Source organism: Petaurus breviceps, unplaced genomic scaffold, assembly GCF_028583685.1.
Source record: "Petaurus breviceps papuanus isolate PSGF00001 unplaced genomic scaffold, PetGlider_PUasm1.0 90897, whole genome shotgun sequence".
In the NCBI taxonomy this organism is placed as follows: Eukaryota; Metazoa; Chordata; class Mammalia; order Diprotodontia; family Petauridae; genus Petaurus; species Petaurus breviceps.
The window spans coordinates 348-144526 of record NW_027187374.1 but is presented as its reverse complement, the minus strand read 5'-3'; the positions used below and the strand labels follow the sequence as shown (position 1 = coordinate 144526).

Sequence of the window (144179 nt, the reverse complement as noted above, 5' to 3'; positions counted from 1 at the left end):
GGGGCAAGAGAATAGCAGATATGGAGGGCTGGGTGATTAGATGGCAGAATGCTACATGGCACCCTGTTGCAAGAATCTTTCTGATTATATATGCCCAATCCTCTCTCTGGGATAGGAACAGGCTCCCATTCACACAGAGCAATTAGATCAGTGTATGCTGGAGGAGGGTATCTGGAAGTATAAAAAAATGTGACAGTCACTATTTCCTCATTGTTACTGACCATCCTGCAGAAGTTAGACTGCAACATATTAAGACTGAAAATTGAACTAACTCAGCTCATTTGGCAAGTAGAAATAGAGATCTCAGCTTTAGGGACTGTACAATGAAAGGTGATGAGTAAATAATGGAGCTGGCAACAGGCCACTGCTAGGAACCCATTACATGGTCTCTGTTCCAGAGGTTCCAGTTTCACTGCATTCCACTGAGATTGGAGCCATGAGTCAAGAGAATGAGAGTTGAAGTGAGGAAGAGACTTGGGAACCCCCACTGGTGGTGAAAAAGAATGACCTTATTAATGCTCACTAGGAGACTGATTCCCTGCATTGAGGGAACAAGAAGTATGTGGACTTTCATAGTGAAGGAACTTGGGAAATTTCATGAAAATTCAAATAGAAACCTGATGAAATTGTAAAGCTCCTTAAGGCACAGTCTAATGGAGCCAATGCTGAAATGCTCTACACAGCTCATTTCATAGGCTTGAAGAACAATCTAATGACTGAATTTTGCAGTCAGATAAATTTGCTGAAGCCTCCAGATAGGGACCACCCTTAGTGCCCTTTTAGGTGCCTGAAATAGAAGTTATTCACATCTAGTCTCATAAAGATAAATTTTCAGTGTAGGTAGCTCCCCAGTAGGAAATCTTCAAGGATGGGGGTAAAATTCCTAAAGGAAATGGGTTTGACAATTTGGGTTTATGTAGGTTCCCCTACAGCCTGCCATAGCTGTCTTCAGGGACAATTAGATGCCACCTTCTAGGTAGAGTCCCATCAGAATGACTTCAGACTTTAGTCTGGGGCATCCTTCACCACATAACTATACAGGTGTGGGCTGATCAATTGATGAAATTTAAGACAGATAGTGAGCTAGCTATGGCATGGTAAAATGCTGCTGCCAATGTAAATAGGTGCATTGATAATGGAGGAAAAGTCATAGAATCCACCACCCTGCCAGGTGGGCAGAAGACAGTGATTGTTGTTGAGTTATTTCCATCATGTCTGACTCTCAGTAACCCTATTTGGGGTTTTCTTAGCAAACTTACTAAAGAGGTTTGCTATTTAATTCTTCAGCCCATTTTTTTTTTGGCCTTTTGGAGGGCAATTGGGGTTAAGTAACTTGCCCAAGGTTACACGGCTAGTTTTTTTGTGTGGGTGTTAAGTGTCTGAGGCCGGAACCGAACTTGGGTCCTCCTGACTCCGGGGCCAGCGCTTTACTCACTGAGCCACCTAGCCACCCTTTCTTCAGCTCATTTGCAGATGAGGAAACTGAGGCAAGTAAGGTTAAGTGACTTGCCCGGGATCATACAGCTAGTAAATGTCTGAGGCCAGATTTGAATTCAGAAAGAGGAGTCCTCCTGACTTGAGGCTTGGCACTATTCACTGCACCATCTAGACAGCAATACCCTCTCTCATAGGTGTGACTCCTGAAACATGGGCTTGATAAGAAAGCAATTGATTGCTAGACCAATTAGATGCTAGCAAAACTGTATAGGGTTCTATACCATGACTCTAGGGGCCCTTAGATCCCCCCCAAGTCAGAGACAATCCCTAAGACTGCTGCCTCATTTGGATCACTCTGGGGAGAATAAAGAAGGCAGACTTTAGGAGGAAGGTATGTCACATATTTTGGGTAGTCAGAATATTTGTGAGCCCTTTCAGTAACTTCTATTCATGTTACTGTAGGTAGAGTCAAATGGAAATCCTTAGAGTCACTTGAATTACAGTTAATATCAAAGAATATCAAGGGTGAAAGACATTTCTTCTCTAGTGATGAATATACCAGCTCACCTTACAACAATCCTGTACTGCCCCCGAGGGAAGGCAGATAGCACCTGATAGCTTAGAGTGTACTATGGAGAATTGAACAAAACCATCACACCCATCCCTAAAGTTGATCCGACTTCACCACTTTTGTAGAACTGCAGTTGCTTGCTTGAAGAAGTTGTACTGAACAGAAGATGCAGAGTTGAACAATCATCTTTTTTTCTATAGTTGACAATTATGCCTATTATCATTGGATTTCAATAAATCAAGTCTTGATTTGTAGTATTGGCCAGTTTCCAAGATATAAATGCTCAAAGTGAAAATCTAACAATTGGTTTTTGCAAGTTGGTATGAACTGGCTTCAGTGTGCCCCTGAATATAAGCTTCCTGAGGGCAAGGACTGCCCTTTGGAATTTGTGTTCCCAGGGTTTAGCAAAGTGCCTGGTACATTGTAAGCTCATACAAAACTCCTCTATCATTTAAATCTTTTTAAATCTGGCCCCTTCCTACCTCTTCAGTTTACTTTTTTTTTTAAGCAATTGGGGTTAAGTAACTTGCTCAAGGTTACATGACCAGTTATTTCTGGGTGTGGTGCTAAGTATCTGAGCCCAGATTCAATTCCAGGTCATTCCAACTCTGGGGCTGGTGCTCTTACTCATTGTGCTACCTGGCTGCCCCTCAGTTTACTTTCACATCTCCTCCAAAGCAAGACTTGCTATTCCTCCCAATTTAATCTCCATTTCCTATTTCTGTGCCTTGGCGTTGGATGTCCCTCAGGCTTAGAATGCTTTCCTAACAAGCATACCCTTGCTGCTTGGAACTCCTGGCTTTGTTCAAGACTAAGCTTAAGAACTACTTTCTGCATGAGGTCTTTTATCATCCCCTTACCTCCTGGTGTCTTTCCCTTAAAGGTTACTTAGTATGTGTTTTGTATGTCTTGTATATAACTGTACATGTCTCCCCAATTAGAATGTTAGTTCCTTTAGGACAGGGACTGTTTTACTTTTGTCTTTGAATCTCCAGATATTAGCACAGTAATAAGTACTTTATTAAGTGTTTAATACTTACTCTTTTGTTGATTGATTTCATTCATGTTGTGAGAATGAGAAATAAGAGATAGTCAACCAAAGTTCTATATTTATATCTCTGAGATACTAATAGAACTTGAGGAAGGCTTTAATAGTAGTGGATGTAAAATTCATATAGGGTTTATGTGAAAACATGTACAAAGACCACATAGAATGAGAAGGCTTAGAAAGATTTCTATTTCTCTTAGAAGAAGAATTATCTACATCAATTGAATCATGGACACATAAAAGGTATATCTAGTAACAGCTTTTTTTTTTAAGATTTAAGATCATTCACAAATTCATCATCAACATATCTTAAACGCTCACTGATTAAATCATCTTTTGGCCAAAACCTACTATTTGTCAGTGTTGGTTGTTGATTTGTCTACAGAATATTTTATTTATATGTCTTTTACATATCAAAAGCTTCCATAGGCATGTACCTATATTTAAATGCTTATCTAAAAGGATACATCCAATAGTGGGAGATTATTCAAGCCCTTTTGAAAAAATGAAAATCAGATCTTACCAGAAAATTGTTTGATGGCCACCGGTCTCACTTTGTAAGGAGTGCTGTTAAAGAGAACATAGTTCCTTTTTTATTGACTCATAAAGTCTTATCTTATGTTGAATATAAGAGAGATGAACTTAGATCCAGTTAAAATTCAACAGATTGAGAAATAAGTTACTTTGGAAGTTCTGGATCACTTCTGTGTCTGAATTCAAAATGCTTTTAAAATAATAACTATGATGATACTGATTTGTGAAACTCATAATTGACCAGTAAAACAAGTGTAGCAATTTTAGAACTGACCACAATCAAATGTACCACAGGACTTTTACTTGACTTGTTTTCATCCCAAGTTCTAAGGCCACCTGGGGGTATATTTGACTATTCTTAAATAATCAATTAAAGTACAAACTCTGATTAATCAGTTAGCTCTGAGTCCCCACTTCAATTAAGTGAATATAGCTTATTTAGCAATCTAGAGAAACCTCTTTTCGTATAAGGAGATGCTTAGTTCTCTGTATTTATCAAAACCTCTCAACTTTTGTTCAGTCATTTCAGTCATATCCGACTCTTTGTGACCCCATTTGGGATTTTCTTTGCAAAGATGCTAGAGTTCTCTAGCTTATTTTATAGATGAGAAACAGGTGAACAGGGTTAAGTCACTTTCTCAGGTTCCTGTAACTAGTGTCTGAGATATCATTTGAACTTAGGAAGAGTCTTCTATCCACTGGTACACCTAGCTAACCCTAATCTTTTAGTCCTAAATAAAATCCAAAGTTAATAGTTATGCAATTTATTAATAAGGCATCAAAAAATACAAAGATATAAATAATTATTTATAATATTTAGCTGAGATAGATCACATCTTAAGTCACCAGTAAGAATCACTATAAGTCTTGACTTCACTTCTGAAATATGGTTTCACCATTCAGACTTTCCAGGGAACAGCCAAAGCCTTTTATAAAGAGGAAGAATACTCTATTTATTGATAACATAAAGGTAAATGCAATCACCTTATGGAATAAATCCTTCCTTCCTGTTACTTCACAGTTAATTTCCAGAAATCACAAGAAAACAGTCTACACATAGGTGACAACTAAATCTCTTTAGGATTCGCAGTAGAAACTCAAAACTTTTTCTAAGAAGAGAGTTAAAACTCAATTTCTCTAAAATAATTAAAGTTTAATCTCTTTTCAAATAGCAGATAAAACTCTTTGTACACACAGACTTCTAATAGATAAATTAAACTCAAACTCTTCCTACTAACTCGTTAGAAAATAGCAGTTAAAATTGCCAACCTCCCATAAACTATTCAGAGAATGACCACTGAACTATAATTATTCAAGATTACAAAGCCAGAAAAGATGGAGGAGTAGGGGAAGAAGTACATCTCAATTTTCCCCACAACAACTTTATCAAAGATCCAAGAAGAATACCAGTCTGAGTTCATTCTTAGTCCTTCATTTTTGAAGAGGACCAATGACATCAGGGGGTGATGTCTTGACTTGTGTGTGAATTGGATTTAAGTGAGGCAGAATTGCACAAAATTGTTAGCTTCTCTCTTCCAGACTCATTGAAATCCAGGCAACTGGTGATTCCTCAGGGTGCAGTGGATGACGTTGTTATCTTTGATGTCTGACCAAACTCTATTTATTTTTATTTTTTTGCTTTTTGGAGGGGGGAAAGTAGAGCAATTTGTTAAGGTGGTTAAGTGACTTGCCCAAGGTCACACGGCTAGTTTTTTGTGTTAAATGTCTGAGGTCAAATTTGAACTCAGGTCTTCCTGACTCCAGGGCTGGTTCTCTATTCATTGTGCCACCTAGCCACCCCCTGACCAAACTCTAAATGCTCCATATCACCTGCTTCAGCTGTCTTCATGACCTTTGGAATAAATTGTTCTCATCTGTTTATTCCACTGGGGAAGTCTTTACACAGTTGGAGTAGGCATCCCCCTAACACACCAAGTTTGAGGCTTGTCAATTACCCTCAACCTGGTTTAGCCTGTCTGGAAAATCTAAGGAGTCAATTTTTGTTCCCAAGATAATGAATTCAGACCCTGGGCAAGTAACCAGGGCCAAAACTGTGGAACAGGGATGAGCCTGCAGCTCTATCACTTTGGCCCTAGGAAAGGATGAGGCATTTAGATGCAATGATCCCACCTCAGGATCCTAGTCTAAAAGTCCCGTCTGCAGACCAGCAACTCTGTCCATCTGAACCTATACAGTCTTCCAGCTAGCTGATGGTCTATGCCCAGCAACTGTCTACTGGAGCAATAGCTCTGCAGCTGTGCTGTCTAAGCTCACATTTGGTATGGAAGCCTGGAAAGTCCATGAGGGCACTGATAGGCAGTTCACTAGATCAGTCTCAATGCTTTTGCAGCTCTTGTACTGGAGCAACCACTGTGATACCTGAAGAACCCAACACTCAATATGCAGAGAAAGCAGTAACAAGATCCCAGGGAATACAAAGCGGGACCAAACAAGGGCCCATTTTTCTCTCTACAAGTGCTTAGAGCCTGATTCAAACACAAGGTCCCAATTCAGGATGTAAGGCTTGAAGAATGAGTAAATTTTAAAAAATTCCTATGATAATGACTCACCAGGAATACCCCAAACAGGAACCCAGAAGTGGTATATAACACAAAAAGTATGGACTCTCCTTACCATGCCTTTATACATAGCACTTTAAAAGAAATATGCACCACTTTTCTTTTCCTAGGCCCCCACATCAAATGCCTCTATCCTTTTCCTCCTAATCCTAGCAAAACTGTTAACTGTTAAGTAGCATATTATCTAATAATGACTTAAGGTATAACACTTTCCAGATGTATATGTGTTGTTATAGGTGTTCAGAGACCAATGAACCTTCATGTCTCAAAGAAATGAAACCATAGTGGCAAAATTACATCTCTCCCTCAAATATGAGTGCTGAAAGAGACCTTCTGGAATGCTTGGTTAATCTCCCTCACTGGGAGGGGAAAGTAAGAATGCTTGAGAGGCAGTGTGGAGTAGTAAAGAGGAAGCTTATCTTGAAAAGCAGAGGACCTGAATTCAAGTCCTGCTTCTGAAACATACTGGCTATAAGACCCAGGACAAATCACTTGTCATTTAGATCTCAGTGCCCTTAAGCAACTCTAAGACTATGAATAGAGAGAATCTGGCAGAGAGAATTTCATCATCGGGAGTCATGAAATAGCATATGCCATCTAGGGTGGCAGGGATTCAGGAGGACCCCTTTTCATTTCAACTCTTCTCTGGCCAAGCCACCTGTAATGGGAATGGGAACTTGAAGATCTTCCCTGCCCCTTAATAGACCTGGGGGGGGGGGTTTGAAGATCTCCCCTGCTGTGAAGATAAACTCTGCCCCCTAGAATGCATAGGTAGCTGGTAGAGAGCTAGCCAGACAGTTGGAGACATTTGGGGACAGAGAAGCCTAGGCAAAGAGATAGAGAGTTTTGTGAATATTAATCTTGTATTGATTTGTGGGAAGGCTGAAGGATGGCATGGCTCTCAGCATTATTATGGCTTCTGAATATCTTTAGTACTATGATGGAATTGGCTTACTGGTTTTGGGATTTGGTTTTCTGGTGTCTAAATAAATCCTTCAGTTCTATCCTCTATCTGGAGAGTTTGACATATTTTGCGATTGAACATCATGCGATACTTATAGTCACGGTCTTTATCGTGATCGTGGGTGCTGTAAATATTGCATTGGTGCAACACTACCACACTCCTTAATCCATTTGGCTACTTGAGCTGGATGAGATAGAATTAACCAATTCTATTCCTTCCAATGAAATGGAGGGTCACCAGGAATCCTAAGGTTCTTTAGACTTTACTATCTATCCTGCCCCTACTATTGTTATCTGAACTATAGATGGAACTTAAAGACCCATAGGTGTTGCCACCCACGCTGCCCCTGTGCCCTAGGGATTTCCTAGCCCTTCCATCTCTTATGGATTTTGTGTGTTGTCTCTTCCCAAGAGTCCCTTGAGAGTAGTAACTGTCTCCCTTTAATTGTTTTATTCCCAGTTAATTTGAAAATCCTTTATTCATGTCTACAATATGAAACAAATTTGGTGGAATAGATGATTAACATATGAACACACCTAGGATGAGTTCCTGAGAAAAGGTTTCTGATTTTCCCCTTTCATTGGGCAAACCTTACTTCAAGGGGATTTTTGTTGTTTTCAGTTTTTTCTTGGTGCTTGTTTAGAATCATGGTTTGTTTTCTACTTAGCCATGCAGCACTTTTGTTTTATATCCATCTATTTAAATTTTTAAAAATTGTTTTCTTTTGTCTTGATATCACCTTTACTTCCCAGCAAATCCCTCTCTCCCCCACTCCGAGAAACTAACCATATGAGGGGTATATTAACTGCATCCTGAGATGGGAAGAGGTAAAAGGACTTAACTCCCCATGAGTCAGCTAAGAGTAAAGGCTGGTTATCCTTAATTAAGAGAAGACAAGAAATAAAAACTTAAAGTAGCCTGGTGGCCCTTTTATTGACCAGTTAGGTGGAGCCACTGGAGAGATAAAAAAAAACCCTGAAAATTAATTAAATTAACTAATTTTAATCAATTTTATTTTAATAAATATTATTATAATTAAATTAAATTAATTAATTAAAATAAAATAATTAAAATAGGCCTAAAGCACATGACCTTGCACATCTTATGGTAGGAGAATGGTAACTTCCCCAAAGCAGTAAAAGCAATTACAAGAAGTATCAGCAGGACAGAGTCTGGAAACTTCAGCAAATAACACCACAGAAACAATATAGAAACAGTGTATAAAAGCTTCAGAGGGAGAAAGCAGTAGCTGAGAATAGTTCTTTGAAATGTTGCGTTGTGGAAATGGAAGCATCCAGGAGTAGCGTGAGAGCTCTAGGATCATGACAAGGAGCCATGGAACTGCACAGTCAGTAACACAGCAGGGGGCAGGGAGACGGAGTTGTGGAAAGTCAGGTGGAGAAGGTTTTCCAGCTACAATGCAACAGAAATGGTACAAAACCTTTCCTCTCCTCATGCATGAGGTTTCTTTATCCATTTTCTAGCAAAACATGTAATAATGCTTCTTTTTTCGCGTCATTTCTATTGTTTAAGCTACCTCTGCTGAAACATTTGACAATGCCAAGGACTTGGGTCATTTCTGTTTTTGTTTTTCAGTAGCTGGGGCTCTGTAGAGGCAATTGCCATGTCATATCTTTAGAAGGTTGCTCCCATGACCAGTGGCTATAGGGGTTGATCTAGACGCAGTGTGCATAGTCGGGGGGTGCTGCTAGTCCCAGTCTCCTTGGGTTTACCTGCCTGTAAGTGGCAGTTGGTTGTAGTGGTTAGTGGAATGAGAGACACCTTTTCCAAAGGAGTTGATCCCCCAGATGATGGATATAGGGTCTAGAAGTGGAAGCACAATAGTGGTTGTGGAGGAGGGAGTGTTTACTGTTCCCATTGCTCTTTTTTCATTGACTACAAAAGTTTGGCTGAACCATATATGCAGGGGAAAAATGCAGATTAAAAAAAAGATTAACTTAAATTTTTGAGGATGCTGAGAGACATAAACAATGTCTATTTTCAGAATTATGACATGCAGTTAGTTGAACAATCTATATAAGTATATATGTATATGCACACACAAACATGTATATATGTGTGTGAATATATGTGTGTGTGTATATATATGTGTGTGTGTATATATATGTGTGTGTGTGTATATATATATATATGGGATAGATACTGCATATAGACAATTTGGGTTCAAAATTAAACCAGAGGGAGGGAACAAGCTGGATTGACTCTCGAAAATTGTGAAGCTCCTTTAGAAATGCCAAAAATCTTCTAGAGACACTTATTTTAATATCAATATTCTGGTGTTCATGTCATAAGACTGTGAGTCATAGAATTCTATAGTTTCTGAAGAATTGAAAATGAATATCACCCAGAAGGCAAACGTAGAGACCCAGAGTGGGTGTGAGTAGGTTGCAACATAGAATAAATAAGTAACTATGAAGAATTGGGGTAAAGTATATCATCAAATAAATGTAGGGGCAAAAAAGATGGGTTAGTCATGTGGGAGGAGTGAGGAATAACCACTGGACAACTCATGTTCTCCACTGGGATCCATAGAATATCAAAAGAAACAATGGAGGACAGCAGGGTGCATGCTCAAAAGAAGACTTAAGACAAGAATTGTATAGATTAGACAGGGGAAGATGGGTTGTGATTTGCAGTATTATAAGGAATAGCCATATCAATGAGGGCACAGGTCTATTTGAGTATATATTTTGCTATTCTATCTATCTTTATTCTATTCTATATTCTATCTACCTACCTACCTACCTATCTATCTATCTATCTATCTATCTATCTATCTATCTATCTATCTATCTATCTATCTGTCTGTCTGTCTGTCTGTCTGTCTGTCTGTCTGTCTGTCTGTCTGACTGTCTGTCTGTCTGTCTGTCTATCTGCCTGTCCATCTGTCTTTCTGTACATATATCTATATATCACGTTAATTTGTGGATTCTGATAGAACTGTGATTAGGTGCTGGATGGGACCTCAAAATGTATTTTTGTCTCACACTGATTCTAGAGTTTAGTAATAAACCTTTTACTTGTGATGGTTCAACTGGGAAATTTAAAGCTACTCCACAATCACAGAAATTCAGAGTAAGAAGATGCTACAATGATCATCCCATCCACTATGAGAAGTCATTCTATCCTTTTCTTGATCCCTGATTGATCCCAAGACACAACCTCAGATGTGGACCATTGGGGTAAAAATCAGTTAATCAATCAACAAATATTTATTAAGCACTGACTATATTCCAGGCATCATGTTAGGCAGTGGAAATAAAAGTACAAAGAATGAAGCAATTTTTACTCACAATGAACATACATTCTAATGCAAGAAATAGTTTAACAGGAGTGCATATAAAATATATACTGCATAAATAACTAATAAATAGGACAATTTTAGAAATAATTAATAAGTTAATAAGTCCTGAAGGGCGGTATAATGTCCATAAGTTTCCTTCTTCAGTTTTAGGGAGTGTGTTTTAGGCAAAATACCATGAGTTAAATCGCCATTCCTCTGAACCCCAACTTCAGAAAATTCCTTAATATTTAGGCAAAGGTTTGACTTTCTAATTAACTTTACATTTTTATCTCTCTTTGTTACTTACTTATGGAATATACTTATGGAATATGTATGTGTTATCTATAAATATGTTAGATATAAATATATTTATAAATGTCTATGGATTGACACACATCAAGAGGTTGAAGTAAAAAGCTGATGTTCTCTTGTGACTTCCCTCACCATGGAGAAGTGCTCTGAGCAGCCTGTAAAGCTGATGAACTTCAAGATCTAATTCTCTGATGCCTTTGCTCCTTGGAAGTGTGCTGGAAAGCAAAATGTTACAATTCCCATTTCTGGAATTTCTCCATCTATTGAACTTGTTTGTTTATTTATAGATGATTACTGGAGTTGTGACCAAATTTCCCAGCCTTTTGGAACAATTTCTTATCTGGCATTAGTTTATTTCATCCAAAAGCTTTCAGAGACTAAGGCATTTGAACAATTGATTGATTGAGATATGGTCCCACCTAATTAAAGTATCAGAGCTAATATGTATTATCTAATTTGAATATATTCTGCAGAGCCTTCTACCAAGGAATCTCCAGAAAAGGCTGTGTCAGATACTCAGTAATCAAATACAGTAATTAACATTCTTTTTTTGCTCCAGAAGATTTAAACTCCCACTTTAGCAGAAAAAAAACAACCTCTCCCTCAAGTTCCAGTCCCAAGATATCTTCCTCTCTTCCTGAGCTGAGAAGAAATACAATTCTCAGTATTTTTAGCAACATAGACTACCCTTTCAAGACAGCCAGTCCAAACTTTATTAGAATGACTGTTTGCTAGACATTCATATGAGGATAAGATTGGTAGATTATGCAAACTCTAGGTCAAAAATGATGAAGGTCTGAACATAGGTGGTAGCTGGGTAAGTGAAGAGAATGGGGTAGAATTCAAGACAAGTTGGGGCAGCTAGGTGGGGCAGTGAATAGAGCACTGGCCCTGGAGTCAGGAGGACCTAAAGTTCAAATCTGGCCTCAGAGACTTGACATACTTACTATCTCTGTGGCCTTGGGTAAGTAACTTAACCCCAATTGCCTTGCCTAACCCTTTCCCCCCAAATTAAAAAAAATTTTTTTTAAAGAATTCAAGACATATCATGAAAGTAGAAATATCAAGATTTGATAGCTGATGAAAATGTGGTAGGTGAAGAAGATTGAGGAATCAAGGAAAATGTTGAGGTTACAAAATTGAGAGGCTGGAAGAATAGTGATACCTTTGACAGAAGAAGAGGGGAGAATTTAAGGAGAAAGATAATTAGTTCAGTTTTAATCATGTTGGGTTTAAAAATGTCTTTTGGACATTCAATTTGAAGAGTTCCATGGGCAATTTGTGATATTGGACTGAACCTTGGGGAAGAGATCGAGGCTGGATTTGTAGATCTGGGAGTTATCTGCATACAGATGATAGATATGGAAAGTAATGAGGCTAACCAAGAGAAGGGGTATACAGGGAGAAGAGCAGAGGGCCCAGGACAGAACCTTGGGGAGCATCCACAGAAGAGGGTGGGATATAGATGATGAGCCAGTAAAAGAGTCTATTCAGACAGGAAGGAGGTGAACTGGGACAGAGTAGTGTCACAAAAACTCAGAAAAGAGTGTCTAGGAAAAGGTAATCAGCATAGCCAGTTGTAGCAAATAGGTTGAGAAGAATTAGGAGAAAAGACCATCAGACATAGCAATTAAGAGAAAAGTGCTAACTTTGAGAGAAGTTTCAGTTGACTGATAAAGTCAAAGCACGCTTGTAAGAGGATGGGAAGTGAGTGAGAAGGAGTTAAGAGATTGTAGAAAACTTTTTCAAGGAGTTGGACTGAGAAAGGGAGGCAAGATATATGATAATAGTATAAAGAGATGTTAGGATGTAGTGTTGCTTGGGGACCTATTTTCTCACATGTAGTAGCCCTGTGTCCTTTCAGGGTGTGCTGGAAGAATATTCATAACTTTAATATTATCTGAGAATCAGAGTAAAACTCCATGGAGGTGTGTGTGTAAGAAAGATTGAACAGACAGTAGAGTCATTTGATCTTTATCAAGGAATCTCAAAGACAAATTCCTTTATTTTACAGATGAGAGCAGATGAGGGCAGCTAGATAGCACAGTGGAGAGAGTGCCTGGCCTGGAGTCAGGAAGACATCTTCTTGAGTTCTAACCTAGCCTCAGACCCTTCCTAGCTGTGTGACCCTGGGCAGGTCACTTAATGCTGTTTGCCTCAGTTTCCTCATATACAAAATGAGCTGGAGAAGGAAATGGCAAACCACTCCAGTATCTTTGTTAAGAAAACCCCAAATGGAGTCACAAAAAGTCAGACAGGACTGAAATGACTGACCAACAATGATAACAGATGAAGAAATTTGGGCCTATTTAGACTAACACCCAGGTAGTAACCATCTGAGGCAGGATTTAAACACTTAAAGATCTTTTGACTTAGGAGGCACTTCCTTTGCACTGAACCATGCTGCTTTCCCCCTCTACAGAAAGAAGTATCCTGGGAGTCAATACAGGGGGAATTAGGGAACACTTTGTTATCTGTATGGGTTGTGGTCACTTAATTTAACTTTAATAAACCTTATCAATCAATTTTTTTGAGAACATGATATAATTTAGGTTCTAAAGGGATATACAAAAAGTACCAGGGATGGTCCTTACTTTTGTCATTTACATTCCCAATATTTAACCCAGTGCTTGACACATAAGTGCTTATTAAATACTTCATTCATTTAGTACAATAATATTATGGTCTTATACCCTTACAGAAGTTACTATTTTGTTGAGAGACAAAACCAAATTGAACACTGAAAACAAATATTTATTGATCAACTGTTGCTAGTTGATATAGTGCTAGGTGTCATAGGAATATAGGCAGATATATAAAAATGCAATCCTAACCTTTAAGGAAGCTATAATTTATTTAGGGAGATAATATACACAAAACAGTTAAAAATACTAAAAGATATAAATAACAGTTCAAAACAACAGGAGAGATGTCACCGAGAGGTATAAAGATGGTAGATTAATTGCTAAAACAATAATTCCAAAAGAGTACACAGGAAAGGGAACTCATGTAGGACGACCAAAAGGTGAATTTTTTTATTGATTTTGAAGAATGATGAGTGAGTAGACTTTCTATAGGTCAGTGTATGTATGTAGGCAAGGGTTGGAGAATAAGATGAAAACAAAGTCTAGACCACATTAGGAACAAGGTTTTTCAGTTCTAGACCCCATATCTTAAGACAAACTATAACATACCCAGAGCAGAATAAGCATGATGATGAGAGGATTAAAACCATGTCGTCGTATAAGGGAAATTTAGAGAAACTAGTTAAGTTTTAAAAATTTAAATAAATTAGTGGAATTTACTACTTAAAGGACGTCTATTAAATTTTATTTTCTATACTGCTACAAAGTAAACGATACAATACATTGTGGAAAATATGGTTTCTGATCTGGGTTTGCTTCAAGCAACTTATGCTTGTTAGTTTAAAAACTAGTATATATCAAATATTTGGGAAGACCAAATTTGCCTGTTAAGAAAAGATACGAAAATGTATCTCTGTTCTCTCCAAAAATTGGTATTTAGAAGTGTGGAACATTGCATATGCTGTCAGACTCAATTGATATGTTGGCAAGTTTGTTGAATTGCTTTTATTCCTCTTTCTTTTTTACTTTTTATTATAAGAAATACCTTGCTGGGTACTGGGCAATGAATATATTTCAAAATGAAGATAGTATGAAGACGCAAAAAACTCAATAAAACATTTTAAAAAGAGAATACTTTGGGAGACTGTTCTTTACTACAGAGCACCGTGTCAGGGCACATAATGTGACAAAAAGGAAATATCATTACCTTTCTGAATTTGTTGGCATCGTTGGATCAATAGAGACCATAGCATCGTCTATGGTCAAAAGTGAGATTGTTGTATTCCTGAAAGATAGATTCAAGACATTTTTTTCAAACCTCAGTTTTCATAGATCTGTGAAACATAATACATTATGTAAAAGACTTTTGTAACTTAGAGGAACTATGATCACATTAAGTTTGAGATATGGTTATCCATTCAATTAAGCATTTATTAAGCAGATACTATTGTACAACAATCCTAGGCTCTGATGGAGATTCATAGAGAAACATGATGTTGTCTTTATTCTCAGGACTTATAAACACTAGAGTATTGAAATAAAGTTGGTGATTGAATAATGGAGGATATGAAAAGATATCATTTAACAAAAGGGAACCATTAATTATAATTATATCCATGGAAAAAACTTTCCTATATCCTTACATAGTAAGTGAATACTATAAAATTTCAAATAATTGAACATCAAATTTGTTTTGTTAACTTCATAAGTAAATATCATATTTATGGCAAGCAAATTAAAATGATAATTGGATGAGGGAATATATGTGTGTGAGAGAAAGGAGTTTGAGCCCTTTAAAAAAAAAAACCAGATCTGGTTAACGCCTGACACTGAAAATATTGTTGTTACAATTTAATCAGTGCAAGAAATCTCACAAATTATATGCACTGGGATGCTTTATTTTCCTCAGGAAGAAGTAATCTATTCCTCATCTAATCATGGTTCTTTATAGTGGTTTTATTTGCATTCATTTGTGCACATATCTCATAGTATATTGTATGCTCCAGGATGACAGGAACTACACATTTTATTTAGCTTTGTATTGGTTTCAGTTCCTTGCACATAAGTGCTTTATAATTATTGAAATAATGTGCTTAAACTATTAATTGAATTGTTGGAAAAATGACACAAATAATCAGATAATGCCTCTTTTTCAAATATAGGATCTGAAATATTAAGTGATGAGACAAAAACTAATAGGAAAATTAAAATTAACATTTACCCTGAGAATCAATAAAACCATGTTTGCCCTTCTTTTCTATTCACATTTCTTCCAGGATTCAGTATCTGAATTGGTATATACACATAAAATGAAATGCAGCTTTAAGTTATTAAAACAAGCCTCTTCCCAAGATCCTCTTTAAAAATAAAGTGTATTGCCTTCTGATTTAGTTGCTAACTTGGGACCTTACAGGTTTTTGTTTCTCAATAAAGCCTGAATTGGCTAGACCAATTTAACTTTCCTTTTTAATAAAACATGCCCATACTAGTTTGAAAATAAAAGCTCCCCCTTTCACTACATATATGAAGGTTTCAAACATGGGTACTTCCATTATTATAATTTTGCATGGAAAGTGGTCTTGCTAATGTATCAGCTTCCACAAATATTCATTCATGTATGAGTCCAACATTCATTTCAATGAGTGCATACACACATATTCTTGCATATATTTCTAGCAGTAGTGATGCAAGTCTTGAGAAAATCTCTGATATCAGGAAAATCTTAAAAATGTGAAGTAGAAAATATGAATAACCTTCACCTGTAGAATATTGTTCAATTTATTAGCCATTTTTATTGCAATCAACTTTTATACCTTAGTTAATCAGTTTCTCATCTGGCAGGGATGGAATAGATGATTTCCAAGAATGTTTATAACTCTAACATTGTATGATGGTCCAATTGTTCCTTATTTATGGTTTTATAATGAATCAAATTTGGTGTAATAGAACGTATCTGAGACTGAGATTGAGGAGATTTGGATTTAGTGCTGATAATGTACCATTGGAAAGTTCCTTTACTGAAACAGACAACTTGTCAAGAACGTACCAATAGGAGCTACCTTATGGTATTATATTTCATAGTATCTGCCAACCCAGTGACCTTTTCTCAGTCCTCATTCTCCTCAACCTTTCTTCATTCTTTGAAAATGTTGATCATCCTTACTTCCTTCAAACTTTCTTCTCTCTAGATTTTCAGGACCCTACTCTCTCCTGGTTCTCTTCCTACCTATCTGAGCACCTCTCAGTCTCCCTTGCTGGCTATTCATCCAGATCATGCCCTCTAGCCATAGGTGTCCCTCAAAGGGCTCTGTCCTCTGCTCTCTTCTCCATCTGTACTGAATACTCACTATGTTGAGTTCATCAGCTCCCCTGGATTTAGTTAACATCTGTATGTTAATGATCCTCAAATCTAAAAATAGAAATTCGTAGCCTCTCTACTGACCTCTAATCTTGCCTATTCAATAGCCTGTCAGGCATCTCAAACTGAATGTCCAATAAACATATTGAACTCAACATATCCCAAACTGATTTTGTTATCTTTCTTTCTAACCAGTCGACCTTCCACTAACTTCCCTATTACTGTAGCAGGTAGCATCATACTACCATTCCCTCAGGCACACAACTTAGGTGTCATCCTCAATACCTTTCCAACATCTACTGAATACTCTCCCTTCTTTCCTTTGTCACTGACACCATTTGGATGCAGACCCTCATCACATAATGCCCTGTCTTTTGCAACAATGTGCTGGTAGGTCTGCTTGCCTCAGAGCTCTCATCATCTATTCAGTCACCTAAATGATTTTGTTAAAGCACATGTCCATCCATGTCACCCCTGTTCTCAATAAACTTCAGTAGCTCCCTATTGCCTCCAAGATCAAATGCAAAATCTTCTGTTTGGCATTCAAAGCCCTTTATAATCTAGATCCCTTCTGCCATTTAAGTGTTCTTACACTACTTCCTACCACATGCTCTTTGATCTACTGATATTGCCTCTTTTCTGTTCTGTGAATAACCTTTTGGCACCAGGCATTTAATCTGACTGTCTCCTATACCTAGAATGCTCTCCCCACTCATCTTATTGGGTTTCCTGACTTCCGTTAAATCCCAACTAAAATCCTATCTTCTATAGGAAGGCTTTTCCAACCCCTCTTAATTCTAATGCTTCTTACTGTTAATTTCCTCTACTAATGTCCCCTTTGGTCCTTCAGCATTTCTTATTGTGAATATTAAGTAGTTAACTGGGGAAAATGAATTTTCCAAAAGACCATCTGCAACCTAGAGGGCACAGCCAGAATTTTAAGTCATATCCTGAATCCCTTGTCCTCTCTCAATCCTTCTTTTCCATACCACCTCTAGAGGACAATGCTTTACTTTTTTCTTACTTGAAAGAACTCTTGGGCATTCTTTTAGTACTTCCTTATTCTCAGCAATACTTATCTTGTTCCTCATACACTATTATTTTCTGTCTTAATATCTTTTTCGTGTATTTGAACTTAGGTAAGTGACAAGACAAAATGTTTGGTCCAAAAAAAGGAGAGTTCTGGAGAACTTACCGTGGTAAACCAGTTGCAATGCAGACTAGATCCATAATATCACTGGAACTGCAGTATTTGCTAAAGACCACCTTCAAAATAGAATAGCAACAGAGCAGTAAAAAACAGGGCAGGAAAATCTCCAATTAGTTTCCATGGTGATATCAAATTCCATGTGCTTTTAGTGTAGTTAAAATTTAATGGTTCATTTTTTAAGCAGGTAAAATCTCTGTGGGTACTATTACTATTACTAAGTACATCTTTAATTTTTATAAGTAAGATGTAGGAAAATACTTTTGTGCAATATAAGTACAGTTTTGAAAACAAAGGTGAACTGATCTTAAAGTAGATGCTTATAATAAAATAGAACTTTAATCATCATTACTATTAGGTGGAACATCTTACTTAATATTCTAAACCAGGAAACACAAAACTAGTATAGTGGTGGTGATGGTAGAGAGAAGTTGATTGGAATACCCCTGATCAATTGATTTTCTCATAGACTAATGAAATCCCAGAAGCTAAGGAAATAGTTATCAAAGACAACAGGATTTTAAGGTCTTAAAGAAAATACATATTTAAAAAAGGTTACACATTGATAGTACTTCAAGATAGCTTGAAGTTCTCCCCTCAAAACTGATGGAATTAGTGAGCAGCTACTCTTTGGCTGACCATGGATTAGTCATGATGCAAGTAGCTCTTTAAAAAATGAGACACACTCTTTAAATCATTAGTTGAGGCAGGAACCAGCTCTGAGGAATGTGACACCTGGCATCATGGAAGAGAGTGTGCTATGGAAAAATAACCTTGCCTCTTGGGAGGGGGGTAGAAAGGAATTCCTTCCCCCTTTCTCCATTGGTCATGCTGTCTTATATCTGTAGGTGAAACACTGATGTAGAAAAAACTTCTTGGAGTTGAGAAGAGAGATATCCTTGGCCATTAGACATTGAGCCATGGAGAGGAAGAGGCTCAAGGGGCCCATCTGAATAACCTACCCAGTAGGGATGGTGAACCCAGAGGAAGAAGAATTATACTTATAGAAGGCAAATGGAACTGGGCTTTGAAGTGTTAAAGGTGTGAGCTGTCTTGGTCACATGTTCTTCATAAATATGTGTATCTCTACTGGTATATTCTATACATGTGTTCAATCTTCCCACTGAAGCTCTATACAATTATGGGATAGTATGCCCTAGATTTATGGTGGAATATATTAAATATTTTTATTGTTTCATTATCTATGGTGCTTTCAAACATCAAGTAGTTTTCCTGCTTGTTCCTTTAACCATGTCTATATTTTAAAATGCTCCAATGCCTCACTTTATGGATTAAAAAACTGGGACCTATGGAAGTTAATAGACTTGCCCACAGTCATCTAGCATGCATCAGAAGCAGTACTGAAACCCTGTTTTTAAAAAATTACAGGACCAATGTTCTTTTCACTGAACTGAGCTTTTCATTAATTCTATAAGCTTCTTGGCTAGTTCTTTATAATCTATTTTGACTATCACAAACATCCAGATAAGGGTAATATTGGGGCAACATTCTTTTCCAGAAGATTTCTGGCTTTGCCTTTGATGACTTTGGAGTGAAAAAAGACATTTGTTTTTTACATTACCTGCCAATCCCTTTGTGAATCTTTATGTTTCAAATAAATTTCTTGTAAATAAAATATTGTTGTATTTCTCTTTTAATCCACTCTGTATCTCTTCCATTTTATGATTAAGTTAATCCCATTTACATTAATGGCTATGACCATTAATTGGATATTTAGCTCCACCACATTCTCTTCTTTTCCCTTTCTTTGCCTTCCCACCCTTTACAAAGAAGACAGAGAAGTAGGACTGTGAGCAATCTTGCTAGATCTATAAATAAATGACTGATGTCATTTCAGTGTCTCTCTTCTCTTCATTATAGCCTGATGCCAATTACTGATTCTTAGATGTTCTTCATTTTTAAAATCTCTCCATTAAAACTCAGTCATTGAAACTGGAGTTTGTTTTTCTTCTGTCTATTCTCTGACCTACTTTAATATCCCTCTTAAATCCATATCTTTCTCCCTGTCTATTTTTCTGTTGAATTTAATTTATTACTACACTAAACTCTGTGTATGTGCTTTTGTTTTTTAGTGTTAGTTGGCTAGTTCAGATAAGAGTGAGGTTTATGAGATGCCCATTTCTCGCATACCTTCCTGAATATTTTCATAGTTCTCTTACACTCCTTAATTATGAGAAACAGTAAATTTCTCATGCTATTTCTTAATTTCTTCGCCAGGGTATTATTTTTTCATTTGTTTCTTAAGATTTTCAAAACATGGGGCAGCTAAGTGGTGCAGTAAATAAGAGCATCTGCTCTGAAGTCAGGAGGACCTGAGTTCAAATTCGGCCTCAGACACTTGACACACTTACTAGCTGTGTGACTTTGGGCAAGTCCCTTAACCCCAGTTTCCCTGCCTTCCCCCCTCCAAAAATACAGATTATTAAAACAGAACAAATTCATCTTAAAGAACAGTGCTTTTCTTGTCTTTAATCTCTAATTACAATTTAAACAGCTCATCATCATCTTGTTGTTGTTTAGTCATTTTTGTCATGTCTGTTGTGACCCTATTTGGGGTTTTCTTGGCAAAGATACTGGAATGGTTTGCCATTTCCTTCTCCAGCTCATTTTACAAATGAGGAAACTGAGGCAAACAGGGTTAAGTGACTTGCCCAGGATCACAAAGCTATTAAGTGTCTGAGGCTAAATTTGAATTTAGGTCTTCCTGACTACAGGTTTGATACTCTCTCCAATGTGCCATCTAACTGCCTGCTTCATGATTTAGGCCCTTGTAATTGGTCAGATGTATATGCCTAAGTTTATCTTGACTCAGATTTGTGTTTCAGAGTTTCTACTCAGCTTTGTTCTTTCATCAAGAATGCTTGAATAGCTTCTAATCTATTGAATCTTTTTTCCATCATAGAAATATATTAAGTTTTGCCCTCTATGCCCCTTGTCATTTTGATGAATGAGGAGCAGTCTGGACTTTGCTCAGGTTAATCTATAGCAGTCCTTCTTTCTTTACACAGAAAGTATATTTAAAATTATTTGTAACTAGAAGCTGTTTGTAGCAATTAAATGACTATGCAGTTAACTCTTTTCTTTGGGTAGGTAAAAGGATTTCTTTTAATTAGTTAAATATAAATAGAAAGTGACTGGGAACATTTTTTATATTAAAAAGTAAAATCTGTGACCAAAAAAAGTTTAATTCAGAGCAAATAATTCCAAGAGTCTGTTAAAGCTAATATTGGAATGGATTCCAGAAAAATCTTCAAACTAGTAACATACTGACAGGTTTCCCTCCCCGCTTTATAACCATCATAATTTGTATGATGTCTTCATATACCCTGACTAACCAGAGCAAGAGAATAAAAAGCTACCTGTCCAAATAATGAAAATGTCCATTTTTAAAAATGAAGTTAGTTTAAAAGAAGATGGAAAATTTCCAATTTGAGTAGATCTTTCCTCCTCCTGCAATAACTTGGGTGACAAGAAGGGATCATATTAATTATACAGGAAAGTATTGGGAGTATGCATGGGCAGACTGCTCCTAATGGCTACTGAAAGAGTATATGTTTTTTAAAAATCAGTGCTTCAAACTTTCTGTGGCTCCACATCCCTAGCCCTACAGAACTTAGCCCCATTGAGCCACTGTATCCAAGAGCCAACTGGAAGCCTAGCCTGAAATTGCATCCAAAGCTTTCTTTTGGCAAGTATTCCCCTTCCAAGTAAAAACTGATGAGTTATTGGCAAGGGGGTGGGGGTGGAGAGTAGTAGTTTTTGAAATTTATTAGTTCTGAGGCTCAGAACAAGGGCATCAAGGACTGCTCCTGGTAATCCTTTGTGATTAGGAATCATAAGGCTGAGTTGAACCTTAAAATAATTTTGGGGTGTTTTTGAAGATATATAAATTTGAGGGAATCATTCTTTTGGAGAGTTTTCTCTAATTTTTTCATGGTACAAAAGGTGCCGAAGGTGGGAACATAGCAAAAGAATTTAAGAGGACCAAAGCAAAGTCTAGACATTCACCTGACCCCTACCCCACCCTTTGCATTTGGCAAGTTGAACCTAGCCCTAATTTAGGGACAAAAATAATAAGTAGACTGGAAGAATGAATAAAGAAAAAAAGAATTTCACCATAAAGAGTCATTATGGTAAAAGGGAAGTTCAACATACAAGAAGAGAATGATTTCAAAAGATCTATAAGCAAAGCCTTAAAAAATGCAGCTTAAACACAAATTCAATCAGATTTCTAAAAGAGATAAAGCAATAGTTAAATAATTTTATAAACCAAGTGAGATTAAAAATGGGAAAAAAATGAAGATGTTGAAGAAAGATATGAAAAGGGAATTGAGAGATTGGAATAAGAGGTACAAAAAAAAGAAAATAACTGTTTGACAATTAGAATTGACAAATGAAAGCAAATGACTGCATGAAACATCAAGAAATATTAAAACAAAGCTAAAAAGACTGAAAAAGTAGAAAAACAGTGAGGCATCCCAAAGCAAAAACAACTAACCTGGAAAACAGATTGAAGAGAGAGAATTTAATCTATTTGAAAGCTATGACCAAAAATCCCCAAGTAAGCACTAGATAAATAAATAATAATACAAACTCCATAAATCATGAAAGAACACTTCCCAGATACCTTACAACCAGAGGATAAAGCAGAAATTGAAAGGCTCTATTAGTCACTTCCTGAAAGTAACCTCAAAATGAAAATTCCCAGGAATATTATAGTCCAAAATCCAGAGCTTCTAGGGCAAAGAAACAATACTGCGAGTCACCAGTAAGAATGAGTGCAAGAACTGAGGATATAGTCAGAATGACATAAGATTCAACTGGGGCAGCTAGGTGGTGCAGTGAATAGAGCACCGGCCCTGGAGTCAGGAGGGCCCGAATTCAAATGTGACCTCAGACACTTAACACTTACTAGCCTTGGGCAAGTCACTTAACCCCAATTGCTCTGCCCTCCCCCCTCCAAAAAGCAAAATAAATAAATAAATTAAAAAAGAGATTTAAGTGCTAACATGATAAAGGAGTAGAGATATTCCAGAAAGTAAAAGATCTAGGGGGCTTATGATCAGAAAACTTACCTAACTAAGCTAAATATAATTCTACAGGTGGGAAATAAACCTTGAAATAGAGGAGTTTAAAGAATTCCTAGTGAATGCAATAGAGAGAAATACATAATTAACAATCATAACTATAGATGTAACTGGGATGAACTCATCCATAAAGCAAGAGAATTATTTATAAGAAACCATACAAACAGAAATACAAAACCATACAAAATAGAAGAGAACTTATTTATTGATAAGGAACCATAATCCAATAACATTAAAAAAAAAGAAATTAACTTGAAACAAAAATATAAGCACATTGTTAAAATGAAAGGTTGAAGCTATTATGCTTCAGCAGAAAAAAAAAGGCAGGTTAGCAATCATATCATCAGAAAAAGCAATGATAAAAAAATCTAAAAGATAACAGAAAAATGATATTTTGCTAAAAGGTACCATAGACAAAGAATTAATAGAAATACTACATATATATATACATACACCAAATGACATAACACCTAAATTCTTAAAAGATATATTGAATTAATTACAGAGTGAAAGAGTTAGTAAAATTATAATAGTGGGGGGATCTCAATTTATGCCTCTCAGATCTAGATATATCTTACCAAAAAAAAATAAAAGAAAAATAAGGACTTCAGGATTTTAGAAAAATATGCACATGATCAAATTCTGAAGAATATTGGTAGCACCTTCCCCAAAATAGATCATGGAATAGGGGAAAAAATGCTTTCAAAAAAATTCAGAGAAGCAGAAATGCTAAATGCATCTTTTCATGGCCATAATGCAATGAAAACTACATTCAGTAAAAGGCCTTTGAAGCAAAGATTAAAAATTAATTGGAAAATAATTTAATTCTAAAGAATAAGTGGGTCAAAAAATAGATAATTTCATTAAAAATATGGACAGCAATGAAGCAATATATCCTAAATGTTGAGATTCAGCCAAAGCAGTACTTTGGGGAAATTTTATATCTCTAAACATTTTCTTCAATAAAAAAGAGAAAGAGCAGATCAGTGAATTAGACATGCAACTAAAAAAAACGATTCTAGAAAGTTAACAAATTAATAACCCCCAATTAAATGTCAAATTAGAAATTCTGAAAATCAAAGGAACAAAATTGAAAGCATAAAACCCATTGAATTAATAAATAAAACTAGGAACTGTCATTAAAAAACAATGAAATAGGGGTGGCTAAATGGTCCAGTGAATAGAGCACTGGCCCTGGTGTCAGTTCAAATCTGGCCTCAGACACTTAACACTTACTAGCTGTGTGACCTTGGGCAAGTCACACAACCCCAATTGCCCTGCCCTCCAAAAAGGAAAACAAAACCCAATGAGACAGATAAGGTTTTTAACTAATTTAATTAATAAAAAAGAACCAAATTACCAGTACTAAAAATGAAAAACATGAATCATAACCAATGAAAAGGAAATAAATGATATTATTTGGAGCTATTTTGTATAATGTTTTATGCCCAAACTGACCCATTTTATTATGCTAATAAAACTTACTCTAAATGAAAGAGAAAGATATTTACAAAAATAAATGTCACTTGGATTAATAAAATAGGAAATTGACCAGGAAACTTTTCATACCACATATCAAGACAAACACAAATTGGTACATGATTAAGACACATAAAGGGTGATATCATAAACAAATGAGAGGAACATGAAAGAAAATACTTGTTAGATCTATGAATTGAAGAGAAATTCAGGGCCAAATTAGAGATAGAAAAGTTCACATTTGGCAAAATCGACAATTTTGATTGCACAAAGCTCCTAGGTTATCTTGTCCTGGTAGGAATCTCTGATCTCAGTACAAAGCTAGTTTATCATAAAATAAGGATGAGGGGGAGCCAAGTTGTCATCATCAGACCTAATGACTCTCTGTCCTTGAGAGTAACACCTTTCTGCTGAAGTTGCATTATTCTCCTCACTTCCTGTAACCTTCCTTAAGTCAAATCCCTACTACACCATGCAACAAGAAAAAGGAGAAACGGACAGTGGAAGACTCCCCACCCCCAACCAGATGCCCATAGAGCTGTATTTTCTCCATGCACTGAAGGATTATATGAGGTACTTGATATCTCAACTAATATGTCTCAACTAGTAGACTAGTTCTAACCAATGGCAAAAAGCTGCACTCAGTCTTATAATCTTTGATGATAGGGCTCAGGACTCTGATCTGCTTTTTACTAGTTTGGTAGATTAATTAAGCAAAATGATCCATTCATCTATCCATCCATCTTACCTTCCCTTTCTCCTTCTTTTTCGGCTTATGTCTAGGGTCCTCTCCAAAAGGGAACACTAAAGTATTCATTGTACTGTGTAGATCAGGTATAGCTTAACTATTTCCTCCCCACAAAGGAAATATATAAAACACAAAATGCCCATATGTACACTGACAAAGACTTAAATGTTATACAATTAACAATAAAGGAGAAGGAAACAAGTAATTTTCTTGCACTGTGCCAAAGTGCTTTATAAATATTATCATATTTGAGCCTCATAACAACCTTTAGGGGTAGATGCTATCACTATCTCTATTGTATAGATAAGAAAGCTGAGACTGACAGAGTTGAAATGACTTGCCTGAAATGATTTAATAGAGATTAAGTGACTCACCCAGGGTCATACACTTAGTAAATATCTGAGGCCAGATTTGAATTTAGGTCTCCCTGATTCCACACCTAGTGCTCCATATACTGCAGCACTAATAACTTAACTCCTATTATACTTTGATTTGAGATTGATATTTAAAATGTTAAAACATGAGGTACTTAGTGGGACTGTTAATAGGCATTTGACTTTCGCTTGGACTGGCACTGTCTGAACAACGTCCTCGAGGTCCATATCTTCTGGCAAGCAGGAGGTGGGCTTATTCTTCAGCTGGTGGTCATCTTTTGGGAAGTGTTTTAGTATCTGCAGGGTCCACATGGTGCAATAGACATTAATGGAGGAACCCAGAAACTCGTAAACTTCCAAAGTAGCCTTGGATGTTCAGTCATTTATGTTTAAGGAAAGAAACACAGAAAAGAAAAAAAATAGCTGGTGGTCTGAAAGGGCAGGCTCGGTCTTATCTAGGCAACACATGTTGAAGATGTGATTTGGAAGCAGCCATTATACATGCTGCTAGGCTGGAGGAGAAGTAACCTTTCTTAGGAAATCCCAGAGAGGGAGTTCCATGCCACATGTTCTTTGAGTATATCAGATCAGGTTGGGATTTCCAGAATATCTCACATGTGACCTAGTGCATGATTTACTCGTTGACCTCTTCAGTATTATCTTATATAACTCTTGTTCATAACTTAGCCCAATTTCAGGAGTCATTTCTCCTTTATTTTGATAACACAAGGCTCTCCTCATATGATTGGCCCAATGTTTTTATCATATATTTCTTCGATGATAGGGCTCAGGACTCTGATCTGCTTTTTACTAGTTTGGTAGATTAATTAAACAAAATGATCCATTCATCTATATCTTTCCTTCCCTTTCTCCTTCCTTACTTTCTTCATTCCCTTTCTCTACCTTTCCAACCCTATTCTCTCCCCTTCCTCCACTTTTCTTTCATGTCTCCTCTACTCTTTTCTCTTCTCTTTCCACCTCTTCCCTCCCTTCTTTCCCTTCCCTCCCTCCCTCTCTCCCTTATTCTCTTCTTTCCTCCCTTGCTTCCTTCCTTCCTTTGTTCCTTCCTTCCTTCTTCCCTTTCTCCCTCCCTTCCCTTTCTCTTTCTTCCCTACCTTATTCTCTCCCCTTCCTCCCCTTTCTTTCAGATGTCTCCTCTACTCTTTTCTCCTCTTTCTGCCTCTTCCTTCCCCTTTTCTTCTCTTCCCTTCTCTTCTTCCTCCCTCTCTCCACATTGAATTTTTCTTTAGGATACTGAAAACTTATTTCCCTGTCAGAAAAATGTAACTCTTTCCCTGAGTATTTGTAAAAAAAAAAAAAAAGAAAAGAAGAACTGGAGTTTCTCCCAGATCTACTTCACATCTGCTACTTATAGAACTGGTTTCATATATGACTTAGTTATTATTTATGCAAGAAGTTGGCTTCCACAGGGAAGACTGAAAGCCATTATGACTTTTGTTTCCTAAGATTTGGGATGTTTGCTTGCTTTTTTTTTCATATCCAGTGACAAACTTTTTAAACAATTCTGCTTTCTTCTCATGGTTGATCTTTCTAAATTTTTCACAGTGTGATATGATGCATGGGTGTAAGGAATGTCACAAAAGCCCTTTCAGGTTTGGATTGGCCATCTAACCATAGGAAAAGTCAGGGAAAATATTAGGCTGGTAGAAAAGGCAATGACCTTACCCCTACAGCTTAGATTGTCTCAATAAATTTCCCCTCCCCCTCCATTTATATATAATAACAGAAGAATATGGGGACCCTGCAAACCCAATGTGATTGGTGGATATGGAATAAATCACCTTTACTTAGAACATAGTCTAGTGTCCAGAGTTTGAAAATTGGGAAGTACATAGAATGCCTGCCTTAAACTAGGGTGAGGTTTCCAACAGAAGCATGTTAGCTCTTGAACCAGGAAAACAAGTACAAAGAACACGTTAAGCCATAAAGCATTAGCTAACTGGGAGAACACCTTTCTTTGATCCTGTTTGATATTTGGGGTGAGGAGGCTCTTGCTGGGAAGATAAGAGATTTTAGAGCTGAGGACTTAAGGTGACAAAAGAAGAGGACCAGAAAGGTAGATTTTTGAGTATTGTTTGGCAGACATTTCTGCCTTTTATGAAAAAAAAAAAGGCATGAAAAAAAGAGATGAAATTTTTGGGCTTGATGTAAGCTGAAAGAGCCCTGCAGCACCCACTCATTCCTTGAAGAGTCAGCTAAGGGTTTCATCTGAGCGAGAACATGATGTAAATCAAGTGCCCAGAAGAGGAGCTTGTGGCAGAAGCTACATGTCTAGTGTCATGGCATCAAACCAAGGTGATGAGTCTGGCAAAGCTTTATCCAGAAGAGCATCAGGTGGTGGAACAATCCCAGTCAGAGACTATAAACCTATTTGAGCAACATCCTTAAAGAATTATGAGAGCATCGGGGAGGCTAGGTGGCACAGTGAATAGAGTGCCGGCCCAGGAGTCAGGAGGACCTGAGTTCAAATCGGGCCTCAGACACTTAACACACAGACCAAAAAAAACTAGCTGTGTGACCTTGGGCAAGTCACTTAACCCCAATTGCCTTACCTTCCCCCTCCAAAAAGAAAAAAAAAGAATTATGAGAGCATCATGAAGCAGGCCCTGTGTAAACACTGAAATGATATCACTGAGGACAAAACAGCAGCCTTAAGAGTAGTGTTAGAGGTAGGAGTTCCTCTTCCATGAATGCGCTGCCATTCCTTGCTTGTGCTTTGGCCACGTTTCCCCTACATCTGTACTCTCCTACATGTGTGCCTCTAAGTATATGTATCCTGGCCCCATATATTGTATAACTGTATATACTTGCCAGTATTTATGTGCCAACTGTTAATATAGATGCTATGTGCATCTAAAGGTAGAGAATTCCTTAAAAGTAGGAACATCTTACTTGTGTGCATTTGTATTCCCAGAACTTAGCATGGTGCCTGGCATTATAAGTATTTGATAAATACTTTTTAATTTTTTTTTAAGAAAGAAAACTGGGAGCTAAAGGGATGTGGCTAGTACTATAAAGTACTGGTTACCTTACTGACTAACGTGAAGGGAATTTTACTTATGGGCTTTTTTCCAGCTTCATATTATTTAGTGGTGGGGTTTGGTGGTTCTTAGACCCATCCCTGGGGAGTCCTCTAAAAACAAACTTTACATTATGTTGGGAGGAATTATGGACCTGTTATAGAGTGGTAAGTGAAGGAGGCTGTGAGAGATGGTTCAACATGAGTTACAGGATTGACTAAAGCTTTAGTAGAAAAAAAGCCAAGCACAGTCAGCTTCTCTAGCAATTTCTTACAAGGGTGTGTCTACTCTTCTCCCCAGACACTGAGTGCATTGGTGAAAGAGTATGTGTGAATTGTGAATTTTATCAATTATATACTTGCTTTAATGAGTATTTGTGATATTATTTCTTTTGCCTTATAACTAAGTAAATGGCTGTTTTTAAGATCTAAAAGTGTCATTATTGCAAGTAGCTGGTTATATAAATATCACTGACCATGTGGGTGTGTTACATTGTGAATAGTTGGTTGACTAACAGAAATGTATTGGAGGAGGACAAGAGCTAGAGTGTAGGGTGGTGATAGCAGTGGTGGTAAATTATCCCTTAAATGAAGGCAGGACTGTAAGGCAATTGAGTATGATGGGGAGTAGGAGTAATGGGCATGGTCTTTCTCTAAAGTTCTAAATCTGCAATTATGAGAAAAGGTTGGGATCTCTGAGCCAACCCAGAAACTAAACAAGTTTCTAATTTTGAATAAATACACACACATACACATGTATATATTTAAACTGCAATGTAGAAAAGAAAAAAATATATTATTAATGCTTCCTTGGTCATGGTTTATCCTCATGCCAATGCCTGTGCCTTACATATTATTTGTATGTACTTTGTAATGGTAATTTGGATAGAACTTTATTTCTCTCTGGAATTTTATCTGTAACAATCAGAAGAGAAAGCTGACAGCTATCAACAAAAAGAGTTTACTATATGGGGTGGCTAGGTGGCGAAGTGAGTAAAAGCACCAGCCCCGGAGTTGGGAGGACCCAGGATCGGTTCCAGCCTCAGATACTTAACACCCACACAAAAAAACTGGCTGTGTAACTTTGGTCAACTAACTTAATCTCAACTGCTTAAAAAAAAAAGAGTTTACTATGTGCCAGGCATTTTGCAAAGAACTGAGGATACAAAGAAAGGAAAAAAAAAATTCCTGTCCTCAGGGAGTTTACATTCTAACGGGGGAGACCTGCCAGCTAGAGTATATGGAAGGAAATCTGAAAAGGGGAGGCATTAGCCACTGAGGGGATCAGGAAAGGTCTCCTGAAGAAGACAGATATAACTCATGCTTCCCTGGGCATGCCCAGCTTGCCTACCATGGAGGAGCCCTCAAACGGCCTTTGGAGCATGTCCAGAGTGCCTAACATGAAGGAATTCTGTGTTCTTACTGTTGTGGGTAGCCTCCTTGAAATGGTTGACTGCATTTTAAAAACTGGCCAGACTGAGCTGATCATTTTCTTCTCAGACACTCTTTCCTGTGTTTTCCTTCCTGCTGCTCATTCACCTACATCATGAATGCTGTGAGCTGAAGAGGACTTCATTTCCTCTACTCTTGTTCTTTTCCCTTGGCTCAGAGAAATAAGCCTGGGAGTGTTTGTTTCTATTCTATGTTGTTTATCTTCTTCAGTTTCAGGTACCAGAGATGATCCCTAAAGGACTGGAAGTTCAAGACATTTTGGAGCCAGGATTGAAAGCAGGAAGTTGCAGCAAACCAGTTCAATGTGGAAGTCCAAAGAAGCCAGGATGTTGGGGACTCAAGTCTGAGGATGTTTTTGGACTTGGGATTGGGACTGTGCTCTATAGGAACCAAGCTAAACTATGAGGCTTATCTCTTTTCTCTCCCTCAAGCCTTAGGTGTTGCAAAGTGAGGGGTGGGGGAGGGGTAGAGTAGATTATGACTCCCATGTTTTGAGGGAATAAGTCTATAGCATTGTGATACTTTTGGAAATAAATATTGCTTTGGTTTTTTTTTTTTGTTTGTTTGTTTTGCTTTTGTTTTTGGAGGGGGGAGGCAGGGCAATTGGGGTTAAGTGACTTGCCCAAGGTCACACGGCTAGTAAGTGTTAAGTGTCTGAGGTCACATTTGGACTCAGGTCCTCCTGACTCCAGGGCCGGTGCTCTATTCACTGTGCCACCTAGCCACCCCATAAATATTACTTTGTAAAAACCAAACTGACTACCATGTATCACAGCATAATAGTGTGTAAGACCATCCTAATTGTCACCACCTGCAGGCTAGGTAGGAGATAAGTTACATTTCACTAATGTTTAGGTTCTTTGTAAATGGTTCTAGATCCCAACAATGGTATTCCTTAAGTGTAGGGAGTGGTTCTTTGCACCCTAGTTCCATTAGTCACTAATAGATTAACACAGTATACAGAAGCAAATGAGCACAGTAGCCTAATGTTTGATAAATAAAAAGACCCAAGCTATTTAGGCAATAATTTACTACTCAATAAAAACTGTTAGAGAAACAGTAAAGCAATCTGGCAGAAACTATTTATAGATTAACATTCCAAACCGTATGACAAGACAAGCTCCAAATGGATACGTGCGTTAGGCACAAAGAGCAGCTTTATGAACAAAGTTGGGAACATGGAAGAAAATACCTGTCAGATCTACCGTGTTTCCCTGATAATAAGACCTATCCTGAAAATAAGCCCTCCCCTTACTGTGTAAGATTCCTCTAAAATAAGCCCTCCCCCGAAAATAAGCCCTATTGAGATTGCTACTGTAGTGAAGGCGATCCCCTGCGCTACACGCTACATTACAGTACCCTCTGTATGCACCATCTCCCCCCCATGAAACGCACGCCGCGCTCCGAGCTGCATCCAATCAGAGCTGCAGCAGTGAGCGCATCATCCTGTTCTTTATTGAATTCATTATTGAACAAATTCATTTTTTTTTCACATTTACCTGTTTATTAAAATTGCTGTCAATGTTCATTAAAATAAGCCCTCCCCTGAAAATAAGCCCTCTGGTGTTTTTCTGTCCAAAAAAAATAATAAGACAGTGTCTTATTATCGGGGAAACATGGTATGCATACGGTTCATGACCTAGCAAAGGTAGAGAGGTTTACAGGAGGTAAAATGGACAATTTTGATTAAGCAAAATTAAGAAGGTTTTGAACAACCTAAAAAATGCAACTAAAATTAGAAATAAGAAACTGGAAAAAAAATCTTCCAAAAGGTTTTTTTTCTGATTAAGGTCTCTCGAGCACATAGGGAACTAATTCAAATTTATAAGAATAAGAACCATTCCTCAGTTGATAAATGGTGAAAAGATATGAATAGGCAGTTTTCATAGGAAGACTTGATAGGCTTCTTGCTTTAGCATACTGTAGATTCAACTGTAATTGCTCTACTCTGATAATTCCTATTTGGGGAAATTTGAGAGTTAGTGGGTATAAAAATGTCTAGCCTGTCATCTTGCTGCTCACCCAGAAAGTCCCAACTGAATGTATTTAATGAAACTATAGATGTTGAAAACAGGAAATGGATAAAGAAATCAATACCAATTGAGACTAACCATTTTCTACTGAATTTTATGTGATATACATCAATCATGAAAATGAGTTGGCTAAAAGAACCTAAAATCTGCCTCAAAAAATAAATACTTGTTTTCCTTGCCACATGGAAACCAAAGACAATTAGAATATAAAAACATTTATAAATGGAAGAGAGCAATGGAGGACTTGAAGGACTGTTACAAGGACAGAGACAGGATTTATTCTATTTATCATAATGCAGTAACTATCACAACTTGTAGCCATATAAAAACATTCTCTTGATAAACAATTATGGATTTTTTTGTTTTGTTTTTTGGAGGGCAATTGGGGTTAAGTGACTTGCCCAAAGTTACATGGCTAGTTTTTGTGTTAAGTGTCTGAGGCTGGATTTGAACTCAGGGCCTCCTGACTCCAGGGCCGGTGCTCTATTCACTGCACCACCTAGCCGCCCCAATTATGGATTTTTTAAAAGGAAAAACCCAGTACCCTACTGTGTAAGTCCACCTATGGCAGTGTGAAGGAATCTGTAGACCTCTAGGCCCAAGGCACTTCTTGACCTTGGAGCTGACAAAATATACTTGATAAAAAAAAGTAGCTGTTTCCTTCATCCTTCAATCAAAAGAAGTAAGATGAGTAGGGTTCATGCAGCCATTGAACAAGTGGCAATCTTTTTTTGTTTGTTTTGTCTCATAAGCAGAAAGAAAAAAGCTCTTGATACAGGAGTGGAAATGCAATAGAAAAAGAAATAGTTATTTGTGTAGCAGAAGACAACATCAATTTGAAAGGTGCCTTGCACTTCATTTCATATGTTCATTAATGCATATGATAATTACTGCATATTTGTGCACAATAGATACATTTGTCCATCAGCTACACATCACTTTGCTGTTTATTTGCATATACTATTTATATGCATAACATACATATTCTGTTACTATGTAGCTCTGCTTATGTTATTATTGCACTTATTTTTAGGCATATTTATTGGTATCTTTAGGCATGTACTGCTATTTTATGTGCATATAATATGCATGTAATTTAGAGTTGTGGTAATTAGCATTTGGAACTATGGTACAGACAAAAATCAATTTATTTACTGGGAACAGTATATGTTTAACTAGAAAGGGACTGTAAAGTAGTTGCTCTTTTAGAAACCAAATTATAGAAAAGAAGAAAGATAAGATCACTTGTAAAAATGGCTAAGTCAGGACCCTTTGTGGGATATGAATGAATCCCTTAAGTGTAGCACCATAGGATGAAGAATGATAGGCCATGGCTCTGTGTGAACTTTAGGTGAGTCCAGGAGAGAGACCTGAAGAGGAACCCAACTGACAATGAGATATTTAGAAGCTGTGTGGAGCAAGAGAAAGAGTTGCCTGGAACTGAAAGATTGAAAGAGAAGATAGAGGGAATTGTCCCAAAGAAAGATGTAAGACTCAGAAAGCCAAGTTACTTGAAATCTCCTAAAAAATAAAATACAGACCCCCCCCCGCCAAGTGATAATTCTGTATCTCCTCCATTTGGCCTTACTCATGGAATCCTGAAGCCTTTCATTCTGAGTTTGGGCTAAGTCTGCTTACCTTTATTTGCTTTAAATATTTGAATTGTTTTTAAGGTCTGGGTGTACTTATTAGTAATAAGAAGGCAACTGATGGCAAAGCATCCCTAGGGAAGAAAGGCAGATCTAACATTGAAGTGTTTTGCTGGCTGGGGCCTGGGAGCTATAACCATATAGATTACTATGATTATTTATCACTTGATACAGTATCCTAAAGCAGAGAAGGAGCATTTATACTGGACAGTGAGTCAGTAGTGGGATGAGGTAGACAAATAGGAATGGCTGAACAACTGTCCTCACCATTAAATGCTTCCTAAAGAGCAGTAGATACAAAACACCTAGAAGAGATAGACTGAAAATGAGGTAAAATGGGACTATATCCTGTCTTCTTGAAAGGGGGATGAAAATGCCTGTGGGGCACTCCCAGTGCTTTGAAGCAAGCTAGAAATAGGACTCTCAAAGACATCACTTCTTAGGACTGAGAAGAATCTGAATTAAAGTCTAAGTTTCCTGTGCTTGTTACCTGGGAAAAAAAACAGGAGGCATATACCATATCTCCCAGGGGCAGAGTCTGGCCACTTGGATTGATTCATCTACTCACCAGTTCTACTTGTCTACCCTAGAAGCTTATCAACAAATAACAATTATGGGAGTTTTTAGTGGCTCATTCTATTACAAAATGCAACTTCATATAGGATCATTGGGTCAAAGATTTAGATTTTGAAGAAACCTTCAAGAGCATCTAATTAAATTCTTTTATTTCACAGAATTTGTAAACTTAGAACCTTGCTTAGCTTACTGAGCTATTTTTTCCAGTTTTTATGGAACATTGCATTTATTAATGGCTTTGTAATTGTTTCTCAGGGAAAATAACATTTTTGTAAGATTGTGTATAGATACAAACACATTTGTGGATATGACACAATGTATAGCATAAAATTTATTTCTATGTCTCTATACATATTTTATCCACATTATGTAAGACATGTTTATATATGTACCACAGTCTTACAGATATTTTTTGTGAAAAAACTGTGAAAGAAGATATCATCTCCTTTCTTTCCTATTCTACACCTCTAAATTTTCAAACCATATATCAATTTTCAGCTTGTTGTGGAATATGGCATAAATTATTGGTCAAATTCTTATTTTTGCCAAACATTTCCAGTTTTCTTAGCAATTTTTGTGAAAAAGGGAGTTCTTCCCAAAACAATTTATTTCTTTGGTTTATTGCACTTGATATTATTGAGTTTAATTGTCTCCCCTGTAAATGTTTTTTTTTCTTTCCATTTTTTTAGTAAGTAATAAGCATCAAGGAGATTTGAGAATGTATTTCCCCCCCAGAGTCAGAGGGACCTGAGTTCTGATCCAGCCTCAGACACTTAACACACACATACACACACACAAAACTAGCCGTATGACCTTGGGCAAGTTACTTAACCCCAACTACCCTCCAAAAAGCAAAAAAAAAAAGAGAATGCATTTCCCTCCTTTCTCCATTCTTTGTGAGGGATACTCTGGGAAACATAGTTGATGTAAAAGCAAAAGAGGACAATATAAATTTTTTAAAATAAAATTAAAATAGTTATAAGGCTATCTATTATTATTTTTAAGACCCTCAAAATACCAATCAATCCATCAACAAACAATCATTATTTACTATGTACCATGCACTATGCAAGGAGCTGGGGATACAAGATAAAAATGAAATTGTCTCTACTCTCAAGGAGCTTATATTTTATCAGAGGAAATAGCCTGGAGACACCAATATACATTTCTGTATATACAGGATAAATAAAAAAATAAATTCAAGCTAGTTTATGGGGGAGGGCACTAGTGGTTGGTAGGGCAGAAAAGGCATCATGTAGGAAGTACTGACTGAGTTAAATCAAAGGATTCTATGAAGTAGGGATTAAGAGGGAGATCACAGAGAATGATTAGTACCAAGGTATAGACAGGAGAGGGAATAGCATGTGTGAAGAATGGCAAGACGGCTATTTTGGCTACATAGTAGGGAGTGGGAAGAAAAATGATGAATAATGAGGCTAGAAAGGAAGGTTGTTTACAAAGGGTTTTAAAAGGAATTAATATTTTGATCTAGAGGCAGTTGTGAGTCACTGGAGATTATTGAGTATGGGAGTAACATTATCAGAACTGTGTTTAAGAAAACCATCCTCATTCAAAACTGAGGTTTGAAAAGAATGGGATGCTATTATGGTCAGAGATGTATAGTTAAGAAGAGAATCAAATCAAATGTACCAGAATAATTACTATCTATCAGAAGAAAATTTCTTAAAGAAAACATTTATACCAAGGGGTCTCTAACAATTTGACTCTAACCAACTGGTCATTTGTAGACCCAACTAGTCTCAGGGCCAACAATTTTAGCTATGCTGGGAATTTAGGGCATTTGAAATGTAGACTTGTTATGTCCTTGGTTCACAATATATGGGGAACAAAACCTTCAAATCTCCAAAGGTCAGGAGGAGTTATGATCAGAAATTGCTGGCATGCCCCTGTTCCTCTCTAGACCAGCAATCATTTCTAAAAGGAAGCATGTACATGGTTATATGGGCATGACATAGTGAAATGAACACCATACTGGACTGGTCATCTAATTTTGTCCTTTCCACTCTCTGTTGTTTGACTTCAAACACGTTTCTTTTCTTCCATTCCTCATTTGTAAAATGGGAGAGTAGAACTCCATCCCTAAGGTCTCTTCTAATTCAGACCTAAATCAGTCAGATTTTTTTCTAACCATCCCCTACCCCCACCCCAATACAGCAGCATTATTTCTTATCATCTCCTGAACTTCAGGAGTTCCTTCTGTATCCTCTCAATAAAGGGTCAAGGAGCATAGTGAGTCCTTACTATGAAAGGTTGAGGAGCCCCGTGATAGAGGGTGAGAACTTAGCCAATTATAGAATAACAGAATTTCAAATCTGGAAAGGACCTCAGAGGTGATCTAATCTAATCTAAGTAAGGATGTCTCTCTATAGCACCTAATGTAAGTATGAAGTAAAATCAGGAGCTTGTAATATTTTTGAGGATGATGAAGGAAAATGAAAATAAGATATTGTCCTATTAATTTTTATAACCTCTGTCTGCTTTCAACTGCCCCTCTATGTAGTATGTGGTAAAATATGAAAAGTGGGGGGTGGAGCCAAGATGGTAGAGTAAAGGCAGGGACTCACATAAACTTTCCCCTAAACTCCTCCAAATACTTTTTAAAAATGACTCTAAACAAATTCTTGAGCAGCATAACCCACTAAAAGATAGAGTGAAACAAATTTCCAGTCTAAGACAAGCTGCAAAATCAACAGAAAAGGTCTGTTGCACCAGGCTGAAAGAGGAGCACAGGCCACACCATTGCAGACCCGATTCCAGCAAACCAGAAGCAAGCCACAGGGGGACTGAACCACTGGCAGCAGTGACAGTTTCCAGACTTCTAAGCCCACAGATGGCAAAGGCAACTTAGAAGGTCAGCAAGAAAGATCTGTTGGACCTGGGTGAGAGAGGAGCACAGTCTTCCCCAGCACAGCACAGGCCTTGGGAATGACTGAATCAGCAGCAGCAGTGGCAGTGGCAGCAGCTTCTTCTGGAGCTCTCAGCCCACAGACAGTAAGGTGGTTGAACAAGGTCAGAAGGCGATTACAGGGGTCTCTTTGCTAGCACTGAGGGAGGACTCTATTGCTTTGCCCATACTTGGATCTGGGTCAGTCTTGAGGTGAGGAAGAGTACCAGCATAGCAGAGCTTGTGGCTGTGGTGGAGAGGAAGCCCTCCTCACTGTTCCAGGGCAGAAAAGAGTACTTGTGGCTGCTCACAGACCAGAGCACAGGCCAGGAGAGGAGTAAGCACCTCTCCTTAGATCACACCACCTTGGAAGAACTGAAGACTTACAGGTCCCAGAAGTATCTTTGAAAACAGCTGCACAAAACCCCTGAAGCTTGGGACAGTTCTCCCTCTACACTGGAAGCAGAACCCTACCTTAACAAAGAGTTAAAAAGTCAAGTAATAGACTGGGAAAATGAGCAAACAATGGAAAACAAAACTCTGAAGGTAGTAACTGACTTTGGGGGAAAGGAAGATCAAAACACATACTCAGAGGAGGACCACGAAGTCAGAGCTCCTACACCCAAAGCCTCCAAGAAAAATGTGAATTGATCTCAGGTCATATATGAGCTCAAAAAGGATTTTTAAAACCAAGTAAGAGAAGTAGAGGGAAAATTGGGAAGAGAAATGAGAGTGATGCAAGAAAATCATGAAAGGGCAGCTAGGTGGCACAGTGAATAGAGCATCGGCCCTGGAGTCAGGAGTACCTGAGTTCAAATCTGGCCTCAGGCACTTAACACAAAAATTAGCCATGTGACCTTGGGCAAGTCACTTAACCCCAACTGCCCTCCAAAAAGAAAAAAAAAAGAAAATCATAAAAAAAACAAGTCAACAGTTTGGTAAAGGAGACCCCCAAAAATATTGAAGAAAATAATGCCTTAAAAAATAGACTAGACCAAATGGCAAAAGAGGTCCAAAAAGCCAATGAGTCGAAGAATGCCTTCAAAAACAGAATTAGTCAAATAGAAAAGGAGGTCCAACTGCTCACTGAAAAAATAATTTATTAAAAATTAGAATGGAGCAAATGGAAGCTAATGACTTTGTAAGAAATCAAGACATTATAAAACAAAATGAAAGGAATGAAAAAAGGAAGACCATGTGAAATATCTCATTGGAAAAACCACTGACCTGGAAAATAGAGCCAAGAGAGATAATTTTAAAATTATTTGACTACCCAAAAGCCATAATCAAGAAAAATTGCCCTGATATTGTAGAACCAGAGGGTAAAAAAATTGGAAGAATCCACTGATTACTTCCTGAAAAAGATCCCAAAATAGAAATTTTCAGGAACGTTATAGCCAAATTCCGGAGTTTCCAGATCAAGGAGAAAATATTGCAAGCAACCAGAAAGAAACAATTCAAGTATGGTGGAGCCACAATCAGGATAACACAATATTTTGCAGCTTCTACATTAAAGAATTGGAAGGCTTAGAAGATGCTATCCTAGAGAGCAAAAGAGCTAGGATTACAACCAAGAATCACCTACCCAATAAAACAGAGTATAATCCATGAGGGGGAAAAATGTATATTCACTGAGATAGAAGAATTTCATGCACTCTTGAGAAAAGGCCAGAGAGCTAAATAGAAAATTTTACTTTCAAATACAAGACTCAAGAGAATGTAAAAATTAACAGGAAAGAGAAATCATAAGGGATTTATTAAAGTTAAACTGTCTATATTCCCACATGGAAAGATAATATTTGTTAACTCATAAGACCTTTCTTATTATTAGGCTATAGAAGGAGTATATCTTTAGATATACAGAGGGGACAGATGGGAACTGAATATGAAGGGATGATATCTAAAAATTAAAATTAAGGGATGAGAGAGAGGAAGGTACTGGGAGAAAGAGAAAGGGAGAGGTAGAATGGAGTAAATTGTCTTACATAAAAGAGGCAAGAAAAAGCTTTTGCAGTGGAAAGGAGGGGGGGAGGTAAGAGGGAATGAGTGAACCTTACTCTCATCAGAATTAGCTCAAAGAGGGAATAACATACACACTCAGTTGAGCATGGAAACTATCTTACCCTACAAGAAAGTAGGGAGTAAGGAGATAAGAAAAGGTGGGGTGTGATAGAAGAAGGAAGGGCATATTGGGGGAGGGGGTAGCCAGAAGCAAACACTTTTGAGGAGGGACAGGGTGAAAGGAGAGAGAGAATAGAATAAATGGGGGGGATAGGATGGGGGGATATTAGTCTTTTACAACATGACTATCGAAGTGTTTTGCATGACGACACATGTATAACCTATATAGAGTTGCTTGTCTTCTCAATGTGGGGGGGGGTAGGGTGGTGAGGGAGAAAGGGAGAGAATTTGAAACTCAAAGTTTTAAAAATGAAATGTTAAAATTGTTTTTACATATAACTGGGGAAAAATAAAATGCTAAAGGAAAATAAAGAAAAATACACAAATTGAATCTCCATTTCAACATGATGAGTAAAACAATCTCTATTTGAAAGTATTTTGTAAACTGAAAAGTGCTATATAAGAAAAAGTTATTATAGTAATAGACTAATGTGGTGCAGTAAATAGCAGTGTGTTATACTGAATTTGACTTGGGAGTCAGAAAATCTGGGTTCAAGTCCTGGCTTGTCATTTACTAGTGATAGAGTTTTGAGAATTTTTCTCCATAGGACTTAGAGATTGAATCCTCTCATTTTTCAGATGACGAAAGAAACCAAGTATGGATAATGTGACTGATTCAAAGTAAAAATGCAAAAAACCCAAAAGCCTAGCACATAGCAGAGTCAGGATCTGAATTCATATTTTTTGACTATGGATCCAATGTTTCTACTACACCTAACTTCTTTATATCATGGTGTGACCTCAGGCAAGTAATTTAATCTTTTGAAGGCCCCAGTTTGTTGATAGATAAAATGGCAGAATTGAAATAGATGATTCGATCTTGGGAACCAAGATTTTAGATAGTTGACTAACTCAAAACATAAGGCTTACTTCCTCTTTCTCTAATCACTCTTATAAAACAAAACCTATCTCACCTTAGTTTGGCTCTTTCCTGGCAGCCAAGTTTGTATTATTTTTTATTTCTATCTTCTTCATTTATAGAAAAGGACACCTGGAGGATCAGTCTTAGGAAATGCTTATTGTCTAGCTCAACATAGTAACAATTCCTTTAGTCATTTATTTAAAAATTAGAAAGGCGGAGCTACTCTGATCTGGTGAGATTAAATTGGACATTGGTAGAGCTCAGCAGGATATTAATTTCATTTGTTGGAGAAGGGAGGCTGGCAAATGCAGCTTCAAATGGCAAAGGAAGAAGTTTGTGTGTGTGTGTGTGTGTGTGTGTGTGTGTGTGTTTGTGTGTGTTGGGGGTGGAGGGAGGAGAGGGACACATCAATACTTTTCGTTTTGCTCTAGGCTTTGATTTTAGCTCTGTCTCAACGGAGAGTGAGACACACATAATTTCAGGAGTGATCCAAACCATACAGTTTTGGTAGAGCATCACGTCTCCCCTCCCCCATCCCCGTGATTCACTTTCAATGCTTTCCCTTTGGTATCAGTGAAGACCTGACAGGGATCCATTGCAAAATCCAACTGAAAATTTGCCCCGGGTATAATTTTACCTCACATTTTTCTCCTCAAAAAAAATTTTAAAGGTACTCCTAATCTGCTCAACCTTAAACACAATTTGGGGGGTGGGAGGAGAGCATTCCCTGCCAATCAGAATGAAACAAAGGAATTCATAAATGTTTGTTCAGGCTAGAGTTCATTTTCAGATAGGGAGAAATCAAGAATTGATTTCCTTTCTAAGTGAATATGAAGGGTACATGCTCCAGAAGAAGGAGAGGGGAATGAAATAAAAAAAAAAAACAACCTAGAAAAATATATTAGCATGAATGCTTGGAATTTGGCAAAGCAGAAATAACACAACATCAATAATAATTTATGATGATAAATTCTCTCAGAGATTGCCTACCCTACAGGCAGGGATGGAACAGTCCTTTTCCATTTCCAACAGTCCGTGTCTGTAATCCCCCAAGCTACCTCCTGTTAACTGTATTTGAAATAATACTTGCTTCTTGTCTGACTGAGGATGTAGCATGGCTCAGATGCTGAAAGACGTGAATATACTAAATCCTATGTATGTAATATGTGCATGTTTCTGTGCTATTGCTTGTTTTATCTGAATGTTAATTTAAAATTAATTTCATGAAAAGCAACAATTCGGTACTTTAAAGGAGGTGTGTGCTTAAGAAACAGAAAAAAAAAAGCTTTGTCCCCAAGATCTTTGTTCTCAAGGAATGCATCATGTTTTCAGCACCACTTAACAGTCTCCTTTGTGAAGGATAAAAACTGGGAAAAGACCTCTCTCTCCACATGCTAAAGTTGGCACAGGAGTGAAAATGCTGGCGCTACACAGAAGCCTGGGGAAGAGTCCAAGAAAACAATTATCATAGGCATTTGCACGCTGACCCAGGAGTTCATGCAGCATGAAGACCTTGCTATTCTTTTCCAAGAAGAATTACTTCCGTCTTGGAAACCCAGGGGAGGCACAGAGTGGCAGGTCCCTTTCAAGACAACGTACTGGGCCATCTGCCATCAGGGCCATTCAAACCCTGAGAGGCACCCCTAATCGGTAAGCAGCAGATGCAATATACAGCACTCAGAAAGCTAAGACACAGAGAATATGAAAGGGGAATGAATATTCCTGTGGAGCTTTCTGCCAAAAAGACAAGGACAGAGAAGTAAGGGTACCTTTTGAATTCTTCCATCAATATCCAAATAAATTGCCTTGGGCCGGTAAGTTGAAAAGCCAGATCCCATCTTCTGCTGAGCAGCTACTTTTTACTGTACTTTCCAAATGCTCCAGCAGTCTAAAAGGGAGGGAGAAACAGTGGGAGGGAGAAAGGAAAGGGGGTTAGGGAAGATTAACCAACCAGAGCTGAGCCACCACAGCCGGATTTCTTAGTGTTTCTCCTCTATATAATAGAGGGTTCAGTGCTTATGGCCCCTACTCAATCAAGTCTGTATTTTGACCACTCCTCTCCTTTCTCCTCCCCTCTCTTCCTTTCCCTCCTCTTCTTCTCTCCTCTCCCCTCTCCTTTCCATTCACTCTATTGGTGATTGTGATAGAGGGAACTTTGGGCACCAGGAGAGGGTAGCCAAGACTACAATGTTTTCTGGGGAGAGCTGTGTTTCTTCTAGTCCAAAAATGTGGAAAGATTGTGAAGTGATGAGATTCAAGGTCATGGGCCATTTGTTATCACCTAGATGGGAATTACAAAGGGTCCAGTGGAATAGGAAGGTTAAGGAGAATATGAGCTATGGAGGGGAGAAGGCTGAGGTGGAGAAGTAGAAGAGGTAGAGGATTTTCATTGCGTAAATGTTGCCTCTGATAAGGAGAGCAGTAGTAGCTGGGAATTTTACCCCCATAATAGAGGAGTTGATCATTTAATAAAGGCTACCCACCTTCCACGGTCCTGTGATAGCTGAGCCTGGAGCCAATGCTTCTCTCAGTGGCCCAGGATCTCCCAAGCTTTGAAGTTTTGATGCTAATGGAAGAACTAGGTAGTCATTAGGTCTCTTAGGATTACGTTGAACTCATGTTCTGTACTCCTGCTGGGCTTCTCTGCACCCTTCCCTCTCCAGGGTATACTCTTGACTCTTCAGATTTTTCTCTACCATGCCCTTGAGCCGTATACCTTCATTGATATTCCCCAATTAGATGGGAATGTCCTTGCAAGCAAGGCTTTTTTCTCCCCTGCTTGTATTTGTATTCCTAGCTCAGTGCCTGGCACATAGTAAGCACTAAATCCTTCTTGGCTGTCTGATACCCTACACTGAAGTAATCTCTCTCCTCTGATCTCTTCTAGCACCTTGTTTGTACTTCTCTGGCTGTATATTCTACCTATGATAGTTACTGTGTATAAGTGTGTTAACTTCCCAGGTAGGCTGTACTTTTTTGGGGGGAGGCAAGGAAATTGGAGTCAAGTGACTTGCCCAAGGTCGTACAGCTAGTAAGTGTGTCAAGTGTCTGAGGTCAAATTTGAACTCAGGTCTTCCTGACTCCAGGGCCAGTGCTCTATTTACTGTGCCACCTAGCTGCCCCAACCTTTCCTTATTCTTAATGCAATAGGTCAGTAGGTCAGGAGGGACCTGGGTTTACCTTCTGTCTGAACCTCAATTTCATCATCCTGGAGGTAGAGTACTGACAGAGTTATTGGAATAGTACCTCCCTTTCCAAAATCTATTAGCATGCTATTCCCATTAGTGGAGATGCTGCCTTGACTAAAGTGAGGGGTGGAGTTTGTGAAACATAGAACTTCAGTTTTCAGTCTCTTTTGAGGACTAATAATGAAGGCACTTCTGGCTTTCACCTTCGAGAGAGGGGATCTAAGATGTCAACACCACTTCAGGTTACTGAAGGAAACGACTGGGAAAACATGAAAGGAGCCAATGTTTTCCTTTAGGTCCCTATTTCCCAGCTTGCTGGAGACTTCAAGGAGTTTCTCCTTAGGTGAGATCAAGGACATTTTACCTTGGTTGCACTGAATTATCCAAATGGGAAAGTTCATTCACTCTGTATTGTCAGGTATATGTTAAAACATGTATGCATGCTTTCTCTGATTTCTGTTTTGCTACAATTTGGATGATAATTATCGTTATTATTTGCTATGTGTGTTGCTTGTGGAACTGGTATTAGGTGGGATTGGGGTCAAGCCTTGGCTATAGAGCTTGGGGTCCTCCTTCCTCCCCCCCAAATGACAAAGCAATCAAAAGTTAGATGGAATCTGACCATATCCCCTAGATGAACAACATTTAAGGGAGCAATAGAGATACTTCTTATCTGCCTGGTACCCCTGTCTCTGAGGGGAGCAGAGTGGCATCTGGCCCCAACCTTTTGCTTCACCTTCCGGCAGGACTGAAAGTTTCCCTTGGAGAAAGGGGTGGTGGGGGAGAGGAGAGACTAGACTAGAGATGTCTCTTTTGCCTCCCTGTAAGCCCCCCCCCCCCTCACATTCTGCTATATGTAAGGGCTTGCTCTACAGGAATATCATTTTTGGTAGATTATTTTTGCAAGACATTGTTGGGCTTAGTGGTTAGATTTTTTTTTCTAAAAGCTGGAACAATTTACTTTCTGTCCTGTGCTACTCCAGTTATTTTTTCCCCCTTTGGACCTGCCCTTTTGTGTTTAAATGATGCTAATTGACTACACCTGTAACCCTAAATTACTTCAAGTTCTTATTGAATGGCTAATAAAAGCCCCTAGCCCAAGACTTTTGAGGCTCCTTGTTCAGATTTTGAAGGCTCTAAATGAATTAAAATCTGCAATTGTTTTATACTACCTTTCTGGTTAAAGAATTGGATCTTCTCCTATACTCGACTATAAGCCGCCATGGGGGAGAAGGGGAGGGAGGGGGACAAGATGTGAAATTCAAGGAATTGTGGAATTGAATCCTGTAAACTAAAAGGAAACAAATTAATAAAATTAAAAAAAATAAAGAAAAAAAAGAATTGGATCTTCCCCTTGTATACCAATATTTTTGTGATGGTGAATCATAAAGCCACCTTCTTTTGTCTCAATTCTTACCTAACCCTTAGTGATAGAATGGGCATTGCCTCAGACAAACTGAGGCCTGAGAAATATCCTTGATTTAAAATAAAGTTTTTGGCATTTTTTTTCCTATGACCAGGTTTATTTCAGAAGTGAGATTTTGTTTTCCCATTTTTGGAAAACACTTATTTACATTTTTTCTTTTATTTTTCTCTTCATAGGAAGTAGAATTTTTTAGAGTCATAATCTTATTTCTTCTTAATTGTATCCTGGGGTATTTTAAAATGTAATTTTTATTTCTTTATGTCATTTTTTCTGGAAGTGTAACAAGCTTGGCTTTAATCTAACGTTATATTGATACATAAAAACTCATTGGTGCTGTTTTTGTGAATTGAAGTTATGTCTTTTGCTGTTCTGTGGTATTGTTTAAGCACAGTATATTAATTCAATAGACCATCATTGCTGCAATACTGTACATTTGCTAATTGTATGAATATTTGTGGATTGATGTGGGCACATATGGAGCAATCTCTAGAAAAGGTGAGAAATGAGATATTTCAGGGGTACTGGAAAAACACAGAAGTCTCCTAATAACAGTTATAGACCTAGATTTTAAGAATGAGGACAAAGGATTTGGGACAGAAAAGTTAAAGGACTGGGAGATTATACAATTAAGACAACTCAGGAAGTTTTTATAATCCTGCCTGAGGATTTTGACCATGGAGATATTCCTGAGGAATTAATAATAGGAAGTTAGTTATTCCTGGGAATTTCAAACTTGTACAACCTTTGAGGATGAGGAACTGTTTGAAGAAATAGGAGCCTTTCTATTCCAAGGAGGCATTCCTATGGAGAGACTGAACACAATTATACGGAAGAATTGTGCTTCATCTATGATTAAGGTAGAGGCCATACCCCATGTGGTATACAAATACCAAAAGCCCCATATTGGCCTTTCTTCGGGACATGAAGCATGTCCCCAAAGAGAACAATCCTGGGACACTTGGGTTAGACCCACAAGAGTGAGCCTGTGATTCTGGAAGATCCCTGAGGTTGACCAAGTGATGAGCATGTCAGAGAGCCTAAGAGGGACAGCTGTAAAAGCAAATGTCAGGGAGGCTAGGTGGCACAGTTAATAGAGCACCAGTCCTGGAGTCAGGAGGACCTGAGTTCAAATGTGTCCTCAGACACTTAACACTTACTAGCCGTGTGACCTTGGGCAAGGCACTTAACCCCAATTTGCCCTCCCTTCCCCCCGCCAAAAAAAAATAAAAAGGAAAATGTCACATGGCAAGAGTGAATATAAACTTTAGCTCAGATGTTTGAGGGGGGGGGCACATCCATAGACTCATGTGCTAATTTTGTCCCTAATACTGTGCAGCACCTGTTGAGTTCCTCTGCAAGATGGAGCAACCTGTGCAGAGACAGGTACAGATGGGCTCTTTGCATCCTGAGAATGCTGGAAAAAGGATTGTTTTTCTGCAATTTGTTGAGAGATTGTTCCAGGGCTTGACCCTCATGCAGCTGACTTGGGAATAGGGTTACATATGATGGGATAATTCAAGCACATATAAATCAACATCAGCTGTTATCTTTTGTAACCCTCCCACAGCATGGAATACAATGTCTTCATACTATAATTAAGTACTCTGTATTTTTTGGAAGACATTATTGCATGATACTTTTTTTTAGATGAGACCATCACAAAATTCTGCTTCACCAAGTTAAGGCCAGTTGCATAACCAAATGTACAGAGGCACCAGTAGATGATTAAAACACCAACTCTACTAAGGCATATGAAGACTCATGGAGGACAGGATCTGAATCTCTTTATAAAAGAGTCTGGTACTAGCATGCATACTAGGTTGGCAATAAATTACTGGGTGCAGAAAATACTGAAATTGATCATTAGAAGAGGTTTAAAATTTTGGTAGTGATATAGTAGGATCATATGTCCTTGTTATCCTAATATATTGATCTGGAGTATGGTTTTGGAATCAGAGGACCTGGGTTTGAGTATTGGCTCTGTGAACTTGCTACCTAGAAGACCTTGGACAAATCACTAAAACTTCCCTGGGCTTCAATTTATAAAAATTTATAAAATGAGAGGTGGGTTAGGTACTCAGTAAGGGGGCCTTCCATCTCTATATCATAAAGAAGTTCTTTTTTTTCTTTCAACTAATTCAGAATAAAAGGTAAATAATTCTTATTCTTTGGGCACTACAGGTAGCTGAATGATTTAGATGTCTGCTTAGGCCTTCAATTTTTGCTAATATTTTTCTTCCCGAGCTGCTTGAGAAAATACCACATAATTTATCTTTGCTATCTTTCCCTGCATGAAATATAGTGCCTTTCTCATAGGGCAATACATTGATAAATGCTTGTTGAATCCTTATTAATTGGTAAATCTATGACCCCTTTTAAATTCTATAATGGAGTAGAAAAATACTGTGAAATGTTGATCTATATCGCATTAAGCTGATATGTAAATATGCTTTTTCATTTATCTTGTGAATTTTATGTATGATGAGTGATTGATACATAGTAATTCTTTTGATTCTGTCATTGAACCTGTCTGAAATTTCTCCAGCTATAAAATAAGAGGAAAAGACAAAGAATAACTAAAATTCTTTTTAGGCTGATGATTGTTGAGTGAGTACCTTGACCAGGTCTCACCCACATACAACTAACCAGGTCTAGGACATGACTGAACTGTTTTTTTTAAGCAATTGGGGTTAAGTAACTTGCTCAAGGTTACATGGCCAGGTGTTTCTGGGTTCGTGCTATGTGTCTGAGCCTGGATTTGATCCCCAGGTCATCCCAACACTGAAGCCAGTGCTCTTACTCACTGTGCTACCTGGCCGCCCCTGAACTCTGTTTTTGACTATCAGGCATGACCAGAGATCTTCCCTGCTTCTCTTTACCCTTCACATTGATGACCAGGTCAAGATGAGATCCACCCTTCAGAGATCCACTTAGGAAAAGATAATATACTCAATATTGAGTGGAAACTTGGGTCAAAGCTGACTCAGCTGATGATTAGAAGGTGAGTATCTCAGCCCAGGACTTCACCAGTCCCTACCTCTGACCACCAGGAAGGACCAGGGATTTGTTATCTGCTCTGTTGCCAACACCATGCATCCCACCCTCTACCTCTTGTTCAGGGAATAACAGTCAAATCGACAATACTGTTGTGCTGTTGACTGGTGTGACTTAGAGGCAGTTCAGCAATGCATCAAGCATTGGACCTAGAATCTGGAAGACTCTGAGTTCAAATTTGGCCTGAGACGCTAGCTATGTGACCTAGAGCAAGTCACAACTTCTGTTTTTCTAAGTTTCTTCACCTGCAAAATGGGAATAATAGCATCTATTTCCCAGGGTTGTTGTGAGGTTCAAATCAGAAAATATTTGTAAAGCATTTTACAAGCTTTAATAAGCTATATAAATGTTAACTATTAGTATGAGGAGAGAAGAAAACAGGTCCCACCCCAGTCAATTTATGGCACTTGATCTGTGGGTAGACATGATCTTTCTTCTTTCTTGATGCCACAAGAAAGTGACAGAGTGACTTACTTTGGAAGTTTTCAAAGATACAATTTTGTGAATTCTCCTTCATTACACTGTTATTGTATGTTTGTGTGTGTGTGTGTGTGTGTGTGTGTGTGTGTGTGTGTATGGTGAGGATGTTCTTATTGGAAAGGCATGTAGAGATCAACACAAAAACCAATGACTTTTCTTGGCGACACTAATAGGCATCTTTATTCATTTATCTTCTCTGATTTTATTTCATGATTTTTTTCACCTTTTTAGAGGGCAATTGGGGTTAAGTAACTTGCCCAAGGTTACACAGCTAGTGTTTTTTTTGTGTGTGTGCTAAGTGTCTGAGGCTGGAACTGAACTCGGGTCCTCCTGACTCCAGGGTCAGTGCTTTACTCACTGCGCCACCTAGCAGCTTCTATTTCATGATTTTTAAAAACCTGTGAGGCATTGTTGTATTTTTTTTTCCCTTTGGGAATTCAGCTTCAGTTACTCTGAAGTTTGCATTATACATGTTTCTTTTTTTAAAAAAGATTTTGATGTTGCTGAAAGTTGGAGAAAACAACTACTCTATCATCTTGTTTTTTGACCAATCCACCAATGACCTCTTTGAGTATTTAATCCCTGTGAAACTTAGCTCTTGGTATCTTCTATATACCTATTTCATTTTTATGTTGTTTTTCCCAATGAAATGAGGACAAGAACTGTTTTGCTTTTGTTCTTTTACCTTCAGTACCTAGAATAGTGCTGGTTCACAGCAGACACTTAAATATTTTTTCAGATTATGTCAATAGAGCACAAATGTCAGTGGATCATACTACATTGACAAATCTTCTAGTTTTGAACTTTGGGGCCGTTGACTAGGATCAGAGAGTCTTGTAAGAAGATTGTTTGTGATACATTACTGTTATTAACCACATCATCTCAAAAAGATTGTTGTTTACTAAAGTATAAAGGAAATGTGATATGCATTACTGGGGGGGATGCCTATGTTGAAAAAATTACAGATCTTTTGATGTCTCATTGATAGGATCACAGTGAAATACATCCTAGTATATTCCTCTTGATGCTTGATTATAATTTCCAGAACTGAAATCTCAGAAGACATATGCTCAGGTCAGGAGATTTTTCCATAGAGCTAGGAGGGAAAGGGAGAGAGAGGGAAAATTGAATGAATGAATTTAAAGGTGTTCTTCAGGACCTCAGCAGTTTTAACATGTCCCAGAGACCCATGAAGAAGAGAAGTCAACCATTGGATATGCATGTGTGAGTGAACCAGACAAATGGCTGCTGTTGAGGAATACTCTGTGCTTTTTCATGGTGCAGCTTTCATTACAGGTATCAAGACCAACCTCAGAGATTTTGTGAAAGACTTTAGAAATCTAACTGTTGCAATAACTCAATAATCAATAATATTCAATAATTGAAAATAAAATTGCTGCAGTCGCAGCAGGGAAGAATAATAAATGTACATGGAGCTTAGTACTTAAAAAATACAGTGCTAAATTATCGAAAAAATATTAGTTTCTCATGGATAACCTGTGATAATAAAATAAAAAGATGACAATATTTCCTAACTACATAATTTACTTATTCAGTGCCAAACCAATCAAACTCCTCAAGAAGTTTAATTTTAAAAGAAATAAAATACTTGTTTAGTGGAACAGATTCCTAGGCACATAAGACCCAGGAGCATCAACAAACCCAAAAGTCTACAACTATTGGAGTAAGGACTCAAGAAAACATCTGGGAAAACCAGAAATCAGATTAGAAAATGTTAAATTTATATCAACTTCTCATGCAACATACCACACAAATTGTTGTTGTGTTGTTTTAGTCATGTCCAACTCTTTGTGACCCCTTTTGGGATTTTCTTGGCAAAGCTACTGGAGTGGTTTGTCATTTCCTTCTCCAGCTCATTTTATAGATGAGGAAATGGAGGCAAACAAAGTTAAATAACTTCCTAAGGGTCAGACAGCTAGTAAGTATCTGAGGTCAGATTTGAACTCATGAAGATAGTCTTTCTGATTCCAACCCCAGTGCTCTATCCACTGTACCACCTAACTGCCCAATCCACAAATTAGAGGAGTAGATAAAGAAATAAACTTTCATAGCTGAGGATAAAGAAAGAATTCTTTTTTTTAGGATTAGGGGAGAGGATAAAGGAGATATTATTTTATTTATTTATTTATTGCTTTTTGGAGGGGGAAAGGCAGGGCAATTGGGGTTGTGACTTACCCAAGGTCACATGGCTAATAAGTGTTAAGTGTTTGAGGTTGGATTTTAACTCAGGTCCTCCTGACTACAGGGTCAGTGCTCTATTCACTGAACCACCTAGCCACCCCTAAAGAAAGACTTCTTAACCAAACAAGCAATAGAGAATACCATAGAACATAATGTAATACCTCATTGCATGTGGGCATGGGCAATTTCTAGAAACACAACCCAGACTTATGATGCTATGTACATATGGAGATAGAAGTAGGGAATAAGAAAAAGAAGGTGAGAGTCAAGTCACATACTTTGAATGTCATGCAAGAAATCTCCCAGAAACATTGTTATTTGACAAAACTAAACCCACCAACAGATTTTTTATTTTTAGCACCTGAGATACAGCGATCAATAAAACTTATTAGTACATTAAAAAATCCAAAAATATATGTAATGGAGAGGTGGAACCAAGGTAGTAGAATGAAATAAATGTTTTTGCTGAGTTCTCCCAACATACCTCTCTAAACAACTTTAAAAAATTTTTTGTCAAAGTGGGATAACCAACAAAAAGTCACAGTGCAGGACAGCTTAGGAGGAAAGAAAAAGAGGTCGACAAACCTGGTTTATTGAGCACTAGGTTAATGACTTCCATCATTTCTAATTCTCCCTTTTCTGGTTTGTTCTGTTGGTCTACTCTTTTTTTTCTAAAGGCAGAAGGTAATACCAAATGGCTTTTTGGCTGCTACTTTATAATATAGTTTGGTGTCCAGAGGTATCATTCCCCCTTTGTTCCTATCATTTTTTGTTATTTCCCTTGATAGCCTAGATCTTTTTTCTCTCCAAATGAATTTTATTATTTTTAAAATTAGTTTTACATCATAGTTATTGGCAATAATTAATGCTGTCCTACCCCACAGATTATCTGTCTTCCTGATGGTAATAAAAGTTTTGATCCAAAATCAGCCTCTCAGACATTACCAAGTTCTTGGTCTGTTCCTGACCTTGAACTGGAAGGAGGAGGAGAAAGCTTTCAGAGTTGTTGAAAGATTCAGGCGGCATGAAGAAGTGCTCCAGAACAAAGAATGATGGAGACATTCTAAGCATGATTTTGCTAATTCTGCATTGCTGACCAAAGCTGATCTCAGAGGAAGTGAGAGTGGTTTTCTCTTCTCTTTCTCCTTCTCCCACGATGTCAGATGTCCATATGTACTATCCACTAACTCCCTACTTCCATTTTATTTTGCTAGGTTGTTTGAAAAGCAACTAAAGTTTAAAAACTTCATTCTCTTTCTAAATCATTAACCTCTGATAAAGTTGTTGGCCAAGAAAAGCCCAGGCTGTCTAATGTATTACTTATTGTGTAGATAGCAGTAAGAAGAGGATGGATTCTTTAGAGATGAAAGACATGTATTTGCTCAGGAAGACTGAAGTGGGGTCTAGAGTCACAGAGGCAAAGGCAGTGTTACTTTCCACAGGTCTTACAAAAGTACTTGAGGGCAAATATAGCAGATGTAGTAAGTCCCGAGCAGCAGCTGAAATGTGTGGGTAATTAGTTGAGGGCATGGAAAACTGTTACTATTTTAGTTTGAGAGGCTTGGAGCAACCAGCATAACCTCTGGAGTAGGAGGGGGAGAGCTAGATCATTGAACCAAGCAGTAGCTTAGCTGGAGGGCATCAACAGTGAATGCACAATTACCATGGTGGCACAATCTAAGGCAACGTTCTAAGAGTTTGAACTCTGCCCTCTGGTGGTTTGAATATTTTACTACATTCTTGAACAGACAAGAATTTGTTGTTTACTCTGGTGTGGGGAAATCCCAGTATGGGAATTCTCTACATTAGATAAAACTGGTCTATAACTTAGTAGATAGATCCTAGCAGTTGCCTGAGACCCACAGAAAATAAGGGCTTTGCTCAGCTTAACACAAATAGGGTTGGAGGTAGGATTTCAATGCAAGTTTTCCTGACTTGATGCCCATGTGCAACTTTAATTCTTTACAGATTGGTATTCCTCAAATAATACTATATAAGTGTTCATAACCATGTGGGATAATTGAAGGATGTTGTTCTCCAAAGTTTGGGGTCATTAAAAGTAATGTATAGTACTCCAAAGAGATCACAAAAAATGAAAAAAGAACCCACATGTACAAAAATATTTATAGCAGCTCTTAGTGGCCAAGAACTGAAAATTAAGGGGATGTCTATCAATTGGGGAATGACTGAACAAGTTGTGGCATATGAATGTAATGGAATACTTTTGTGCTATTTGACATGATGAGCAGGCAGACTTCAGAAAAACCTGGAAAGACTTATATGAACAGATGCTGAGTGAAGTGAGAAGAGCCAGAAGACCGCTGTACACAGTTGTACACATTGTACACATGTTGTACAATGACTAAATTTCATAGACTTGACTCTTTTTGGCAATGCAAGGATCTAAGGCAACTCTAAAATATTCATGATGGAAAATGCTGTCCGCATCCAGAGAAAGAACTACGGAGTCTGAAAGCAGATCAAAGCATACTATTTGCTCTCTCTTTTTGTGTGTGTATTTTGTTTTGTTTCTTCTTTCTCAAAGTTCCTCCTATTGGTTCTAATTCTTCTTTACAACATGACTAAAGTGAAAATATGTTTAATATGAATGTATATGTAGAGCCTGTTCAGACTGCATATCATCTTGTGTAGGGGGAAAGGTAGGGAGAGGGGGAAAATTTAAAACTCAAAGCATATGGAAGTGAATGTTGAAAATGAAAAATAAGTAAATTTTTAAAAGAAAACATAGAAAATAATGTATACTTTCTCAAATGCAATGCTATTACTCATTTATAGACTTAATTTATTATTTATCAGTAATCTCTGTTTAACAGAAATGTTCTAATCTTTTGACCATAGCTCCAAAGCCAGGGTTTCTTGGTCAAATAAAATTTATTGCAAACAGCCGGGAAGAAAGAACAAGTGACAAAGAAGCACAGTCAGGATCATGTAAGATTATGTGGCAAAAATAAATAAAAGGAAATCTTGAAATATGATATTTCAAAAAAAAGGTAGGGAATGGAGCTACATTTTTGTGTGAGACAATGATGAAAGAGGAGATAATAGCAGAAGGTGTCTGAATAATGTGAGATGAGGAAGAGCAGAGAAGAGGGACCACATGAAGAAAGGCTTCATTTTTCCCTCTGTAAAATATGAGGCAAGATTTTCCACTGAGACAGGGGGAAAGCGGAACCATGGAAGGTCTGAGGAAGGATTAAAAGGTTTGGAAGAGCCAATGTGGATAGTGAGAAAGTGAGTTGATAAGGAAAGTTTAGAAATATTGTCTAGCAGTAATGAGGACCCAGTTGAGGTTGTATAATATAAATTGGTAGTGGACTGTCAGAACATTTGTGTGATTTTTCTTCACCATCATTCAATAGCATGTAAGATCAAAGGTAGTGGATGGTGAGAGTCATCAAAGGTTGAGATTTAGCAGAACTTAATCATCAGTATGATAAGAAGGCCAAGGAATCAAGTGAATAGGACAGTATGGAAGTAAACTGGTTCGCCAAAGGATGAAGATGAGGAAAAGAGGAGAGAGAAGGTGGTGTGGGTTGATGTCCTATGAGATAACTAAGGATTCAAGGAACTGAAGGTCACAGAGTGGATGAAGGGTGGGGTTCAGTGAAGAAAGGCAGAGGTAAGAGATGGAAAGTCAATAGATTATGGTCTGATAACAGGGTTTTGGAATTCTTGAACGTAGAGCTGGTATCTTTGTGAATGAAGACAAGATCAAGAGTATGTCCATGTTTCTATATCTTGGAGAAAGAGTGGAAGAGTAGGTCATAAGAAGTGAAAAAGTTGAGGAACTGAGTGATTTGTGTGTTTGAAGGAGATTCAATAAATATGTTGAAGCCTGTAGTATGACAGCAGATGTTGGAGAGGAGAGAAAAATTGTGAGCTAGGTACTGAACTCATTGAGGAAGGAAGGGGAGTGACCTAGAGTTCCAGAAAATAACTATCAGGATTTTGAATGGGTGGAAGATATAGATTGTATGGACTTCAAAAGAGGAGAGGTTACTGAGAGATGGAAATAGAGAGAGAAGCTGGAAGTGGCAATGGAGAACAAGGAGTATTCCAACTCTTGTGCCTTGACTAGTGAGCAGATGATAATGAGTAGTGGAAAGTCAGTACTGGAAAGTATGGTCAGGAAGCTGGTCATGCTTCAGTGGTAGCTAGAGGATGTAAGGAGGAGGAGAGGAAAAGATTTAAAATGAAGGCAAGTATACTGTCTATGGAATGGATATTCTAGAAGGCACATCGGAAAGGGTGGGTAGTATTTTTGTTTGGGACTGTGGGATTGGAAAGTTTAGAGGGAAGGGAATAAGAAATTAGGTGGTGGAAGATGGTGAATGGAGTTTGGTTGATGACTTACAGGAGTTCAGAGTCACTGGGATGTATAGGGTATGACCAGGGCTGAATATGTTCATCACTGAGTGGAAGGTGCCACTCTTCTTCCCAGAGAAGGCTGGATATCAGACAGGAGACACCAAAAGCATGAGATAGAAGGTCTATGGTCAAATGGGAGGTCCTGTTCACCTCTTCCTTTCTTCTTGAAAGTCTGGAGATTAGTCAAGAGACTGCACAGTGGGAGATGGAAGTGGAACCTGCACAGGAGATGGAAATCCTGTTCCCTACTACTTCTCTCAGGGGGCATGCAAGCAGGAGATGGAAGGCACAATATTATATGGAAAATTCCTCCTCTTCTCACTTGAGACTAGGGATTAGATGGGTACAGTGCAGCAGGAGGTTGAAGTCTTGCCCACAGGGGAGATGGAAGTATTGAACTTCTCAGTCTCACTAAACACTCCCCCCCCCCAATCAAATTTCAAGTGCTATCATTTTATCTTTACAAATATCTCTCATTTACTCTCCCTTCTCTCTTTGGACATTGACACAACTTGATTGCAGTCGATCATCACCTTACACCTGCGCTGTTGCGATAGCCTGTCCATTTGTCTCCTTACCTCAAAGTTTCTCTGAAATCCAGTTCATTTTCCACTCAGCTATCAAACCGATCTTCCTAGAATGAAAGTTGACCATGTCACCTCACTATTCAATAAACTCCTGGGCTTTTTTTTTTATCTATTGGGATCAAATATAAAACACTCTGCTTGACTTTTAAAGCCCTTCATAGGCTGCCACCTTTCTACTCTTACATTCTTTTCCCTTCTACATACTATGCTTTCTAGTGACACTGGCCTTCTTGCTGCTTTTTTGATATATAACTCAATAGATATTGATAATAATATACAATAACTCAAAAGATAACTATCTTGTGACTCCCAGTGTTTTCCCCGGCTGTTCCTCATGCCTAGAATGCTGTCCCTTATCTCCATCTCCTAGGCTCCTTCTTTTGCTCAACTAAAGTGCCACCCTCTGCAAGAAGCCTTTCCCAGTCCTCTTTGATCTTAGTGCCTTCCCTCTGAGAATATCTCTAATTTATCCTATATACATTTTTCACACATATGTATATGTGTGTGTATCTTGTTTGTAGAGTTAATTGAATGTTTTCTCCCCATTAAACTGTAAGTTTCTTAAGAGTAGTCTGTTCTTTTCTACTTTTTTTATTTTGGCCTTTCTTTGAATTTCCAGGGCTTAGCACAGTGCCTTGCACATAAGTCCTTAATAAATGCTTGTGATAAATGACCATATCACTCTCCTACTTAAAATGTTTCAGTGACTCACTACTGCTTCTAGGATAAAATTTAAAGCCCCTCACAATTTGATTTCAGCCTCCCTTTCCAAGCTTATCACATATAATTTAAACTTTTTCACTTACTCTGGAGAAATTAATTTTCCACTAAGTACTGCTTTGGCAGCATCCCATAAATTTTGGGATGTTGTCTCGTTATTGTCATTCTCTTTAATGAAATTACTGATTGTTCCTATGATTTGTTCTTTGATCCACTTATTCTTTAGGATTAGATTATTTAGTTAACAATTAATTTTTATTCTATCTTTCACTGCTCTTTATTGAATGTATTTTTTATTGCATTATGGTCTGAAAAGAATACATTTGGTATTCCTACCTTTCAACATTTGATTTTTGAGGTTTTTATGCCCTAATATGGGGTCAATTTTTGTGTAGGTACCATGTACTGCTGAAAAAAAAAAGATATTTCTTTCTGTTCCCATTCAGTTTTCTCTAAAGGTCTGTCATATTAAACTTTTCTAATATTCTATTCACCTCCTTAGTTTCTTGTTTGTTTGGATTTATCATGTTCTGAGAAGGGACAGTTGAGGTCCTTCACTAATATAGTTTTGCTGTCTATTTCTTCCTGTAATTCACTTAACTTTTCCTTTAAGAATTTGGATGCTATACTACTTGGTGCATATATGTTTAGTATTGATATTACTTCATTGTCTATGGTAACTTTTAGGAAGATGTAGTTTACTCCCTTAACTATTAATTATATCTTTTTAAAAGATCTTTTTTTGCTTTTGCCTTGTCTGTGATCAGAATTGCTACCATTGCTTTTTTTTTTTACACTTCAGCCGAAGTAAAAAAAAAAAAAATAGATTCTGCTCCAGCCCCTTACCTTTACTCTGTATGTGTCTCTCTGCTTCCAGTGTGTTTCTTCTAAACAACATATTGTAGGATTCCGGTTATTTAATCAACTCTGTTATATGCTTCTGTTTTATGGGAGACTTTATCCCTGTTCCATTCCAAGTTATGATTATTAACAGTGTATTTCCCTCAATCTTATTTTTCCTCCTGTTTGTCCTCTCTCTCTCCTTTAACCCTTTTCCTCCTTCCCAGTGTTTTGCTTCTGTCCACCACCTCCCTTAATCTGCCCTCCCTTCTGTCAATATCCCGTCCCTCCTATCAGCTCCCCCCCCCATCTTTACTTAACTTCCTCCCCTTCTATTTCCCTGTTGGATAAGATATTTTTGTATTCAACTGATTGTGTATATTATTCCTTCTTTGAGCCAATTCTGATGAGAACAAGGTTCAAGTGATGCCCATTGCCCACACTCCCATCTTCCCCTTCTCTTCATGTGAAATAATTTACCCTGTTTTATCTCTCCTTTCCTTCTGCACCCAATAGACTCCTTTTTCTAATCCCTTAATTAATTTTTACATGTCATTCACTCAAATTTATCATATAACCATGCCCTCTGTCTATCTATATTCCTTCCTTGTACTACTGGTGGTACATTTTTTTAAGAATTACAAGTCTCAAAGGTGACTAGGTGGTGTAGTGAATAGAGCACCGGCCCTGGAGTCAGGAGGACCTGAGTTAAAATTTGTCCTCAGACATTTAACACACACACACACACACACACACACAGACACACACACACACAAACTAGCTGTGTGACCTTGGGCAAGTCACTTAACCCCAATTGCCTTACCTTCTTTCTCCCCTCCAAAAAAAAGCAAAAAAAAAAAAAAGAATTACAAGTCTCATCCTGCCATATAGGGATATAAATGGTTTAGCTCTGCTGAATGCTTTATTTTCTTTTGTTTTTTTTTTCCCCCTTTTTAGACTTTTCTTTGGTCTTGATATCAGAGATCAAGTTTTTTATTCAATTCTGGTCTTCTTATGAAAGCTTTAAATTTTTCTATTTCATTAAATGACCATCTTCCCCTTGAAGTATTATGCTTAATTTCACCAAGGTAGGTGCTTCTTGATTGTAGTCCTAGCTCCTTTGCCTTCTGGAATATCATGTTCCATGACCTTCAATCCTTTAGTATTGCAACTGCTAAATCCTGTGCAATCCTGATTGTGGTTCCCTGATATTTGAATTGTTTCTTTCTGGCCACTTGCAGTACTTTTTTCCTTGACCCGATAGCTCTGAAATTTAGCTATAATGTTCCCTGGAGTGTTTATTTTGGGATCTCTTTCCTGAGGGGATCTCTTTTCTGAAGTGGTCAATGGATTCTTTCAATACCTATTTTGCCTTCTGGTTCCAGAATATCAGGGCAGCTTTCCTTGATAATTTCTTGAAAGATTTGTCTAGTTCTTCCCTTTGATTATGATTTTCAAGTAGTTCAATGCTTCTGAGGTTGTTTCTCATGGATCTATTTTCCAGGTCAGTTGGTTTTTTTTTCCCCAAGAGGTGTTTTACATTTTCATCTGTTTTTCATTCTTTTGATTTTGTTTGATTGATTCTTTTTTTTTTCCAGGAGAAAATAAACTTTATTTTAAGAGTTTACATCACAAGCATTCATTTTGATGAGAGACCACACAAGCATCTTCCTCATCCCAACATTTTATATTATCTCATGTTATCTCCACAATGGGGAACAGCTTTCCCCTCCCTCCTCCAAGGTTGTTCTGAAATAAAGATATTAGTGACAAATAGACAAAAAAACCAAAGTACTGGTGGTCTGTTTTCTTTATAATTTCACTACTAATTATGCATTATGCTAAATTAGATTGGTCTTCAGAGTTGATTTTTCCATTTCTTCCTTTTGAAGGTCTCAATTAGGCTAATCCATTTGCAAACCTGAACTGCTTCAGCACCTCGCTAAAGCCCTCACAGTTTGAGGTCACCCTGGTTCTGGGCACACTCTAAGAACTGCTTCATCTCGTAGTGGCAGGGACCAAATTGCTGCTGCTGCTGCTGCTGCTGGTAGGCTGGCTGTGCTCCCTGAGGCTCCTGGTAGGTGATATCAGGCCTTGCAGGCTCAGCACTGCTCCCACCAAAGCCACTTGTAATGGCATGACTAATGGTGTCGCCGACAGCTGAACCCACTCCCACCTCGGCTGCAGTGGTAGCCATTTGGGCCATTAAACCCAGCTGCTTAGGGGCAGCAGCAGGAGGGGCAACTGCAGATGGTGGTACTGCTGCTGGAGGATGAGCTGCTGGTGGTGGTGCAGCTCTCATTGGGGGTGCCCAACTAGCCGGAGGGGCCACCTGGGAGGTCTGGCTCCTGCTTCTACGTGGCATACTCGACTCTAAGCAGTAGACTGTTTGATTGATTCTTGATGTCTCATAGAGTCATTGGCTTCCAATTGCCCAATTCTAGCTTTTAACGTGTTGTTTTCCTCAGTTAGCTTTTGTACTTCCTTTTTCCATTTGGCCAATTGTACTTTTTGAAGGAGTTTTCTTTTTCCAAGCTGTTGACTTTTTTTCACAAGTCTCTTGTATCACTCTCATTTCTTTCCCCAATTTTCCTTCTACCCCTCTTATTTGATATTTAAGTTCCTTTTTTGGACTCTTCCATTAGTTCTTCTTGGACTTGAGATCACTTCCTGTTTTCCTCTTGGATTGTCCTCCTTTGCATTTGTGTCTTCTCTGTCACCATAATAACTTTCAGATTCTTTTGTTCTTGTCTTTTACTATCTCTTTTGGCCTTCTTCCTTTTAAATTTGAGCTTTGCTCCTGGAGTGAAAGGGGCACTATCTCAGGCTTCCTGTTTCAGGGGCTGCAGGTGCTGGTTGTTTACCTGGTGCTGCTCTCATATTGCCTGAGGTCCACAGGGGATGCTCATGTTTGGTGATGTGCTGAGGTGAGGGTGGGGCATGACTTGAGCTGTTGGAGGTTATAGGTGTCTGGAAGCTTACCTGATGCTGAGCTGAGGGCCCATTGCTGGTGTCTGGTATGTGCCAAGGCTGGTGGGGTATTCCTGCATTGGTGTCTGTCCATTTGCCTAGAGTTACACTGACCCATCTTTCAGTTTTGGCACTGATGGCTGCCTGTTGACCTGGCAATACCGGCTTATGTATGGGGTTCTGGAGTTGGTGTCTACCTGTTTGTTTAGGGTCCCTGTGTTTGTGGCTGCCTCTTTGCTGGGTGCTATGCTGAAAGATGTAGAGGTTCTCAGAGCTGGCATCTATCTGTTCCCCTGGTTATACTGAAGCATGCGGTGGGTCCTGGTGTTGGCCTTTGCCTGCTGCACTGCCCTGGGGCTCAGTATCTCCTGCTGGGTTGCTGAGGTGCTCCAAGCTTATTGGGATACTTCTGGACTATGCTCCCCTTTTACCCAAGTAAAATAGACTTTCCTGCCAACCTTCCAAATTTCTTGGGCTAAAAGATTGTTTCACCCCATCTTTTTGCTGGTTCTGCTGTTCCAGAGGTTTTTTTTGGGTGCTATTTTATGGTTGTTTGGAGGTGAGTGTGGGAGAGTTATAATGATTTCCTGCTTACTCTGCCATCTTGGCTCCCAAAAGTCCTCACTTCCTCTTTATTAAAAGCCCTTTGTGCTCTTCCTTCTATAGAACATTGTACTGTGTCTTTTATATTTGTGCCTTTGCATGGGCTATTGCCCAAGCTTGGAATAACCTCCATCACATAGAATTCCTAGCTCACACCCAAGTTCAGCTTATATGCCACCTCCTTCCTGAACCTCCCATTTGTTAGTACCTTTCCTGAAATGTTCAGCATTTACTTTGTGTATTTTATATATCTACATATTGTTTCCACCAATAGGATGTGAGTTCTCTGAAAGCTGGGAGTGTTTTTTGTGCTTGTCTTTAAATTTCCTAGCATCTAGCTGGCACATAGTAGGAACTTAATAAATGAATCTTACAACTCTCTCCTTTTTAAATTCTCTTTCCTTCTAGTCCAAAAAGTACTTCCTAAGAACAGCCTATGCGGAGGGCATTTTCTAGTTGCTGGAATTCAAAGAAGCTTATATAGTCCTTAAGGAGCTTATATTCCACTGGGGAGTTGAGAGAATAGCACATGTGAACTGATAAGCACAATGACACATTGTGACACATAACACCCCTTGTGGTGTTTCCATTGTCACCTTCCTAGCTCGGGACTTTATTACTTCTTTCTTGGGTTCCTGTCTTAAATGGTTTCCCTAACTCCAACTGCTATCAACTGTATCCTTCTAAGACTGTAAGAATGCAGCAAAAAGGTAGAGGGGTTGGGCACATCTCCAAAGAAATACCCTGGGAAGAGGGATACCAGGATGCAGGCAACAGCACCTGGTCAATCAATCAGGCATTTTGTTTTGACTATTTTGTGGCTGCCACTATACCAGGTTCTGGGGAGATAAAGACAAAAAACAAAAAAACCCAAACCTTCAAAAAGCTGACATTCTAAAAGGGGAGACACACACACACACACCCCAGTTTATTGGAATAGAGGTTAATGTTCTGATGAGCCTATGACTGAACAGATGCCCTCTTCTGGGTCCCACCCTGATGTGGGCAGGGCCACTCTTCTCCAGGTCCGAGATCATCTCTTGAGAGTTAATTTTTCTCTAATTATGCCTTTGGCTCTACTAATCAGAAGAAATGTTTTCCATTTAAAACTAGGAAACAATGGAAAAGGAAAAATACATGAGGCAATTACCTCAGAAAGTCAAATTTTCAACTCTCCAAATCTTTACTCACTGATACAGCTCAACTCATTTTGTTTAGAATTGGTCTTTCCAGGTTTTCTTTCCCTATGTTGGGGTGGCTTGAAAAAACATAAACCATTAATAATTCTCTTTTGTATAGCCCTAAGATATGATTTTTCCAGGAAAAGTCCCATCGGTTATATATTTAAAACAAACAAACAAAACCCTCTTTCCTGGATATTTTACCATCTTTCCTTGGTTACTTTTGCACAAGGGGACAAGCACACACACACACACACACACACACACACACACACACACACACCAGCAGTGTTTCATTTCAGAGAAGCCATAAAACAGAAAGCAAAATAAACTTCTAAGAAACTGGGATCAAGAAAGAAGCTCATTTCTCTTTCAAGAAAGAGAATGAAAGCGGGAGTGAAACAAACAGCTGGAAAATGGATATTTACCAATATTTTTCTCAGCAGCACAAATTACTCCAATGACTTTGTTTCTGTTCCTGTGGTTTCCACACTGATCGGTTTCAGGGCTCAGCTTCACTCTTTCCCACCAGTTCTCTTAATGGTAGCTACAGCACAGTGACAATCCCATGCTTGGGAGCCCCAGAGCTCTCACACCAGTCTCTGGTCCTTGCTTCATTCCTACCATCTCTCATTCCTCTTGTGAAACTTCTCACTCACTCTATAATAGAGGCTAAACTTTAGGATTGGTATTTCCAGTCTTCAGGGGCTTAAAGCAAACATACATTAAAGAGTTCTCTTCTACCATCAGAGACCTCCAATGTCTTGCTAAGTTCACAAAGCATATATGTGTACTTTAAGCACATATATAATTGGGTGTTGCTGGCAATTGGGAGGAATAGGAAAGGTCTCATGTAGAAGTTGGTACTTGAGCTCAGTCTTAAAGGAAATGTGGGGTTCTAACTGACAGAGGTGAGGAGGGAAGAGTATCCCAGACACAGAGGACAGTAGGAGATCCCATGTTGTATGTAAAAGCAAATGGTCTAGTGTAATTGGGCCAGAGAGAATAGGAAGAGGAGCGATGCATAAGAAGACTAGAAAGGTGGGGTAAGCCCAGGTCGTAAAGAACATTAAATGTCAAACAGCAGTTTTTATTTGATTACACGGCTAATAGTGTATTTTAGTGAGTAGGGGAATAAAAAGGTCAGACCTATGCTTTAGGAAAATTATATTGGCAAGTGTGGAGGATTGGAATGGGGTAGGCAGACAGAACAATCACCAGGCTCTGCTCATGTGAGTGGACTGTAGAAAACCCATATGAGAGATGTGCAGGTAGAAACAAGATTTGACAGTGGTTGGAGCAGATCAAAGCAAAATATTTGCTCTCTTTTTTTGTTGTTGTTTCTTCTTTCTTGTGACTTCTCCCATTGGTTCTAATTCTTCTTTACAACATGAGTAATGTGAAAATTTTTTTAAAAAAGAAACTATTCTAGTTAGTTCCTTGTTGACTTAATCAAAGTCTTAATAAAAAACCCTTTAAATCAAAGACTTAATCAAAGACAAAACCAAAACATCTCATAAAGGGTTACCAAGAAGGGATGCCATGGTAGTTTAGGTGCAAAAAAAAATCCATCTGACATTTAACATAAGGTTTACTTAGCCATAGAAAGAGTATTCTGAGGTGCAAAATAGTTTTCACCCAGAAAATTTGCCAGAGAGTTGCCAAAGAGAATCTGGACACTAGAAGCAAATTTTCCCCAGAGTACACAGGATTTGGATTTTGGGGAGAATGACATGGAGAATCCATCTTGGCCAAGCCATATGGAATCATAATGTTTGGCCTGGCTCCTTAGGTGCTTTGTCATTCCCCTTCCCCAAGCTGTGTAGGTTGCTGTTGGAGATAATTTCAGTTGGGAACTGTAAGCAGCAACTGTGGAAACAGCTAATGGTGGAGTAGGCTGGTGAATCACACACATAAAAAAATCTCTTGACATTTTTCTTTCTCCCTCCCCCATTCTTGTCAGTGAAGCAGCCTTCTGTTAAATGTTCAATTATCTACTTTCTGGTGCCCTCCCCTTCCAGGGAGGAGCTGAATTAATAGGGAGGGAGGAAGGGGACAACTTATCTTGTTCCCCACCAGCCATCGCCCCAGGTATTCCAAACTGTTTTCCAATTGCTTATTCTAATTGCATAAAATAAAACCAAAACTGATGGCCACCAAATTAGCTAGTGTGTATTATTTGGGAGGGGGACACAAATGTGGGAAGGGGTTTTGTCCTTAAAAAGATCCCAGATAGTTGGTTCTACCCTTAAATCTGAACTGGAGTGAGAATGGGGAAAGGAGATCCTGAAAGAAAAGTATGTGTTATCAACATCCACCCTTATGAAAAACCACATTAAGGGAAAATGAGCCCCAAATATAAAAGTCCAAGATTAAGGGTCAGAGAATTTGTCATTGAAGTTACTGAGGCCTTTTGTTAGCTTAGACTAAGACCCCGCTGCTGAAGCTTAACATCTAAGGTTTTTGACCATGACATTTCTGGGGCTGGTAATACTTTCTACTTTGTCCCTGGTGCTGAAAGGATTTCTAGCAGCAAGCCTAGTTCCTCATCATATCTGGCAAATGAAGCTATATGTGTATTGTTATTATAATACTTACGACTTTTTTGTAATGTATTTGGGCACATTATAGGTGGGACCCAGCCCAAGACTGTCTTATAGTTGAGATCCCTTTGTCTGTATTCAAGAACACTGGAAACTCATTGTTATTGCTACACACGCTCCATGTCTGACATTCTTTGTTACAAGTCTGCTACATGCTGATGCTTTACTTAAATTTAAACTGTATAGCTTTCTGAAATCCAAACAGTTTAGGCAGCTGTTTGTCATAGCCTACACTGCCTTTTTTAGTTAAAAAAATTAGAATCCTATCCATGCAGAATATACGCTGTTTTAATTGGAAACCATCTGTGATTTCAATTTGAACATTATCAGAGATGCATTTGATCTGGACAAAACTAAGAACATGCAACTTTATTTTGAAGATTATCATCCCCAGACACACACACCCAATACTATGGGAAAGAAAATTGTAAGACACAATGATCATTATTTCCCAATATGTTGGTTTAATTTTTTTTAAACATTATATTTAAAAGGGATCAGATGGATATTTTGCAAAACCAACCAAGCATTAATAAAAATTCAAAAAACAAATTCCTGTTTACTTTAATAAATAACAAAATGCCATTTAATTTTATTTAACCTGAATATAACACAATGTACATTTAAAAAATCTATTGTGTTGCCGTACATCTAAAAACAATCTCTACTATTTTATTAGCATGAAAAGGAAAATAGATCAATGCAATTATAAAGAAACTATGGATACTATTCATGTGAACAGACTGACCTTCCTAAACAAAGCTATGGATTTTCCTTTTTCATTTTGCTCATCCTCATATATAATTTGTCTCTAAGTAATGAGTAGCAGCTTTAACTGATGTGTAGACATTTTACAGGGCCTTCAACAACATTCCAGAGTACTTCTAACAAATGTAAACCTTTCAGAAACATCAGTATTGTTTACTGGTATTTTCTGATATGATTTAGTTAGCCATTTTTATTTTATCCCAGCTAACTTGTTCAGGCTGCTTTGTTGTTCTATACTAATTCATCATTTCAATTGGACGTAGGACAGTACATAGAGAAAGTTGGGAAAATACTTTATTGGGATGGACATGCTCTAAGGATTGAAGCTTGAGTAAATAAATTTTTTTTTCAAGTTTAAGTTAAACTATTATTTTATGTCAATGACCTCCTTACCAGTTTGTGGCTATAACATTTAATTTAATGTACTAATATTTTTGAAAATGACATTGTTTCTTGTTAAAGAATAAAAAGATATTTGTTGTTGAAGTTCTTTATAGCATAGTGTTTCAAATTGCTGTTATATTCTGTCACTAAGAAACCTGAGAATGGCTCATTCTTTGTTTCAGTGCCAGATCAATTTTATATTTTTCTTCTCAGTTTATGTTCAAATAATTGGATGAAAATGAATCTGCCAGGCACTTGGTATCTTTTCCTCATGCCCTTAACTAAAGTAGTTAGTCTGAAGATATAAGTAGCTCTTACCTCTCTGAGAACTATAATCCTGAGGTTCTGTATGTGCTTAATAAATTAAAAAAGGATGTAACATTTGCTTTTGTATCTCTTTCAGGTATGTATGCAAAATACATGGGGAGAAAGCAAGTTCTTCACCACGGAGTTGTTTACACTGTACTGCGTCTTGAATGATTATTTTTGGATGATGAGTATAGATTTTTCCCCAAATGTGTCTGAAATGGCTAATGTTCTTTAAACCTGCAAGAAGGTGATAATATGAAAAGGGATTAAACAGTAAACAGCTAAATAATAAGTATATTAATAGAATTCTCAATAAAGCATTCACCATCTTTGTGACTTTCCAAACCATAATTCCTTTTCTGGCCTAACTATTGGCCTAACTATGATGTTTCCCCCATTAGAATGTAAGCTCCATATGGGTATGCATTTGTATCTCCAATGTTTAGGATAATATTTGGCCCATAGTAATTACTTGATATAAAATTTGTATTTACTTTTAAATCATAAATATTTTTGTATTAAATATATTTTCAATGTTATATATCTACAGTGTAACAGCAGAAAACATCTCTTTCTTTCTCAAGAATATGAGATATGTGCTTATTTAATAGCATTTCCCCTAAATTCCAAATCAGCATAGTGGTCAGTGAGGAAAGAAGTAGGAAATGGGGAAGTAGGGTTTTGAGAGTTGTCTTTTTTATCAAACTCTTTCAGCCTAAAGAGAATGACAAAAACAAGAAATTTTCTTCTGAGATATTTGGTTCATATTTTAAAGAGATCAACAGGTTTTTAATTCAAAAAGAAGGAGTAATAAGTGAAAAAGGATCTTCTGGGGAGAGCTTTTTTTTTCCTTAAAAAAAGGGTAGGTGATATATGTAAGAAAGATAAGCTAGAAAATTATTTTGAATTATCTATTTGATTATATTAATGAGAAAGATAATGGGTTCTGGACTTACTGAAGCTGTTCTCCAGGCATGGATCCTGTGCAGCAGAGCTCCTTCTGGATGAGACGCAGTAAGAACTGTCCCCAAATAATAAAGTTATTAATCCAGGAAAAAAATACCAATCACAAAAGGCATTCAGAATCTATACGAGTGAGGAAATGTGTAGTTCCCAGTTCTTAGTTATTTAAACAGGTACACTACTTAATAGTTTTGATCACCAGTTAGAAACTCATCTTCCTTAGATACATTATTCTTTAAAATCTTTGATAAGTGGTATTTCCAAAATACAAGATTATCCCTCAGTAAGTTTTATAAATAACTGATGAAATACCCTTGAAAATATTTTTAGTCTAGATATAACACCAATTGTGATACTATTTTGACCTAGATAATATTTTAAGATAAAATCAGTCCAATAATAGAAAAGTTAGAAATAAAAGTTATTATTTCAAAATAAATGAAATCAAAGACATTTAAATAGATTGGAATCGAGATTTGCCAAGTGGGAGAAAGGCTAGAACTATAAAGATTTACTGTTAAGATAAATATAGTAAATTCAAGCATTTTATTTAGAAACAGTCATGAGAGCATCTCTAAAAATATTCTCTCTGTTTAATGCATTCATCTTGTATTCCTTGGATCTACTGTGAACACCATGCAGTTCAGCCTGCTATAAATGACATTATTAAACTGAATATTCAATTGAAAAAACTGGAAGAATTTCCCTCTATTTACCTTAGCTCATATTTGGACATTAGCAAATGTTTTGATATTAAAGAGAGTTGCTTTAGAAATCTAGATGTAGTCAGTAATCAGATATTACACAAAAATAAAATGTTTTCTTTTGCTGGATTGTAATTGAGATACTCCCTTCTGCCTCTCCCTCTCTACTACTCCCCCTCCACCTCAAACATTCAATTACCACCACATGATTATTACTCAGAATTTATGGGGTGATCCAAGGTCCCAAAGTGAGTTGCTGACAAGGCTAGTTTCAAAGGATGCAGGACTTCTAATTCTTTGTCCTTTGGGACCTTGCCGTGGTTATCATGACTAGTAGGAAAAAAATTGGGAAAGGTAATGGCAGCAAAAGGATGATCTACTAAGTAATGGGATACTGCAATGGGTGTTTTCCCAAAGGATGATTTTTGCCATCCCAAATATTTGTTCTATCAGCATCTGGGTTTTATAGCCAGTTCAGGATCAATGCCCTCAGGAATAAGAGTTGACCTCTGGGTGCAACTTTCACAACTCAGTCCTCCAGTAGCTGGGACCAGGATTCATATGTTAGCATCACCTCATTGGGACAGGAACTTGGTGAGATTGGCATTATAATGAAACCTATCTAAGTCTTTTTTTTTACATTAAATTTATTTATTTACTTTTAGTTTACAACATTCAGTTCTACAATCCCTTAAGTTCCAAATTTTCTACCCCTTTCTCTCCTACCCCTCACCCACAGCATGCAATCTGATATGGGTTCTACAAATACCTTCACACTAAATATTGGTCAAGTTGTAAAGAAGGATTATAACCAATGGAATGAACAATGAGAAAGAAGGAATAGAACAAAACAAAACAAAATGAGAGAGAGCAAGTAGTTTGCTTCAATCTGCATTCAGACTCTGTAGTTCTTTCTCTGGATGTGGATAGCCCTTTCCATCATGAGTCTTCTGGAGTTGCCTCATAACCTTGCATTGCTAAGATGAGCCCAGTCTAGCAAAGTTAGTTGTCACAGACAAAATGTAATTGTGTACAAAGTTCTCCTGGTTCTGCTCTCCTCATTCAACAACAGTTTATATACGTCTCTCAAGGTTATCATGAAGTCTGTCTGCTCCTCATTTTTTTATAGCACAATAGTATTCCATTACATTCACATACCACAACTTGTTTAGACATTCCCCAATTGATGGACATGACCTTGATTTCCAGTTCTTTATCACCAAAAAAAGAGCTGCTATAAATGTATTTTGTACATACAGGTCCTCCTCCCATTTGTATGATCTCTTTGGGATACAGTCCTAGAAGTGGTATGGGTGGGTCAAAGGGTGTGCACATTTTTATAGCTCTTTGGGCACAGGAACCTAGTTAAGTCTGAGCTCACTCTACTCAGATCAGATGGTAAGATAGGGAAGAGTGTGCCTCAGAGGTGTTGTGGGGAAAATGTTTTGTCCTTTTGTTCTTGTTATATCTTTGGAGTAAATATCCCTTTGTAAAAGCCAGGGGAAAGAGTCAGCATCTCAAACAATGGCATTAAAAAAAGAGCCACTTCAGAGCCACTCAGCATATATTACAACTCTGAGACGAAGCAGATGGCCTTGCTGGGGGAGAGTGAGGCCAATGTATTCTTGTTTTAGAAGGAAGAAACAAACCTAGTTAGAAAAACAAGCAGCTATTAAGCATTTGCTATCTGTGCTAATTGCTACTGACATTGTCTGGGCGACAGGGGTGAGGGAGCCAAGAGAAACGAGAAGAATATAGAGAGAATCAAAATTTTTTCTTGAACTCTGTCCCTCCTATTAGCAGGTAATTGCAACCTAAGACAGGATTTTAGGGGAAGGACCTTCACCATAGAAGAATTCATATTCAGTTATGGTAGTCACACTAAAGACTTGCATGCATATTTGAAATGAGTAATTTCTCATTCAAAAGTGTTTTGTTTTTCTTCCCCAAAACAAAGCAAAATAAATCTTTCTTCTCTGCATGTGATTATATTTTCAAGCATGGAGCCAGTCTATGTTGTGAATTACATTTTGAGAGGTTTCTTGGGTAGACACAATATGCAAACATAGCTAGAAAATTCCCCTGACCTGTATCTGAACCCTTCATATAACTAGAATCTCCAGCATAAGGAATATGCATGCATATTTCCATCCTTACGAGAGTTTTCACCACAGTGGGGTGTAAGCCCTCAATTCCTTAGCTGGGAATTACTACAAGTCTTTCTGGCCAAAAACAATGCATCACTTGCTGGCCAACTTTTTGGTGATTGAGACTATTAGCTAGTTTGTTGCTTGATTCTATACCTAGGGTCACACTTAAAACCTTTCCATTTTAAAAAGGTTTCTAGAGTCAGCATAGCCCCTGAGAACACAAACCATCCTCATAACCCACTGAATCCATTCAAATAGGACCCGAGTGGGAGAATTTATAATGCTGGCTGATAACTTACATAATCCTTTGTAGTTTTAAAACACATCAGCACATCCCAAGAAATCATAAAAAGTAAAGTGTGAGAGGTGAATATAGTATTATAATATTCATTGGAAGAAAAAGATCAGTAAGTGATCCTAGAAGGATTTCAATAGCAGAGAAGTGGCTGGGTGTGGGCATGGTATCCCAAATACAGGGAATAAAATGGCCAATTTTATTGGGATGAAGGAATGAAGGTGATAAAGTGAGATAAATATTGTGTGGACTGAGAAGGATATAGAGAATGTAGAGAAGGTGGTTATGTTGAATACAGTTATGGCTCAAAAAGCAAGCCAATGCCAAATCATGGAGAGACTTAAATGCCAAGCTAAGGATTATAGGATTTAAAGCTGGAAGGTATCTTAAAGCTCATCTAATGAGTAAAGGATAAGAGTGAAAAAATCCTCTTCTCTTTTCTTTGCCTGCATTGGAATAGTGTTTGACAGTTTTACCTCCTGAGTGCCTGAACAATAACTGACAAAGGCTGGGAGAGAAACGTGGCTGTTCCTGGTAAATGATTATGTTTCATGCAAACAGTGGGCAGTCACTAACCTTCAAGTGTAATGTGTTCAAAACTTGAAGTTTTAGGACATTCTTCACCAAGTGAATCCTAACATCAGTATGATGTGTATTGACCATGCTATACCATCTCTCCACTCAAAACACTTCAGTAACTCCTTACTGTTTACTGAGTAAAATTCAAACCTTTTTGTTTGGTCTTCCATCACCTGGCAACACCTCGTCTTTCAAGCCTCATTTCTTATTATACCACTCGATGTAGTCAAATGAAACTACTCTAATACTGTGCTACTCTTCCCTAAAATACTTTCTTGTCTTTTACTTCCAGTCACCCTATTCCCTAAACTTGGAATATCCTCCCCACTCTCTCTTCCCTTGCTGCAATTAGGTGTCCTTTACAGCCCAACTTAATTGCTAACTCCTTTACGAAACTCTCCCTGATTCCCCAGCCCTAATCCTGGTCATGACTGACCTCTTCACCCTGGACTTTACACAGGAATTTGTTTTGAAACTTTAATGCTTACCTCACATTCCTGAGTGTTGTCATAGCCTATGAGTTTTTGAGTTTCATGAAATTGTCCTATGGATGCTGGACCTCTATTCCTGTCCCTTGCATAGCACCTTCCATACTTCTTTTACTCAAAGAGCTATACATAGGATGTTCCCTAGAGTCTTTAGAGCCAAGTTGAAGCTATGGAGGCTTAAAACTTCACTAAGACTTTTGGATCATTTTATTTAATGTTGTGGGTGAAAAGATACCCTCTGTTGACTCTGACTGCAGTCCTATTATAATTTGGGAGCTTGTTAGACCATATACTATGGGACTAAAGATGTTGAACTAGAAGAGAAGACACCTTAAAAGCAATCCAATCCCCTTATTCTACAAATAAGGAAACTGAGGTGCAGAGAATAACTTGCCCAAGATGATAGAAGTAATAAATGACAGGTGGGAGTTAAACCCAGGTTTTCTGACTCCAAGGCTTTCCAATCAGTGTCCCCTGCTGCTTCCCACGTTAGCTTTCAGAATTTGCTACAGCCAAATAAATTAATCACCTAAACAGGGATGGGAAACCTGTGACCTCAAGGTCACATCTGGCCTCCTAGGTCCTTGGGTGAGGCCTTTTGACTGAGTCCAAGTTTTACAGAACAAATGTTTCTGTGAAGTTTGGATTCAGTCAAAGGGCCACACTTGAGGACCTAGAGGGCCACACGTGGCCTCAAGGCTGCAAGTTCCCCACTCCTGTACCAATAGGCTGGTTCTGTAACAGGACCTGTACTTCCTGCCTTTCCGTCTTGGTTAGTAACTGCTGGGACCTGGGACCTCAGATGGGAAGTCTTTTAAGAGCCACTGGAACATAATGAAGCTTTAGGGTGGGGCAGCCAGGAGGTGGCTAGGTGGTGCAGTGAATAGAGCCCCGGCACTGGAGTCAGGAGGATCTGAGTTCAAATCCAGCCTCAGACACTTAACACTTATTAGCTGTATGACCTTGGGAAAGTCACTTAACCTTAATTACCCTGCATTCCCCCCTCCAAAAAGCAAAAAAAAAAGGGCAGCCAGGTGGTACAGTGGATAGAACCCAGGCCCTGGAGTCAGGAGGACCTGGGTTCAAATTCACACGGTACACTTATTAACTGTGTGACCCTGGGCAAGTCTCAACTCCAATTGCCTTGCAAACAAACAAAAAAAGATTTAGAATATAAAACTGTAGTGGAACTCAGTATACAGCAAGCACTTAATAAATATTTGCTGAATTGAATTATATTTTAATGTGAATTAAATGGGTAAATACCCTACCTTTTCATGCTAATTTGTAGTCTGTTTAAAATGACTCAATTGAATTTTCAGAGGCTTGGTTTAGAGCAGGTTAGACTTCAAAAGTTTATTTTTCATATTAAAACGTCACCTCTATCAGTGTACCTTGAATCATTATGAGGCGTATAATTTCCTTCTTCTGACGAAAAATGACACATTTTATCTGTGCAGACATTGGGAGTCTGCTTGAGGCTGGAGCTACAGCACCCAGAGAGACAGGCACTAAGAAAGTTCTTAGCGTCATCAAAACTTAGTGGAAATTGTCAAAATTGGTAGGCTTACCAGTAAGGCAATGGCATCTGCTACCATCAACATGTAAAACACATTGTTCCAGCCAGAGGGGGAGATGAGGCCGGCCAAGAGAGGACCTAAGGCAGCACCTGAAAGGCATGAACATGGAAAAAGAAATCAGTTTTTAATGATAGTTACTTTTAAAGTCTAATATAAATACACTTTACTCACTATAAAATAGAAATTACAAATTCTGTGGTAGCAGGAAGAAATGGTACTAGACTGATATTTCTCAATATCAGGAAACCATATGGCACTTTTATGATTCACTGAGAAGACATTAAGTTCTAATTTGTGATTAGAGAAAAACTTGGCTTCAATCTAAACAAAACATGACAAATACGCTTTATAACATAATAAACAATGGACTATTGTGAATGGACTTGTTGCTACTACAGTACATTTCAATGTTAATTTGCCCCTTTGGGGCCTGTTGGTTGCTATTTATAGATATAAATGACCTCTCATGACTAAAGAATAACTATTTAAAATGCGGGTTATAGAGGTCAATGTGGTTTTCCTATGAAATTATTTTTCATCCTTTTGGCTGAAGGAGTGTTACATAACTTTCAGTAGACTGTAAAGAGAGCAACAGTTTCTTGTGAAAAGAATCCTGGATCTGCAGACGGGGCCTTGGGTTTCAATTCCACTTCTAATTCTGGGCAAGTCACTTAATCTCTCTGGACTCTTCCTCACTTGTAAAATGAAGGGGTTGGATCTATGATAATGAAAATTGGCTATACTCAATTATCAGTGTTAATTCATGTCCCCTTACTTTTTTAGGTACTACAATAATTCAACAGGCAGCACTCCCAGGATTCCTGCTGCATGTGGGCTTCATGATCTGTGTTCTGAATAGAACACTCCCAACACTCTTATGCTCTTATCTACTAGGTTAAGAATTGTGGGTTTTTTGTATGCTGTGTAAATGAGCTGGCATTCATAAGATGACTGTGAATTTAGGGAGCTAGGAGGATACTAACAAATGAAGCCAAGAATATTCTTAGCTAACTAAATTCTGATTCATACTGATATTACCAAAATAAGCTATGAAGTCACTTGTATAGACAGATATGTTAAATACCACCAAGACTTAATGATTTACTTGTCCTAAGGACTTCTCCCCCAAGGACCTCAAGAAAATATCCTTGGGGAATTTTAAGAATATTATCTTCTTTTTTAAATAGTTTGAAAATCACTAAAATCTCTCTAAATTCAAAGGTACCTTTTATCACTATTTAAATTGAAGAATCAGTGTTTATGTCAATAATCAGTTTATCACTCCTTTGTCAACAGCATACAAATAAATTGTTTCATGATCTTTCAACAACTGTTATATTGTGTTATCTATGTTAAAAGCTGCTATCACATTCTGAAAATGGAAAGTAAGAATTTTGCCTGGTTCTAGTCAGGTTAAAAAAATCACTTGTTAAATCTAAAAAATAAATAATTCACATTGATTTCCTATGTAGATTGCTAATGTGCCTACTTAGGATGGTGATGGGTGCTAGAGAAATGAATGTGAATAATGTGCTCTATCCATAAAATGAACAAATTATGGAGAAAAGTAGAAATAAACTACCTATAATGGAGCAATGAGAAAATAATAATTGCCACAATATAGTCATTGATTGTATTTTTTCAAGAATTTTTCTACCAATAGAAATTCCATAGCACTATTTTGTATTTGTATGATTTTTACCTTTTTACTATTTCTATTGTTCTCACCTGTATACAATGCTACAGCTTTCATAAAATCAAAACAACTTACCTTTAGATTTTGCATTATTATTTCCATTGTACAACTGGCTAAAAGGAGGCTCAGGTGTTTTGACTAGCTCATTATCTCATAACTTTTGTTTCTAAGATTTGAAACTTGGTCTCCTGACTGCAAAATTGATGCTTTTTCTATTATACCATGAATGTGAAGCTATCCTATCAATTTCCTCTATTTTTTTGTATATGATTCATAACCCTATAATCAGATGGCATTATCCTTTCCCCACCAGACCGTAGAGATGCTAACCATATCAAGGTCCTTATCTGTTGTCAAACATTCTAATTTATCCATTTTATTTAGAAGCATTTATTTATTCTGACTTGATGAACTATTATTTAGCATCAGAAAATGGGTACCATTTTAGTTTAGGTGAGTTTCTGGCAGGAAATGTTCCTTTCCTCAAAAGATCCCCATTAATGTTTTTGTTTGTTTGTTTGTTTTTGCATTTTGAAGGGGGGGAAGGCAGGGCAATTGGGGTTAAGTGACTTTGCCCAAGGTCACACGGCTAGTAAGTGTTAAGTGTCTGAGGCCAGATTTGAACTCAGGTTCTCCTGACTCCAGGGCCAGTGCTCTATTCACTGCGCCACTTAGCCGCCCCTCCCATTAATAGTTTTAAACATGAAAGACTTATTGGAACACTTCTCTATAGTAAAATAATAGATGAACACTAATTCTTTTAAATAAAGATGTTTTATTTAGCAGTATACAAAAACAACTAACCATTTCGTGGGTCTGATAACTTTAATTGGTCTTTACCAGAAGAAAAAGATTTAATATATTTTTTATATTTTCAACTGGTCACAAGTGGAATTGAGTTGAGGGAATGTGACTGGTTCAATGCCAATTCATTATTACCAGAAAAATCACATGTTGTATGGAGGGTTGTTCAGTTACAAAGACTTGTACCAAACACAACTTAAGTAACAAGTATATTTGCTTAACTCACTTTTAAAAACATTGAACTGCAAATGGAACAAAAGACCCTCCCTTTTCTCTTCCCTCCCTTCTGTGCTCCTGCTATCCTGCAAAAAAAAAAATCCCCCAAACTCCAAACAAACAAAAAGACTTCAACTAGAACCACAAAGCAAAAATGATAAAACATAGTTCAGAAATCCAAATTTATATAAGAAAGGATAGTATATAATTTTTCAATAATGTCCACTAGGTCCTCTTTCTTCAGCTTTACTTAGCTCTCATTATGTGTGAATTATCTTATAAAACAGGTATCCCACAGAGCCAATATTAGTTAATTAAGTTTGTAACTCTAAAAAGACAACTTACCTACAGAGCCAGTTCCATCAATGATAGCTGTCACGGTGGAGAGGGCTTTGGAATTTCCCTTCAAACTTTTATGGGTACCCTAGAGTAGAGGAGGGAAAAAAGTAATCTATCGCAACAAGTCACCACAAAGTGTGAAGTGAGAACAAGCCAATACTCAAAATTTGCTCCTGCCTAAGATTTCTCAAGGCCTGGATCCCCACTTAAAAGTTATCATGCTCCCCCTGGTATCAGAGTTGTTTATGTTTATGTTCTGTCTTTCCTATTAAATGGCAAACTCTTTGAGACCAAGTCCAGTGTTGTCTCTACTTTTATAGACCTAGCACAATACCTCAGACACAGCAGGTGCTTAATAAATGTCCATTGCATTGAACTGTACATGTGAAAAACTTTACAAAAGATAATACTGGATTTTCCATAATTTTTTCCCCTTTTTGGAGGGCAATTGAGGTTAAGTGACCTGCCCAAGGTCACACGGCTAGTTTTTGTGTTCAGCGTCTGAGTCCGGATCCGATCCTAGGTCCTCCTGACTCTAGGACCGGTGCTATATTCACTGCGCCACCTAGCCACCCCTACATAATTTTTTTTATTCATTTGACATCAAAGGAAAAGTTTAAGCCTTTTGTCAATCTAAGAGTTATCAAAAATGTTAGTTTGTTCTTCTAAATGGAATTCTTAAAATTTTTCCATTTTAAGGAAGAAACAAATTGAGTTCTGAGGAAAGAAATAGTGTCCCAAATATAGGACAACTGTGGAACTTTAGATAGCTGGGTTTAAATATGCTGAAAGCAAGGGGCGGAGTCAAGATGGAAGAGTAGAAATAGGACCTCAGTACAACTCCAGCTTCCACCTTCCCCAATTCATGTAAAAGGGGTCTCTGAACAAACTTTGGAGCTACAGAACCCACAAAATGACCCATAGAAGCTAACCTCCCACTGAGGACAGCCCCACAGGCTGGCAGGAATCAGCCAGCACAGTGCTCTGGGAGCTAAGCCCAGGCCCGAGGGCCAGAGGTTTTAGCCCCAGGGCAGGCCTGACCAGATAATAAGCAGCTGTGGCCGTTTCCAGAATTATCAACACATAGATGCGAAGGACAAAGTGAGAGGTCAGTGCAATGTGGACTTTGGGACCAGTAGTTGCCCCCAGGGCAAGAAGCCACTGAGATGCCTTGGCACAGCAGGCACCACATTGCAGTTTCAGCTCCTGGCCTGCAGACTGTAGGGGGACCAAGAGACCAGTCGGAAGGGTAATTGCTCTTGCTTTAACCTGCTTGGATCTGGATTGCAGTCTAGGGTGGAGGTCCTGGGGTGTGCGACCGGCTTGCCAGAGTGGGTGGAGACTTCAGAGAAGGCACCCAACGAATACCTCCAGTAGCTGAGAAAACCCCAACGTTTGGGATGAAAACTCCCCTGTCTGGGGGCAGAGTCCTACTATGGCAAAGAGCCCAAAAGTCAAGTAATTGAGTGGCAACATGACCAGGCAAAGGAAGCAAACAGAAGAATCCAACATTAGACTCCTATTTTGGGGACAAAAAGGATAAAGCATGGAACAGGAGGAAGACAGTGAAGTCAGAACTCTTGCACCAAAAGCTTCAAAGGAAAATATGAGCTGGTTATGGGCCATAGAAGACCTTAAGAAGCAGATAAGAGAAGTGGAGGAAAAATTGGGAAAAGAAATGAGAACAATGCAAGAAAATCATGAAATAAGAGTCAACAGCCTGACTGAGGAAAATAGCACCTTAAAAAACAGACTAACTCAAATGGCAAAAGAGGCTCAAAAAGGCAATGAGGAGAAGAATGCCTTTAAGGCCAAATTTGCCAGATGGAAAAAGAATCTCAAAAGCTCAATGAGGAGAATCATTCCCTCAGATTTAGAATGGAGCAAAGGGAAGCTAGTGACTTGATGAGAAATCAAGATTCTGTCAAACAGATCCAAACAAATGAAAGGATAGAAGGCAATGTGAAATATTTCATGAGAAAACCACTGACCTGGAAAATAGATCCAGGAGAGAGAATTTAAAAATTATTGCACTAAGGGTGGCCAGGTGGCTCAGTGAGTAAGAGCACCAGCTCCAGTGTTGGGATGACCTGGGGGATCAAAGCAGGGCTCAGATACTTAGCACCACACCCAGAAATAACTGGCCGTGTAACATTGAGCAAGTTACTTAACCCCGATAGCTTAAAAAAAAAATTATTGGACTACCTGAAAGCCATAATCAAAGAAAGAACCTAGAAATTATCCTCCAAGAAATTCTCAAGGAAAACTGCCCTGATGTTTTAGAACCAGAGGGCAAAATAGAGCTTGAAAGAATCCACTGATCACCTCCTGAAAAAAATCCCAAATAGAAAACTCCTAGGAATATTATAGCCAGGTTCTGGAATTCCCAGATTAAGGAGAGAATATTACAAGCAGCCAGGAAGAAACAATTTGAATATTGTGGAAACACAATCAGGATAACCCAGGATCTGGCAGCTTCTACACTGAAGGATCAAAGGGCCTGGAATATGATATTCTGGAGGTCAAAGGAGCTGGGATTAAAACCAAGAATCATTTACCCAGCAAAATTGAGTATCATGTTTCAGGGGAAAATATGGTCATTCAGTGGAATAGAGGACTTTCAAGTATTCTTGAAGAAAAAACCAGAGCTGAATAGAAAATCTGACATTCAGATACAAGAAGCTTGAGAGGGTAAACAGGGAAAAGAAATCATAAGGAATTTATCAAAGTTGAACTATTTACTACATGGCAAAACGATAGTTGTAACTGATGAAACTTTTGTCAGTATGAAAATAGTTGAAGGGAATAGAAATATATATATATATATGTATGTATATATATAGTCTTTATCAGAGAGTATATAGGCATATGAATACATATGTGAATGTGTGTATATATATATATATATATATATATATATATATATATATTTTTATGTATACAGGTATACATAGATAGAGGGCACAGGACCAATCTAATAGGAAGTGATGATACTTAAAAGGTGAAATTAAGAGGTGAGAGAGGAATATAATGAGAGGAGATGGGGAGAGATAGAATGGGACAAACTATCTCATATAGAAGAGGCAAGGGAAAATGGGTACAATGGAGGGAAAGAACAGGAAGGCATAAGGGGATGGGTCAACCTTATACTCATTGAATTTGGCTCAGGGAGGGATTGATATACATACTAAATAGGGTATCTCACCCTACAGGAGAGTAGGCGGGAAGAGGAGGAGATGGGGGATGATGGAAGGGAGGACGGGGGTCGGGGGAAGGGAAGTTGGAAGCACACACTTTTGAAAAGGGACAGGACCAAAGTAGAGAATAGATCAAGTGGGAGATGGGATAGGAGGGAGGGAAACATAATCAGTCTTCTACAGTGGTAATGTTTTGCATTAGCTACACATGTACAACCTATATTGAATTGCTTATCTTCCTAGTAAGGGTGGGTGACAAGGGAGGAAGGGAATGAATCTGGAATTCAAAGTTTTAGAACCAAATGTTAAAATATATATATATATATATTATTATTATTATTATTAATACTATTTTATATGTAATTGGGAAATAAGAGGAGGGGATACCCTGGGGGACCGCTATTTTGGGGAGGTGAGTAGGGGAAAAATGGGGAGAAAATTTGTGACCCAAAATCTGGCAGAAATGAAGTAAACCAGAAGTTAATAAAGCATTTGGAAAAAAAATAAATATGCTGAAAGCATCAAATCTCATTAAGATTTCATATCTGTTAAGCGAAATAAAGTCAGTTTTATTAGTGATATATGTAATATGTCTGCAGATTGAAAAAAAAATACTGGTGGCCAAATGTTAAGAAAGGTTTTGTCTTCTGATTAAGCAATGACTAAAAGGATATTGATATGAAACCCAGAGCTGGTTCAGTTTCCAGTATCAGGAAGTATTAAATGATAACCAGTGGAGAAATAAAACTACCTGAGAAATCCAAAATTCCAGAGTTTATGGACCCCTTGGAAGAAAAGTAAGGTGAAATGAATCATTAGGTTTCCTTACTATTCCACTCTGTAGTGGAGAATTATCTTTTTTAGGGTAAAAAAACCTCCCAGAACTTTAACTGATAAAAAGAGGTAGACCCCTTTTTTTTCTGGAAGCTATTCTTTTTAAACAATTCCCCTCTGATACTCAAATGAATTCCCTAGACCCAGTAAAATTCTATCCTTTTTCTAATTTAGAATGTGAATTACTTTAGTAAACTTATTAGAGTCTTTTACTAGATTTCCACACCTTGCAAATAGGTCCTTTTATTCTTATTTTTCTATTCTGTTTTCTAGTTCATTCCTTCCTGTGGTTGCTTTTCTCTCTTAGCATTCCTTTTACTATTTATTTTTTCTCCTCTCTGCCCTTTTTTCCTTATTTTTTTTTACCAACATTCCTTTTCCCTACCTCTCATCTTTCCTTTCTCCTTTCTTATTTCCTTGAATCTTTCTGTCTTCCTTTTCTCTACCTTCTACTTTTTTTTTCCTTCCTTTTCTACTTTCTTTACAGCCAAGATTAGATGAATTAGGAACGATGAGGGAAGAACTGGGATAGCTAGCTATTGGGTGGCAGAGTGAATTATTCAAAGGCTAGAGAATGAAGTTATCACTGGCTGAAGAAATGGTGAGGTCATTTGTCATGGGTTGAGGGAGGGGTAAAGGTAGCAATTTCAGACACTTAGGTATGACCCAAATATGTACAAGTCAACAGAAAATGAAAGCAAGTGATTCTTATAGAAGTTCTAGTAATGAGACAAATGTACTTTCATGATGAAATCTTCCAAAAGACCTGTAGCCCATCATCTTCAAAGACAGATATTCAAATAGAATACAAGCTTTGTATAATATGGGACACAAATATTAAAACAAATAAAAGTAAATGAACTATTTTTATTTAAAAAAACCTACTTATTGCCCTGGAATTCTGCCTTTCAAACACCTATATGGGTATCTTGTTAAGGCTGACAGCCCTTGGTGAAGGTAGACAGTGATATGAAGAAGATAATAGCATTTGTGTAACTGTTTACAATTATTAATTAAAAGAGTAGGGAGACAGTTTCTAGATATTGGTGGCTTTTGTTTGGTATGGCAGTGTGATATCTGATCCTTGAGTGGGTTTATGACCAAGCATGGAGAAATTATTGAGTGAAAGAACAGGAAAAGAGGGCATAGAGAGGGGATAAGGAAGGAAATGGGGATGTAGAAACTGAGTATGTTTCTTAGAACAAGTGATGACTATAAATGAAGGTGAGTGAGAAAGGATGCCCAATGAAGGCTCTTACAGCTAATTCTATGTTCAGAATGAGTGAATGGATCTTAAGATATATGGGCACAGAGAGTAAGCTCTAGGATGAAATACAAGCAGTCATCCCTTGTCCATGCAGCAGCATAGTGACAATGACTAGATCCATATCAGCATTCCAGAACTTCAGGCCTGGAAGATATAGATATCTAACTGGCAGAGTTGTGGGCCACAAGTAGTCTCTGCATGGGAAAAATTAATATTCAGGGAGAAGCCAACATGCCCAGAAGCTAGGTGTGATCATAATTAGCTATAAATTACTTATGAAAATGCAGTCAAAATAATCAGAACTATTCCAAAAAGTTTCCGTTTCCCAATCACCTGAAAGTGTCTGACCAGAGTTGTGAGAAGTCTGGAGGAAAAGACTTAGGGAAGACCCAGATATTGATGAGTAAAATCCCTGTGAGGATCATGTTGCCTAATTTCCCCTATTTTGAGAGAGCAAGACAGAGAATCTGGTTCTTTTAAGGCTGGTGTTCAGAATGAACCCAAACATGTCTGCATCAGATCACTTCTAGACTTCAGACTTGAATTGGATTGAGCAGTGCTGATAATGGAGAAGGAATTACAATGGTGAGAAATCACTAGGCACTTTAAAGAGAATTCAAGGAAATATTCAGATATCTGCATAGGATCTTAGGCAGCTGTAGCAATGTGGGTAGCAGGGGTGAAATTAGAATGTCTGAACGAAACCAAATCTTTGCAAGCTATCTTAGTCTGGAAGGGAGAAGTTCTGATTAAAATATTTAAGTAAACGTGGGGCAATAAATATCCTGTTATTGCCTCACAAGACATCCTCCCCTGACAATCAAACAAGTCTGATAACAGATTCAGTTGGATAACAGATTACAGTCTTATAGGAGGAAAGTATGTGGCCCAAAGAACTTGGGGGTGGTGGGGGAGTCAGGTCCCTGGACAGGCAATCTAATCTAGAGCCAATAGAACTAAGGGCCCCTGGCATGAGCCGGTACCTCAGTATCAATGCTATAAGACACAGCTACTGGTCATTTCTGATGTGGAGTCCATGTCCTATTATTTCATTTGTGCTTTGGGGCCTGAGCTCTGGATGGGAAACATCAGTAGTGGAAGTGGCTAAGATAAGGGACAGTGTCTCTATCAATCAATCAAATTAATAAGTTTTAAGAAGGGTGGAAAGGTAGTGAGGGGCAGGTTAGGAAGGGCTTTGAATGTCAAACCAGATTTTATATTTGATCCTTGAAATGATAAGGAGTCATTTCAGCTACTTTTTGGTCAAGTCCATTTTTGCTCTGGTGGGCCAAGAGAGTACCAAGATCACAAATTCAGAGTTATCAGAGGAAAGGAACTGTCAGTTCAGATCCTAGTGATCGAGCAACTTAACTGCCCTTTGTGGAGATAGGAAATTGGGAAGGGGAGATATGGACTACCTTTGCATATACCTGGATCGAGATAGGTCACCAAGGAATCTTTGGAAATGTGATGACTATGCCCTGATGGATGTGGATTTTTTTTTTTTTTTACTGACACGGTTTTGATTCTCCAGTGGTTTCCACCAGGGAAATGAGGGTTCTTGAGAGAAGCCAAAGATCCCAGAGTCTGGATGTGAATATAATCAATGACAAGTAGAGAAGTGCTTGAGAGCCTGTATGAGTGGATCTTTGTCATATCCAATCATTATCTTTTAGCAAGATACCTCTCTATAATAAGACATCATGAAGGGGAATCTAACCTATGTTTGTAGAGTACCTGTTCTATGGATGGTGAATATCAGTTTCAAGTCATTGACCATTCTGTCCATACAACACAAGACAGATAGCCAGGTTAGTTTTGCACAAATCTGTACTCAGAAGTGGGCTGAGTTTACAGTCATTGAATCAAGACTAATTTTTCTGTTTTGGAAAATAAGAAATCATAAGTTCTTTCTATATTACCAAGTTCTTATATGGACAAATGAAAAGATATTTTATAAATTCAAGGTAGAAAAAAGAAATAAAAGGTAACTTTCTTGAAGGGGAGAGGGCAGGACAATTGGGGTTAAGTGACTTGTCCAAGGTCACAGGGCTTGTAAGTGTTAAGTGTCTGAGGCCAGATTTAAACTCAGGTCCTCCTGACTCCAGGGAGGGTGCTTTATTCACTGTGCCACCTAGCCACCCTGTAACTACATTCCTTATTTAATATCCTCTTAACTATATTTTGGGGAAGAAATACAAAACTAGTGTATTTCCTCAAATGCTAGAAACAATTGAGATTCAGAAAAACTTACCAAGTCAGCAGAGACAGCAGTTGTTATCAATGCATAAGGACCGTTGACAAGAGCTCCACTGATAAGAAGCATAACTGGTAAAAAGCAGTAAGAACAAATTAGAAAAGAGGGGAAACAAGCCTTTTCCCAATAAAAAATACATATTTGTAATAATTCCATAATTCTTCTATTTTTGGTCTCTAAGCTGCTCCATTAAGCATCCAGTATTCATTCTCTGCGGTGGAGTTGCATATTATGTATACAATCCAAATAAGAGAAAGATTATATTTGTAGGAATTACGAGGATTTATATTTGGAAGGACCAAATACAAACTATCTTCCAAACACATTTCATAAAATCATAAATTTAGAGCTGAAATAACCTTGGAGGTCATTCAGTTCAATTTCTTTTTAGAGATGGAGAAATAGACTGAATGAGGTTACATGATTTGACCAAGGTCACCAATCTAGTGAGTTTCAGAGAGTCCTAGAACCCAGTTCTTCCTGGCCTCAAGGCTACCCTTCTAGTAACTAGACCATATTTTTTCAGTTATTTAACCTATCTTTTCAAAATATCTAAATTCTCCTCCCTCTTCATCCTGATTCTCAAATGGTAGTATCTCTGAAAAGTCTAATAATGTGAATACTTACTTAACCCTTTACTGCTCTCCTCTCCCCTACCATAATATAGTTGTTTGGCATCTGGAGGTTTTCCTAAGTTTGGGATTTTACTAAAATAGGGCAATCTGTAGCAGCAACAGAAAAGATAATATACATTGTATGTATTATTTCATTATTGCATATTATTCTAACCACTAACTGTGATGACAACACAGTGGTAGAAAAATCTAAGGGATACTATGTGAAAGGGACAAAAACCCATTTTAATTATAAATATATGCTTACAACAGGCAAGATTGCAATGATTTTTTTGAGCATGTTGACTTTTCTCAACTTCATTATTGCCAGAAATTAGGTTGAGTTAATAGGACACTATATGGCCTTTTGGAAATTTGGACATTGGTCAAGCAGGGTTCCTCAGGGATATAACATCATATGATTTGTTTTTTAGAAGACTTTAATGACTGTTCTTTAATAACAAATTATAAACATCCATTAGATTTCCCCTTTAGGAGCAGAAGAATATTTAAGAAGTGACAGAAGCATACTTTGATACTGTTGTCTGCAGAAAGTTAAAAATAGCTTTCTTTTTATATAACTGGCACAGAATGTGAACATGAACAGCATACAGTGGACTTGAAAATAATGACAGCAAAAGCCTGATCCTTGATGAAGTTACACCCTGAGGCTCTTGATAAGGCTGGTTATAGTCCAGGAGCCAAATGATACACTAATTACCCTAACTTCTATATTTCTGAATGCCAAAAATTTGCCTTCATATTCAGTATTAGTCATAGGTGAGGAAGAAACCAAAGTAGTGTTCATACTTCTCTAAGCTTACCTTTTTGACTCTGAAAATAGTCAGTTTCCCCTTTAAATAGAAAAGTATCTCTACTCCACATTTTCCCTTGGCCACCTGATACTCAGGATTTTTAACTGTTTTGAACTATGTTCTATGCACTCTACTACCAAAATCTATTCTATTACTACAGATGTCCAATTCTCACAGGATGACTGAATCTGGGACATGAATTTGTGTTATCTACCTCAACAACTAGATTGTTTTAAGATCATCCTCTGCCTGATTGTTTCCTTCTTTTTAATTGCTGGATTTTATATTTTGAAAGTCGTACCCTCCCATGTGAACAATAGTCCAAACTTAAGAATAAAGCTTAGGGAAAAAAATGCATAAGGTTCTCACCTATTGTGGCTTCTAGGCCCATTTTACTGACCATAGAGAACATATAGAGCTGCCAAAGTTAAAAAAAAGTCAGTTATTTTTATGACAAAGGAATGGAATTCATAATTAGAACTGTGAGAAGAGATTGTATTTAATCAGGTTACCATTTTTAAAGTGTACAAAACGAAACCTTATTATGACACAATTAATCATTATGTAGATTTGGATATATTAATTTTCCATTCAAAAGATTTAAGTTCAATAGTGGCTCTACCACTTATTTGTGTGACTTTGAGAAAGTATTTTCAAATGGGGATAATGTTGTTTATATCTGTGACTGTACAGGAATTTGGCTTAAAATATAGAAACGATAGACTCTTGACCAATATACCTCATAAAAACCAATAAAAATATATTTGCCTGAGGACTTGAGGATACAAAACCTAAGAAAAAAATAAGCAATGTAATCCATGGCTTTGGATATCTACATACAAGCAGAAAATTGACAAAGTCTTTACATAAAGAAATGACATTTTTTTTTTTTGCTTTTTGGAGGGCAATTGGGGTTAAGTAACTTGCCTAAGGTTACAAGGCTAGTTTTTTTGTGTGGGTGTTAAGTGTCTGAGGTTGCAACCAAACTCGGGTCCTCCTGACTCAGGGGCCGGTGCTTTACTTACTGCGCCACCTAGTCGCCCCAAGAAATGACTTTTAAGAAATAGAGCTATCCAAAAATGAAATGGGCTGCCTTGGGAAGTAGTATGTCTCCTTGCTCATTGGACACCATAATTAAAATGCTAGATGATGTAGAAGAGTTCTGGTTCAGGTTCAGGTTGGATTGAGATTCTGTGATTCTGAAATGAACAAAGTATTTTTCACAAATTCACAAAAAATAGAGATCACAGTGTGAGGAGGAAAATTCTATCTCACAGATTTCACTGAGACTTGATAGGATGTGACTCTGGGCTGTAGTATCATTCTGGAGAGGCCTACATTATTCAAAAAAGAACAGAAGAAATAAAAGGGACAATGGAATAACATTACAGAAAATATACTCATGTAAGGAAATCCAAGAACCTGAGATGACAATCATGATGGAGAACACTAAGGTAAGAATCAAAGTGGAGTCAGGAGGATCTGAGTTCAAATCTGACCTCAGACACTTAACACTTACTAGCCATGTGACCTTGGGCAAGTCACTTAACCCCAATTGCCCTGCTCTCCCCCCCTTTAAAAAGCAAAAAAAAAAAAAGAATCAAAGGAGACAGAAACAGAAATTATATTGTTGGAATATACTGTAGACCACCTAGACAGGAGGAATTAGATAAGGTAACCTAGAAATAGGTCCTAATTCTGTCATAAAAACATTGTTTATAAGGAAGGGGAATCAGCTATCTGGATATTTGCTAGGGTTCTCTCTCTGAAAAAAAGCAAAGCAGTTGTTTTGCCTTTTATTTATCAATGTATATAACACTTTAAGATTTGCAAAACACTTTACATATTATCTCACAATAATCTTGATCCAATAACCTGTTGATCCTCACAATAACCTTGTAAGGTAGGTGTTATTATTATCTCCAAGATATCAGTGACTTTCCTAGCTAGTAAGGGTCTGATGTCAGATTCAGTCTCCTGGACACCAAGTCTAGCCTTCTAACCACCGTGCCACCTAGTTACAAAAACAGAGGAAGCAACAAGGTGAACAACTATTTTAATATAAGCTCCTGTTTCAGAATGGAAACTTTACTTTTTAAGTAAAAATGTTCTAAACTGTGACTGTGTCTGACAAGGTATGTAACATTCTACCCTAGAGTGGACCTTACTCTAAACAACTAGGGAGAACTGGATCCTAAAGAGCTTGAAATGAAGCAAGCACTCCTTCTTTGAATTGGTGATAAAAGAGGTGAAAACTAGGCCTTGTCTGAGGAAAACCTCACATTTTGGGAGGACAGATTTAAAAGGGTTCAGAGAAAGATTAGGTAGAATCTAGTAGCCTACAATTATACTACAGAGTTTAGCAAAAGGGATGAGGAAATATTAAGAATGAAATTCTGGAGACATAAACAGAAATTATTTCAATGAAGAGGAAAAAAAGACAACTGAAGTCATAAATGTGCTTGCATAGAGAACATTGAAAGGTTTCCAACCAAAGATATTTAAGACATGTAGAAAAGATACAAAAAAGAACAGAGAGTAGAAAATAAATACAAAACGACATAATACTTTAAGAGTACTATCAGAAAGAGTTGAATCTGCTGATGAATGCCAAGGATACAAAAAAGCATCATTTAAAAGGGGTGGGGAACCTGTGACCTTGAGACCACATGTGGCCCTCTTAAGGGTTGCACTTGAGGACCTAGAGAGCCACATGTGATCTCAAGGTCACAGGTTCCCCACCTTTGACTCAAGCTATGTTGGGGAAAAAAATAAAACGAAGAAGAAATAAGGAGGATGAGATGATCATTATGGGTAACAGTAAGAAGTCAGAAAACTTCTTAACCTTTGTTTTCCTTCCATTATTTTTTCTTTCCAAGGAGAAAGATGATAGGATAAGAGAAAGATATTAAAAAAATAACTGAAAAAGTAAAACCAAAGATACACAAAGAGATAATGACAGCTAATCATCCTCAATGATTTCAAACACCAGCCCAGATGTGCCACATCCTAGGTTACTAACATAGGTGGTAAATATGGTTGCTAAGCTACTGTTATGATCTCTATAAAATCCTAGAGAATGCAAGAGGTACTACAGATTGGAGCTGGGCAAAGGCTAGCTTTTAATGAAAGGGAAAACTGTGAAATATATTTATTTAAAGGATTCTCTATTAATGTCCCATTTTGATTATTTATTGTTGTATTGAGAATGTCCCTAGATTCTTGAAGGCTATGCTCTCACAACACAAGTGCTGAGAGCTATCATTAAGTCAGAAAGGCTTTAAAAATGGCACCAGTGATATACTATATGCATCTTGTATGTCTAGCTAAGTTTCAATGGCTCATCATTTGCTTGCTACAGGATGATGAATCTTTCAGTCATAGCCACTGTCAAAAATCATCTACTGAATGATTTCCTTCTACATGGGAGGGACTGTTGTATGTAGTGGTGGAAGAAATTCTCTACTCCCCCTCCCCCATCATAGAATCCTGAGGTATTAAAGAATTATTTTAAAGCCTGCACATTTGCAAATATAGTATAATGATCACTCATTTCTAGCACAGTTTCAAAGAACAGGTCATGCATGCCACACAATGAATTTCTTCCTTTAAAAAATAAGATAGCCTCATATTTTCTGTACCTTTCAGTCAATCTAGGTGATTATAAAAATGTTGTTTCCTTTCAAATATTTTATATGAACCATGCCTGTTGACTTGCTCTAAATAAATGTGTTCATTATTGTCATTAAGATTTTCTAGGGAAAGGAAAGTATTTGATGAATAGGAAATATAAGAATGGAATGTGTAATTCTAATTAGGATTCTTTAGTATATCAAATCCATTAAATATGATTTGTGTTGATTAAATATGGATGCACATGTATATGTATATGATTTATGAGTATATCTATTAAATATCAATGGTGGTTAAATATACCCATTTGTACATTCTCAGTATGGTTCCAGTACTCTGGGGCAATTTAAAAAAGGTTACCTGAAATAAGGAATTCAAATTTTTTGTTTTGTTATTCTCTTTGAAGAATCCAAATTTTTTTTGGGAGGGGGGACTATCTCTCTATTCTCTATTTCCTACATCAGCTTTTTAAAAAATAGTATATACTGCATGTGTTACGAATTTGTTGTTTTTTTTACCTTTTGTTAAGATTTCTTGTTGTATTATTGAATGTTTAGTTCCATTTCTTTCATTATTTTCTTCAAGATGTCCATTGCTTTGTTGATAATTTTCAGTTACTTTAATTTCAGTTAAGCTACTTATTCTATTTTTTATTTTTCCCTTCAGTTTTATATTGGCTCTTTTAATTAACCCTAGAATTCTTACAGCTATTCTATTCTCTTTTCTAACATTTTGGAATTATTATTGAGTTACTGTCTACTTCAGACAAAACTAATTCTGCAGATCTTAAAAGTATTATTATTATTATGAAATACTGTCCAATTTTACCTTCTCCCCTGTACTCTTGTTATTAAAAATATTCCTAAAACAAAGCCTCTTTTTTTAATAGGAATAAATGTGTAACACATGTTCACCTTCACATTCCTTATTTCATCTCACAGAAATAGTTAACACTTATAAAAGTCTTGTCTCTAGTTCTGGGTTCAATAATTTAAGAATAATATGAAGAAGCTGAAGGAACCAAAGTAGAACAATAAGCATGAATTGAAGGATAGAAAGAAAGACCTGGAGAAGGAGGTAAGAACAGTAATTACTATGCTTGTAGAAAGGACAGTTAATGAGTGGCCTTAATAAAAATGTCTATACTTATCATGTAAAATATTTAGCATGGCTATTTCCCATTTATACCAAGGAGAAAAAAAACGGCACCAATTGCAGGTACAGCAGAAAGGAAACAAGAAGAAAAGAGATTGTCAGAAAAAAGTAACGGAAACTAGTTTAGTAGTGGAAGTTCAGAAACTGTTTTTCCTTACACAGTTTTAAAAGCAGAGTACCTCTATTTGGACCAATCTTCAGGTAGAATCTAATTTGAGAGAGGAAATGATCTAATAACCTGTCCAAATGTTCCAACAGGATTATTATAAAGATTTAGACAGCTTTTCCTTATCATTATGTTTTTAGCTGTTTTATTCCTTTTTAAAATTCTTCCTTCCAAAACAGTCACATCTACTGAAATTGCACTTTTTCTGCTGTAGCTTAAGGTGGGAGTTAGTTAGCAGTAGGTTTAATAGCCTGAGTCAGTGCTCTCCCTTTTCCCCAACAGAGACATTTCATACTTTACAGATAATTCAGTTAATTGTATCAAGTTTTATATTGCTCTAGCATTGAAAGTAGAGGGGAATCAAGTCTAGTGTCCTTCAGTGCAAAGTCAAGTTTTAAGTTTCTTGAATGCCATGGCAGCAAAATGCGAATTTTGGCAAGCTGAAAAGGTTCTGTGTACCATTCTAACTTCAGGTCATAACTATGTTTGACAGATTCTCTCATGTTGTCAGACAAGACAGAGATGTAGGCTAAAACAGAGGTGTTAAACTCCCCTTGCCAAGAGCCAATGAGGCATGAATCAGATTAAAATGTAATTGGGGGATGTCTAACAAAATAAATAAAAAATACAATACAACATAGATAGTTAATTTGTGATTTTCTAAGTCAATATACAGTCCACATCTATCTTTTTCTATTTAAATTTGAACCTAGAGGGGTTAGAGGATAAAATAGGTCGATTCTGAACTAGCTCAAGGACTGGACACAAAGATTAGTCATTAATGTTAACTTGGGTAATATATCTAGTGGAATGTCCTAGGAATCCAAGGCCTTGTACCCTTAATTTTTATCATACACATGTAAAATGGCATGCTCATTAACTCTGCAAATTGCACCAAGTTTTGAGGGCTATTTAATGTACATGTTACAGAGTTCAATTCCCACAAGATTTTAATAGTTCAGAAAGATACTCTTTATCTAATGAGATAGCATTGAATAGGGATAAGTGTAAATTTTTACATTGGGGTCAAAAAAATAAATTCCACAAGTGTGGAAGGTACGACTTGTTGCCAGACAACAGTTCCTGTGAAAATGATCTGGGGACAAAGAGCTGGAAATTAAGAAGGTGCCCATCAGTTGGAAGAATGAATGAATACATTAAGGTATATAAGTGGAATGGAATTATGGCACCATAAAGAATGACAAAAGGAATGGCTGCACAGAGATCTGAGAGCATTTGAGAGAAATGATGCAGAGTCAAAGAAGAAAAATGGGGAAACAGTGCATGTAATGATTTCAACAATACAAAAGAAAACAACTATGAAATTTCGACTGATGAGAAACAATGCTTCTTATTTTTTGGCAGATGAAATGAAAGGTGGTATAAATTCTCGGGTGTTTTTATTACATGCATGTCTGTACATGTCATATTTTAGTTGACAATACTTAATACAAGGGAAGGATTTTCTTTTTCTTTGGAAGGCAGAGAATTGTAGGGGAATGAAGGGAATAAGGATAATGATAAAAAAAGAAAAGCACATCAATTAAAATTAAACATTAAAAACATACATTGAAGAAAGGGGAGAGAATTTTAGATGAGGACTTAGATGAGCAGAGAAGTATTGGAACTTTTGTGCTAAATTTAAATAATACATACACATATAGAATTTAAAAGCCAAACTATATAATAGAAATTCATGGTGCCATATATAAATTTCTGTTTTGTTCTTTTTCTAAGGAAATTTTAATTTAGTGATGTTTGTAAAATTCACCATAATAAAATGTTTTAAAAATTAAAAATAAATCAAGAGAATAAGACAAAAAAGAAAATAGATGGCTTTAGTGGATTAGAATATGTGGGATAGGACAGCTGAAAAAGTTAATGCTATCCAAAGTTGTATTAAGAGAGACATAACATCTAGAGTGGAGAAGAACAGTTCTATACTCCACCCTGCTCAGGCCTGACCTTGAATATTATGTTCAGCTTTGGACAACATGTTTTAGGAAGATCACAGAGAAATTGGAGTATGTGCAGAAATGCATGACTAAGATGGTGATAGGAATGGAAAACATTCCATGAGAGGATTGATTAATGAACTGGGAATGCTCAGCATGGCCAAGAGAATCAGAATGGGCATGACAGATGTATTCAAGTATACAAAAGGCTGTCATATGGAGGAGACACTATGCATTGCTTGGTCTCAGAGGATAGAATTAGGAGAAAAGGATGAAAGTTTCTGAGCAGACTTGGATGATGTGATAAAAAAAACACACATAGTCTTAATAATTAGAACTATCTGAAAACATAATGGGCTGCTGTCTTCAGTGGATGTTTAAGGCAGAAAGGAGAAGACCACATCTTAGGAATATTCTAGATGAGATTCTTAGTAGGTTTTTGTAACCATAAATGACTTTGAAGCTCCCTTTTGATTCTTTGATTTTTTTTTTAGTATAAGATAGACTATATATCTATAGTTTATCAACCAGCCCTATCAAAGTCTGGCGAGACTCAGTTCACCACCAAAAAGTTAGCCACCAAGTGATGACTGTTTTTTGGCCTCATCAATTGTGAAATCAATAAGGTGAGGAAGGGCTTTGATTTGCATTAGTGGAGGGAATGCTTACATGAATAAACTTATGGGTATTTCAAAATACTGAAGTATATTCATAAGCTTAAGGGGCAGGGGAGTTGAGGAGACATGGAGGTCAGACATGGACAGAAACAGGAGAGGCCAGGTGACATGGGGGAGTCTGGGGACAGACACACAGTACCCAAGCATGGACTGATAAAAGACAGACATGTGGGAGCTGGACACATGAGCAGAAGGGTGGAGGTGAGAGAGGCATCCTCAGTGTGGTGCCCTGGTGGCCAGTCTCTCCATGTCTTTTTTTCTTTCACTTGGAGGAGTTTATTTAGGTTTTTTTAAAAAAGTTTTTATTTTTGTGGGGATATGAGAGGCTGCAGAGCTGATGGGCAGAAGGGGGGAGAGAGAGAGAGAAAGAGAGAGAGAGAGAGAGAGAGAGAGAGAGAGAGAGAGAGAGAGAGAAAGCACACAGGTACATACAGTATTATAAATTAAAGATAACATAGCTTTGGTGTTTTTTTTTGGAATGTAGATTTCTTTCAGAATACTTTATGTAAAGTTGAATATGTGTAATGAAAATGTATGTAAAGTGAGAATAGTCTGTATTTGGAAATAACCTGTCAGACTTTTTTTCACTATGCTAAACATTAACAGTTTTCACTCACATTCTGGATAGATGCTTTTAAGTGAAAACCTAAGGAAAAACAACTGAAAGGAAAGTTCAGAGGCCTTAGGACCTCTATCTTGCTGCAATACCACATTTTTGCCATCCAACATACATGGCAGCTAATATTCTTTCATAAGCCATCTGAGGAATTCCAACTTTTAGATCTTGTGAGTCTATGAGATTCTACTACTCTGACTAGAAGCCCATTCCAGTGTAATCTGTCCCTTTCTTTAGTTTATGTCAATGTCAATTTCCATTTGTAATGGGAATGAACTTTGGAAAAAAAAAATCCTAGCTGGTAACTTAATAAATTAGTCAAGCATCATCTTACCCTCTTTGCCTTTAAGGTAGAATCCAGTATACCAATTTGGAAGTCTACAGTCAGTTATGTTGAAATACTGAAACTGTAAAGAAAAGATGATGGTGCCTTAACTACCAGTGTAGCACTAGAGCAGAAGCAAAGTAGGATTTCAAATTCTTACCACTGGAGCTGCTAGCAGCAGCATTAATCCACAAGTAGAAGCTCGCTTTCCCAGTCTATCGGAGATCACACCTGCCAAGATTCCACCTGAAAAAAAAGAGTAAAAGGTAAGTTTGGCACACGGGTAAGAATGTATGCTCCATTGTGTGGCACAGTAGACAGAACACAGGGCTTTGATTCAGGAATGCCTGAGTTCAAATCTAGCCTTAGACACTTACTAGATGTGTGATTCTAGGTAAGTCACTTAACTCTTCTTTGCATCAGTTTCCTTATATTTAAAGTGAGTGTTTTAATACTGCCTGCTTCTCAGGATTGTTTTAGGGACCAAATGAGGTGATAATTGTAAAGTGCTTAACACAGTGCCTGACACATATTAAGTGCTATAATAAATGTCAACTGTTATTATTACTAACTATCATTGCAAGATTAAACAGGGTCTGAGGTGTGACCATACTTATGTGTAGGTCACCCAACCTCAGCCTCCCACTTAAGTCATTCTCTTATTTACTTTTAACTTTCTGAGATTTTAAATTATTAATGGGAATGTCATGCTAATTTATTTCTTATTAATATATTTTCAATCTTGTTCTCATTGATTACTTAATTAGCTCATGTCCCCCATTCCAGCTCATTAAATGATCACAACATAGTTAGGAAAAAAATTCCCATTAGTAATACTCTTATTTCTCCATGGCTAAAATTTAAACTTGTAAAATTGCAAATTTTAAACTTCTAAAATCTATTAATAAATAGAATCAGTAAGAAAGCAGGTATATATAATCATTCACATTATTTTGGCTTATTCCAGTGTCATAGACTGAATCATTTCAATCCCTCAACATAACAGTATATGATTCCTCTTCATTTGTCTGGAAAAATGATCTCAAGTTTATTCATGATATTAAAATACAAGTCTAAAAAGAATATTTGTCCTCAAGATAAAGATCAAATTCAGTCCTTAGAAAGTATTCCAGATTAGTCTTAACCAGATTAGTTTAACCCAGGTTTCAAGTCATTTACATAAGGTTCCTCGCTGATAAAGAGAATGAACCAATGCAGTGTACCTACATGAGAGACAGAGTTGCCATGAGAGCTTTAGAGAGGGAGAGACATTCTTCTGGATTCCTGCTTCAAGAGAGGACACACATGGTTCCAGACCCTTTTCAGAGAGAGACCCATGGAGACAAAGAACCTATAGGGGAAAATAGCTTCTCAACATTTCCCTAATTTTTAGCTTTCTTCCCTAGAGACTTTTGGGGAATTTCATCTTGGATAAAATAGGGTCCTCTCTCTCACTTCATTAAGCTATGGTATCTCACCCCCAGAAGGAGAACTCATTCACTTCTTGTATTGTCTAGTCTATTCTAATTTCTCTATATTTTATGTTATCAATTTTTATCTGCTTGGATAAATGGGTGTAGTCACTAGCCACTATTTGTGGTGGTCTTTTGCATAACTAGCGTATGGTGGGAAGGAATCAAATCTGTAGATATAAGGTTGGGGTTCCCCTTCCCCACATCAACCAGTAAAGTAGTTTGGACCTAAACAAAAATTTCCCTTGACTAGCAATATATATATAATATTTACAGATAAATGGGATTTTAGCCTATTTGGTGGTGCAGTGGATAGAACATTGGTTCTGGAGTCAGGAAACCTTAAGTCAGAAAACCTTAAGTTCAAACCTGGCCTTAGATGCTTACTAGCTACAAGACACTGGGCAAGTCACTTAACCTTTGTCTCAGGTTCCACACCTATAAAATGAGGATAATAATAGCACCTATATTTCATGTTTCTTGCAAGGATAAAATGAAATAGTATGTGTAAGAGCACTTAGCAGCACAATGCCTAGCACATTGTAGGTACTATATAAATGCTTATTTCCTTTTCACTTGCCTTTTAGTACCTTTCTCTCTTAGGGAAGAACAGAGCAGGAAGGCTATAGCCCTTCTTCCTGCACCTTGTAGGCAGGAATAGTCTCTCCAGAGATATCTCTCTATGTCTCCCCATGAACTGTAATATTGAAAACTCTTGTGGATATACCCCTAATTTATTTGGGCAATACACATGGCCCCTATACTTCTGACATTGCTGGAAACAGTCTTTCCAAAGTACATTGTTCTTTGCCAGTACAAGTATATTGCCAGTCCTTCGAAAGTCTTTATGTAATTCTTGTTAGGTTATAAGGTTTCTTGATAACATAGCACTTGTGAGGTTTTCCATTAAACCCTTCCTGTCTGAGTTCTTCACTGATTCCTCATAGATCTTCATGGATTTCTCCCTCCCCTCCTAATATTTAATCTCTCCGTCTAATGGTTTCTAAAATATATCTTTTTGCTTATGAACATGCTCATGGTTTCTCCACCTTGAAAAGACTTCATCTGTTTCTACCATCTATGCTAGTTATTGTCTTATATCTGTCCTTTATTTTTCAGCTAAAGTTAAAAAAGTTGTCTACCCTTGCTGCCTCCACTTCCCCTCCTCTCACTCTTTCTCAGACTGCAATCTGGTTTCATCATTCAGCTGAAACTTTTCTTTACAAAGTTACCAATGATGTCTTTTAATTGTCAGATCAAATGACCTTTTCTCTATCCTCATCCTTTTTGACCTCTTTGTAGCATTTGACACTACTTACCATCTTTTACTCCTGGATATTTTGTCCTTAATGTCTTTTCGTGATATCACTCTTTCTTTCCTCTCCTACCTATCTCACTGTGTCTTCTCAGCCTTCACTGGATTTTCATTTATATCATTCCCACCAACAGTGAAAAACCCCCAAGACTGCCCTGGGTTCTCTATCTCTTTTTCTCTATAATTTCTCACTTGGTGATCTCATCAATTCCCATGGTTCAACTCTCATTTCAATTCAGATCTGATCCATATATCCATACTTCTACCCTTAAGTCTTTCTCTTAAGCAACAATCCCAAAATACAAATTGTCTTTTGGACATTTTGAACTGGATGTCCTTGCTAATGCATATTTAACATGTCTAAAATAATACCTATCTTTTCCTCATAACACACCCCCTTTGAAATTTCCAAGTCATTGTCATGAGTACAGCCATATTTCTCTTCATGTTCACAATCTGAGTGTCATTCTTAACTCCTTACTCTCACTGACCCCACATATCTACTGAATTGACTTGCAATATGTCTCCTACTCAACCTCTTCCCTCTATTCAGGTAGTCTTCACTATAGTTTAGACCCTCATAATTTCTCATGTGACTGATTAGAAGAGTGTCCTAATGGGTCTCCCTCAAACCTTTCCCCACTCCAGTCTCTGAACCACATAGCTACTAAAGTGATTTTTCCTAAAGCAATAAACTCCTTTGTCTTCCTATATTACCTCTAGAATGAAATATAAATTTCTATCTAGTATTTAAAGTTTTTTGCAACCTAGAAGCCCTTTAAGACATTAGTCCCCTCCATAAACTCTATGCTCCAGCAATATAGTTGTGGTCTACTTGTTTCTTCAACATAGTACTCTATGTCCAATCCAATTGCCTTTGCACAAACTGGTTATATGCCCCCCCTGCCTTCTACCTCTTAGAATCCTTAATTTCCTTTGAAAATCAGTGGCCTGTTCTGTAGGAGGCTTAATCCTACCAGCTGTTAGTACCTTGCCCTCTAAATTTACCTGGAAAGTACTTTGTATGTGTTTTGCATATATGTATATTCATATCCATATATACCTATTAGGAATTGGGACTGGATTTGTGATTTCATTGATATAAGAAACTCCCAGGTGAAGGAATTCCTTTTATCATTTCAGGCTGCCATATTCCCTGAAATTTCTAATCTTAATAAGTTGTATAGAGTCCTTAGACATTAAGTGATTTCCCCAGGGTCACAGCCAGTATATGTCAGCTCACAAAATAGATGTTGGATCCTTATGTCTGACAGCAAGATCACACCCCTGTGACCCTTGTCTGTAGTTGGGGTAAAGGGGTAAATCATAGGAGTTGAATAGATTGGAGAATAGGAAGGTTAGGGTACTCAAGGAAACATTAACGTGTATATATTGAAGTCCCCTCATATGAGGGCAGGAGTTGGGGTGGTGGTAGAGATAGACTGTCAATCATGCACCAAACTCATTGAGAAAAGAAGGTGAATGTTCTGGGCATTGGTAGTGAAAACCCATCAGGATTTGTAATGGTTGATCAATTTGGATAAAATGAAACTCAAAGGAGAAGTTGCTGAGTGATGATGGTAGAGAAAAATCGGAAAGTGGCAAAGAAGAACAAAGAACTACCCTCACCATGACCAGTGAGTTAGGAGCAACCAACACTGGAAAGGATGAACAGGATTGCAGGGTCAGCACAGTGGGCCAGCTCTAAGCCAGTGTGAAACTATTAATTAAGCATAAAAGGAAGAGGTCTAAATGAAAGGAGGTTTGTTAGTCCTGGAAGATTTGAATTCAAGTTCACTTATACTGGCTGTGACTCCTGTGTTAGCATTTACCTTCCCAATACCCTGGACAATTCTAATACAACAAGTTACTGAATAGTTATAGATCTGCCTTGGTAGCAGACATCCTCACCAATCATTCACTCACAAAAAATTGATGATGATGAAGTAGCTGAAGAACAATTCTACTGTCCAAGAAGGAGAGATAAGTAAATGATCAAAGGAATGAAACCAAAAGAGTTTATATTTTCTTGCATATATTAAGGCAGCTATATTCCCAAAGCCAGAAGACCTGAGTTCAAATTCAGCCTCTGACACTTACTAGCTGTGTGACCCTGGGCAAGTCACTTAGCCTCTGTTTGCATTGGTTTCCTTAAAATAAATATATTTATATTAGGTTTTTCCCACAGTTACTGTGAGAATAAAATGAGATAAATGTAAAGTATTTTGCAAACCTAAAAACACTAAATAAATGCTAGCTATTTTTATATGGTAGGTACTTAATCTTTGTTGAGTGAATCAATGAATAATGAGGAATCCATGTAGAGGTGATATAAGTGGGTTGATTAAGGGAAAAAAGAGGTGCTAGGAAGTCTATCACATTAAAATATGATTTTTCTTCACTCCTACATGAATATTTTCCATTATATGGTTGCAGGTGTACTCTGAAAATACTCAGGTTTAAAGGTAAGGATAAACAAGAACCTATAGGATGGCAGAAATTGAGGTGTTCTAAAGGGGAAAGTCAAGGTGCAGGGAAGCAATTCTTCTGGGGACATGATTATTATCACTGAACTGTCAGATGACATAAAGGAAATCAGCATTTTTAAAATTTAGGTAAGACACTTGTTAATACCCAAGTTATCTACAGGTTAGGGTACCTCAATCCAGAACCAAGTAGAAGAAAAAGTCTCTGAAATTATTTTCAAAAATCTTCTGGATTTTACTCCTTAAATGTTCACTTAGGATTTAATTAACTCTTATTAGGCATATACTTTTTTTTAACTGATGAATTGTTTTGACAATACAGACATATAAAAAAAAGCTGAATACCCATGCCTCTATCAAGTATATTCACAAAAAAAATTACATAAAATCATTAGGCAATCTAAAAGCATACAATCCTTAAGAAAGACAGATTCTAAGTAAATTTCCAGCCAATGACAACTTATAATCACAGAGAGCAGGCCTAGAGAACTGAAAGGTTAAGTGAATTGCCCAGTCAAATAGCCACTATATGTAAGTGGTAGAGCTTAAATCCATATTTTCCTGGCTTCTAAACCAACTCTCTCCAAGACACTATATTGCCCCTGTAATATGAGATAAAGCTGAGTTGTACCAGGTTATAGAGGGCCCATAATACCATGCAAAGAAGTGTTAACTTTGCTTGGTAGGAAATTGGAGGCCACTAAATATTTTGAGCAGAAGTAGCACAACCGTATCTATGGAATTAGAAAAATTAATCTGGCAGCAACTTGAAAATTGGATTGTTGATGCTGGATAAATTAAGTCATATGTAGTTTCTAAGAAGTGTAAGAAAAACTATTACCCAAAATAAAATAATTGTACTGGAGCAGTGATGTCAAAACTCAAGTAGAATTGAGTCCACTGAACAATACATAATGATGCCTGATGGCCATATGTTGACTTAGCTTTAAAATGTAATGCTATCTGTGTTTTTATTGTATTTTTTATTTATTTTGTTAAATCTTTCCCAATTACATTTTGATCTGGTTCAGGCCACACTCAGGAGTCTGTATGTTTCTAAGTATTTGAAATTTCTGCTTGGGAGCACTAATAGTACAATATTTTTATTCTTACCTGCAATGTCACTAAAATAAATTAGATTTGTTATCCCTCTACAAAGGGGGAAAAAAAAAACTCCATTCTATCTCCCTCCATCTATTCCCAACTGCTTTCCATTATTCTTTCCTTTTTTTACTTCCATTTTTATTCTTTCTACTAAACTTACTGGCTAGATACTCAACCACAGTTGACATTTATATCAATATGTAATAGGAATATGGCTTCTGACAACTGGAAGGCATTTTTAAAATCATCTAATCCAATCTCCTCATTTGGCAGGTGAGGAAAATGATGCAATGAACTGTCCAAGTCCACTCTACTAGTTAGTGCCAAAGAGGGGTAAGAATTTATTTCTCAGCTCCCAATTGAGTGTTATGCTATACCTAGTCAGTTTCTTCGTAACACATATGAACATAATCTAGATTAGATTTTATATTCTGAGGTAGGACTCTTAGAGTCTCTCTAGATGTATGTTGGATGGAAATTACTTTTATCTTTGGAGAAACATTAACTCATGTTTATAAATCCTCAAAACAGACTAAGCATGAATATGAAAATATCTGTTATAGTGGAACTTGTAATGAAATATTTTTAAAGTTTTCTTTTATTAAAAATTTATTTATTTATTTACTTTTAGTTTACAACATTCAGTTCCACAATCCCTTAAGTTCCAAATTTTCTCCCTCTCCCTCTCCTCCCCTTCCCTCCCCCCCATGTTGGCATGCAATCCAATATAGGTTCTAAAAATACCTTCACATTAAACATTAGTCAAGTTGTAAAGAAGGATTATAACCAATGGAATGAGCAACAAGAAGGAACGAAATAAAACAAAAATAAAGAGAGAGCAAGTAGTTTGCTTCAATCTACATCTGTAATTCTTTCTCTGGATGTGGATAGTCTTTTCCATCATAAGTCTTTTGGAGTTGTCTTAACCTTGTATTGCCGAGAGGAGCCCAGTCTAACAAAGTTAGTCATCACAGATACAATGTGCCTGTAATTGTGTGCAATGTTCTCCAGGTTCTGCTCCCCTTACTCAGCATTAGTTTATATAAGTCTGTCTGCTCCTCATTTCTTATAGCATAATAGTATTCCATTACATTCATATACCACAACTTCTTTAGCCATTCCCCAACTGATGGGCATCCCCTTGATTTCTAATTCTTTGCAGCATAAAAAGAGCTGCTATAAATATTTTTGTAATGTGGGTGCTTTTCCCATTTTTATGATCACTTTGGGATATAGACCTAGAAGTGATATTGCTGAGTCAAGGGGTATGCACATTTTTATAGCCCTTTCACATAGTAGAATGAAATATTTTTAAAGTGCAGGAAATGTTATACCCACCTTCATTTCTCAGCTTCAAGAAACCCTACAGAAAAATCATCCCCAAGAGTACCTAAGTACTTTCTGATACAATCAGATTAAGATACTAGCTTAACAGCCAGGATTTTAAGAAAAATATTCACTTTTTTATATTAAAACTAACATACAAAAAGAAGATCATAAAGTATTTGCTAGCCATCTGTCCAAATCTGGGGAAAAATCCAACAAACTTACCAATGATTCCTCCAACATCAAACAAAGTGGAGAGATCCCCAGCTTTTTTGGCATCAAAATGATCTAGTTAAGTGATAAATAGAACATTTGATTAATGTGATAAAAGTTTCTTCCAAAAATCAAGGGGTAAAGAAATAAGAAGAGAGTCTTTAAAAATACCGAGTAGCTAGAGCTATGTGTATTTTCTTGGTTTACAAGCATGACATTGAAATTAACACCATATTGTTTACCTTGATATCTTGACTTAATCAAGACTGCATCTTTACTAAAACTACCAATCTAAGTTGCAATGATTTTTAAAAAATGTATGTTGTTCATGGAGGTATAAAATCAGAGTCAATTACTACAAACCAAAGGAACAGCTCAATTATTATCCTGTTCTCAAGGACTAGTCTCATTGGATCAGAATTATTAAATATTTAGCATTACAGATTCATACTTAGAGGTTCTAGCAATGTCATCGATGCTGAGACTAGGAATCAAAAGCATCCTAATTCCAAATTGATGCTGCATTAGAATGATATATGCCTTAAGAAAGAAAGATATTTCTACTTCCAGCAAAATGGATACTTACCTACATTTGTGATATAGAGAGGCAGCCAAAACAGAAAAGTGTAGCTGACCAGCTTGGCAAATAACAAACAAAGAGAAAACTCTATGACTCCCTGAAAAACAGAGAAAACTAATGGTACATTTTTTATCTTGCATTTTCAGCAGGTTTATGCAAGTGTACTAAGTAACATTTTATTTCCCTCCTTTAACAATTTCTTCTGGGGTTTGGTTTTGAAAGTACTTGATCTAGAAATCAAAATATAACACAATCAAAACATAGCATAATCTATCCAAAGAACTAGACAAAGCAAAAGATAATATATTCTGGCATAGAGCTAGTTGCTATTTTTAAGGACCCAATTCCAATATCATTATAGAAAATTGTAGTTGGGAGTCAAGATGGCAGAGTAGAAGCAGAACCTCCATGCGGCTCTGACTTCCACCTTCCCCAATCCATGTAAAAGGGGAATCTGAACAAACTTTGGAGCTACAGAACCCACAAAAAGACACAGAGAAGCTAATCTCCCACTGAGGACAGCCTGGCAGAAATTGTGAGCCGGAGGTTTTAGCCCCAGGGAGGGTCTGACAAGCCACTGGCCAGAGGGTCTCCAGATCACCAGCAGCTGTGGCTGTTTCCAGATTTTTCAACACATAGATGTGAAAGACAAAGTGAGAGGTCAGTGCATTGTGGATTTTGGGACCAGTAGTTGGGAGTATGTCAGCTTTTGCCCCCAGAGTGAGAAGCCGCTGTGCCAACGCCACGTTGCAGCTTCAGTTACTGGCCTGCAGACTGTAGGGGGACCAAGAGACCAGTCTGAGAGGTATTCGCTCTTTCTTTAACCTACTTGGATCTAGATTGCAGTCTAGGGTGGAGGTCCTGGGGTGTGTGTCCAGCTTGACAGAGCATGTGGAGGATTCAGCAAGGGTACCCAACTAATACCTCCGGCAGCTGAGAAAACCCCAATGTTTGGGATGAAAGCTCCCCTGTCTGGTGTCAGAGTTCTACTGTGGCAAAAAGCCCAGGGGTCAAGTGACTGAGGGGCGACATGACCAGGCAAAGGAAGCAAAACAAACAGAAGATTCCAATATTACACTCTTATTTTGGGGACAAAAAGAATCAAAGCATGGAACAGGAGGAAGGCAGTGAAGTCGGAACTCCTGCACCAAAAGCCTCAAAGGAAAATAATGAGCTTGTTACAGGCCATAGAGGACCTTATTAAGAAGCAGATGAGAAAAGTCGAGGAAAAATTGGGAAGCGAAATGAGAATGATGCAAGAAAATTATGAAATGAGAGTCAATAGCCTGACTGAGGAAAATCACACCTTAAAAAACAGACTAACTCAATTGGCAAAAGAGACTCAGAAAGGCAATGAGGAGAGGAATGCCTTAAAAAGCTGAATTTGCCAGATGGAAAAAGAATCTCAAAAGCTCAGTGAGGAGAATCATTCCCTCAAATTTAGAATGGAGCAAAGGGAAGCTAGTGACTTTAAGAGAAATCAAGATGATGTTTAAACAGATCCAAACAAATGAAAGAATAGAAGGCAACATGAAACATCTCATAGGAAAAAACACTGACCTGGAAAATAGAGCCAGGAGAGAGAATTTTAAAATTATTGGACTACCTGAAAGCCATGATCAAAGAAAGAACCTAGAAATCATCCTCCAAGAAATTCTCAAGGAAAATTACCCTGATATTTTAGAACCAGAGGGCAAAATAGAGCTTGAAAGAATCCACCGATCACCTGAAAAAGATCCCCAAAAGAAAACTCCCAGGAATATTATAGCCAGGTACCAGGATTCCCAGATCAAGGAGAGAATATTACAAGAATCCAGGAAGAAACAATTTGAATATTGTGGAAACACAATCAGGATAACCTAGGATCTGGCAGCTTCTCCACTGAGGTATCAAAGGGCCTGAAATATGATATTCCAGAGGGCAGAGGAGCTGGGATTAAAACCAAGAATCACCTACCCAGCAAAACTGAGTATCATGTTTCAGGGGAAAATATGGTCATTCAATGGAAAAGAGGACTTTCAAGCATTCTTAATGAAAAAAACAGAGTTGAATAGAAAATTTGACATCCAGATACAAGAAGCTTGAGAAGGTAAACAGGGAAAAGAAATCATAAGCCATTTATCAGAGTTGGATTATTAACATTCCTACATGGAAAATGATAATTGTAACTGATGAAACTTTTCTCAGTATGAAAATAGTTGAATGGAATATAAATATAAATATATATGTCTATATTGGAGGGTATATGGGCTTATGGATACATATGTGAATGTTTGTATATATGTTTACAGGTAGACATAGATAAAGGGCACAGGACCAATTTAATAGGGAGGGATGATACTTAAAAGATGAAATTAAGAGGTGAGAGGAATATAATGAGAGGAGATGGAGAGAGACAGAATGGGGTAAACTATCTCATATAGAAGAGGCAAGGGGAAATGGTTTCAATGGAGGGGAAGAACAGGAAGACAAAAGGGAATGGGTCAACCTTATTCTCATTGAATCTGGCTCAGGGAGGGAATGACATGCACACTAAATAGGGTATCTCACCCTACAGGAGAGCAGGGGGGAAGGGATGAAAAGGGATCACAAAAGGGAGGGCAGGCTGGGGAGGAGGGAAGTTGGAAGCACTCACTTTTGAAAAGGGATGGGATCAAAGTAGAGAATAGAACAAGTGGGTGGTAGGATAGGAGGGAGGGAAATATAGTCAGTCTTTTACAATATATCTACTATGTTAATGTTTTCCATTAGCTACACATGTAGAATCTACACTGAACTGCTTATCTTCCCAGTAAGGGTGGGTGACAAGGGAGGAAGGGAATGAATCTGGAATTCAAAGCTTTAAAATCAAATGTTTAAAATTATATATATATATATACTATTATTAATGCTATCTTACATGTAATTGGGAAAGAAGACATACAGGCACTGGGACATAGAGATCCACCATGCCCTACTGGAAAAGTCTAAGGGAATATGGGAGAAGATATGGGAGAGAGCAGATTGGAGGAGGGGATATCCTGTGGGTCTGTTATTTTGGGGTGGTGGGTAGGGGAAAAATGGGGAGAAAATTTGTAACTTAAAATCTGGCAGAAATTAATGATGTAAATCAGAAGTTAATAAAGCATTTGAAAAATGAAAAAAAAAAAAAGAAAATTGTAAGCCTGATTTTCATTTCAAGTAATTAACACTATTAAATAGAGTTAATATCAGTAAAATTTTTACAATCTTTTTTTTATTTGAGAACTAGGTCTATTTATTATGTGTTCAATAGATATTCTATATTAACCTCAAATTATTTAAACAATTAAAGTCTTTCCTCACCCCTCTACCTTATCTTGCTAACAGTTTATCACCATCCCCCTTCACTGCCAAACTTTCTAAATTTTTTTCCTTCTATACCTGATGCCTCCATATCTTCTATCCCTGAAATTTAGCTTTTGCTATGACTACTAACTGAAGATGCTCTCTCAGATGTTATCATTGACCTCCCAGTGACCAAATCCAATAATATTTTTTCAGTTTTTATTTCTTATCCTTCTTGCTCTCTAATTTTTTTATACTGATGACCATTTACTCCTACTGAAAACTCTGTCCTCCCTTGGCTTAAGAAACTCTTCTGATTCTCTCCCAATCTCTCTAATTGCTCTGTCACCTTGTCCACTCCCTCAATTTCAACTATCATTTCTATTCATATAACCACCAGGTCTTTATCTCTGTTTATGACCTCTTTTCTGAGCTCTGGATCCATATCTCTGAATACGAAAGGACATCTCCACTTCAATTTCATATTCAGGACCTCAAAATCAACCTATCTTCGGGGGCGGCCAGGTGGCTCAGCGAGTAAGAGCACCGGCTCCAGTGTTGGGATGACCTGGAGATCAAATCCCGGGCTCAGACACTCAGCACCACACCCAGAAATAACTGGCCATGTAACCTTGAGCAAGTTACTTAACCCTGATTGCTTAAAATAAAAAAATAAAAAATAAATCAACCTATCTTCCTTCTAACTTTGCTATTTCATCATTCACCCAGTTTTCTTTGGCATTGCTTTTGACTCTTCTTTCTTCCTCATATCTCATATTGAATTAGATATCGTGTCCTACTGATTATATCTTCACATCTTTCATATTCATCCTCTCTTCTTAATTTTACTTCTACTACTCTAGCATAGGAATATATTACTTAGACTAATTTAATAACCTGACTATAGATCTTTCATCCTCCCCTCTCACAACACTTCAATAGAGTTTTCAAGTTACTGACAGATATATTTTTCTAATGATAGATATGGTTATGTTACTTCTATTAAAAATATTTAGTGGTCTCTGTCTACCAAGTAAAGTTAAAACTTCTTTGCATGGTACTGAGGGTCCTCTATAATTAGGCACTACAGGGGTGGCTAGTTGGCGCAGTGAATAGAGCACTGGTCCTGGAGTCAGGAGGATCTGAGTTCAAATCCAGCCTCAGGCACTTAACACTTACTAGCCATGTAATCTTGGGCAAGTCACTTAACCCCAATTGCCCTGCCTTCCCCCCTGCAAAAAAAAAAATTAATTAGGCAGTACTAAAGTTTATTTCATTTTAGAGAGGCAACAAAGTGTTGTGGAGAGAGCTGTCTTACAAGCCAGGAAGATCTGGATTTAAGTCTTACTTCTAATACAAAATGGTAATGACTGGACAATTCATTTAACCTCTCATTGCTCCAGGCAGCTCTCTACAGCTATAATCTGCAAAGGCAGTGCTGACTTGCATTGGTGGAGGTTTCCTCATCTGGATTTTCATATACCAATGAAATCAGAGGTCTCAATCCTATCTCATATTACTTCCCTTCATATATTCAATACTCCAATAAATCATACGGTTCTCTTTCCTCAGAATATGTCTTTGCTAAGACTATTCCTTTATGTCTGTAATATTCTATTTCTCCTTTGCTTACTGAACTCCTACTCATCCTTTAAAGCCTAATCTAAATGGTATCTTCTCTATAAATCCACTCCTAGTTGCCTCCTACCTTCTCTTTCAAACATTATATAAAACTTTTTACATTGAAAGTGCACTTATCTTATAATAATGTATGTTATAGTTTTTGTATTTGTGTTCTATTCTCCTGCTAAACTATAAACTTCAAGAAAGTGAGAGGGGGCTGCTAGATGGAGCAGTGAGTAGAGTGCTGGCCCTGGAGTCAGGAGGACCTGAGTTTGGATCCAGCCTCAGACACTTAACATACACAAACAAAAAAAAATCTAGCCATGTGACCTTGGGCAAGTTACTTAAACCCAATTGCCCTCCAAAAAGAAAAAAAAAAGCAGTGAGAACTGTTTCTCTAGATTTTGTTTCTCTCCCAATGCCCAACAGTGCTCTGTGCATAATATATTCTTAATGAAAATTCCCTGAATGAATTATGACCAAAAACTCACACATATGAACAATCTTCTTTTCTCCCTGATAAGACATAAATTCGGACCCCTATATAATTACATACAGGGTAACTGGGGCTATTCATCAGATAGCCTGACTGTGGGTCAATAAAAGATCTATAGCTGTCTAGGTATTGAAAGATAAATGTAAATATAGAGAATATATTATATATATATGTATATGTGTGTATATATATATATATATATATATATGTTTAAAAGCTGTTCAAACTACTTTGTTATTTAATTTATTTTTTTCACACCATTCCCCTTTACACAGCCCAAGTTTTAGTCTAACTGAACCACTAGCTATTCCTCAAACTCGACTACAATCTCCTGCTTCTATACACATATACAGACTCAGCTCTTATATTTGTAATGCTTGTTCTCCTCATTCTCACCTTTTAAAAGTCTTTAAGGTTCAGTCAAATGTGATCTTTTACATAATTTTTACTGACTAAAAGTGTCTTCCATTTCCATTTTCAACTATTCTTTGAGCACTATGCTGTCTCATTTACTATCTTGTATTCATCTGTAAATGTCATAGTATGCCTAGTGAACTATAAACTCCTGGAACAGTGTACCTGCCCTCTCCCCATACCTACCACCTTAATGCTTAGGCATTAAGTATAAAGCAAGTACTCAGTAAATATTTATAAGGAAAATAGTAATGAGATCTCTAGTTTCAATTTGACATGAACAGAATTTCCTCTCTCAAACAGAATCTTTTATGTTTTCCAGATATATGTTCATGTTTCCCCACATTTTGAATGTGTTAAATTCCCAAGTGGAAGGGTAGAACCTTTGCAAATTTTATAGAACATTTGTAGCATGAAGCAATGTCCTTTACCATCTAACTGCTGACTTTGAAAAAGTCCTTCACATATCATCTTTGTCTTTGCCCTTTTCCCCATCCTATAGTTTATAGTATTTGAATAGTATTTAAATTTCTTTCTTAGAACCTAAAGTTCCTGTTAGTTTTATCAAATAGCTTTAACAAACAAAAATTTAACCCACCAGGAACTCATTCTCTAGTATCTGAGTAACTCCCCTCTTCCCTATTCCCTTCCATCCCATTCTTAGAGCTCCTCAATATGCACAAGGCAAAAAATTACTAAGATTTAAAAAAAATCCTGCTTTGCCTCATCATTTCAATCCATTCCTCACATGCTTCCACTGGAATTTTCTGTACTTTGTTAATAGTAGGAACCCTGCACAGAGAATGCACAGAATATGATGAAGTGTGCCAAGGGAATCTGAGAGTATTTATTAGGCTTCTATACTTCCTAAAACATTTCTACTATGGTTTCTTGCTTTAGAGTTTTTTCCCTTCTGAAATTTATCCAGAGCTTCATTCACACTTTTGTACTCCTTTCATTAGTACTCTAAGATGGGAAGGAAAAATAAGCCTGACAAATATAAAATCATTTAGAATTTAAGACAATTTAAGAGTTTCTTTAAGTTGTTATTTAAACTAACAATCATGCTCCTTTTTAAAACATTAATAAAATTAAATGCCTATCTGTCATCCATCCATTCATCCATCCATCCATCTACCCATCAATCAATCTACCTATCTACTTATCTATCTATCTATCTATCTATCTATCTATCTATCTATCTATCTATCTATCTATCTATCTATCTATCTATCTACATACATGTGGATGTGTCTATATCTACCATACCATGATATTCTAAATTGATTTTCTTTTCTCTATACAATTCATAAAATACAAACTTTTTTTTTAGTAGGACAATCAAACAAAACTGTCAATGTGTATTATAAAATGATATCAGATGGGAGACACAAAGAATAGATTTTAACTCATTTTAGAAAAACACTCACAGGTATTCTCAAAGCACCTAGAAAACTGATTGCTGCCATCCCATTTCCTCCATCACCACGTAGTACTGTGACGAACTTTGGTGGAATTGTACCATTTTCTCCATCTGATAACAAACTCTGAATCTCTGGTTCCTGTTTAGAAATCCAATTTAAAGAAGAAAGATATTCTAGTTAATAGTTATCAAACACTGATTCTGTCATTAAAGTTCCCTCAAATATCTCATTATTGTATAGAGGTGACCTCACCTTCTTAGAGACTACTCATGTGGAATTTAAAAGTTAGAAGATTTTAGTAGCTGTAAGGTAGAATTTGAGTATGGCAATAAATTTCATGTCCTGCTCTCCAAAAGCAGTCTACCTGAAGGGTAAGGTGCTCAGTGCTATCAGATTGGATGGAATATAAATTGTGTAACTGGAAATTGTACCAGCACTGATGGATGGATCTTCTGAATTCTAAAGCAAACACTGGCTAAGGAAGTAGCCCTTTCTTGTCAGCATTTTATAATGTTATACATGTATGATATCAGAATACTTCTACATTGCTATGGATATGTGATTTCATCAGTGTAAATACTCCCTCTAATCATGAAGACCATGACCTACACACACACTTATCTTTTGAGGTTCTAGTTCATGTCTTCCAGTAAATCCTCCATTGGGGTTCTACCTAATAGGTTGACAGTCTTCCTCTACTTGTCTTTGTGTGAGTACAAGCAGGATGTGTACTAGTTAGACCTTCCTTTCACTGCAACTAACTCACTTCCTTCTCTAGCCATGTAATTATTAGGTAATATCTTTTATAACCCTTCTTATTGAAATGCTGTATTCAATTCTCTTTTAACAGGAATCTTTCTGTTGCTCTTTGGGTGACTTAAAACTTTAAGCTTTTACGAACTGTGTCAGTCTATGCTTTACAGCAATATATATTACTGGGAAGACATGGGGACTTTGTTTTGATGAGAATCTTGGCATTATTAGCTCATTTCCCAAATGCAATCTATTAATCTTTTAAAATTACAGGCTTAATTAATTTTCTGTCTACGGTATCACCCAAGCTTTATGTACTCATGGAACAGATCTATGAGCTGTCCATTCCATTGTACATCAAAGTCTAGAAAATACACTTTTTTCATTCTTGGTTTTTGCCATCTGAGTAGTCAGGCAGAATTCGTTTGCAAGGCTATGGATCTCACTTAGAAGTCTTTGCATTATTAGGGGACTTAATGCAAGGTATATCTGTTACTTCAAAGTATGCTTATAGACTTTTCACTGATTATCTGGGAATACCTCCAAAACCATACTTCTGAACTTCCCTATCTGGTCAATGACATCATTATTCTTTCAGTTTTTCAGGTTTATAACCCAGGAATCATCCTCAGCTCCTCACTTTCACTCAGGCCTTCAGATGGTTCCAGCACTTTCCTAATTTGTCTTCATACCTCAAGTCTTTTCACTCTCTAGTCTATCTTCTACATGGATGCCACAGGGAGGATCCTTAAACACAGATCTGATCACTATCATTCCCTTTCTAAATAATTTCCAGGGGCTTTCTATTGTCTCTAATTAAACACTTACTTCTTTGGTTAGCTCAATCAATTCTAGCTGTTTCCTATTTCCTCTAGGATCAAATATAAACTCCTCTGTAACTTTTAAAGCCCTTCCTAACACGACTTCTATCTATCTCAATAGCCTTATTGCTTTTCACTCCCCATCTTATAGTCATGGGCTGGCCAATATGGCCTTCTTGCTGTTTCTCAGATATGGCACTCCATCCCCCTGACCCTGGGACTTTGTACTGACTCTTTCCTATGACAGGAATAGTCTTTCTCCTTACTTTCCCTTCACAGGATGCTCTCTTTCATCAAGTACAAATGTCTACAGGGAAGTTTTCCTGATTCCTCCAACTGAAGGGGTCCTACCTCCTAAGCTATTTTGGGTTGAACTTATTCTTTCTATATTCCTGACTTATGCATGCGCTCGGTGTTTCTTTGTTTAGAATGCAAGTTCCTTGAGAGTAGGAACAGTTTTGTTCTCAGTATTTATATCCTCAGACCTAGCAAATATTGAATGCTTAAACAATGCTATGGTTGATTGAACTTCTTAGACAGTAGATTCATAATAGGATCCCAATTTTACCCAATAGTTTTCTTTTCTTTTGTTGGACCTGTGATTAAATGCTCCTAGAGAGCTATAGAGAATTTCTACTACCAATGTATACTATTAGGTATTATTTAACTTATTTTTTTAGAGAGTTTTCTAGAATACTGAGAGGTTGTGGTTTGTATAGTGTCACACAGTCCATCAAACAGACTCTCTTTGCATTGTCTACATTGTGCTAGGCTGCCTCTGATAATCTTATGTAATTATGTTTATGAAATATTTATTACAAATAGCCAGTTTTTTTTAAAACACAACTTGTATATATTTAGTTCAATATATATTTATTGAGTCCCTATTATGTGCAAATCATTGTGCTAGGATACAAGAATGAACAAGACAAGGCCTCTGCCCTTAAGGAAAACCTAAATATATAACAAGTACAAAAGAAAAAATAATTAAAAATTTTTGAACATGCTAAAAATAATTCCTAGTTGTGGATGTCAGAGAGTTTTTTTAGAGGGATTATGCAGCTGAACTGAAACTTCATCAGACTTTGGGCTAGAATAACTTACCTTTTTAAGTGTTCATCCAAGTGTACATGTGATGTTAGCATTAGTCTATTATTAATTTAATAAAGCAGGAATCTTAGAACAGGAATTCAAAAATTAACTGTCAGTACCTTGACCAATTTTGTGGTAATGAGCCTCTTTGAATTTAGCTAAGCTGGCATCAATTTATTGCTGAGCCTTCACTCAAAGTCCTTCTAGCACTGTCAGAGTTTGAAATGAAAAATCCAAGGTCATACACACACACACACATGCATGCATGCACATATATATATATATATATATATATATATACACACACATATATGTGTGTGTGTGCATGTGTATGCTGCATTGAAGCATTGAAGCAGAATGTGGGAATAATATATAATGGAGGGAGCAGAAAAATAATGCTACAAGAAAACACAGAGAATCTAGATAATATTGACGTGAGTAGGGTACTCAGCATCCACTTTTGTCTCATCCTTCTGGAGAGAGCAATATTAGCAGTCCTTACTTAGAAACCAGAAGTCAGAATAGTGTTTCAAAACAGTATATGAAGGTCATCATTTATAATTTAAATACTAATCAAATGAGTATAAAATTAGGATTCATATCAAAATTTTTTTTAAAAAGTCTTTTTTAAAAATTTCAGAATTTTTGCTAATTTAAAATAACCCCCCCCCCCAACCATATTGAGTCACATGGAGGTGTAACAAAGGCCCAAAATATAGCACTATTTAGGAGATTTAACATGTTGACCTATTCCTTCTTTAAAGAAAACAGAAAACTGTGTTTCAGTTTAAAGGTAAATTACTTACATTCTTATTGTTCCTAAAAATCATAATAATCTATTGGGTGTTACTTTAAATGGCTCCATAATAAATATTATGGTAATATTTAAGTATATTATAAAGAAGTGTCTCTCCTTAGTATTAAATAAAGCAGTAGCAGACAAGGGAAAACTCTCATCTTTATTATTATTTTTTTTCCTTGAAATCTGACCAACTGATTAAAGCATTTAAATATTTGGTAATCTGGATCTCTTTCAGATACAAATCACCACGAGCACTCTTTTCAGATCCCAGTTTCAGGATATGCAGTAGCCATTACACTTAAATTTCCTTTACAGTTGGAATATTTGCATGTATAAATACAGGCTTGTTAAGTTTATAAATCCTTTTCAAGCTTCCCACTTAAACGAAAACACAAGATGAAAACAGACTAGAGTAAGCAGAATTAAAAGCTATTAGCAAAACCAGATGAAAACATTTTAGAATTGCAAATGTACTTTGGACCAGAGTTGTCAAAAAATGTAGTCCAAACCAGAACATATTTAACTAAATAAAAACACAATAAACGTTGATGATATTATATTTTAAATTGAAATCTCTATGTAGCCAGCAATGTCCCTTAGGTATGGTTTCTAATTGAGTTTGACACCACTGTTTAAGATACTTGGTTTTTAATCTAGAAATCTTATAACCTTACCTGATTCCCCAACCACAGATAAACTCTCTTCTTTCTACTCTATATAGTACTTTTGAATATTGTGAGAAAATGATTTGTGATATTGTTTGCGAGAAATTATTATACTTTTTAAATCAAATCCTATGTGATTAAGGGTTGTCCACACCCAGAATGTCACCTGACTCTTTAGAAATGCTGGAGATGGCTACAAGGTATTTTGGGTTCTCCCAGGTCCTAGATCTACCCAAAGCATTTTTGCTTTGGATCCCCACACACAGGTCTTGTTTAGGACCCAAGCTTATGTTTTGGATTTTTTTGTGTTTTGGTTTTGCCCAAATTTTATTGGATGTTTTCAGTCACTCATATCTATCTCAATCTACTCTGTTTTCAAATTGCCCTCTCAACAAAATAGTTTAATTGTGTTCTTGTGGTTTTATGGTTGGTGTTCAGACACTCTAGTCTAAATCTTTTATAATGTAAATCTTCCAGAACCTGGACAAAAGGGAACCATACCCCCTTTCCAACTAGCTCTCCTCTATCAAACAACATAATAAATTTCTTAAAACTATTTCAGCTTTTGGGGTTTGTTCTCACAAATCTCAACATCTATTATAGAACTTACCATATTCTTTCCTGTGTTTCTATATTTGTCTTATCCCTCCTTCTCTTTCGATGTACTATCTTGTAAATTTTTTTGAAGACAAGAATATTCTTTCTTCAACTTGTATCATTTCCCCACAACCTAAACTTAATGCTTAGTGACAGGAGGGCACTTAATAGATATCTGTTGAATTAAAAACTTCATTCTGCCAGATAAATACAGTGTGACTCACTAAGAAATTGATTTTTCAGTTATGGATTAAGTATAGACTTGCTGCAGGGCAGTAAGAAAATATTATGTGATTCTATAAAAATGTTCCTTCTTAAAAAAAAGAAAATGCTCCTTCTTTATGACTTACCAGATTTTTGCTACTTTCCTTGGTGTACAGAATTTGTTTTTGCACTCTGAATCTGTTAGTACCATTCTCATAGCCTTTTGAGCTCTGAAAAACAAAATAAAACATTGCATTCCACACATTAAAAAAACAATTCTTGAACCAACAAACAAAATGCAAGTCAAACTTACTCTTTTTACAAAATGATATAGTGGAGAATGATTTAAGAATATTAAGCACTAAAAGACCAACAGCATAAACATATGACCATAGACAGGAAATAGAATTTAAAATGTATCTGTTTGTATTGGAGAGGGTGGGGAGAGTAGTAAGAGTCAGCTAAAGTCATTTTATTTCAATAGATGAATTATCAAATTGATATAGGTGTCCCCGACATTTCTGGAGATTACCGATCATCGACACCCTCTTAAGCTTGTGTCTCTTGTTCATGTTGTCTGCTTCGCAGTGGATCTGCCCAATATGACAAGAGTTCTCTAGATCTATTTATATTTTGTATGCAGCAGAACAACACTTCTACTCATCTGCAGTCCCTCACTCTTGCAACATGAATTACCTCCTTTTACAATCACATATTTTCTTTAAAAAAGTTTTATTATAAACTTACTACCATTAATAAAATAATCAAATGAACGCATATAACATGGTTCAAAATCTTACTGAAATCTCCTAGCTCTTAACAAGGCAGAATCTAATGGGTTAAATTCTCCACAAATTCCTATTTAGTTCCCAAGAACCACTTGCTATTTTCCATGTTTGATGCCCTACTTTGGATTACTATTGAGAGTCACATCTCTAAGCATCTTGCCCCGCTCACATCCCATGATACATTGCCAGACCAAGACAGATGACATATGAAACAACAACAAAAAGCATTTAATAAAAAGAGAATGCAAAGTAAATAAAAGATTATTGAATCAAATTGTAAATATTTCCTAATTTATCCCTTGATCTCACACATATTACTGAACTATATTATTCTAAACTCATGGTTAGAGGTCAGGGTTTAAACGTTTCTTTTCCTGGACACTTCATTTCTCCCTTGGTACAGTTACCAGCAAGTGTTGAAACCTTGGGGACCAAAGCTTTACAGTGTCTGGGCGAGGAAAATGCCTCCTTATGTCTTTTTCCTCCATTTCAGTCTGCGTCAGCTTGGCTTATTCAGCCTGTTTTTATCCTCAGCATCCACCAATCATATACTTTCCAAGTAATACCTTTTATGTCACTTTCATGTAGTTTATCATTAAAAATATGTTACCTTCTATTTAAAAGGTAGGTACCTTGTGTTTCACCCTTTGCCTTTTAGGACAATTACTATTTTTATACTTTGAAGAGTGTCATGTTCCAAGATTCACAACCAACCATGCAGCATAGCTGTGAGAATACTTATGTTAAAGTTATGAAACTATGAAATTCCCTGTTTTCAGTCTCTCCACTCTCCAGTCTTTCAAAATCTCCCCAAAAATCTTCCAAAAGGAATGTTTTGGTCATGTCACTTTCCTGCCTGTAAGTTTTCAGTGGCTTTCTATTGTTTTTATTGGTCTCTTGCCTGGCATTTAAAACTCCCTAAAAGCTGGTTCTACCTTATTTCATACTACTGCCCTTCATGCAATCTATATTCTTAGCAAATTGGACTATTAGTCAGTAAATGCTTCATATCCCATCTCTCTCTCTACATTTGGAAAAGCCATTCCTTACTCTTGGGGGCAGACCCCTTCTTCATTCCACCTCTTGTAATCCTTATCTTCCTTCAGGGTTCAACTCAGGTCATCTGTTCAGTCAAGCATTCCCCAGTGTTTCATGGACATGTCTCCCTCTAGTAGAATGTAAGCTCCTTAAGAGTATGGGTTCTTTTTTTTTTTTTTTGTCTCTCCAATGTCTCACATAGTGCTTTGCATATAGGATATGCTTAATAAAAGTTCACTAAATGGAATTGAAAGATATCATTTTTGTATGTTCTTGGTAATAACTTATAATTGTTGAAAGCTTTATGAAATGTCTTATCTTTCTTTTTTTTTTCTCAACTGGGTCTCCCTTTCTCACCCAGGTTGTAAGTGCAACAGTCAGCTTATGGCCCCGATTTTACTATTAATTGACATGAAAGCTTTGACCTGCTCTGTTTCTGACCCATATCAGTTTGCTGTTCCTTAGGTAGCATGATCCCTCTGATTCATAGGGTTCTATATATTAAAGCTGTATTTAGTGGGAATATCTGTCAGCTAATGAAGCTCAGAACTTCTGAAAGTAAGCAATCTACTAACCTCAGCCTCTCCTAGAAGTAGAGATTATAAGCATGTACAAATGCAATCTGGTCTACTCTCTTCTTCCCTGTCAATTATGAGTCTTGTGGTCTGTCTTTAGTGCATGTCTCATATATATTTGCTGATGTATTCAATTCAAAGGACAATCTATCAATTACATGGTAAGGTCTAAAAAAATAGAGAATCTTTATCCATTTAGGCTTCCTTGTAGTGTTTGAATCATTGATTTGTGTTGTTCTGTTGTTTCGCTTGTGTCCAAATCTTTGTGTCTGACCAGTCTTACTTTTTCTTTTTTTCAAAGATATATTGCTGTATACCTCATTCTCAAAAATTTTAAAGAGATGAGAAAATAGGACTATTTTAATTGCTGATAGCTTTTAGGTAGTTATTGAAGACCTTTTGATTGCATTTCTTGAGTAGAATATTGTTTTTTATTCCTTTCCCCATCTATCTTTCCTTTCTTTTATTATTTGACAGAATAGTATCTTGAAGAACAAAATGGGTCCTTAAAAATGTTCTTCCAACAAGGAGTCTCTCAGGCATTTATTAAGATCATATAAGAACTCAATAAATATAATCAAAGGCAAACTATTTAGTAACCCCCTGATTAAAATCAAGGAGGGTTTGAGGCAGTCCTCAAACCCAAGTCTTCCTGGGGTGGAGGCCAGATGGCTAACCATCATGTAACAGTGCCTGTCACTGTATATACTATTTTAAGAGGGGCACCATATTATGGTGGAAAGAATGTGGGACTTCAGGTCAGGAGAATCCTGGTATCACTTCCCACTTCTAATGCTTACTTTCCTTACTAGCACAGGTAAATACATCATCTAACCTCTCTAAACCTCAGTTCACTCATTTATTAAACAGGAAGAATAATACTTGCCTGAGAGACCATTTGTGATATAATCAATCAATCAGGAAGTATTTGAGTGTGCCAATTATGTGCTAGACACTGTATTAAGTTAGGAGGATACAAGTACAAAAAATGACACAATACCGACTCATAATGAGTTTATATTCTGCTGGGAAAGAGTAGGGCCTTCAAAGACAAACTCTAAGTCAATAACTATTTCATGAAAGAGGCTTTAAATAGAATGGCTGAAAATAAGGATGTTAAGAAACCATTGGGTAAAATAGTTTCTAATAAATGCCATTATATTCTCTTCAATTGTTGTGAGTTCTTTTAAAAACTTTTTTATATTAACAACATAGCTTTCCTTTTAAAAAAATTAATATGAACTATTTTTTAAATTTGTGGTTTATCAATTCAATAGACTTTTGTCTCCAATTTTATTGATCATCAGTTTTGAGAATTTTTCTTTGTTGCTCAGTTGAAGACTTTTCATTTGTCATTAAAGTTTTTTAGTTGTGTTCCCAATTAATTGATTTTTTTCTCTCTGTTTCATTGATGAAAGCATTTGGTTACATGAATTTTCACCCTAAAAACTGCATTAGTTTCATCCTGTAAGTTTTGGTATGTTATCTCATTATTGTTATTTTCTTTGATGAAACTTTCTATTGTTTCTATAATTTTTCTTAACCCATCAGTTCTTTAGAGTTATGTTATTTAGTTTCCAATTAACTTTTAATTCTTTAAGGAACTTTTATTGAATATGATATTTTTTGAATTGTGATCAGTAAATAAAAATATGATATATTTCTGCTTTTCTACATTTTTGGTGAAGTTTTTATGCTCCAATACATCATCGGTTTTTGTAAAGGAGCAATATATAGCATAAAAGTATATAAATTTTTTTACTTCCTTTTATTAATTTCCATAGACTGGTCATCTTTATTCCATGAAACATCCATTTTACCCCTGTAAGATTAAATATTTTCTTCAAATGGATTTTCCTTGGTTATAAGCTTTTTTTCTTTTGCCTTTCAGAATATTGTATCACATACTCTTCTCTTCTCAAAAATCACAGCTGCTAAGTCTTGTGTGATAACTGTTATTGCTTTTTGGTAGTTTAACTCTTTTTGATTAAATATAGGCTTTTTATTTGATCTGGAATTTTTGTCTTTTGCTTACGATATTTCTGGGAGTTTTCATTTTGAGATTTCTTTCAGGATGTAACAAGTGGATTCTTTCCATTTTCATTTTACTTCCTGGTCCTAAGAGTATTAAGCAGCACTTAATATCTTCATTAAGGAGGTTCTTCATTCATGCATAGATAATTCTCATCAAGATTTTGTATGTATGGCAAATTAGTCATACATATCTGCCAATAATTGTTACTTTTTTCCTCAGACACCTTTTATAGTTAGAATTTTTTTTATAAGCTTATCTCCTCAGATAAATAATGCATTAATCACTCAACACCTTTAAAATGCAGCATTTCCAGTATAGGTCTCTCCTATTTATAGTTAGTCCAATTTGGCTACTTTCCATATCTTTGTTCTCTTTAGTACTGTTTCTACCTCCCCCACAAGGACATCTTGAAATTTAATGCTAGAATCAAAGTGAGATAATTCTACTTTCCTCAATGTTGAGAAAAAATGATCTTTGTAGATCTTTTTTTCCATTTTAATTGTTTATTGTTCTCCCATTTTAACCTTAAATAACCTCTGGATGCCTCTGCTTCGTTGGCTGTCTTGCCAAGCTTTCAACAAACAGGTTCTACTCTCCACTGTTTTTCTTTGCTTAATGAAATGGTACTGCTTATACTATTTTCTCTATAAGATTTACAAATGTTTTTTATGTTCTAAAAGCAATGTGGCTATTCCTTTTCACTTGGCAAATAATTCAAGTATTTGCTGCCTAAGATATTGCCTAAGTTGTTTTGAAATTAATATTATGGGTATGGCCTGGAAATTTTTCCCTGAACCACCAACTTTTTTCAGAAAGCAATTCTTCCTGTAATTTCAGAGAGAATTAAAATATGAGACATGACAGAGCCTCTTGTAATGCCCTATTGCAATAATCAAATAATTTTAGGCCTAAAAACAATATAATGACCCCTAGCATCCATATGCTTTATCCCATTTTAGATGGAAAGTTAGGCATAGTCAGATTTGCTCTGTATCTCCAGTTAGGAAAGTTCCTAAATTTCATATACAGGTTTGGCTTTCTGATTTCATTTTTGTTTATTTCTCCCTCCTGTTAATACCTGCCCTCTTTATGTCTGAAGCAAAATTCAGGTTATTGGAAACATAATTTCTATTGATAGACATATATTGTAGGCAGAGTTGGGAATGGAGCAGACCTTTTCTAGGAACTTCCCTCAATCCTTGGGTAAGTAGGTAAAACTGGTAGAATCAGTCCAAGTCTTCTACTCTGAGATGCTTCTAGGACCTATGAGCCTCCTTGATATCTCCCTTCTTTGACACAGTTCCTTTTTTGACACCTTCCTTTTCTTCTTCTACTAGTTATCTCTGTTTTTTTCTGCTCAGTTCAGGTTTCCTCCATGACTTCCTTTCTATTTCCGGACCTTCAGAATCTACCTGGTTCTGAAAAAGCTCCTTTTTTAAATATAAATTCTTCAGGGCATGACCAAGTGCCTAGATTTGCATGACCAAATACCCAGATTCAAGGTGGGGTAGAGGCCCTATTTGCATTCAGTTCTGACTGAATCAATCAATCAAAAAAAGTTCTTACCTAACAAAGGCAATTACTATTATTATTATTATTTTGCTTTTTGGAGGGGGCAAGGCAGGGTAATTGGGGTTAAATGAATTGCCCAAGGTCACATGGCAAATGTTAAGCATCTGAGTTCGGATTTGAACTCAGGTCCTCCTGACTCCCAGGGCTGGTGCTCTATTCACTCCACTATCTAGCCACCCCAGCAAGTACTTTTAAATGGAGTGAAGTATTCAATGGCACCCTAGCCTTTTGATCTCATTTTCTGGATGAAGAAACTGAGGACTAAAGATATCCCTCTACATCTCTCACATATGTATCCTCCTCTTCACTCACCAGACACTATTCTCATTAAGGCCTTCATCATCTCTCATTTGAATTATTGAACTAGCTTCTAGTTCAGTGTCCTTGCCTCAAGCCTCTCCGTATAACATAAGTGTTAGGTAGGGTGGTTTTTCCTGGAGTGCAGATCTGTTTGTGGCATACTTAGTTCAATAAGTTTCAGTGCTTTAAAGATCATGCCACAAAATAATTAGAAGTGAAGTACATATTATACTTTTCACAGCCAAGGGTAGGAAGAAAACAAGCATTTGTTAAACACCTACAATGTTCTATAAAGTGTGCTAAGTGCCTTACAAATAGTATCTTATTTAATTCTCACAATAATCCTGGAAGGTAATTATGATTATTATGTCTATTTTACAAGGGCTGGCTCTGAACTCAAGTATTCCCAATTCCAGGGCCATCATTCTTAGTCAAATAAGGGATAACGGCAAGCATAAAAGAAAGCACAAACCATTTTGATTAAATGAACTTGAAAACAAAATGTATGCATCTAGGAAAAGAAGTGAAGTGAAAGGGAAGGGAAAAAATCTTTAAATCAAATATCTCTGATAATGATTTGGTATCTAAGATATATAGAAATTCAGAAATAAGGCAAACAGTTCAAAGGTTATTCCCTAATAGATTAGTGGTCAAAGAGTATATGAGCAAATAGCTCTAATCATTGTTCCAGATGACTAATAATAATGGAAATGCAAATCCATATAACCTTGAGGTCATACCAGTAAATTGGCTAAGATGACAAAAATGGGAATGGTGCATGTGTTGAAAGTATAATGAATTGTTAGTTGCATTGTAAACTGGTACAACCATTCCAGAAAGCAATTTATAATTATGCAAATAGAGTGACTAAAATGTTTATATTCATTGACCCTAATAATTCTCTTTTATGCATCTACCCTAAGAAGGACACTGGCAAAAAAGGCTCCATATTATGCCCAAATACTTTTTGCTGTACTTTTTGTCATAGCAGTGAACTGAAAACAAAATAGATGTCCATCCACTGGGGAATAGCTAGATGAATTGTGGTGCATGATTGTAATGGAATATTACTGTGCTATGAGAAATAACAAATATGATGAATATAGAGAAGCATGAAAAGACTTACCTGAACTCATGCAAAGTGAAGTAAACAGATCCAGGAAAGTAAATTTACACAATTACTACAACAATATGAATAACAAGACAATGATGGGAAAAAAAATAATGATGAAAAATTATTTAGAACAAGCTAGGTCCCAAAGAAACGAGATATGAGAAGACACTTCCCCCAAATCACTGATAAAGGTGAAAGATCCATAGATATGAAAAATGTGTAATGTCAGATTTGTTCTATAGTAAAGAACAGATTTTCTAATTTTTTTTCTCTTAAAAATTTTTTTGATATATGAAATAGTTCTCTATGAGGAGATAGGCAATGTAAAAATAAAAAAGTAATAAAATACATAATTCTGCTAATACATTCAAGTACTCTTTTCACTGTTGTAAGTTCTCTTCTGGAAGTTTGGTTTTCCCTAAGGCATTAGCTGTATGGTGCTAACAAATCAGTGGATATTTAGTGTAGTTTAGATTAATATTAATTTTTTTTTAGAATATATGAGAAGAGGGGCGGCTAGGCGGCACAGTGAATAGAGCACCAGCCCTGGAGTCAGGAGGACCTGAGTTCAAATCCAGCCTCAGACAGAAAACTTAACATGTGACTAACAGAAAACTAGTCATGTGACCTTGGGCAAGTCACTTAACCCCAATTGCCTTGCCTTCCCCCTCCAAAAAGAAAAACAAAAGTATATGTGAAAAGACAATTTTTTTTTGATACTAAATGCTAAAAAATACATATAATAACAAGCAAACCACATAATTCCCCTTTCAAAGGAGTCTGAATATAAGTCAGTCTTCCAATGAACATCTGTAGGTTTTTTTGTTTTGTTTTCTGATGACGTTTCCAAATTTCTTATTGGATAGGACAGAAAAGGAGTGGGAGGGACTGGCCTTGAGGCACTGAGAACTGGCCTTCATGTAAAATAGTACAAGCTCACTCCCATACTATTCTAATAGATTTACTCAATGAGACATAGAAGTGTAGATTTGAACTTGGAAAAGAGATTAGAGTTTAGCAAGTGTAGCCCCTTTATTTTACATATGAAGAAACTAAGGCCCACAGAGATAACATAACTCCCCAAAGCTACATAACAAATTAGGTGGAGTGTAAATGAAACAAGCAGATGACCATCTAAGCAGAGACACAAAGAAAAAGGAAAACATGGATTGAGACAACTACAACACAGACACAGACAGACAGACAGACAGACAGACACACACACACACACACACACACACACACACACACACACAGCCAAGAGAGTAGAGTATCCAAGAGAAGGGGGTGATTAAATAGTGTCAAAAGAGGATTGAGAATAAGCCATTAGATGTGCTTGTTAAGAGATCACTGGGGGGGTGGGGGGGGGAAACCTAAGTCAAACAGTGAATAGACCATAGGCTCTGGAGTCAGGATGACCTGAGTTCAAATGTGACCTCAGACACTTAACACTTACTAGTTGTGTGACCTTGGGCAAGTCACTTAACCCCAATTGCCATCCAAAAAGCAAAAAAAAAAAAGAGAGAGAGAGATCACTGGTAAATTTGGAGAGAGCAGTTTCAGCTGAGTGATAATTAGGGGAATATAAAAGAATTACATTGCAGCAATGAGGTTATGTAACATAAAATTGTAGTGGATCCAGGTGGCAGAGTTTTGTGATTTTCTCCAGGTTCATTCAGCAGCATATCAGTAGGGGTAAAGGCAGAAGAAGGTAGGAATAATTCAAGGCTGAGGCTTGGCAGACCACAGGACTCAAGGACAGCATAGAGTTGCACTGGTTAATCATGGGGTCAATAAGGAGAAGAGAAGAGGGAGTAGGCAGTTTAGGGATGGTGGACTGGGAAAGAACTGGGGAGATATCCATTTCTCCATCTAACTCATGGATTTTTGCCCTGAGTATTTGGGTGCTATGACATTTGGTGCATCTTTGTTTAGTATTTAATTCAATTTAACAATTAAATGAGGCAGTGTTTTCTGCTGAGAAAGTGGAGGCTAAAGGAGATTTGGTGAGGGGTGAAACAATTTAGAATGGTTGCTGTGGTTAATGGGGTAGTGAATTTTTAGGCAGCTGCAAAATAATTGCCCTACTGTAGTGAAGGTCCAACTTAAATGATACCAGTACCCATTTCCCCAAATCCCAAAGATGGAAAGAACCTTAGAGGCCATCTAGGTTAACTAGTACCAGCCTAAGAATCAACTCTACAAATCCATGCCCCTCCACTACTAAAGTAGATTCTCCCAAAGTGCTCATCTAAAACATTTCATTTTTATATAGTTAAATTGTTATTTCTTTCAGCAAGCCTCTTTGCAACTTTTACTTATGGCTCCTAGATTTGTCCTCTAGAGCCAAGTGGAATAAGTCTAAAACCTTTTTCCAATAACAGTCCTTGATATATTTGAAGACAGGTATCAAATCACTTTAAAGCCTTCTCCTTTCTAGGGTAAACATATTCAGTCACTTTCACTGATGTTTATATGACATGATCTTGAGGCTCTACATCATCCTGGTTGTCTTCTCTTCTATAAACTCCAAAATATGGCATCCATAACTCAACCCAATAATACATTAGGCTCTGTCAAGGGCAGAGTACAGTAGGAATTCCACTTCTTTTATGTGGACATTAAAGCTCTCAAAGCATAGTAAATGTTCATTAACCTTTTTGGTTACCATGTACTTTTGACATTTTGTGTTTGCAGTTCACTTAAATATATGCTTTTCATATTTGGCTACACCATTTTTTTTACTAGATGTATTATTTTTCCATTTTATTGGATTCATCTCAAAAATGGCTTTCATGGAGGAAGTTTGTAAAAAATCAAAGAAATAAATGAATGGTAAAGGTAGTAAGGTTGTCATGCATTAATGCAAATGGTTGTCCAAGTACTGAAATTTTACAAAGAGGATGTTTAAAGACCTGGAGGAAGGTATCAACATTTTGAATTGATCCTTTGGGAGGAATCAGATGAGAATCTGGTTGAGAATTGTGTGAGCCAAGAAAGTGTGATGGGAATACTCAAAATGATGAAATTATAGATTTCTTTAAGTACTGAAATATTTTAAACTAGACCACAAATACCTTTAGGGTAAGAGCCATACCTTATAATTCTTTAATTATAATTAAAATATAGTTATTTTCTATATACATATACAGCTCCACAGAATAGTTATCTCAATATGGGAATAGAATTTTTGATTACTCAGTCATCAGAAACCATATACTCTAATTCAAGAAAAGAAAGAGGGGTGGCCAGGTAGCACAACGAGTAAGAGCACCAGCTCCAGTGTCAGGATGACCTGGGGATCAAATCTGGGCTCAGATACTTAGCACCAAACCCAGAAATAACTGGCCGTGTAACTGTGAGCAAGTTACTTAACCCCAATTGCTTTAAAAGAAAAGAAAAGAAAGAAAGAACGAAAGGAAGAAAGAAAGAAGTGAAACAATTATACTCACAATTAATGGTGTAGAAGAACACTTTATGTCTTTAGGATCTGAAATATGAAAAGACATGGAAATGAATTTTTCCAAGTCTACAGTATGAAGTCATTTAGTAAAACCATTGTTTGCAAAGTAAAGAGCATAAGAATAATGTAAAAATTTAGCAGAAAGTCAAATTTCCATTAAACTTGAAGTAACAGGTACACTCAAGGTCACAATTTCAGAGTCAGGTACCTCAGATTAGAGATGTCTTTTCTCCACTGCTAACAGCCCAAGCTCCTACCAGTTGTATATGTGCACCAGTTACATTTCAGCACTTAACATCAACTATTACAAAGTAATTTTACATTGAAGATACAGCAATAATAAAAGTATAAATGTTTTCCCCCAACATCTCTGCAGTACACTGCCCCCTGTATCACCTCTGTCTCTGGGAAAAGTGGGCTTATAGTTAGCATAGCTTCTCTATAGCATTGCTATACAGCATGTTTCTACATAGCATTGCCCCATCAAATTCAGTTCCAAATGTGAACTGACTCCTGGTGAATCTTTGTCTCAGCTGCCACTGTGTTTGGTCCTTAATGTAGTTTCTTACATAAATCATGCTGGACTTACTGAAAACTAGAAGGCTCACTCTCCTGATGTTTTGAAACTCAAGTCAAATTCTCCAGACTCTCCAATCTCCTTACCTAAATTGAAAGAACAAATGCTGAGGCCCATTTTTTGAAGGTCATAAATTGGCATTTATTATTTAAGTTCAAGAACAAATTTTGAAGGGGGTGGGGGCACGTTCAGAACAAAGAGCCAAAGATGGAGACCTAGGGGAGGTAGAGGAGGAAGGAGACAGGGAGACTGGAGCCTTTCATCTGTGTCTGCTCTAGGTGGGCTTGATCCTGATTTCTGAGCCTTGGTCCAGGGTACGTGATAAAATTAAGATCCAGGAGGTAGGATTTTAGGAAAACATCAAGGGGTGGCCAAAGTTACACATCCAACCAAAGGAGGGGGCTGGGATTCTCCTTGGATCAGCAGCACCACTTCCTTTCATGGAATTGAAGCATAGAAGTTTGAGAAGTTCCATCCCACGCATTGCAGTTCTTATGAAACATTCTTGTGGTTAAAGTCTTTGTGCTAAAGAATTTTTTCATCACCTCTCTAACTTCTTATTTCTTTGATTATGCATCCAGATTGTAGGCTGGCTGCTCAAGAGCTGCTACGTGTTCCTTGGTTAAGGTGATCTGATGCAGATAATGCTGAAGTGCTGCATATTTCTTGTTTAAGTCCTTTAGATTTCTACTTATGTTTACTGCAGTATCTTTCATTTCCAGATACTTCAAGATACTTTCCAGAAGTTCATAGTCTTCACTGGTGACTGTTGGCTTGCCTATAAGGTTTATGGCTACTTTGGAGAAAATGTCCTGGCACAGTCCCATTGTGTCTCCCTAGTGGGCTCCATGGCCTCCTCAGCTGTCTCCACCATTGCATTGTCTAGGCTGGAGAAGGGAAGAAGGAGAAAGGATGGAAGGAAGAATGGGGATGGGAGTGGAGAGGGAGAGTGGAGGGAAGGGAAGGGAGAGAAAGGGAGAGAGAAAGGAAGAGAGAGGGGAGAAAAAGGGGGAGGGTGAAGAGCCTGCCTCTGAGGCCCATTTTCATAGGGCTACCTGGCAGCTTTGTAGGGAGAGAGCAAAAGGTCTTTCCATTTCCATCATCTCTCTCTTGATGATTTTAGCCAGAGTCAAACAAAAAGGAGAAATATTTTAAGAGAGAGAAACTGAGGGAAATTGTTGTAGTCCACTAGTACCTTTTGAAGATACATTTAGTTCTGATTATAGTGAGTCAAGTGGTTATCAGACTGGAATCCATTGCAGAATGTTAAAGCATGTTCTAAAATCTCTCTAAGGGTACTCCCATCATACACCATTATTGTTCTTCTGGAATCAGTTCCCCAGTCTCGTTATGTGGGAAGTAACATCACAGGTACTCTGTGCATGTCAGTCAGTCTGTCATAAACATTTATTAAATGCCTACTGTGTACCAGGCACTGTTAAGCACTGGGGATAACAAAAAATGCAGAAGACAGTTTTTGCTTTCAAGAAGCTCAAAACTTTTGACTTTGTTTTTCTCCTAATACCATTTTTTAATCTTTTCCTTCCCCAATATGATTAAAAGGAGGATTACACTCTTCTCACTTCCCCCTCTCTCAAATCTCAGCTCATTTTGAGCTTTATAACTTCTGACACTGTTCTTATAGGACCATGACATGTTTATATTGTGACCTGTTCATATATGTTATATGTATGTATACACACATACATATATATGTATATGGAGAGACAGTGAGAGAGATCTTTTGATAATTGAAATTTGCTATGGAATTCTATATGGTTCTTTAAAAACTCTACTTTATAGGGGTGGCTAGGTGGTGTAGTGAATAGAGCACCAACCCTGGAGTCAGGAGTTCCTGAGTTCGAATCTGGCTTCAGACACAACACAAAAAACTAGCCATGTGACCTTGGGCAAGTCATTTAACCCCAATTGCCTTCCAAAAAACAAAAACAAAAAAATTGCTTTATGGAAGGATGGTGGACTAATACTTCAGTTGTATTAAACAATTAAGAATTAACAGTATACCCAATCTGAGTACTTGAATGAAAAACCTACTCAGTCTCCCTTGAATAGAAGCTTTAATTTCAGAGAAGTACTGAGAAAACAGAAAAGTAGGCCAATCAATAGATGAAGTTTATTACAGAGAGTGTCTTATTGTTGACCAAATTAAAAGAGAAAATGTCTTGTTAACCAAATTGAGAGAGGTCGTGTCCTTTATTAAGGACCTAACAAAGCGGGAATTACTGTTATTCAGTCAATAAACATTTTTTAATGTGCCAAGCACTATGCTATGTCCAGAGGATATAAAAAGAGGCAACAAATAGTCCCTGCTCTCAAGGACTTTACCATCTAATGGATGAAACAACAGAAATTGGGAAACTTGATTAAGAGATTGTCGTTCTATTGTTCAATCATATCCTACTCTTTGGAGGTTTTGTTTGTTTGTTTTTGTTTTTTGTTTTGCCTTTTTGGAGGGCAATTGGGGTTAAGTGACTTGCCCAAGGTCACACGGCTAGTAAGTGTTAAGTGTCTGAGGCTGGATTTGAACTCAGGTCCTCCTGACTCCAGGACACTGCACCACCTAGCTGCCCCACATCCTACTCTTTGTGATCTCTTTTGGGATTTTCTTCACAAAGATACTAAAGTAGTTTGCCATTTCCTTCTCCAGTTTATTTTACAGATGAAGAAACTGAGGCAAACAGGTTTAAGTGACGTGCCCAGAGTCAGACAGCTAGTAAGTGTCTGAGGCTGGATTTGAACATGAGTCCTCCTTAGTCCAGGCACTGTGCCACTTAGCATTAATTCTCTAGCAAGACAGATCCTTCTCCTAGGGTGTGTTGTAATTAGCACTGCAATTGTTGTATCTGGCACATCAGGAACCATAAACTTAAAACTATATTTATGTTTTCCTTAATTCTCCTTTTTTGGTGGAATATTGACTTTTGCTTTATAATTGCTATAAAGAGTAAGCCAAAAATTCCATGGGTAGGAAGTTTTTCTAATTCAGAAGGAAAAACTCTGCCAACTAAGAAGCTCTCTCTTTGAGCAGAACACTTGTGCATGAATTTTTAAAAATGTATCTCATAGATTTGCCTAAAATACAAGACTAGATTTCTCCCCTCTACTTCCCCCTGACCCCCATTGGAGTTGAGTCTCTAAAATTTCATTCTTCAGTTATTCATCTTTTGGGGGTTTATTTTCCTGTAGAATTTTAATCATATTTAACTGGGGCCTGTTACATGTGCAGTCCCCATGAGCTTACTTAGCTAAGGACTTTGCTTCTGGGAGAGTTGTGAAAATATGGAATGGAAGTGCTTTGGAGAGACTGGATCATATATAAACATTTCAGTTGGTTGACTAGCTGTTGAAGAAGAGGCTCTTTGTTTGGCTATAGAGATATTAAAAAAAAAAAACCTGTCATTTTCAGTAGCTTCTTCTTTTGCTTCATTTTGTCTTGTGAACTTTGCTGATTCATTTGCTCATGTGATCCATGGGAGACTACCCTGTAAGAGGAGAGAGTCCATGGGGTCTTCTCCCTACTGCAGTCATATGGCCCTAAGAAATAGGCCTCTGTCCTTGCACTCGATTCTTTTCCTGAGACTGGAGTCTCCAACCTGGGGTTTTGAAAGGTTGGGAAAGCCATAGGAACTTGGGATTCAGAGTCTAATCTAGGTTTCATAGTCAGCTTAGCATCAGTGCTCAGAAAAGGAATCATCTGGCAGAGATACAACCTTTGAACATGAACATTATGGGACCAGTACTATTTAGGAACTGAACCAAATTGTGAACCTACTCCCCCAGAGACTGAGGTGGTATTGAAAACTTAAAGATGTGGGACATTATGGTCTCTAGGCTCATTTGCCTATAGCTATTTTAAGACCAAAGAGGATAAAATATTTTAAAATGAAAAATTATTATAACTATTTAGAGACCTAGGTATGAGTTTAATAATACTGCAAATTTTAGAAGAGAAATTTGATGAGTTGCTCCTTTTAAGGAAGAAGTGAATCACTGAGTTCCAAGAGGCTCTGAATTAAGCCACTGAAAGGTATATGAGAGAAAGGAGATAGGATTTTTTTCTATCCCTTTAATAATTACTACATGAATCCAAATACTGTACTTTCCCTCCTGAATCTGGCTTATACAAAACTAAGAATGGTTTGCAATTTTGCTTTTAGTCAGAAGAGGACAAAGAAAGTTATTAAGAGAAAAAATACATATGAATAAAACACTAGTATTTGTTGAAATGTTTTTTAAAAAACCTTTATAGTGTATTGTTATGCACATATATGTATTATATGGTAAGTTTGTACAATTATTTTTTGGTGTTTATATAAATTGTCTCCTCCTGGATCACTGCTCAGATCATGTACTTCTTATTTCAAAATTCGGACTTAAATTCATGAAAGTAGAGAAAACCCATCAGACCATATAGGTATGACCTAAATAACATTCCTTAGGAATATTAAATGGAAATGAAGCATAGATTTAAGGGAGATCAAGTAGATAAGAGCACCTGAAGAACTGTGGACAGAAAAGTTTGCAATATTGTGCAGGAAGCAGCCATAAAATAATATCCCAAAGAAAAAGAAGAGCAAGAAATCAAAATGGTTGTCTGATGAGGATTTACAAATAACTGGGGAAAGAAGGAAAGCAAAAGAGAAGGAGAAAGGGAAAGATATACCCAACTGAATGCAGAATTCCAGAGAATAGCAAGGAGAGATAAGGTTTTCTTAAATAAAATAGAAGAAAACAATAGAGTGGGAAAGACAAGAACTCTCTTCAAGAAAATTAGAGATATCAAGAGAACATCTCATGCAAAAACAGGCATGATAAAAAGAGATGGTAAGAATACAGAAAAGAACAATAAAAGAAAGATCTTAACATCACAGATAACCATTATTGTGTGATTACTGATGTAGAATCAGACATCGTGGAGAATAAAGTCACTTAGGCCTTTGGAAGCATTGCTAATAATAATAATAATAATAATAATAATAATAATAATAACAGCTGAACTACTTAAAATACAAAAAAAAATGATGTTGTTAAAGTGCTGTACTCAACAGGCCAGCAAATTTGCAAAACTCAACAGTGGCCACTGGATTGGAAAAGATCAGTTGATGTTCCAATCCTAAAGAAGGACAATGTTAAGGAATATTCAAATTACTGAAAAATTGTGTTTATTTCATACCCCAGTAATGTTATGCTTACGACTCTGCAAGTTAGGCTTCAGCAATATGTGAACTGAGAATTGCCAGAAGAGCAGGCTGGTTTTTGAAGGGAGAGAGGAACTAACGACCAAATTGCCAACATTCACTGGATTATAGAGAAAGCAGGGGAGTTCCAGAAAAAACATCTACTTCTGCTTCATATACCAAAGCCTTTGACTATGTGGATTACAACAAAATGTGGCAAGTTCTCAAAGAGATGGGAGTACCAGATTATCTTCTTGTTTCCTGAGAAACCTGTAGGGGGTCAAAAAACAACTGAACAAGGAACAACTGATTGGTTTAAGACTGGAAAAGGAGTATGATGAGGATGTATATTTCCACCTTATTTATTTAATTTACATGCAGAGTATTTCATGTAAAATGCCAGACTGGACAAATCAAAAGCTGGAACTAAGGTTGCCAGTAGAAACATCAACAATCTCAGATATGCAGATGATACCACTTTGATGGCAGAAAGTGAAGAAGAATTGAGAAACCTCTTGATGAGGGTGAAAAAGGAGAGTGTAAAAGCTTGCTTGAAGCTTAACACCAAAAAAACTAAATCTTGGCACCTGGTCCCAACACTTCCTGGCAAACAGAGGGAGAAGAAATCAAAGTAGTGTCAGATTTTATATTCCTGGGCTCAAAGATTACTGCAGATGGTGACTGTAGTCATAAAATTAAAAGATACTTGTTCCTTGGAAGGAAAGTTATGAGAAATCTGGACAGTATACTAAAAAGCAGAGACATCACCATGCCAACAAAGTTCCATATAGTCAAAGCTATGTTTTTTCCAATAGCAATGTATGGCTGTAAGAGTTGAACTATAAGGAAAACTAAGTGCCATAGAATTGACACTTTTGAATTGTGGTATTGGAGAAGACTTTTGAGAGTCCTTTGGACAGCAAGGAGATCAACTCAGTATTAAAAGAAATTAATTCAGACTATTTGCTGGAAGGTTAAATATTGAAGCTGAAGCTTAAATACTTTGGCCACATAAATGAGAAGACAGGACCCATTGGACAAGACCTTGATGTTGGGAAAGATTGAATGTAAAAGGAAAATAGGATGGCAGGGGACAAGATATCATAGAAACTATAAGTGTCATAAAAACAATAACATGAACTTGGACAGACTTCGGGAGATAGTGGAGGACAGAACAGCCTGTGCTATGATCCATGGGTCATGGAGTCAGACATGACTGAATGACTGAACGACAACAACATGCAAATTGTATCTTTTTTTCTCTCTCAAAAAGGCCTTATTTTAGAAATGCAGCCTTCATTTGGAAGCAGGACATAACTTAATTGTTAAAGTACACAATGAATTTCTAATGTAGCTATATTCCTCCACAAAATATTCTTGAGTTATCTTTCACTTTGTGATCCGTTTCCTTAGTTGGATGGTAAGCTTCTTAAGAGCAGGAAAGAACCAGGAACTACTTTTTTCTTTTATAAGAGATAAAGAATCTCTTTATAACACCTAATTGGTGCAGTAACAGGTGACTTAGTTGAGATGATAACACTAAGAAATCTCAAACTTAAGCACAACCACGAACATAATTCATTACTTCTATTCTTTTTAGAACCAAGCATTGTTTTGTGATGGAAAAATGCAATATTCAATTATACATACTATAGATTAAGAGCATGGCATTTAAGTGTAGAACTTGTACAGCAGGAACAAATTTCATTGGTCAGTTTAATGAGAAACAAATTTCAGTTCTTTTGGAATACTATGGAAAATTACGGAGCAAAGGAGTAAGTAAAGGGAGTAATTTTTCCTTTGTGACTACCAGGGTACAATTTGAACCTCAAAGGGCACCTCATTACCATACAATTGTTGACATTTAATGCTTAGCTAAATGCTCTCAGAGTAGAGGTGATAATAGCATCAAGATATTGTACAGAGACCCAACTTCATTCTGCTCTTAGAGAATCTTTTATAAAGCCTATATGATGTCATGATAAAAGACCTAAGGGCTTTAATATGAGGAAAGAAGTATAGATACTAGAAATAAGGCTTTTTGCCCTCAGAGGATGTAGCCTCTAAACCTGAACATCAACTCCATGCCCTGGGTACAGAAAAGGTTGGACAAAAGCATGAAGAAAATTTCATTTTTGTTAAATGTTCTCAAATGAATAATGAAAATGAAAGAATGGAGAGTGACTAGGTGTCACAGTGAATAGAGCACAGACCCTGGAGTCAGGAGGACCTGAATTCAAATCCAACCTTGGACACTTAACACAAAAACTAGTCATGTGACCTTTGGCAAGTCACAACCCAATTGCCCTCCAAAAAAAAAAAAAAGAAAATGAAAGAATGGTTTGCTTGATTTTAGAAAAAAAAAGTATGGGAATCAAAAGGACATGTGAAAGGCATGCTGTAATTTACAGGAGACAGGAGAAACTGATAGACATATGACCAAAGTTCCCACTGAATTAATGTCAAATGTCAATGGATAATTTTGATTCTTGATCAACTCTCACTTGTAGTGGACAGTAGGGAGTTCCCCAAAAGTATTTGATATTATTGCTTTGAGCTATATCAAAGAATCAAACAAATGATTAGTTCAATTTTCACCAAAAGTAAAAACATTGCCCTCCCATTCTATTAACATATATGTTACTTTTGTCTCCTGGTAGCATTAGGGAATGATAAATGTGTGTGTGTATGTATATGCACACACTGATGAATGTTAGTATGGAGTTAGGTCCATCTTTTGAAATTTCAGTGTGGGACAAAGAGGTAAACTTTCCTATTTTCTTATTTTTATTTTTAATTATATGTATTTCATTTGCATATAATTAAAAATACAAGAAATGGGGCGGCCAGGTAGCACAGCGAGTAAGAGCACCGGCTACAGTGTCAGACTGACCTGGAGATCGAATCCCGGGCTCAGACACTTAGCACCCACCCAGAAACACCTGGCTGTGTAACCTTGAGCAAGTTACTTAACCCCAATTGCTTAGGGGCGGCCAGGTGGCTCAGTGAGTAAGAGCACTGGCTCCAGTGTTGGGACGACCTGGAGATCTAATCCCGGGCTCAGACACTCAGTACCACACCCAGAAATAACTGGCCGTGTAACCTTGAGCAAGTTACTTAACCCCGATTGCTTAAAAAAAAAATACAAGAAATGGTTATTAAGTCTCTATTTTTAAGTTCATTTACATTACAAGGTGAGAAGCAGTGTGATGTAGTAAACAGAAAGCCCATGTTAGAGTCAGAACTTGAATCCTAACTCTAACACATATTGGCTGTTTGATATTGGGCAAATCATTTAACCTCTCAGTTTCCCAGTCAACTCCCCAAGGCTACAAATCGTGGAATAAATGCTGATCTGCATTGGTAGAGAATTTCCTCACTGAAAGTTCCATAAGCCAGTGAAATCATGGGTCCGAATAACAACAACTACAACAACACCTAAAATGACATGAAGTACTGTAGGGACCACAAATAAGCTGTGTTTGATTGAAGATAAAATACCATATCAATATCTGCTCCTTTTAGTAATAAGATAGTCTCTGACCTCAAACAGTTTATAATCAGGATATCTGATATGCCATTAGTTTTAAGTGTATGACACTATACATCTTCTTAGAAAGAAGTAGGTAGATGATATAATCTTCACTTAGTAGTATGTCTACCATATGAATGGGAGGTTCATTAAACATGAAAAATGCTGTACACTTGAGGCTTAGAAGGGGCAGAATATTAAAAGGAAGTAGGGAAGGGTCCTGTGGGCAAGAAGGGGAGGCTGGCAGGTCACCTTAGTGATTGCCATATAGTAAAGAAATATCAGTTTGGCTGTCTTTCATGACTTTATGAAAACAGCAAGTTTGCAGAGAGTAGTGAATGTCTGGTAATACTTAATGTCTATCACATTTCCTCAGTTGCCTGCCAGATGACGGGATGAAGATGATGAATAAAAAGAGAAACTAAAAGACTAGGTGCTCAAGGTGATTCACAAGGAGGAAAGAAAATTTGTATCTACTCACAGTTATTTTCCTCATATTCAAGTATAAAGACACCTATTAAAGTTCTATCACTCAACTGTTTAATGTTTCTACTTGCTTTTGGAGGACATTTTGGGAAGTCTGTAAAGAAATAATGAAAAATCTGTCCAATAGAAGTAGAGGAAGAAAAATAAGGTTATAATATAATTTATGTGTGTAATGCTATGGAAATCAATCAGTCAATTAGAATTTGTTATTAAGATAAGCACTGGGCTAAGTGCTGACTAGACAAAGAAAGGCAAAGACATAATCCTTGCCCTCAACAAACTCATTTTAATGGGAGAGGCAACATGGAAACAACTATGTACACACAAGTATATATATATATACATAGATAGATAGATAGATAAATAGATAGATAGATAGATAGATAGATAGATATAGTATAAACTGGAAATAACATCTAGGTTCCATTTAGTACAAATAATGAATATTTCTTAGTAGTCAAATATATTCAAATCCATACTATTCAAAGTTATAATTATATAAAGTATAGTAATTGGTTCCAGCCCAATGGAAATATGCAGTGTGAATTTCAGTCATGAGACTACATTATTTGTAGTAATGAGAAATAGCTTCAATCCCAGAGGGAAAGGGAAGGGAGGCAACAAGAAAGGCCTCTTGCAGAACTTGAGATCTCATTTGAATCTTGAAGGTAGTCATAGAAACCAGAAGGTAGAGATTAGGAAAGGTAACATTGTGGGAAAACAAAGAGGGCTAACCAGTGTAAATGTGCAAAGTCAGGAGAAAGTGGTCAGGTTTCATAAAGCTCTTCATGAAGCTATAAAATTCAAACAGAAGATTTTATATTTGATTTTGGTAGCAATAAGGAGGCAATCGAGATTACTGAGTAGGGAAGTGACATAGCTTTGTGGTTTAAGAAGTTCACTTTGGCAATTGAGTGAAGGATAGAGTGGAGGGAAAGGAGTTGAAGCAAGAAAATGAACCAGAAAGCTACTGGCAAACTTTCACACATTAGGTAATGAGGGTAGTACCAGGGTGGGAGTTGTGTGAATGAAGAAAAAGGGACATATAAGAAAGATGTTGTGAAGGTAAAAAATGAAAGGTCTTGGCAAGAGACTGGCTCTGTGGAATGAGAGAGAGAGTGAGGAGTTGAGGATGGCACTCAGGCTGCCAGGGTGGGAGAAAAGTGGTGCCCTTGATTGTTAATAATAGGAAGTTCAGAACAGGGGAGGATTTTGGAGAAAATATAACTTCTGTTTTGGCCATGTTAAGACTGGGATACTATGGGACACAAAGTCCATAAGGTTTGATGAAGCTTGGACTTTTGCTCAGAAGAGAAGGGCTAGATATATATAGATATGGAAATCATCTGAAGAGAGATGATAATGGAATCCATGATGTTTGATGAGGGATATAGCCAAGTGATATAGCATAGAGAAAGGAGAGAAGATTCATGACAGAGACTTGGAGAAGACTAATGGTTAATGGGCATGACCTGGATTAAGAACCAGCAAAGGAAAACTTACTGGTGAAATTAAACCAATGACGAGATTTACAAAGTGTTTCCATGGGCAATTTATATTTCATGGAACTCTATACTTACGTTCAATAAGAAAAAGAAAACACACTGTCCCCAATGAAGCAATGATGATGCCAGGTACTACAAAAGATAGTCCCCAACAGGTAGACACCCAATAGCCAGCAATCAAAGATCCTAAGATATTTCCCACAGAGGTGTGAGAATTCCATATGCCCATGATTAAACCTCTCCTGAAAGAGAAGAAAACAATAAAAAAGCAAGATGGTTACTGCTGCTTTGCTTAAAAAAATGAAAAGATATTACAAACACATGCATTTTTTTTAATGAGAAGTGGTATTTATGTGTTTTCCAAAGGAAAATTTTGCATTCAATTTCATAAAACATACAGATATAAAGAATACCTAAGCAGGTGCAACGATGTAGGTTTCTCAGGACTGAGCAAGGCTATTGTTGTATAAAAATGTGTTTATTTTGCAACTAAAATGCTTTCATGGAGCTAAGAATATAATCTCAAGCTTCTAGAAATCACTATGACTAGATGATGAATTCTTTGACCTTTGCAACATAGAAAACAAGGAAAAATATGAGATGGCCCCTAATCCTGTGTAACCGCTTCAGTTTCTACAGGGATAGTGGCAGAATATAGGAGGTAGTGACAGAGAGGATGCTCCTAGGGGAACTGAATCATATAGATATTTATATTCTCACTACAGATGAAACTAGAAGACAAAAAGAAGTGGCAAGGGGTGGCCAGGTGGCTCAGCGAGTAAGAGTACCGGCTCCAGTGTTGGGACGACCTGGAGATCGAATCCCGGGCTCAGACACTCAGCACCACACCCAGAAATAACTGGCCGTGTAACCTTGAGCAAGTTACTTAACCCTGATTGCTTAAAAAAAAAAAAAATAGGGGCGGCCAGGTAGCACAGCAAGTAAGAGCACCGGCTCCAGTGTTGAGAAGACCTGGAGATCGAATCCCGGGCTCAGACACTTAGCACCCACCCAGAAACACCTGGCCGTGTAACCTTGAGCAAGTTACTTAACCCCGATAGCTTAAAAAAAAGAAAAAAAAAAGAAGTGGCAACTAGTTCATCAATTAACATTAAGCCTATGTGCTGGGCACTGTACTAAACCATGGGTATACAAAAGGAAACAATGGATACTTTCAAGGAACTCGCAATCTCACAACAAACTAGCTATATACAAGAAGAATAGGGAATATCTAATAGAGAGAAAGCATTGAATTAAGAAGGATTAGGATTTGTTTTTAATTTAAATTTTAAAAAATGAAATATTTTGCATTTTCTTCTGTTTTAAAATATTTTGACTTTGTTTTAATTTTTCTTATTTTCTTATAGAGTTACTAACTTTTCTTATAGAGTTATTTGGTCCTTTCTAATTCTCAATAAATCTGTTGTTTGGGATTTTTTTTTACCTCATACTAAACTGTGAATTCTATTTCAGTCTTTCTGAGCCCTCATTTCTTTTCCGATTCTTTCTTTCAGTGCCCCAACTTCATTTATGAAATCATTTAAATTATTTTTTTAAATTCTCCTTCCGTTTTTCCTAGAATTCTAGTGAAACATGTGCCCAAACTGTGGTTTTCATTGAGGCTTTCCTTGGTGCTGTTTTAGTATCATTCTGTTCTCCTTGATTTGTGAATGGTGTAAATTCATTCTTTATGGTGGGATTTGATTTTGTTTTTGTTGCTTACTTATTCTTCTAGCCTTACTTTCATACTTGGGACTTTTCACTAAGGTCAAGCTCTGTGCGGTTCTGGAAAGAATGTATAAGACTTACTTGGTTCTATTTTCTTTTCCCTTAAGTTTTGATTTTTTAAAAATCTGTTTATTGAAAGCTGCATACCTTAAGAATATCAGACATGTTCCAAGTTTGGGGATCTGCAACCTTTTAGTGCACCTAAAGCATTCTAATCCTGGTTGATGTCTGATTGTTGTTCACCTAATTTGGATTTTGCAAGCTCCTGACCCAGGTTTGGGTCTAAGCAACACAACTGTGAGTTTGCCCCTGGTTGGAACTACATTAAACTTCTGTTTGACCCAACCACAATCTGCTAGCTAGAAAACTGTGCCAATTCAGAGGGACAGAACTGTTCTCATTTGGTATCAAATCCCTGCCCTTGTTATTCCACTGTAGAATTCAGATAAGGCTAATAGTTAGATCTGAGACCTTATTCTGCTTCTAGGGTCAGAGCCATATAGCTGCTTCTCCTTTCTTAGTAAACAACATCCTGCCTTGATCTGCCTCATCATCAATCAGCACTGAATCTTTGACCCATCTCTGGGCTATGAGTGACAAAGTTTCCTGTTGGCATCTATTCCTACTCCCTTTGCAACATCAGGCCCTTCTCTGCTGCATCTGGGAACTCTTTTTGTTCTAGTGCTCAGCCCCAAGGGCTACTCTACCATCTTGGTTGAGAATGTAAGTTTCTTGAGGGCAGGGTCTTTATTCCTCTAGCAACTAGCACAATGCAGCACACAGAATAGATTCTTTCAAATGCTTCTTAATCTTAGTGTTGAATGAATCATTTGTAAATGGCACAGATAAGTTTATATTCTGAACTGAAATTGCCTTTGCCCGCTGCAATTCTCCATTTGGCATAGATCATGTGTTTGACATGTGGTTTCCAGGCTCTTTTGTTCTCCTTGTAGAGACTGATTTATAAGAATTGAATTTCCTTAGGAAATGTTGACAATCTGGTATGGCAACATTTTTAGCCATTTCCATTTTTCCAGATCAATATCTTATTTACATGAAGCAAGTTAGAATTGTGCTAATTTGATCTTATTTTTTTTCTTATCATTTGGGCTTACTATCGACTTTGATCTTTGCTATAATCCCATAGTCATGTTATACACAGTTTGTGGAACTCTGATATAGTAATTTGTGTGTTCACATATGAGAGAGAGAGAGAGACAGACAGACAGACAAATATAGAAAGATTTTATTTGATGCTTAAGACTTGTGTCTACTACTTCCCCACTTCCTTCTTGAAAACAGTATTTGTGATTCATAGATATGATGTGTCTCTATTGGTTATTAGACTTTGGTTCTTTTGTTTAAAATTCCCGAGTCATAGTTTTCACAGACCTCTATGTTCATCTTTGTATCAAAGTCATTGAGTGTTTCCATTCATTTAATTTGAGAGATCTTACTAAATTATTCATAGAATTTCTCTATCTTATCTCATACAATAGATGTTGGTAAATAAACTGTAATTACCTTTATGGCAATCTTTTAGCAAATGCTCATCTTCATTATATATTGACTAAATGTCCAAAAAAACGGTGTCTCTTGGTAGCTTAAAAAGGTGATTTGCTTTTCCAAGAAAGAGCTATAAGGCATCTTTCCATTTAGTCCCCTGGCTTCCTTTACATTCCAAATAAAATCCTACCTTTTATAACAACTGTTGTAAACTAGGATTGTTTCCTCTTCAACACAGATGATAATAAAGTCCCAACATTACCAGTTCTCCAAACCCACCTACTTCCTTTGTATTCACTCTTCCTTTCGCATCCCATTTTTATAATAGTTTCTTCTTTTATACTTTTCCTCCTCAATTTTGTTTTTTAGAATCATCCCATCATAACAAACTCAGCCCCAACCTTTCTTTCAAGTGACCTTAGTAATGATGACAGTTTTAAGAAAACTGATAACATTTTCATATAAATAATAAGTAAACAGTTTGACCTTAATGAGTGCCTTATAATTAGTCTTTAATGTTTTCCTTATATTTTTTTCAGGATCTTTTATATTGAATTTTCTATTCTATATCACATTTTCCAGTTTTGCTGAGAAAAGAATTCTTAGTAGTAAGCCCATATCTTTTGGTTTTTGGAATATTGTATTCCATGTTCTCCACTTCTATGTATTGTGGCTGCTAAATTTTATATGATCTCCTGAAATTTCAGGAAATTGTAAGGTGTATGGTTGTAATGGAATACCAGTACTATAAGAAATGATGAGCTCAATGAAGTTAGAAAGGGATGGGAAAAGACTTGCATGAAATGAAAAGTGAACAGAACCAAAAGAACAGTAACTGTGTACAGTATACAGTAATACTGTTTTAAGAATGACTTTGAGTGACTAAGCTATTTTGACTATTATAAATACACAAATTAAAAATAAAGGACATATGAAGAAAGATGTTATCTGTATCCAGAGAAAGAATTGCCAAATATAAGTATGTATAGAATAATTTTACACACAAACACACACACACACACATTTGTGTCTAATGGTACCCAATGGCAAGGGAGAAGAAAAGGAAAAAAAAAGAAAATTACATGACATATTGTATTATATATCATTGTATATTTGGAAGGAATAGCAAATTGTACATGGTTGATCTGCAGTATCATGTGTAATCATCTTTTTTGTTATGCTGTGTTATGGAAATGCTTGTTTTGTTCCATGAATTGAAAATAAAATAAATTAAAAAACAAAACAAAAAACTGAATATAATCTTACAGGAGAAAAAAATGGATCTTTAAGGAAACAGAGAACTTTCAAGAATTCCTGATGAAAAGATCAGAGCTGACCAAAAATCTTGAAATACAAAATAATCATAAACAGGTAAACATAAGTGGGCAATTAGAAACAAGTAAACAAGGCTGAAATGTTTATACTCTAATGGAGAAGACTGATAAAGCTATCCTATCAGAACTCCAAAACTGTCAAGGATCATAGAGTCAAATAAGACCTGATAATTTGATCATCATGACAGAAGAAATGAAACTGGGGTGGGGCAAAGAATATACTAAGGACAAAAATTGATAGGAAGCATGGGGAAAATTGTCTCCAATAATTAAGGTACCCAAATAGGAGAATATGCAAACAAGAAGGAAGAGCTCAGGAGGAGTGAGTGGTTGACATGTCACTTAGACATTGTGAATCAAATATCCTATAGACATCTTAAAATCAATATGTCCCAAAGCAAACTCATTATCTTTCTCTCAAAATCCTCCCCTTTCCTGAACTTTCCTAATAATGTTGGGGGTAACATCAACCTCCCATCCCCCAGGCTTGCAGCCTAGGTTAATTGTAACATAGTTCTCAATTTCTTTTATCCCCTCTCCCATATCCAATCTGTTGCTGAGGTCTGTCAATTTCATCTTTGAAATACCATTCAAATACTTCCCTTTCTCTCCCCTGATACTGCCACCATCTTTGTGTAATGCCTGTACTAATGCAACATGATGGTTGCTCTGCCTGCCACAAGTCTTTCTCCACTTTCTCCAGTGCATCCTTCATTCAGCTATCAAAAGGATTTTCCTAAAGTACATGTCACCTCTATTCAATCAGCTCCAGGATACCCCCTCCTCCCACTCCATCAGCTCCAGGATCAAAATGTAAAATCTTCTGTGTGGCATTCAAAGTCCTTCATAATAATGTAGGCTCTTCTTCCCACCTTCACAGCTTTACACCTTATACTATCCCACAGATTCTTCAATATTCTTATACTGGTTTCCTTCATTTTGGGGCTTTGAGCATTTTCACAGGCTGTCTCTCATATGTGTAATGCACCCTTTCCTCATCTCTGCCTTCTGGTTTTCCTGGCTTCCTTTAAGTCTCAGCTAAATTCCCACTATCTACAAGAAGCATTTCCTAATTCTTCTTAATTCTGGTGCCTTCCCTCTGTTGATTCTCTCCTATTATATTTATATCTTGTTTATTTCATAATTGTTTGCATGCTGTCTCTTTGTATCCCCAGGGCATAGCACATTGTCTGGAACATAGAATGCATTTAATAAATGCTTACTGACTGACTGACTTGAACCTCACTTTCATCTAAACAAGTCAATGAAAGGAAGAATATATATACATTTTGAGGAAGATATACATTTAATTCTTTAAGGAAGCAGAAGGAAAAGGAGAGAAGTGAGAAGGAGCAAAAAAGGGAGGTTAGATTAAGGAATGGATTATTCATAAACAACATAAATTCTAACCATGGAGGATAGGTCATGAAGAGGTTTAAAAATGACAGAAAGAGGAGAGATAGGGGGCGGAGTCAAGATGGAGGAATAGAAGCAGGACCTCCTTGAAGCTCTGGCTTCCACCTTCCCCAATCCATATAAAAAGGGGACTCTAAACAAACTTTGGAGATGCAGAACCCACAAAATGACACAGAGAAGCTAACCTCCCACTGAGGACAGCCCAGCAGGCTGGCAGGAATTGGCCAGCTGCAGGGCTCTGGGAGCCTAGCCCAGCTCCACACCAAGGCTTTAGCTCCAGGGAGGCCCTGACCAGCTGACAGCTGGAGGGATTCCAGATCAGCAGCAGCTGTGGGGGTTTCCAGATTTATCAACACATAGATGCGGACAAAATGAGAGTTCAGTGCAGTCTGGACTTTGGGACCCAGTAAGTGGGAGTGCATGGCTTTTGCCTCCTGGGGTGAGAAGCCCCCGTCTCAGCCAGCCAGCGCCATGTGGCAGCTTTAGCTCCTGGCCTACAGAGTATAGGGGGACCAAGCACCAGTCTGAGGGGTAATCACTCTTTCTTTAACCAGCTTGAATCTGGATTGCAGTCTAGGGTGGAGGTCCTGGGGTATGTGTCCAGCTTGCCAGAGCATGTGGAGACCTCAGAGCGGGCACCCATCTAATACCCCCGGCAGCTGAGAAAACCCCAGAGTTTGGGACGAAAGCTCCCCTGTCTGGTGGCAGAGTCCTATTGTGGCAAAAAGCCCAGGGGTCAAATGACTGAGGGGCAACATGACCAGGCAAAGGAAACAAAGCATATACAAGATTCCAACATTAGACTCCTACTTCGGGGACAAAAAGGAGCAAAGCCTGGAACAGGAGGAAGACAGTGAAGTCAGAACTCCTGCACCAAAAGCTTCAAAGGAAAATACGAGCTGGTTACAGGCCATAGAGGACCTTAAGAAGCAGATAAGAGAAGTGGAGGAAAAATTGGGAAGAGAAATGAGAATGATGCAAGAATATCATGAAATGAGAGTCAACAGCCTGACTGAGGAAAATCAAACCCTAAAAAATAGACTAACTCAAATGGCAAAAGAGGCTCAAAAAGGCAATGAGGAGAATAATGCCTTAAAAAGCCAAATTTGCCAGATGGAAAAAGAATCTCAAAAGCTCAATGAGTAGAATCATTGCCTTCAGAACTAGATTGGAGTAAATGGAAGCTAATGACTTTATGAGAAATCAAGATGCTGTCAAACAGATCCAAACAAATGAAAGAATAGAAGGCAATGTGAAATATCTCATGGAAAAAACCACTGACCTGGAAAATAGATCCAGGAGAGAGAATTTAAAAATTATTGGACTACCTGAAAGCCATGATCAAAGTAAAAACCTAGAAATCATCCTCCAGGAAGTTCTCAAGGAAAACTGCCCTGATGGTTTAGAACCAGAGGGCAAAATAGAGCTTGAAAGAATCCACCAATCACCTCCTGAAAAAGATACCAAAAAGAAAACTCCCAGGAATATTATAGCCAAGTTCCAGAATTCCCAGATCAAGGAGAGAATTATTACAAGCAGCCAGGAAGAAACAATTTGAATATTGTGGAACACAATCAAGATAACCCAGGATCTGGCAGCTTCTACACTGAGGGATCAAAGGGCTTGGAATATGATATTGCAGAGGTCAAAGGAGCTGGGATTAAAACCAAGAGTCACCTACCCAGCAAAACTGAGTATCATGTTTCAAGGGAAAATATGGTAATTCAATGGAATAAAGGACTTTCAAGCATTCTTGTTGAAAAAACCAGAGCTGAACAGAAAATTTGACATTCAGATACAAGAAGCAAGAGAAGCATGAGAAGGTAAACAGGGAAAAGAAATCATAAGGAACTTATCAAAGTTGAACTATTAACATTCCTACATGGAAAAGCAATAATTGTAACTTATGAAACCTTTCTCAGTAGTTGAAGGGAATATAAATATATATATTTGAGGGTTTATGGGCATATGTTTACAGGTATAC

At 37.1% G+C, this 144179-nt stretch overlaps 2 protein-coding genes and 1 pseudogene across 2 annotated transcripts in view; all 3 read right to left on the bottom strand.

The window, feature by feature from the left end:
- PDE9A (phosphodiesterase 9A) overlaps positions 1-42207 on the bottom strand; it is a 167189-nt gene extending 124982 nt beyond the window's left edge. The window contains exons 1-4 of the mRNA XM_069074814.1: positions 42076-42207; positions 17888-17958; positions 14542-14619; positions 3580-3623 (exon numbers count right to left, since the gene is read on the bottom strand). Coding sequence (XP_068930915.1) covers positions 3580-3623; positions 14542-14619; positions 17888-17958; positions 42076-42144 — 262 coding nt within the window. The 5' untranslated portion in view covers positions 42145-42207. The remainder of the gene's footprint in view (positions 1-3579; positions 3624-14541; positions 14620-17887; positions 17959-42075) is intronic.
- Positions 42208-58743: 16536 nt separating this feature from the next.
- LOC138151312 (coiled-coil-helix-coiled-coil-helix domain-containing protein 2 pseudogene) lies at positions 58744-59572 on the bottom strand (annotated as a pseudogene).
- A 5421-nt stretch (positions 59573-64993) lies between these two features.
- Positions 64994-136476, bottom strand: LOC138151376 (glucose-6-phosphate exchanger SLC37A1-like). Its single transcript, XM_069074827.1, has 13 exons — positions 136287-136476; positions 124903-124940; positions 114175-114258; positions 109101-109232; positions 101838-101928; positions 101264-101326; positions 93496-93581; positions 85178-85226; positions 83377-83450; positions 75831-75909; positions 72761-72858; positions 66967-67031; positions 64994-66247 (listed from the first exon to the last, which is right to left on the bottom strand). Exons 1-13 carry the CDS (start codon positions 136438-136440, stop codon positions 66232-66234), a joined length of 1029 nt encoding a protein of 342 aa, XP_068930928.1. The 5' UTR covers positions 136441-136476; the 3' UTR covers positions 64994-66231.
- Positions 136477-144179: the final 7703 nt, after the last annotated feature.

Bases quoted from the DNA above. Each gene is read 5' to 3' on its own strand.
- LOC138151376 (XM_069074827.1), bottom strand. From the start codon at position 136,440: ATGGGCATATGGAATTCTCACACCTCTGTGGGAAATATCTTAGGATCT. The intron at 101,327-101,837 runs GTAAGTATCCAT...TCACTTAACTAG, and splicing joins TCTCTATATCACAAATGTAG to ATCATTTTGATGCCAAAAAA. The intron at 75,910-83,376 runs GTAAGTTTTTCT...CCTCTACTCTAG, and splicing joins CTGCTGTCTCTGCTGACTTG to GGTACCCATAAAAGTTTGAA.